The sequence below is a fragment of the Ambystoma mexicanum genome, chromosome 5q, assembly GCF_040938575.1.
Source record: "Ambystoma mexicanum isolate Mex_15411 chromosome 5q, UKY_AmexF1_1, whole genome shotgun sequence".
Classification (NCBI taxonomy): domain Eukaryota; kingdom Metazoa; phylum Chordata; class Amphibia; order Caudata; family Ambystomatidae; genus Ambystoma; species Ambystoma mexicanum.
In genome coordinates, this window is record NC_090933.1 from 599,770,173 (window position 1) to 599,914,351 (window position 144,179).

General features: G+C 45.6%; 1 protein-coding gene across 1 annotated transcript; it reads right to left on the minus strand.

Annotated features, from left to right (window-relative positions):
* Positions 1–7,851: 7,851 nt before the first annotated feature.
* Positions 7,852–81,032, minus strand: PENK (proenkephalin). The gene is made up of 3 exons (XM_069621075.1): positions 80,635–81,032; positions 79,119–79,262; positions 7,852–8,824 (listed from the first exon to the last, which is right to left on the minus strand). Exons 2-3 carry the CDS (start codon positions 79,257–79,259, stop codon positions 8,174–8,176), a joined length of 792 nt encoding a protein of 263 aa, XP_069477176.1. The 5' UTR covers positions 79,260–79,262; positions 80,635–81,032; the 3' UTR covers positions 7,852–8,173.
* Between the last annotated feature and the right edge of the window lie 63,147 nt (positions 81,033–144,179).

Here is a 144,179-nt window from a genome sequence, read left to right on the forward strand (position 1 = left end):
CCAAGGCCAGTTGTCCCACTTCGGTTTGCTTAAAAAAGTGTGTAGTTTGAAAAATATGGAGGTCGGTAACACCAATGGCCAAGGAAACTTAAAAAAAACGATTGCCTCTGTACACTACACAAATCTGATCAATCAACAGATAGGTATCCGATTCCGCAGTGCTTCCTTTATGTTTGTACCAGGCAAGCTATCATAAATGCTAAGGCCTCTTAACACTTTGTCTTCAATTCTGCAATGTGGGAACGGGAGACTGTAGGCGTTCTCTAAACTTCTGGGATGAGTGGCAGCAAAGAGCACTATATGGGGTGATGCAGGACAACAGAGGTGAAACAGAGTTTCTGCTGATGGTGGTGCACAAGCGTGTACAGGTTTTGAAATCGGGACTTCTCAAATGCTTCTTTAATACATTAGTTACATCAACACAAGGAAATGTGAGATAGTTGTCCACCTCTCTTAATTGTAAGATGACGAATACTATTACCATAGCCCTCGTATACTTTGGAATCTAGTCAATATAACTGAATGGTTATGCTGCTTCTATGGGCCCCCCTTTCTTTGATCACCTCAGATCACATCTTGGGGCACCATAAAGCACTTATCCACAATTGTGCAACATACAACATACAAATCACAACACCACAAATACATTATACACCTGCAGACTGCATTTGTCTGCAACCTGCAGTTCTCCACATTTTTTGGACTACAACTACTAGGATCTCTCACCCCTGACTGTGGTGGCTAGGGATGATGGGGTTCTAGTGCACAGCATTGGGACGGCCAATAACAGCATACCTTTACTTTAATGGGGGTAAGTGAGATACAGAGAACCTTTTCAAGATGTGGTGTTACGCGTGAGTGCCTGTGAGTGCTGTTGAGCTGTCGGACATTCCGCTGCTGAAAAGGTTATTCCTTGGCACTGGACTTGTATATCTAACCTAGACGAACTACGAAGCAGCCTGTTTTCTATTGGTGGATGCCGGCTCACTCTTTAGCACCTGGGAGGTTCAATAACATTCCCCACGTGCACTCGCATGTGCACTGCAAGAGTGCCTGTGAGTGCTGTTGAGCTGTTTGACTGTGTGGCTGTGGACCATCCGGGAAAGATCATTCCATTGTTGCAACATTAGTGGCTTCTCGCTCTGCGTCTTCTTGCATCTCGTATGTTCGTGTTTGGAATCATTGAAATCGCTGGGGTAAGCCTTCCACTTTTTGCTGTTATGCTTGCAATATTGGGGTTTGTGCTTATCTAGCTTGTTTTGAGGATGTCCACGCATATGCTGTAAGGAGCAAAATGCCTCAGACCACTTCTACTTCCACTGTGGTAGTCCAACAACCGGTTTCTCCAGTTGAATGTTTATTGTCTATATAGCCTATGGCTAATTTACTGAATCTAACTCCACAGCCGCGTTTCATCTCAGACTTACAGCTTCAATTATTTTCACCTGGAATATGTAACCCAAAGGTGGTAGCGACCTCCTCATCAAATCAAATTACTGCTGATGCATGTGTCCCACACCCCATTCAGTCTGAAAATAAATTTGAAATACTGGACCCCAACTAATTAATCATTTACAACAAAATCCCTAACACTGCTTTTTTGGCAGCGATACAATTGTCAGAGCAATTGCCATTGCATATGAGTGCTTCTCAGTCTTTGTCTTTGCAGTGCCTTCTGTGACACTAATGCTTTTGACTAAAACGTGGTGCCTGTGTGAAGTGCATTTTGGGTTTGCTCTGAACCATAATGGACACTTGCTGCAGGCTTCAGTGGAAGCTGCACTTGATGTGAACAATTAGTTGGATAAACATATTTTCAGCGTTGCTCATATTATTCTACTGGTAAACATGTATTCAGTGCTGCCTATTGCTTATTTTATTTTGCATTGCTCCAAGGACATGTTGGAGAGAAGATGCAAACTAAGGCTAGAATGAGCCGATGCCAGTTGATACCTGATAATGTTGTTATGGAATTTGCTAAGGCCAAAGAGAAGCTATGTATGTGCTTCCTTGAGAAAGGGAAAGGTTTTGCCTCTTGGGGTTACTGTGAATCAGTCTGGCTGGGGGCCCATGGGAATTGTCAAAAGGTAGAGACTTACAAAGCCAGAAAATTCTGGAAAATGCCATCATGCGTTTGCGGATGGCTTAAAATAAGGGGCACCAGAGCAGTCAGACAGAAAGATTCGCTGGACGATGGACACATTGCTCCAGGCCTTTTGATGCCAAGAATCACTCTGCCTGCTGCCTGGCAGCTTTTCAGGGACTGCTGGCGAGATGAGGGTGTGCCTGGCAGCTGTGTCAACGGTGATTTATTTTATTTAGACTTCTTTTATTCATGTATTCATTTATTATTCATGTTGAATCTATTCATTTATGTATGTTTTTGGTGAATAAAGAGGCCGTATAAGAGCCATTTTATAACCTAGCTGAGTGTGTGTGTAGATACTTGCCCTTCAGCATCCAAAGTTTTTCATTCAGTGTAATCTGGATAAAAATAGAAATATATCTGTGCACTCTGTGAAAAGCAAAACAGGTGCTAAATTATATTGATTTAGATTTGGCAGGTTGGGGAGCTCATTCAGCAGATCATCCCCCAGCCATGGTTACGTATTCACAGCTTGTTCGGCCAGTCCGTATCAATCCCTTTGGAAGACGTTTCAAATCAAGTGGTTGATGGGAAGCAATTGCAATTGCCTCTTGGCAGAGGTTCTGCTGTGCTTTGAATATCAATTCCACATGAACAGTCCCATTTGGAGAATCTACTATCTGCCACCCCTGTGCTCCACCCCAGAGTCGTCAGCGACTTCTCTGGATACTTGGGTTTCATTTTTGCAACCCTACGCTTAGGCGTTCAGTTGGTGTGCCTCATAGTGCCATACCATCTATAGACCCACCTGTTCCTTCCTTGAATCTTGCTATGCCAACTTTAGTAAAGCTGTATGAGTCTTTGAATATTAGAATTAATGAGCAAGTTGATTTACTTACCATGCTAAATGAAAAGGTCTCTTTTATTCAAGATCTTCTGATGACCCTCAAAATGCTTAAACCTGTTTTTTTCAGATAAAACAACAAATCTATGGCAACAGAGTCAGTACATGTAGCAGCTCCATCTTTGCAAGAAACACCAACGCTGCAAGTCACCTTGTTGGCTTATTTAGTTAATACTTCACTCAATCAATCTTCTTTTTGTGTTACCCCAATAATGATGTTGGAAGCCTTGCCTTTGGCCCCGATCCTTTTCTCTGAACCATCTTTACTGGTAGAAGAGCATGAGCATAAAGGGATTATTTTAGATTTTTAATATTGAAAAGAAGCAGACATTGAAATCGAAGAATTCGAGTAATATAAAAAAATCAAAAAGCAGCAATTAAACCTTCATCCAGTGGTTCAAGAATATATTTAAGGTTAATAGCGGTTCCTTTGGCTGATTCTCCCAAACCTAAATGCAGGAACAAAAGGAAGAACAAGCAACGGAAAAAGGTGCCTCGGAAGAATGGGCCATTGGCACAATTAAGTACAAATCATGAGTCTCTTCAGGCTCAGGGTTCTTCAGATCCATCAATTTTGAGAGAGCTGTTAAATCTAACCACATACTGTTGAGTCGGAAGAACCTTGTTGCCATTTCTGCACTGCCTCGACAATCTCAGCAAGTAATTATTCCTGCTGTGCAGACGTTGCCTTTATCCATGCACTCTAGCGAATCGGAAGAACATTCTGTTGCCATTTCTGCACTGCCTCGACAGTCTCAGCAAGTAATTATTCCTGCTGTGTAGATGTTGCATTTACCCATGCAGTCTAGTGAATCGGAAGAACCTTGTTGCCATTTCTGCACTGCCTCGACAATCTCAGCAAGTAATTCCTCCTGCTGTGCAGACGTTGCCTTTACCCATGCACTCTAGCAAATTGGAAGAACATTCTGTTGCCATTTCTGCACTGCCTCGACAATCTCAGCAAGTAATTCCTCCTGCTTGCAGACGTTGCCTTTACCCATGCACTCTAGCGAATCGGAAGAACATTCTGTTGCCATTTCTGCACTGCCTCGACAATCTCGGCAAGTAATTCCTCCTGCTGTGCAGACGTTGCCTTTACCCATGCACTCTAGCAAATTGGAAGAACATTCTGTTGCCATTTCTGCACTGCCTCGACAGTCTCAGCAAGTAATTATTCCTGCTGTGTAGATGTTGCATTTACCCATGCAGTCTAGTGAATCGGAAGAACCTTGTTGCCATTTCTGCACTGCCTCGACAATCTCAGCTAGTAATTCCTCCTGCTGTGCAGACGTTGCCTTTACCCATGCACTCTAGCGAATCGGAAGAACATTCTGTTGCCATTTCTGCACTGCCTCGACAATCTCGGCAAGTAATTCCTCCTGCTGTGCAGACGTTGCCTTTACCCATGCACTCTAGCGAATCGGAAGAACATTCTGTTGCCATTTCTGCACTGCCTCGACAATCTCGGCAAGTAATTCCTCCTGCTGTGCAGATGTTGCCTTTACCCATGCACTCTAGCAAATTGGAAGAACATTCTGTTGCCATTTCTGCACTGCCTCGACAGTCTCAGCAAGTAATTATTCCTGCTGTGTAGATGTTGCATTTAGCCATGCAGTCTAGTGAATCGGAAGAACCTTGTTGCCATTTCTGCACTGCCTCGACAATCTCAGCAAGTAATTCCTCCTGCTGTGCAGACGTTGCCTTTACCCATGCACTCTAGCAAATTGGAAGAACATTCTGTTGCCATTTCTGCACTGCCTCGACAGTCTCAGCAAGTAATTATTCCTGCTGTGTAGATGTTGCATTTACCCATGCAGTCTAGTGAATCGGAAGAACCTTGTTGCCATTTCTGCACTGCCTCGACAATCTCAGCAAGTAATTCCTCCTGCTGTGCAGACGTTGCCTTTACCCATGCACTCTAGCAAATTGGAAGAACATTCTGTTGCCATTTCTGCACTGCCTCGATAGTCTCAGCAAGTAATTATTCCTGCTGTGTAGATGTTGCATTTACCCATGCAGTCTAGTGAATCGGAAGAACTTTCTGTTGCCATTTCTGCACTGCCTTGTCAGGTTCAGCAAGTAATCTCTCCTGCTGTGCAGATGCTGCCTTTGACTTCTTCCCAATAATCTTTGAACATGCAGGTGTTGAACTATCAGGGAGAAAACCGTGTTTCTCAGCATGTGGACTTTCTTACACTGGAACACAACAGATCATTATTGGCACAAAAGCACCAGCTCCATAAGGATAGCCCCCTGAGACAATCATCAAATGTTTTACCATCGAATCTCACCAACAGTTCTAGTTCATCTGTTCCAGGGGCAAGGGATTTTCAAGGGGTTGGTAAGCCTATTCATTTTCGTTATCCCTATGCCACAGCAGAACAAAGAAGAGCCCCAACTAGATCTGTATCTTCGCCTCTGTTAAGGGTTCTTCTCTGCAACCATGATCCAGCCTTGTTATAAAACCTCTTCACTGTTGTCTCATTTTGGAACGTTAAGTGGGTTTGAACGATCATATTGTACTTAATAGCACCAACGTTTTCCATTTCTTTGACATCATCACCTCTTTACGATCCGTTTAGTTTAGAGACACATAACAGATTGAATGTATCAATTATGCTGAACTGGATCAAGTCTTTTTCCATGTTCCCAATAAGATTGTTAGAAATGTTACTTTGGAAGCAGTCCATTTGTTAAACTGTGACATCTCGGAAGTGAATAGGGATGAAATCCTAAGGTCTTCGAGAGCCTTTGAAGAGCAGATCTACCACCACATCCAATTCTCCTCTGAAGGTCCCATGTACACAATCGTTCTGTTTGTAGTAAAGCGGTCGAATATTGGGTGTGGCTTGGGTTAAAGAGCATCTAACTAGCCCAAGTGGGTTATACAAGGCATGAATATCTCCCGCGGGTATGGGCGTTAACCCATCTGCTTTTTATTGACATTTTATAAGTGGAAAGTGGTACTGGGCCTCATTACGACCCTGGCGGTAAGGGGTTTACGCCAGCGTTAGCTGCGCCGACCCCTTACCGCCAATTATGAGGTCCCTTAGCGCCATGGCGCTTTTAACACCTGCTTTTAGCAGGTGTTAAAATCCATGGTGCTAAGGGACCATGGAGTTAATTACGCCACCGTAATTTACGGTGGCGTAATTAACGCCTTCCCCACTCCCATTATGCCCTATGGGGCAAAAATGGGAATGGGGAAGGGTAAATGGAGATTGGGGACTTACCGCCCCGCCGACCTCGGAATGGGGCGGTAAGTCCGCCTACCACCATGGCGTAAACGTAGTTTACGCCATGGTGGTAAAGTCACGGCCCAGGCGGTAACTTACCGCCTGGGTCGTAATGAGGCCCACTGACACTTGTTTATGGCACAAAGAGAAAACTGGAGCTCAGTAATATGAATTGAAACGTTATCAAAGATTATTTGGAAAAGAGTTCTCTTGTTAGCTCGAAGTGTTCCCATTCAGGTGGTGCGTCATGAGTTGGGGCTGCTCTCTCTCCGTTATGGTAAAATAGAAGGCCTTTAATGAGGAAATGTTTATTGGCACAAGCCAACTCCTTATTCCCGCTTTAAAAAAATATTTAATCTGTAGGGTCTGACTCACGGTGGGAAGGGGGTTGCTTACAATTAATGACTTCGGTAGACATTACCTTGGAGCAGTTGCTTGAAAACCCTGATAAAGCTACGGAAACACTTTGGCAGTTCGTTTGGCTTTACACGCAAGCCCAATGTAGGAAATATAAAGCATTTGTCCATTTTAGAAATTAGATTAACGCTTTCAACACTGCCAAAGTATTTGGGCAAGATCCTAGACCCTTATATAGAAATTCAGTGCGCTTAAAGGTACTTAAAGGTACAAGGCATGCGTCAAAGATGGTCAAAGGAGGATAGCTTCTGTCGCTTTTGTAAGGTCACATCTTAAACTGAAAATGTGAGGCATTTGCTGATGTCTTGCCCTGTTTGGCTGACAAAAGAGACCATTTTTGGGTACATTTTTCAATCAGTACAGGACTCTAACAGAGGAAGATGTGTGGGCCATTTTGTTCAGTGGCCAACCATAACTTTGTCCATTGTTAGGTTCTTTCAGCACATGGTCTTCATAACCTAGAGGTGGTCATCTATATTTGATATTAGGATGACTGTATTGTATTTGCTTATATATATTTTTTATATGCTGTATGTTATGAATTTTAAGAGATAATGGGCCCGATTCATGGGATTGTTTGCACAGTTCCAAGTGACATTGCACTGCTGAAAAGTGACTTTGCACTGCCGACACAAACCCTGGTTCATGGAACTGTGCAAAGTGTATGTTTGCCGTGCAAAGTCTTTGCAAAGTCATTTTGTACTGCCAAGACCTTTTGTACTGCATAATGTTCACATGTTTGATAGCTGCCCTTCCCTGCTATCATTCTGAAAGGCTGCGAATATAGACATCAGTGCCTCAAATAATTGATTCAGGCAAGTCCTTTAATTATTTGGCCTTTTAGCAACTGGTGAGAATTACACTACGTATGTGGTCAAATGTATTTTCTATTGTATCTCAATAGTACGAGTTGTGATCTTCACATTCCCCGAATTCTGCCTAGTGTCACAACAGCATTTTCTGACGCCCCCAAACATGATGCATCACAAATAATATGAGTAAGACTTTAATGAATGCACTGCCGCAGGGCTAGGAAAGCATAAGTACCCAGTGAGCAGGTTCAGTTTTCACTACTTCAGGGTAGACATCCTCCTGATGTCCAAATGGCCTCTTTGGCTAACAGGAGGGAGCCAACACAAAAAAAGACACACGATTGGCAATGCACTAGGTCGTGCTGCAGCTGAAAAATGAACACTTAAACACACTGGTTGCAGTTAAGATGAATTTTTTATTATATATACAATAAGCTTTCATAGATGTGCTGTTCTTTTCAAAATAAAAAGGAGAAGGTAACAAAAATAATTTTAGCATAAGAACTACAATCAAGACTCAAATATATATATATATTTATATATATATGACTAAAACAGAAGTTAGTTCTCGACTTAAAAGTAACACAGAACCTGAAATGACAGATCGCAGGTTGCGTTGTTTAACTGGGACAGTAAAAAACTGTACAGTGCAAGCAACACATTACAATAAAGTATGACCAATGAGGCAGTCTTTGAGTGAGGATAGTGGGGAGGATTTTTAATATCTCATAAATCCGCCATATCTCTTCTCCATCTCTGGGGTTTCTTTGGAATGACTCTCCCCATCTTCATCGGAAGGGGCTGAAGAATCGGTGAAGCGCCGCATGAATCCCCCATATCGTTTCTGATAGTCCAGCCACCATTCTGGCCTCCCCACTCTCCGCATGAAACCTCCGTACCTCTTGTGCAGATCCTTGGGCCCTTCTTCCATCTCTGGGCTCCTCTTGACCCCTCTCATGAAACCCCCGTAGCGTTTGCTGACCTCCCCTTGGCTTTCGTTAATGTTGTCTCCATAATGCCCAGCATCTGGGTTATCTCCGTTGCCAGGGCCTAGCAGCTCCCTCAGAAGTTCCGCAGCTTCGCCATCAGAGTCCTTCTTCATGAAGCCCCCATACCTCTTGGTCAGGATCTCACCATTATTCTCTTCATCTGGTTCTATGCGGTAAAGCTCGTCCATTTTCTTCATGAACCCACCATATCTTTTCATGAAGCCGCCATATTTCTTAGCAAGTAAGTGGCTGTCATCCCTGTCTGGATCTCGCTCGCCATTTTGTTGAGCAATGTCCAGTTTGATAAGTTGCAGGAACTCCTTGCAGGTGTCCCAGGCATTAGAAGAGGGAAGTTTGCCTTCACATTCCAGCGTACAAGCCTACAATGATAAAAATTGGATATTTGCCAATTATTTTATGAAGTGAAACAAATGCTAATAAAATGCTTTCAGCTGACACATATCGTATCCCCTATATTTGTTTGTGAAGTATGAACACATTGCATACAATAACACGTAATAATATATGAGATGAAGTACCTCCTACCATAGGTTATAAGGATATTGCAAGTCAGTGAGGACTTTTGTGACCAAATAGAGGAAGGAGGCTCCAGGCCGAGTTCCTTTATAAGGTCACGGATCTTCAAGATGACCTGCAATATCATTTTTATGTATTCTAGTGGCCAGTTTATTCCTCATAATACGTGACCACATACTGTCATTACCTTTTAATTCCTCGTTTCTTTCATAATACAATGTAATACAATGTAAGAGATCTTCCATTTGCTTATCCATATAACCAATATAAAATCTGTTTGGATTTTTAAAAAAACAAAAAATGGAGCTCCTAATGTGTTGCAGAAAAGTATTTCAAGCAGTTTAATAAAATGTATCGAAAACAAGTAGATTCTTTCTCACATGTGTTAAACTCCAGCAGTGCACAAATTAAACATTCTATCTGAGCAAAAAGCAGGTTACGGCTGGTGAGGTAGTTGAATCGCTGATCTTTTACAAAGCACGTTAGAAGGCAACTGCATAGGCATAGTTTAAACAAGGATTTATTAATAACTTTAAGGGTCCGCTTCATGGAATATTTGCCCGGTTCAATGGGAATTTGCACTGCTGAAAGTCACTTTTCAGCAGTGCAAATTCACTCTGAACCGGGCAAATATTCCATGAATCGGGCCCTTAGTTCGGCAAGCACTTAATAAAGCATGTTGACAAGACACTATGGGCCTCATTACAAGTCCGGCGGTAACCCTGCCGGTGCTACCCCTGGGTTGCCACCAGACTTGCAATATTCACCGGTGCCTGGCTTGCCGGTAACATGGGGGATTACAACCCTGGTGTTCCTGGAAGTTAGGCGCTGGTAAATGTTAAATCCCCATTCCCATTGAGTCACACAGGACTCAATGGGAAAGGGAACCACGCAAGCACCGGCACTGTTAATAAGGATTCCGGTGCTTCTGGAAAATCTCTGTGGGCGGGTGCCGTTCCACCTGCCAGGTTTGACCCTGGCAGGCGGCACGGCACCCGCCAGTAGAGTCGTACTGTGACGAGTTGTAATGAGGCCCTATGTTACAGTACCACCATTACATTTGAGACTGGGTTATTCACATGTGGCAGTACCTGTCCGGGGTTTGTCCACGTCATCAGCACACATCTTGACTAAGCTTTTGCAAGGAATGCTCGGAACTCATACTCTATATCTCTAGGGTGCGATGTTATTGGCTGTATTTCTACATACGTGTCTTCACACTCATTAACCCACGTCAGTTCTATCAACCATTCACAGCCATTTGGAAGATGCTGATCTTTCCATTTTCATAGAATACATCCAACATTCAAGAAGGACCTAAATCGCCTTGCAGGGATATCAGCTCACACCGCAAATAGTACACTCGTTAGGGATTTATACGGTTGTTTTTTATTACACTAGACAGTATTGTATAAATCTGTTCCAAGAAGCACACTAGCTCCGGGCAGATCCACAGCATGTGTGCATACCCTGCATCTTCACACCTACACCTTGGACATCGACCATCATGGTTGGGGTGTATTTTCCCCAGGTTACGTGCATATAATGTAGCATATGCAGTATCTTATATTGAATTAACTTCATACTCATATTCATGGAGACTGATTTAGTGAACGAACACTTAGACTTCCACTGTCCATCTGTTATGTTGAGCTCCAACTCCTCTGCCCACTTCTCCCGACTACCCCAAGGAGATCCCTTTATATAGGGTTGCTAATATTCTCCGGCACCCATATAAATTGGATATAAGGACAGGCAGCTTGTTTCCGGGGATTCTATCGGGTAGCATTACCACCGTTTTTGCGCCACCAGCCTAGGTCTATGAAATGTTAGCCTTTCTGTGGGTGTACTCTTGTGGCCCTCCCTCCAGGTTTGCAGTGTCAAGAAACTTCCCTTCAATGAACAAATCTCCGATTGTGTGATAACCTAGCTCGTTCCAGTGTGACTTCAGCAACGCTTCCCACATAGGTTAAAAGTTAGGGAAAATCCACAAAGGTAGCCAACGGCACTATGGGTTTTTCACATTAGTTTTAATGGAAATTGCCCTCCAAGCTAACAGCTTTGTCTGCACAGGGTCAAATGGGCAATCATCTTTGTAATTATCATCTAGGATTAATGATTTCATATCAGAATCTCCCGCTGCTTCTTTTTCCAACTTGACATGCGGGAGAGTCACATCTGTTCCATACCAATAGGTTGCAACCTGCGCCTCAGCAGCCAACCAGCATACCTCCTTGTTTGGATTTGTAAACCCTCTCTACTACACGATTGCGCCACATCTTCCTATTTTTTCCTAACAGCCCCAGAATGTCATAGGAATCGGGACATGTTCCAATGGAGAGCCTTAAACCGGTCTGCCCAGCCATATCGGTACATTTACAAATAGATACAATAATTTGGGCACAAATATCATTTTAATCAACGCAAATCAGCCTGCTGGCAACATTGGTATGCACGACCAATGGCTAATTTTTGTGTGTGCATATGCTGCGTGGGTTTCAAGGTTTTCAAGGTTCAGTCAGCAATGTATTTTTTTTCCCTGGAGATCATGACTCCTAGGTATTTAAATCTGTCTGGCACCCATTGCAGTGGAAAAACTCCCAGAGGGGAAGACTTATCATAATTTACTGTAAACCTAGAATATTTACCAATTTCGGTAATGCCTTCCATAATAGGGTCTAAGTTGTTTTGGGGGTCCCTAACATAAAATAACATGTCATTCGCGTATAGAGAGATGATCTACGACTGCTCTGGTATTTGTACTTCCTGCTTTCTGTGGAGCTGTGGAGGTGCCTAATCAGATCCGCCATGGGCTCAATCGCTAAAGCAAATAGTATGGGTGACAGTGGGCAGCCCTGAAGCATCCCACTGTTGAGTTTGCTGGCTTAGACTGCACTGCGTTAACTCGGACAATGGCAGTGGGATTCGTATATAGAAGTTTGATATATTGTATTAATTGTTCTCCCAAACCGCTTCTTCATAGGACCCAAACAGGAATGTTCAGGATACCATGTCGAATGCTTTTTGAGCGTCTAATGCTACGGCCACTGCTTGGGTGGCAGGTGTTATACGGGACATGATATTAAACAGTCATCTGAGGTTTAGAGATGTAGATCTTTCTAGTATGAAACACGCTTGATTGTGGTGTATTTGGGAAAACATGAGGGGTAGTAACTTATTAGCTATGACTTTAGCATACACTTTGGCATCTAAGTTCATGAGGGACAATAATCTGTAAGAGCTGCATTCCTCACTGGGTTTCCCTGTCTCCGGAGTACAGTAATAATGACTTCTCGAAGTGTCCTCGGGAGTTGCCCATAATGTGCAGATTCCTCCCACACTTTCAACAAGTATGGGGCCAAAAGAGCACCATATTCAATGTAAAATTCCACCAAGAGTCCATTAGGACCTGAAGACTTGTTCCTCGGAAGGTCCTTTATTACTTTAAATATTTCTTCTACAGTAAAGGGGTTGTTTAGCTGCCTTCTGGCACCTTCTGAGAGAACAATTGTAATACCCTGAACCGAATGTTGTATAACCTGATGTTCGTTGCTCATTCCTACAATATAATTCAGACCCTTTTCCATCCGTATCAATTTGGACAGTGTCCTACCAGGTTGCTCCCCTTTCCTGTATCTTCTAGCCACAGCTGGCACCGCAAAATATTTCACCTCTCTATCAACATGCTGCTGAAATACCTCTAGTTTGGTCTTAATATCTGCCTGCAAAGCATGGTTTGGTGCAGCCACATATTTGCTTTCCAGGGCGTTTAGTTGGTCTTGAATAATGGCTATGTCTCTATGTTTAACCTTAAGCACAGCAAACTCCCTAGACATGGCCATCACCCTAACAAACACCTTAAACGTTTGCCAAAGGATACCTTATGACATTGTATTGTTGTCATTAGTCTTAAAAAAAAAGTATGGATGTTGTCTTCACCACTTGTTCTAAATACCAAATCCTGTAAAGCCAACGATTTAAATCGCCATGCTGTGCGGTCCCAGGGTTTCCCACCCCATCTTTAAGAGAGCACTATTGGTGAGTGATCCAGATAGGTATGGGGGAGTATATCAGCCTCTACCATCTGCCACACTAGGTTCTCTGAGATCAAGAATAGCTCTATCCGAGACGACATTTTGTGTACTGATGAATAATAAGAGAATCCCTTTGTCACTGTATGCAAAATCCGTCATATGCCAGATAGCTTAAGCCTATTCATTTGGTTTAGAATACAGACTGCTGCCTTTGATCTGGAGCCTTACCTATATGGTTCAGGTCAAGGTTTAAAATTGTATTCATATCTCCCCCCCCCAAATAATCGGTATCATATGATAAACCATGAGAATGTCCGTCAAGTTTGCATGGAACCCCAGGTCATCCAAGTTCTGCTTATATGAATTCCCCAGTAGCATTTCCCTACTTAACAACTTACTGTGTACGTCCAGACCTACATGTGAGATTAGCAATTATTTAAAGGTAACACGTTTATGAATCAGGGTCAACAGCCCTCTGGACTGAGTCGAGAGGTTAGTGCAAAATCTATTAGTACCCCACCCCTTAGCAAACCATAATTCACATTCCCACGTTTGTGAGTTTTTCTGTAGGAATAGTATGCGTACATTGTGCCGGTTCACATGAGACCCTATTCCCCTAGCTTTGGAGTAATTCCCAAGCCCCCTTATATTCCAGCTCAGAATTTGAACAGTTCCCATCAAAGTCTAGAATAGAGTCAAGCATCTCAGCCTTATAGTATAACCATAGCACTGTCAAATATAAACTGCATACAGCATTGTTCTTTGTATTGTGCATGCCAAAACAATTTTGAAATACCTTTTCCCCAACAACAGCACCTACCCCCACCTCCCTCATCGTCTCCCCAACCAGAGCCATGTCAATCCTCCCCAAACCCCCTCCCTAACGCCAACACTACCACCAGTGCCATACCAGCAACCTTGCACAGGGGAACACATCTTCCACTTCCTTCCGCCTCCAATACTACCCCGCCCAACATTACATAGGATAAATGAACAATAAACCTGAGTGCTCACTGTCGGCGTTGTCTCAGCATATCACACCAGAACATTATTACCAGCACAAAGTCAATAAAACATTATTAGCACATTCGAACAGGTGCCAGCTGCATCAAGCATGGCAGGGTCCACACCACTATACAGTACAACCATCACGTGGAAGAGGCCGCCATCTCCACCTCTCCATTGTATCCTGCAGGACCTGCATGAGTATATTGGCCTCTATGAAGGCCACAGCTTCCTCCGGTATCGTGAAAAAGAGAACTTTAATCCGATGTTGTATTCCCAATCTTGCTGGGAAAAGCATTGTATTTGGGAGCCCGAGCGCGCAAAGGGCATCGTCTGGAGAGTTACCTGGCTGTTGGGCTGTGGCTGCTGTGTGACTGAAGAACTCCTTCGTTTTACAGTCTGCTTCCCTTGAGGTTCGCCTGTGCGGACACCCAGTGCGGAGGCAGGAGGGGAAACACCATTGCGCCGGAGCGCTGCCTGACCCCGCCTCTTTGCCCGCCCCCGGCTCCTCCCCCAGGAAGGAAGTAGAATTTAGGTCTGACCCAGACACCCTTGTGGCGCTAAGCCCGAGCGCGCAAAGGGCATCGTCTGGAGAGTTACCTGGCTGTTGGGCTGTTTGGCTGCTTGCTGTAGCGGAGATCGCCCCGCAACGAGTAGAATTGGTAGTTCATTCACCCACTAGGAGGTTTGTATAGAGGAGCTGCACGACAGGATGAAACCAGCCCCAGCGTCCATGGACATCACTGCAACGGGGCTGCGAACTAGACTCCAGGTAAGGCACAGAGTTGCCTCTTTACCAGAGGCAATGGGGAGTCCTGAGCACTCATCGAAAGTGACCTCGTTGAAACAAAGCGGCCTACCTTTTGCAGCAAAAAACGAAAGAGCCTTTCTGTGGGGGCAAACACGGATATGGGGAACAATAATCCTCAAATGTGCCCAAACCCAGATAACTCACGATTGATACCAAACTCCCCGAAGCAACTAATGGCATGTACAATTCCCTCTATAGGAGGGGTAACGAATCCTTTTCCTATGATTCAAGACCCATCAAAGTCCCAGAACGACGATACTAACCAGGAGAAGGGGAAAGATCAACACAGTGGTGAGTCAGATGCAACTACCCAAAGTGTTTGCTCTGTTCCCTCAAAAGAACAAACCAAAATTCCAGTAGATTCTAATCCGCTCCCGGAAGATCCACAAGGGGAGGCCACGTGTGATTTGGACAACACGGGAGCCGATAGGGAGACTGGAATAACAAATGCTAGAAGCGAAACTGATGTGAGAAAGGATTTATCCACTTCTCGAAGTGAAGATGACGTTCAAACGAGTCACCGTGCCGACGAACCTGTCGAAACTCTTATCGAACCTAATCTCGACATGGAGCCAAGGATGGAGAGCTCAACAGAGGAGAAGGTGGTGAACAGACGAAGCGTCACTCCAAAGGCGCCTAGAAAATCGAGAAAGAACTCCAGCAACGAGATGGCTCCATTATCTGAGATTGGAGGGACTCATGGAGATGATTGGGACGTCATTGAGTTGGGCCAATGGGAAAAAGCCCTGCAAGATTCTACAATCGACATGGAGGAAAAATCACGTCATCTAGGCTCCAGGGAGGCATCCCCAGTAGCTATTGATATCTTCCAGCCATACAGGGAAGAGAATTGTATCCAAGACCTTATGGGTAAAAGCGACCAAAAAACCCATATAAATAATCAGAATGATAAATTGGATATGAGGCCAAAAGATGGCCCAAACGAGAGAAGTACACCTATGACCTTAGAAAATCCAATGATGGAGCCGCGTGCAATTGGTGGGAATTACCCTACGAAGATGTGTTTAGACAAACACCCTCAAAATGATTCTGAAAGGATGACTCCTTTAAGAACTCAAGGGTCCAGAGTGCTGCCACCAGTTAACCTGAGTAACTTGAGCCTTGCGAGTAAAATCATGCAGGACCTTACGTTACTTACGGGGAAAATTCAAAGGGAAAAAAGGAAGAGCTTCTCCTTAATAAATGAGAGGATGGCAGCATTGGACATGGAACTAGAAAAAGGGAGATCCTTTGTGACCGCCGATTCTGAGTTATCCGCCATTAATCAGCGGGGCGATAATGCGAAGCTAAACACTGATCTTGAGAAGACTAACACTAGCTCAGGTTGCCGAAAACAAGATCCAAAATCGCAACTTCCAGTCGGTGGACCTCGTATGATAACTAAAATGACCCAGACGTTGGCAATGGAAGACCCAGTGCCGAATCCGGATATACCACGAAAAGATCAAATAACCCAACTAATCAGCGAAGCCTGTATAACTGAAAGAGCAAAGGACATGGAACATATACAACAAGTGATCATGACCTCGCTGACTATCTCATTAGTGCCTTTTCTCAAACTCTATGAGGTGATAAAAGACTCGGTACAAGAAGTTACTACTACGAATTTGAAAATAAAGGCGGCAAATATGCAAATGGCTCTGTCCTTACGAAACCTGAATATACGAATAAATAAAGAAGCTGAACAAACTCAGCACTGGCAAAACCGCCTCGGTGATCTAGCAAGAAGGGATGCTAGTGATAAGTCACTGCTTATGGAAGCAGTTCTTGAAGACTGCAAATGGATGAGATCTTTGCATAAACAAAATAAAGTGGATCCGCAGGCGGTGGAAAATCTAAACCGAGGGAAAGGCCCAATGAAATTGAAACAAAGCAACGAACCAGAGACACCTCGTGAGAAAATAATTCTTATTTCCCCTGGTTGTAAGGGAGATCAAAAACAAGATCCGAAACCCCAACTAGAGCAGCCTAATTTTGCGATTTTCTCAGGCACAATCATAAAAGAGAAGGAACATCGGTTGGGAAAAGAGTTGGTTAATAAAACTAAAGAAAATGGAAAAAAATCAAAAAATGAAACGCTCAAACGGAAAGTGAATGGATCAAGAGACTTCTTGAGGAATTTAAGAACTCCTCCGAGAAGGGAAAATTTGCAATGTACTAAGAAGCCAAGAAGAGAACTGGCGATGGGAGAATTAGATAGTATGGAGACCGAGGGAGTGAATGAATCTAAAATCAGGGAGTTTTCAGTGGACGACAAAAGGGATGATTTGGATAAATCTGCGGACTTGAGTGACCTGATCGATCTCATGGACAAAATTAGCGATGAAGATGAGTTGGGAAGAATCAGTCCGTCAGATTGGAAGACAATTGATAACTGGGACACTGTCGATTTGGATTTATCCTCGAAAGTGGGTAAGAAATCTCAAAAGGACCCAATTACTAAGTCCACAGGGGGGCTAAGAAAAAAAGCTGCCCCTTCTGAAAAAGATCATGATGATAATGATGAACAGCCCTGGTGCTTCAAAACCTTGGAGCAAAAAAGGAAAGAGTTGGCTCATAAAGAAAAGAATGTACGATTTCAAGAAGAAAATACTCGCCCTGAGCAAAGAAGTACCTACAGTGAAAAGGACTGTATGGTTGATAAAAAAAGACAAAGGTCGCACGTTCCAATTCAAAAGAAACCATCTGTCTCCAGAGTATACTATCTGAAGTTGGAAACTACATCTAATGGACCTAGAAAGGCCCTTCTAAATAGATGTTATGTTGTGTCTCTCTGTAAGCAGATTCCAGCGCTTCGGGAAATTTCATCAGACGACATAAAAGTCGTCGAATTCCCAAGGGAACAGAGGACGGACCAAGTAATATTACATCTTACCTCAAATGAAATCAAACAGAAGTTTCTGAAGGCCAACGAATATCTTAAAAAAAAGGGCTATCGCCTAGAAGATTGGGACCGGGATACCAAATATACAAATCCAAAAGATACAACAATGGGTGGAAGGAGACCCAGGGCGGAGCCCATAGAACTTGGCAGGGAAAAACCATTGGCTCATGTTTGTAAATCAAATGATAGAGTGAGCGAGGAGGCAAGAAAAAGGGATGTAAAAGCAAGGGAGATGGAGGGGGAGGAGAAAAAAACTAGAAAAGAAGGAAAAATCCTTAACGACCAACCCCCCACCAAGGAGTACTTTGTTGAGAAATTAAAAAACCTGACATTCACAGTGGATAACTTGGAAAATCCAAGGAAGGGAAAATCTAACCGGAATTACCCGGAACTTAAAATTAATGATCGGCTATGGACGATGACCACCTGTAATTCTAAGAAGAAGCAATAGAGTAAGGAAGAGCAATATATATCTGTATACTGTGCCTCATGGAATACCAGAGGATTTCAACATCTGTTCTCGAAGGATAATGGCTTCCTAGCCAACTACGATCTAATCTCCATTCAGGAGTCCTGGCTGCGTGAAGCCCCAATTTGTGAGGGCTATGAAGTCTACTTTAACCCGGCTAAAAAGGGCCCTAAAGGTAGACCATTTGCGGGTCTGATGGTGTTAAAGAAACTGGATTCTCCACTGCAAGTCCTGGAACATGATACACCTAATCCCTATGTGCAAATCCTATCAATTGCTTTTAAAGCAGAGAAACAGGAGGACTCCAAAAAAATGATTCTTATTAATACTTATTGGAGCGAAAACATGCCGAGCCAGGGGAATTACCTAAAATCCATCATGAATACAATTGACAAGTCCATGATTGAAGATAAAGATAAGTTGATTCTATTAAATGGAGATCTAAACATCAAACTTCTAGATAAGGATGGTAAAATTAGGGAAACAGAAAATCTACGAGGAAACGAAAGTCGATGGATGAAGGAAATGTCTATCTGTGATATGAGGATGCTAAACAGCCAGACCAGAGGCGATCTAATGGGTGCAAACACATGGCATAACGGGAAAACCGCTGCATGCCTAGACTACTGTTTCGTAGGTGGAAACACGCTTCCGTGGATTAAATCTTTCACAATAACCAAGCAAGCTAATAGTGACCACAGTCTGTTGAGAACCGAACTTGCATGGGACATTAGATTAACAACAATGACTAACAAATGGAGCGAGACAGAAGTTTTGTGGGGGAGAAATCGATTGAGATTAAAAAATCAAGCCATACCGAAGTTGGTGCAGGACTATCAAGAAGCCTCTAATAAAGGTGAAGAGTCAGTCGAATACAAATGGCTGTTGGAAGCATTTGTGGTTAAGTATGATCCAGCGAAAGTGAACATCATCGAAAAAAAGCACGCCTATGATGAACTTGTAGTAACTAGAAGAAAGCAATATAGAGCAGAACTCAAGTTCATAAAAAAGATTAACAGCACGGAGAAAGAAGAGCTTTTGAGGAAATGCAGGCAAACTTATAAAAACTGGCTGCGTTCAACTCGTTTCTTAAGAACACAAAGAGACGCTGAAAAAATGCTGGCAGCGATATCAACAAACAACACAAGATGCACTTGGGATTTAATTAATAATAGAGACTTGAACCAGTCAGCAATAGGCGTCAATCAAGTCTCAGAGGACAGTTGGTTCCGGCATTATACTGCGCTGTTTAAAGGGAAAACCAAGGAGATTGGACCTGAGATAAGAACTGAGGGTCCTGCCTGGGCCCTGGAATTCGATAGAGATGATATACTGATGCTCATTAAAAATCTCAGCACCTCCAGGGCAGCAGGCCCTGATCGTATCTCCAACAAAATGCTAAAAGAGAACTGTGAAGGTTGGTCTGACCTGATATATACACTTTTCCAAAAAATAATGAAAGCCAGGCAAATTCCAACTATGTGGACGGAGGCATATATAGTTCCCATCTTTAAAAAGGGGGATCGTGGTAATCCAAGGAAATACAGGCCAATTGCATTGTTGGACTCCATTGGTAAACTCTTCGCGTCCATCCTGTTAAGGAACTTAAAAAAAATGGGCCTCAGGAACTAACATCTTGGACGAAAGACAGACAGCCTTTATAAGCGGCGTGGGCACTGCCCTTAACCTCTTTTTGATAAACTTGATAAACTTATTAAAGGCTAAAGCACTGAAAGAGAAGACCACGATCTATCTGGCTTTTATCGATCTTGAGCAGCCTTATAGAATTCTAGCAAGACCTGGCCTACCTAACGAAGATATAATCCTGCAGGAGTGGAAAAGGAGATGTGAGGAAACCCTGGTACAGCTGGGCATCTCGGATGATATCCTGAAGTGCAACCCGGACAAGGCTAAACAATTGTACGGGAAAAAGATTGGGAGGAAACTCAGGAGAACAAACTGTTACGAAATTGGTGTCCTAACATCATTTGGGAACGCAAAGCACTTAACATCCTCCCACCGTACCTACAGAAATTTCCATCTAAACACTACAGAGACCTGCTGTTGCGCTGTAGACTCAATATATGGTGCTCCCGTGAGGTAAAACTGAGAAGAAGACTTATTGAAAAATCATCAGCGTTCTGCAGGTTCTGTAGAAATAAGGACCAAATCGAATCTGTTAAGCACGTGATGCTAACATGTCCAGCCTTGGCATCAAAACGCCACTCACACTTGGGAAGTTACACAAGTAATATCTCCTTGGAAACTGAAGAGGAATACTGGGAGCGTCTCCTAACAGTTGAAAGAGTTGGGCGGACACTTGATGCTCTAAAGTTCGTAGAATCCCTAAAGCTGGATCAGGAGGAAAGTGATACAGTAGTGACCCAGGACAGAATAGTCTGAAGGATTATCTTTGGGAATCCTGTTGAGGACCCTGAAATGTGGACATGAAACCAAAAAATTAATCTAAGGATGATGTTTTTTTCCTTTTTTCTTCTTGGGATGAATGTTTAAGGTTTAACGTTGATTAACCAATAAAACATATATATAAAAAAAAATTGTATTTGGGACTGCTCTGTCTCTAAAAACAATGTTTACTCCCAAAAAAAGAAGTATGCTCCATTTGCACAGCAGCAGTGAAATCCGGGTAAATATGCACTGTGGTGTCTTCATAGCATAATAGGCCTTTTTCTCTTGCCAACTACAGGATGGTGTCCTGGTTTCGGTAATTGAGGAGTTTCACGATGACAGTCCTGGGCAGGCTCCCGGTTTCGGTCTCGTTGTTGGTGACCTTTGTACCCATTCGACCACAAACGCTAACAAGATGTTTAGGTCTCCAAGTAGTTCATTAAGCATAGGGTCATGCCCAAATCCCTCAGGGAGGCCCCTATACGAATGCTATTTCTTCCCATCTGGATTCCAGGTCATCACATTTTAGCAAGGCTCTCCTTGTGTCTTTGGCCATACCGGTCACTTGGTTTCTAAGCGCAAATATGTCATCCTCAGCCACGCCGATGCGCGTCTCCGCCTCCGTCACTCTAGTGTACACCAGTTCTATTTTGCTATTGAGGGTGTTGATATTTGACCTAATACCATCTAGTTTATCCGTCATAGTGGCAGATACCACCTGCATACTCTCCATGAGTTATCCCAGGTTTGGGATGCCCTGTTCTCCTTATCCCCGCTGCTCACTCAGCTCAGGAGAAGGATCAATGCGAGGTCTACTAGTGTGGCATGTAAATGCCTCCAGGTTGCTCTGCTTTTTCTGGTTGCCCCCTTCTTTTGACATATTGGCAGGGTAGTGCCACTCAGCAATGGCATAGAGTTGGGTAGTTGCCAAGGTTAGAGACTCAGTGTATAACACAACCTAGCTGGGTGCCCAACCTATCCAGCCAACACGTTATTGCCACAGGTGGCAAGGTATCCGCTCTTCACCCAAGCCAGTCGCTTCTCCTCCGGTGTTATGCAAGTGAACCCACTGTAAGTACACACCAGTAAATTATGTAGAAAACCCCATGGCTGCACACACTCCCAGCTGGTGAAATGGGCCTCCCCGGGCCATTTGCAAAACCCCCTTATGCGCGGTGCTCACCGATGTCAGGAGATATCCCAGGTTACAATGTGCATACTCCAGTGGTCGCACTATATCAGGGCTGCAAGCCTCACACACAATCATGGCTGTAAGTGTCACTGATCACGGCACACACGGCCCACTCAGTTGTTACCGGGCCTTCCAACGTTAGTCCAGATCAAGCTGATCTGCATATATATGCCATGGCCTGGGCTCAGTCTTCAGGCTGCCAGTAGGAGCCATACGTTGTGCCGCATAGGGTAGCCCATCAGTTTAACGGGTCTGCAGTGGCTCCCCAAAGCTAAAAGCACTACCACACTCGTGGCGTAGGCATTATGGCCGACTCTAGTCTCTTAGATACCTGCATCACAGTAAGGTTGCAATCATCCAGACTGCATAAGCGTGAGGCGGTCACAGAGGCTCAAGGAAGCACATCCATTTCACAGGCTGCTCAGCAGCACCCCATCAACAACAATTTTACTTTTATGTGGGCACGGAAAAATTATTTTCCAGGCATTGCCACAATGGTACTACTCAGCCATAAATGGCAACAGATGGCAAACGGTGTTAGCACCTTGGTAGTTTAGGACAGTGGGGGTCATTACGACCTTGGAGGTAATCATGCCGCTATTTGCGGCCTGGTTACCCCCTTACCGGGTACCGGGTACGGGTTCCTTAAATGAGGAATTACTGGACCATTCCAACCTTGGAGGACCCGGTAATTCCTCATTGGAGGAACTCGGACCCGGTACATCCCCATTCCCATTCGAGCTCCCATAGGGCTCAATGGGAATGGGGAGGGAGCTAACAACGGGCCCGTTAATAACAGGCCCGTTGTTAGCTCCCTGGTCTGCTAGCGAGACCCGCTAAGGATGCCTGGTAGCTAAGGGCACCTGGTTTTACCAGGTGCACTTTGCGGGTCCCGCGAGCAGACTCGTAATGGGGCCGTAAGGGGTTGACGGCTCCGGCACAATTACCAGCACCGTTAACCCCTTACCGCCAACCTCGGAAGGAGGCCCAGTGCCTGGCAAATCCATATCTTATACCTATACAAGAGCCAAAAGTATTGGCTTTGCCACTGCTTGTAATGAACAGAAATTCAGTGCCAGGAAAAGATGAAATTACAGATATTTATTATAAATCGAGTGGCTGAAGGCACAATTGGTTGAAAGAATCTTATTACATAAGGAGCTGGTTTATAATTGCAAATACGGCATGACCTTACAGAAAACTGATTAGAAATTACATAGGCTTCCATTTAAAAGCACAGTTACCTCAAAGAGATCCTCGGGTGGTGTTTTATATGGGGAATGGTAGGTAGTGGGTGAGAATGATCATCAGGAATAGCATGGCCATGGGCGGTCAATAGGTGGATACAAATCCAAACAATACCCACAGCATGTTTGTCCACTCACATCCCATCACTATATCAGCTTCACTTCCCATGACAATAGTTGCAGCTCAAAGGCAGCACTTAAAGTGCCACCTAATTGCCAAAGCTTACAACATTTTAGAGAAGCTTACCCTAAGTCCTTTATCTCATTATTGTGTTACTTGTTAAATTTGTGATTCCAGAGCTCTCATGTTTCAAGTGTCTGTGCATGAGAAGGTCCTCCAGGTCTCTTTTTTCTCTTTGAATTTTGGGACTTGTAGTTTTTTCTTTCCCATTTCAAACTTTGATAAACTACATGTCCTAAAATTCCCCCCAAAACACGACTGGATGGGTGTCTCATGTATGCCCATGGGAAACTTAAGAGCTTCATGACTCCTGCCTCCCTGCCATGTCAGGTGAGTTACACATTTGAGCTTGGACTGCAACGATAGCAATGAGCTCAAATGCCCTTCAAAAAAGCATTTTGATTTTCCGCTACCTGCACACCAATGGTTATTGGGGTGCAAACCAATGGTTAGGGTGCTTATTGTGATTTCCCCCTAGCCGCTCTTCTCCCCCAGCCCCCTTCCTCCCGATCTCCCATACTCCAGTCTATAAAATAGGGCACAATGAAAATAAAAGGCGTTGAAGTAAATGTTTGAGGAAAGGTTATGGGATATGCAATAATATGACATGTGGCCAATACAAAAGCAGTTGCAGAGAAAGGTGTGCGTAGGCTTAGACAAACTATGAATAGAGGGCACAGCATGCAGAAAACACATTTGCAATAAACTATGAACTAATCAAGGACGTGGAAGTGTTTACCTTTTGAAAGCTGCCACTCTGCAATTGTGCCAGTTAGCACAGTAAAAGCCCTTGCTACAAATGAATAATTATTTTTGAAAATCATAATCATGGCTTTTCCTATTCATCGTCCACAAAATGTTTGGTGCATGTAAAGAAGGGAATGCATAAAACAGCCATTTTGATGTTTCACTGGGTACGGCTTATTTCTTGAGAAACAAAGTGATGGTGACTTAATTAATGGTCAGATATGAAGAACACATTCACTCAGTAAAATGTAATGATGGTGTGCAAGAGGCTCCGCTGTTTTTAAGTTGCTCATAAACGATCAAAAATCAGAACATGCTCTTTTGCACAAAAAACATGGCTGATTCGTCACAGTATGTGTTTAGGGGGAGGGGCAGGTAGTGGGCAGAAATGACCATAGGGATCAGCATGGCCTTGTGCGGTGTGTGGGTACAAACCCAAACAACACCAAACAACACCTACAGGTTGCGTGTCCCTCCTCACATTCCATCACCGTCCTAGCTGTACTCCAATTCAATAATGTTTTCTTATAGGTAGCGCTGAAGTGCCATCTAATAGCCAAAACTAAAAAACAAGGTCCGGAACTCGAAAAACGGTGGATGAAAGAAAAGTACCTCTCTTGTGGATCAGCGGCAAAAGTGCAGTGGTCGTGCTAAAATCATAGCAACTGTGAGGCAGTGGTCTGCTGTCACAGCAGTATGCTCAACATGCAACTGGTTGATAGGAAGAGCATCATGCTGGCGACAAGGAAGCCACTGGGCCAGTGAGCAGTGCAAGGTTTCTGCTAGGATTGGCAGGGGCTGGCAGTGCAGTTTCCCAGGTGAGAGAGGCCCAGAAGATGTCATCTAGCAGCCCAAAAATAACATTTGCTGAAAATGGCTGGAGTTGCACATCTGGACGTATGTGGATGTCTTTTCCCCCATCGACATCTCACTAATTAATACAATTGTTTTAGAGCACGTGGAGTATACAAATAGTTTCACACCCACCAAAGAGTAATGCCAGAATTTGCATAGAAGCAATTCTATCTAATTATTGTTGCCTCTTTTTCTCCAAATGCAGTGGAAACGAAATAAGAAATAAAAGAAGAAACGTGCTTGTGCACTCGTGTCCGGGTACCGGTCTGCAGCAATAGAGGAGGGCTGTTTGCCCAATAGTGCAATAGTTTAAACAAAGTGGAACCCAGGGTAAGAGAACTGAAGCTGCAGCCGGATATGGCGACGCTCGTCTTTCCACTTCATTAGAGATCAAACCGCATGCAGTGCGACTTCCGGAGAGTGAAAGTGTGCCCGAAGGTGAGGCTCCTCTTTAATGATCCTATTTTTGAGCTCGCGAGATAAGATTAAAATACAGCCATGTATGTTGCACTTACAATCAACATGATTTGTATTCCCTTTGAGGGCCCCTTAATAAGTCACTGCAGGCTCTTCTCATTTGGGCGAGATCTTAGGAAGCGCTTTGCTCTGTGCTGGCTGATGAAACAAACCCAATTAAGACTCGCTGCCTTATAATGGGATGCTAAGAGCCTGGGAATGGCTTTTAAGAACACCTCGCTCTGTGGGAAAAGGCGTCATTGATGGAACAAAACGTAATAATGATAATAATAATAATACTGAATCGTAAGGTATTTTCTAGGTAGGCACGATTTGCTGTGTTGCAGCATGTGTAGCTGCAATCTTTGAAACAGAAATGACAATAAGGAATGGGGGGCGGTCCAGGGCCCTACTATGGAAAGGACCATGCTACCACAGTTGGCCGTGGGTGCAGAATGGCAGCAAGGCAGGACAGCATCAGATCCTGGCAGGGTTAGCATGGCAAGAGGCTGCCGTTTGGCCACCACGTTAGTGGCCACAGAATGAATGTGGCTTTCCTTTTGAAGCACACCTTACGAGACAACATTTGAATAGTGCGATGATTGACGCATTCTGACAGACCCCTGTGTCAAAGGGGCTTCTCGGTTCCGCGTCACAGGAGCCTGTAGCTCAAGTTCATCGCTGCAACCTAGAACATGTGGCATTTCATTAGTCCAACTTGAATGGTCGTTATCGCTACTTTCCACCTCTGACCTTTGCATTGGGGCGTTCATTCTGTTAAGAAAATGTGATTTTAGGAATCTGTTATGGCTCACACTTTTCCCAACCCAAGGATTCTATTACCTGTATTTGTCGATACCAACTTCCTGATTTCTGACTCATTGTGCTGAGGACCGACTAAAGCCTCCCTATATGAGTAGCAAATGCGCATCTATAAGGTCCCGGGTTGTCAAGGAGTGCACCTCATATCTATGATTGTTTATTAGATACAGTCTTTGCTTATATCTGGCACATATTTGCTAGACTCAGATCTAAGGGGTAGTCGCTAAAGGGTCTGCCTGGTTGTACTATGAGGCAGCCTAATAATACATCCAGGCAATACAAATCAGTCAGTGTGCTACATTCAAGCTCTGCAATTGCATAGAAATGGATCTAATGAGATTGGAGAGAGGATTTGGGATCAAGGGAGGAAGTGAAAATAAACACGGAGGTTAAACTATGGAATGATGGAACTCTTATTTGAGGACTGGTATCTTATTTGTACGAGGCAGCTCTTCCTTCCTGTGTGTCAGGGGCAAACAACAGCAGGAAGAGAAGAGAAAATCAACCAGAACTGGAGGGACAGCAGCATCACTGTCAAAAATGACTGCCACCAACCCTAGAAATGCTTTTAAACATGCCCCCATGGGCATACAGCCTTATAGAACACTGTTTTGCCCTTTGTGCAGGGGAAGAGCGTATACAAACTTAATTTCCCAGCAAGCCTTGGGCAGCCAGGAACCAAAGAGAGGCCGGATTATGTGGGGCACGCCAACGTGCATGCGCGCGACTCAAGGCACGGGGCTTGTGCTTGAGTCTCCATGCAGAGAGGATGTGCATCAAAGCAGCTCCTGACGAAGAAGCCTACGCGAGGGGCCCAGCCCTACCGGAGCAGCAGCCCGGCCCCTCGCCACACTCAGATAAAAGTGCTTCAGCGTCCCTGCATGCAAAGGGAACCTGGGGGAACGCACAGGGTGCTCCAGCCCACCCCTCAGCGCCTGCGCCCATACCGGAGCTAAGTCGACGTTCCCTTACGTTAACCCTTTACTTACCCGATACCAATACTTACCACGTCGTGTGCGAATCAAAGCTAACAGTTTGCACTAGACCCAGAGCGGTCAGGTGTTTCCTGTCTCATGTGAATGAACAAGTAGCCACATGAGGCGTTAAACAAACGACCCTAGCTTGAAAAACGAAAACCAACCACGCTTGAAATCAGGAATCACTCGCATGAGTCCGCATGACTACAAAAGGCCTCATGCGGACGTCCAGGTTGTAGGTCGGTAAAGCCTCCTCATAACTTATGTGGTCTTGGAATGACAGCCACATGCGGCAGCGCATGTTGGAGGACGTAGATGTGTGCAATGAGTGTTTAGTTTAGATGCATGTGTAAAAGTGAATTGTCCACGTGTGTTACAGCGTACAGCATGCACTAATGTGGTTGCTCTTTTTCAGCATGAACCTGCTACTTTAAACAACTGGCGCATCACAGGACTTGACGGCCCATTAGAGACAACAGGGGAACACTCCTCAGGGACCATATCCCCAAAAGCTAAGTCTGCATGCTTGCTTATGTAACAACAGTAGTGGTTTAGACAGATTCTCATGTACCAAAGCTCTCTCACTCTATTGATGTGTGTGTGTATTTGTATTGTTGCATTGAGAGGGCAGAGAGGGGAAAGTGGCAGGCAAGGGGATTGTTGATGCATCCAGCAACGTTCTGCAGAAGCTGCATAAACGTGCGCATCGATCTGAGCTTTTCCTAAAATCCCCAGTCCTATCCATAACCCTAGCCCTCCCTCCCTCACAACACTGTGAGTAGCTGCATAGCCTTGCCATTACCCATGGTGTAGTCAGAAACATCAAAGTTACAAACAGATTTGCAGATCAACAATATAAAGTGGCAGGTCTTTAAGTGCTTGCAGAGTAGGTGATGGTCCACAATATCCCCCCAATCTAGAACATGTGCTTTAGGAAACGTTCAAATAACGTTTTGGGGAGTGGAGGTCACAAAACTCCAAAGATACTCCAAAATGTGGATTTTGTCCATTCCTGGGCCGTCAAGTCACAGGACTTGACGGCCCATTAGAGACAACAGGGGAACACTCCTCAGGGACCATATCCCCAAAAGCTAAGTCTGCATGCTTGCTTATGTAACAACAGTAGTGGTTTAGACAGATTCTCATGTACCAAAGCTCTCTCACTCTATTGATGTGTGTGTGTATTTGTATTGTTGCATTGAGAGGGCAGAGAGGGGAAAGTGGCAGGCAAGGGGATTGTTGATGCATCCAGCAACGTTCTGCAGAAGCTGCATAAACGTGCGCATCGATCTGAGCTTTTCCTAAAATCCCCAGTCCTATCCATAACCTCTTCCTACCCCTCTTCCCGGTTTCCCTACAACCCCCATACCTATCCAATCAGCGATACCCTAACCCTAGCCCTCCCTCCCTCACAACACTGTGAGTAGCTGCATAGCCTTGCCATTACCCATGGTGTAGTCAGAAACATCAAAGTTACAAACAGATTTGCAGATCAACAATATAAAGTGGCAGGTCTTTAAGTGCTTGCAGAGTAGGTGATGGTCCACAATATCCCCCCAATCTAGAACATGTGCTTTAGGAAACGTTCAAATAACGTTTTGGGGAGTGGAGGTCACAAAACTCCAAAGATACTCCAAAATGTGGATTTTGTCCATTCCTAAAATGTTGGGAATAAACACATTTCATGACAAAAAACTAGAAGTCAATTGTTATCTCAAAAAGGCAGGTTGAATCCTTCTGCCTATTATTTTTCAGGTTTGAAAATAAAACAGAAAACAAAGTAGATAATGGTGTGGTAAAAGTCCCAATCCGGCCCCAGGGACCTTCAGGAGGAAGCAAGTAGCAATTAGAGTGATCAAGGTCCCACTCTCTCCACAGGGAATGGTGGGATGAACAAACAAAGTAACACATTTGAGAGATCAAAGTCACAATCTAGCCTCAGGGAATGGTGGATGAACAAAGTAGCAACTAGGGTGGTAAAAGATCCAATCTGCTCCTAGGGAACAGCGGGATAAACTCTGAACTACAGCTCGTTCATAATAGGCGACAGGGTTTCTTCCCATGCATTTTGGAAGAGTCGCTATGCTAGCCCAGTGAAAACACTTAGTGCTCCTTAAACTGGGGAAAGCAGCTAAGGGAGCGCTCCTGGGCTGGTTTGAACTGCCAAAGGGTTTCCCTTTAACAGTTTGTACCCCAGCACACATGTCCAATTGGCCGTGCAAGGCCAGGGAGGATTTGCTTCCCTAGCCTTGCATTGTCCATTGGAGATGCACGCTGGAGTACTGCAGCTCTGAATATGCATGGGGGGGACACTCCTGCACCTGCACACACTTTCAGAGCAGCTGGGGTGTAGTACATGGGGTGCTCCAGCTCCTCTGCACATTTGCTCCGTGCTTTCTGTTCATGTTGTGCAGTAGCCAGAGAGCCAGGGAGATGTTTTGGGATCATGTTCTCCTCATGCCGGAGGAGCATATTCTGGATCAGGAATGCAGGAATGGAAAGAAATGTATATGCAAATGTGTGCATTGCTACGTGTGTAGGAATGAGTCTATGTTTGGGTGCATGCGTGAATGAAAGATTGTATGTTGTATGGGTGCACATTTGAATGAGAGAGTTTATATTATGGGTGTGCAGGTGAACACATTATGAATCCTGTGAATGTGTACGGGTGTGCGAGTGAGTGTGTATGGGTGCGTGCGTGAATATGTATAAATGTTGAGTGAATTTGTGTGGTTGATTGCATGAGGGCTGGCATGCAGGCCTTGGATTAGGGGGGCACAGGTGAGAAGGTACATTTTTTACTGGGCACCAGTGTTAAAGCAAACATGATAGGTGTTGTTACTTTGCTAGACTGAACCGCATTGCTGCAGCCAGTCTGGTTGAATTTTCTGCTTATGGAATTTGTATTGGGCATCAAAGTTAAACCAAACATGTTAAGTGTTATTACGTGGCTAGACTGCACTGCATTGCTGCAGCCAGTCCGGTTACCTTTTCTGCTTCTGGCATGGCATTTTGTTTCACTGGGCCTCAATGTGGAAGCAGATGTGACAAGTACTGAAGCCCCCGTTCTGGTGCCTGAGAGTCTGGGGTGGACAGGATGTGAGGGAGGGGCCCGAAACTGCCTGTGCTTAGTCTCCTAGGAGACCTGAATGCGCTCTGGCGTGATTGGCTGGCTGACTGTCTGGCAAGGACAGCCAACCTGCTGGGTGAGTGACAGCTAGGCTGGGATGAATGGAAGAAAACGGTTTAAAAGCAGGTCTCTGGGACTTGGAAGGCAGAGTCAACCACTGGAATGAAAGAACCAAAGTCGAGTTGAACGAAGACGACTGATGCAACTCCTGGACCTTTAGTTTGCCCGGTGAAGCCCTGCTGCAGGTCTGAATAGCCTGAAACTCCCTCGACAGAGAAGCTCCTTCAAGGATGTCTTCTTCCCTTGAGCTGATGGGAACAGCCAACTCGCAAGCCACCTGTAAACCATCTCCATACTGGTCGAATTTTCTTCAGAGTGCTGTTGAAAACTAGATGTGGACTTTAAGGCACTGTTACGCTCACCTTAGCTCTGCAGGAGCACCCAGAGCCTCTTTCTCTGCGGCGTGATAACGGTGGACCCTCTGGAGCCTGGATTCACAGGGGCTGCTCCTATGAATGAGCATATAGAACAAGGTTATAACTCTGATGTGTGCAGGACTATCCCTATCCCCCCTGATGCCACCCCTAATGTTACCAGGTTGACTGCTGATTTTGACTCACCAGATATATGTGAAAGGATGGCTCTCAGTCCTGCTCTAACTCTGGCAGAGGCACGAGTCTGTTCAAAATTGGAACCAGTTACGTCACTGATTCGTATCTTCCAAGCCCAGTCCTGCTGCGGCGTGGATGAGTGTTCTTTCAGGTGAGTTAGACTATCACTGATTAATTCCTCAGTAAGTGTCCATACCTTCTGTCATACTCTTATCTCCTTCTTGCTTCTTCTCTCTATGTGCTGCTTTCTGGCTGTTTTCCCTCTTGTGTCACTTATTCAGTGTTTACACTTTCTTCTCTGTGCTATTTGTCTTTTAGCGCTTATTGTCTCTAATGTGCTCTGTTCTTTCTGTTGCAGGCCTGCCGGAGTCGGGGTGATGGAGCAAAACGAGTGCTCAGCTGTGACAAGAGTCTGGTGGTGAATTTGTAAAAGCGCTTTGCTTTCTGTATGCGCGCAATACTTTTTATGGCCTGTTTTGCTTACTGTTCTTTGCTTTGCAGGTATCCGTTGACTTGTTTTGATGATGCCGAGTTGATCCACAGCTGTGACCAAAGACGGGTAATGTTCCTATATACGCGTGATGCTTTTGAATGTGCACAATGCTTTATTGTCTGGCTTTTGCTTACTGTTCTTTTCTTTGCAGGTGTCTGCCGAAGTCGCGTTGATGAAGCGGAGCGGAACTGTAGCTGTGACCGGAGCCGACCGGAGCTGTGGTAACAGGAACTGGAGGCAGGCTGCCTGGATGAAGCCGGGTAAGTATTTCAGCAACTGCGGTTAATTAGAGACGTCCGGTTGGAACGGACCAGATGAGTCTTAACAAGGTCTGTGGGTAGGTATTTTCAGGAGCTGTGCCGGTGAGCGTCACGCTGCATTGAGCAGAGTAACGCAAAGCAAGGGCTGCATGCCTGGGTGTGGCTTATACAGCCAGCCACACCCAACCACTCCCAAAAGGCAGGACTACAGTCTTGTGTTCTGTCTAGGCTATTCCTCCTCCATGGTGGGGGAAACAGGAAGTACTTGGATATCTATTCACCAGAGGGTGATGTACATGGCACCAAGCGCGACAAGCTTGGGCCCAACCAACCTTTATCTGTCCCCTGGGGGAGGCCCAGGACTATGTGCATGTGTGGATGCTGTGGAATTGAGGCTGGTGCCAGGTAGACAGCCCTGAGTTGTGACACTCGCACCTTAAACCAACGGTTTGCCAAGCTTGTGGATCCTTCCTCGTACAGTGCTGGAATCTCCCGACGTCCTTCCTCTTTTCCCCAAGACTGAGGCCCAGGAACAGCGAGATCTGCAGGAACTGCCAGGAACATTTGCCTCAGCAACAGCTTTTCTTCATGCAAAGGTACTGTGCAAACGCAGTTGAGAAATCCTCTCTGCCGCAGTGAAAGTTTGTGAAACTTTCCCAACTTTGGAGTCTTCTTCGCTCCTAATCCGACATATAACTCTTTTTCGTGCAAACTACTTCAAAGAACATTGGCAAAGACTTAACTGTTTACTACCAGAACTGTGCTATCCTATCCAAGACACTGATCCATTGACTTTGGCCCAGGCCTATTGAATTGAACTGCCTCTTGTAGTGAACTGAAACTTTTTGCCCTGCCTAAGAAAGTATTTGTGTTTAATTCTTATAACCTTTGTCTTTTTACCCCTTTTGAAAGTTACTGAAGTGCCATTTTGCTAACACTTCAGGGGAGCCTACCTTGTTCAGAAACTTCTTGGTTTGTTACTGGAGTGTATTATAGTGTGATATTGAGCTGGAATGTTTTCTAACTAAATGTGTATATAAATGTAATATTGGTTTACCAAGAAACCTTGAGTGTTTGTTTGAACCACTGTGATTGCAAGTCCTTTGTGTAACACCTTGTACTGCTCACATCCCTCTTGAGATAAGACTGGCTGCTAAGCCCTGCTACCACAAAACTGTGTAGTACAGACTTATACCAAATGTGAGATTGTGCTTAGACCTGTAGTCTAAATTGTGTGTAGTGTTCCTAAAGGGTACTGCATGTAATTCTGCCTAACACAAACAAGGAATTGACATATTTTCACACTGGGACACTGCTTAATCCCAGCAAAAAACTCTGGTCTTAGTGTCTGTTCAGTGCATAACAACTTGTTAACTAATATACACAGGGGAAATGCAAAATGAGTCAGATCCATCAGTCCCAATACAGTTTTGATTGTGCAAAATAATTGATACGCTACTTTATGCCTTATGCTACTTCATGACCCTTAAACTCTATCTTCGGCCACCTTTTGCAAGTGGTGTGGTATTGCACTGAAGGAATGTGTGGTTTGTAGCCACAGTGGTGCAAGACTATCCCTCTCTCACTGTGGTTGGAACAAATAGTGCATGAGGTGTAATTGGCTGCCCACAAGGATGCAAAGCACTCCCTCTGCCCTTGTGGTTGGATGGTGCATGACATTGCAGTTTGGTGCCCACAGGAAGGCAACACGCACCCTCTGCCCTTGTGGATGAATAGTGTGCGATGCAGAGTTTGCAGGCCCGCAGCGGTGCAATGCACATTCTCTGCCCTTGTGTTTGAAATAAATAATGTGCAAAATTGTGGTTTGCTTCCCACAATAGTCCCACAATGGTGCAACACACTCCCTCTGCACTTGTGGATGAATAGTGTGTAATGTTAAGGTTTGCAGTCCACAGCAGAGCCAAACTCTCCATCTGCCCCGATGGTTAGAAGAAAACTGTGTGGAACGCACCTAGGATGTCCTTTGACTGCAGCAAGGCATCTCCTCTTTCACTGACTACATTTCCGGTTGGTCATCATATGGTCTCAATAATTCTAAATGGGCATGCCTCTAACATACACAGCCCTCCCAAATCAAACTGCACGTTTAAATGACATATCTATTGCTATATTTGGCAGCACTGCTGCTGGAGAATAACACTGACATGTAATATTAGCCGTGCTAGCAGCGATTGAAATTCTGATACTACTGTACCATATTTGCAGGGACAAATTGTCTAATAAATTCCGATTTTTGTGACGGTGCAATTAACCTCCATTACACACATTATATCTGCATGCTGTTTGTTGAAGTTACGCATGCCAAGCGAAACCGAGACGCAGACACTTGCCACTTCGTGGATGACAGCGTTCTTGGAGGTTAGCCACCCCTGCAAGTGCCCCTCCAGAGCTGGGGCAATGAGCAATGCATTATGAGTATTCCTCAGATTTTAGCTCAATGCACTTCGTTCCTGATGCTGCTATAGGCAAGTAGGCCTTCACATTTAGCAAAAGCTGCAATTGTCTACATAAAAAGGCAGGCACAGTGCAAATACAATCCATTCAGTAATTAAATGTGGCCATGGACACCAATATCTTTTGCTTCTGAGACAAGAAAGTAAACGTATTGATTGCTGGCTAGGAGAAGCTTGACTTCACCAGTGACACATTAGGGTATCTTGGTCACCCCTTCCTCCGCAAGCTCCATTACAGGGCAGTATCTGGACCTGAGTAGAGAGGAGTCAGCTAAAACAAGTCTTGTGTTTTTAGTTTTGGCGAAACTATTGCTTTATAGTTAAGATAGGGAGAAATGTCATATGAGGAGGGACACAAAGTTTGTAGGTGTTGTTTGGTTATTTGCCCACACATTGGCTGCCCATGACCAGGATAATCCCTATGGCCATTCCGACCCAGTTCCTGCCCCTCTGAGCCCAAAACACCTCTTCATGGGAACTGCTCGAACCGGCTTTAATCAAGTCTTATCATCAAACATTGCACACGAAGGAACTGCCATTGTCTTTGCAAAGCAGTCTTCTGAGAGATAAGAACTTAATTGGAGTTGTAAACACGCTTCTGGTGTAATAGAAATATCTTACCAGATCATTCTGCCAGCCAATCTATTTATAAGCACTCTGCATGTGGTTCACCGAAGTCCTGCTGAAAAGAAGCATTCACAAAGCCAACAGTTTTGGCTTGTGTACAAGCATTACACATTTGCCAGATGCTATTAGATGCCCAGGTACTCACACCATTTGCAGTGGCTACCATCAATAGCCAGTTAATACCACTACAGCAGTGCCTGCAAAGTGCCTGTTCCTATTCCTACAGATAATCCCTAGCTGTTGGCATTGACAATGCTTGTTTCATTGACGTTTGGTCTTGTATGTGTCGTCCAGTGCTCATTCAGTTGGCATGGATTAGGGCCTTACAAATAACCATTTCATTAAAATAGCATTCAGTGCCACGTATTAGCTATGAAGATCGTGCTCTTTTTAACCTTAGACCCTTTAAATTACACTGTCTGCCCTTTTCTTCGCTACATGCGCAAAACCCATTTCCAATTGGCTACCAATTGAGCACCAATTTCGGTTGGGTTATATTGTATGTAAATATGTGCTCTGTAAAGTGCTTTGGATAAAGACGCTATATAAATAACATCATTATCATGACCTTGTTATGCTTTGCTGCTTTACGCAGAGCAAAGTATGTTACGTTTTGATTTGTTATATTAATTTTTTTGTATTTTTCTTAATATATTTTGCTTCACACAAACCTTGTATATTTATCGTTAATCATAATAAATGCACATAATATACATGCATGAAACAATGCAGTTAATTGCAAACGAGACAGAAACAACCCTTGTCATCATTTAAACACACTCACTTTCTCTTCAATCTCATATTAAAACTAACAGCTGCATTCATTACCTTACCTTTCATTAATATTTCCCCATATAGATCTGTTTTAACGTTATATTGCATCATTATGAGAGAAATACACCGATTTGACCCCACAGTTAACGTGGGACAGTAAGTTATGAACTAATTAAGGGTTTGAAGTGCATGTGTGTCTACGTAAGGGACACCATGTATTCTCACATGGGGGCATATTGCAAGCCTCAAAAAACCTGGTGCGTCTGTAGTATATCCAGGGAACAAAAATGGCCATTTGCCGCCAACCAATGGCGCGGGATAATAGACTCTTAGCGAATAAGAAATGATGTGCTGTTCGTATGTGCAGAATTGTGGTGGTGAGTGACTTGTTATGGCTGGCTGGTATGTGCAGAATTGTGGTGGTGAGTGACTTGTTATGGCTGGCTGGTATGTGCAAAATTGTGGTGAGTGACTTGTTATGGCTGGCTGGTATGTGCAGAACTGTGGTGGTGAGTGACTTGTTATGGCTGGCTGGTATGTGCAGAACTGTGGTGGTGAGTGACTTGTTATGGCTGGCTGGTATGTGCAGAACTGTGGTGGTGAGTGACTTGTTGTGGCTGGCTGCTATGTGCAGAATTGTGGTAGTGAGTGACTTGTTATGGCTGGCTGGTATGTGCAGAACTGTGGTGGTGAGTGACTTGTCATGGCTGCCTGTTATATGTAGAATTGTGGTGGTGAGTGACTTGTTATGGCTGGCTGGTATGTGCAGAACTGTGGTGGTGAGTGACTTGTCATGGCTGCCTGTTATATGTAGAATTGTGGTGGTGAGCGACTTGTTATGGCTGGCTAGTAGCTTTCTACTTGACATATTTAGCCGGCTATAACAACGAGACAAATAAGTTTGTCGCCTCTTCAAAGAAGGACATTTTCCTATATACTTTGGGTTCAGCAGGCTCAACTGCATCATTTTTAAATATGTAACATCCCAGACTTTATTGATTAGTTGAGTGTCAATTTGAATATAGTTGCTGTCATAAACCTTGCACTTAATAGTGAGTTTAAGTGCAAGATAAACATGCAACCATTGCAGACACTTTGTACAATGTCACCTAAATGCCTCTCATTGATTTTTTAAATGCTCACTTTTCTATAATGCTGGTAATGAGCCTTGCGTCTTGAATGTAACCACACCACGATCAATACAACGAGATTACATCTGTGCTGATTTCGATGAACCCCAAATCGATATCCAACATAATCCCTCTACCGTTTTTAAGCATGCGCGTTCATGAAAGGCCCAGACCTCGCAGCCATACAAAAGAGTACGGTCTATTCATGTTGTAAGCATTGATCATTAGTTTTAAGTAAATCGACCAAAAATGACATTGAATTTCCCGAGGGCTGTCATAATTTGCATAGCTTTAGTAATCATTGCCAACGTGCACTCTGTTCACGATAGAGTTCTAATAATAACAACACCTAGGGTAAAAAAACTACCCACCACCTCAATCCCTTTCCCCTTCATCGACCGCCTATGAGTGACATTTCACCAAGTTCCATATCGTGTACTTTTTTGTGTATTGTTACTTACTTCTAAATACCATTGTTTAGAATACTGTACCTTTGTTAATCTTTGAAAATTGATGGGTTTTTGGTCTAAAAAGACATGGTCATTACTGTTCCAAGACACTAAAGATATTTTTTGTTTTATTTTGTAGAAATTGTATGGGTTTGTGAGATTACCTAAAATACACCCACTGATGCCTGTGATTGTTCAGTTTGCAACTCTCCATATGTTAAAATTGATGTCCATTCATTCTAGATCTGGTGCCCCAGTCGCCCATGTTAGTGTATTGTAGTTTCCCCGCTTTCATGTGACTGAAACTTCTACCTCTCTGCACCCAAAAATTAATTTTTCTTTATCAACGAATAAAAGTATCTTTCTGTAGCATAGAAATGAAACATTTTTATATAACAATTTGAAATAAATGCTCCTTTAAAGTTATACTTGGCAACAATAAATAAATATGTTGCAACATGATCAAACTTGTTAAAGAATTTCACATGGATGTGGGATGTTAAAATGGCATGGGGTTACCTGCTATCTTACACATTTTCCTGGAATTTCTTACGGAGATATGGCAGTCTCAATAAAGCATTTGATTTCCCTAATAACCTGACTGTGTTGGTCATTTTGGGGGGCGGTGGGGCCTTTCCTCATATAAGCCTCCTTGCATTTACCATGGCCACGTTGCAACACTACCCACGGGCCTCAGTTTTGGAAACAACATTGCTTTCTTACAGTAGTATTCTTGGAACGCACTGCATCCAGGTGGTGCCAAGATCCCTAAATTCATGTTGGACTGCATGCCAGCACAGATTATTGCTGTGCTCTCCAGGCCCCTTCTCCACACCGCCTGTCCTGCAGACCGGGCCCTAGCTTCATATACACAGCACTGGGAGAGATGAAGGAGGTAGGGGTGAGAGCATTGACACAAGGATGTGTTAATGGCTTTATTAAGGTTGGAGCTAATTAATGGCAACAGTTGTGTTCCAGTGCACTCCATATGTGCCCTGATCTGCAGCTTGGACTAAAGTATGGTTTACACAACATTTCTCAATTTGAGAAAGATAAAATATTAGTACTCCAGTACAATGTGCTGGGGCACTAATAGCAATATGCCCCTTACTGTGGTGGGGGCATTACTGTGTCAGGTAATGCCCCAGGGCCTTCGTTAAGGCCCTAGCTTCACTCGGACCTTTAACTGGGTCCCCATGCCATTATCTGATGTGGTAATGCCCTCCAGCTCGGGGTTTATTGCTTAAATAGGCTGCACCCTATTCCCAGCCTCACTTGAACTTTTGTCTTAGCATATCTATGTTTAGATTTAGTAATGTACTTAAAGTACCCACGTTGTTCACTCTTCATTCAGAATTTGTTCCTCATCACGTTTAAGAAAGAGTAAATTAATGGACCCATTTAGGATAGAGGCATATTTATAATAACCTTCTGATATCTATATTTATAAAAGTCAAAATGTGTGGGTTTGTGGCTTGGCGAACCGTTGTTCCTTATACAATTCAACATTGTTTCATCAACTGTTGCACAGTTGCCTGTTAAGACCCTCTGGACACTACTGGCTACATGAAATTTGGACAGCTCACCACTTTCCCTGGATTTCAGCCCCTTCACACATGAGACGGTTGCCTGAAATCGGCAAAACATCAATGTGGTCATAGAAGGATCGGCCTCGACATGAGGAACAAAACTAAAACTATGTTTCCAGGCCATGCGATGCACCATTTCTGAGATATTTGCACTGCAATGCACCGCAACAAACTGCGCCACGCTAGGGTGAGGTGACAGGTGGGGAGAGAGTACAGAAGGTTCCGTTACGCAGTAGCACAGCAACTCTCGCCTCCTCCGTCTGCTCTGGTGTATGCCAGCCACACGCGCCCATTCTCAATGCAGTTTACTTCACGATGCAAAGCACATCAAGAGATAAGCGAATTGGAACAGCGACCTACAGGATCATTGATTTTCAACAATTGATGAGAGTGTTGCCATGTCTGTCTATAGAACCGTTCGGTGAACGGGTGCTTTTTGCTAGTACATAATATGAACGATAGATAGATCAACCTTTCCAACCTCCTGATTAAGGGATAGGGATCAGTGTTCACTTACTCGACCAAACCCTGCACTGCCTGAACAATAGTTTGCAAAATGTTTCTTTCTGAATCCAGGAATTATATGAGATGGCCAATTGTGAAAATTTCAGTTTGTCCTTTTTTATACATTCCGGCTAGAAAACGTACTCACCCTCTACTACGGTGGTAGTTGTTGAATAAGAATAACCCAAACCAAAGTTAAGAAGGAGAAGGAGGCATGAGATCCAGGACATGGTGCTGGGGATTTTTGGCTTCCATCAGAACTGTCCTATGCATTGTGCTCTTGAGACCTGATGCTTAACACCATTCAAGAACATTTCTTTACTGTCATGGGAAAATGACATCCCCATATTATAGCAATTAAACACGTTTTCTTGAAGCAACTATTCTGTCCTGCTTTATTTGAAAATGTAGGTCTCCAGAAACCATGTGGCTTCAATGTTGACAGCGGAATACAGATTTGCATTCAGAAATAGAGCATCTATTGACGTATGGCCTTCTGCCATTTGTTTTCTACTTCTCTAATTTCTGAAACCCTTGCATTCTTTTATTGATTTGTAATCAACTAACTTAGATTTCAGTATGAAAAGTGGCATCCAGACATGCTATGATGAACGAACAAGTTATCACTGCACACTTAAAAAAGCAATAAATGGCAATGTCAATAGGTTTGGTTTTCTATAATGTAAATATGCAGCGTATTGATCATTACACTACGCGAGTAGATCAGTGTTAAGATTGTAGGTGGCACAGTGGGTAGGATGGAGCTATTTCAGTGAAGTAAGAAGGTACTCTGCTTTTGTTTGTTATAATCTAAAAGTTGGCGAATACTTGTCATAAAACATTCCAGGGGGATGCTCTAGCAGGCAGGCGTTTAGTCACCATAGGGTCCTGAAAGCATCTCAGGCGGATTTCTGGACTATGAAGAGAAGAACTTCAAATTAGGAGGCACAGGCCGATGGATGCACTCACAAGCAAGTCTCTGAAAGTGTCAATGGCAAGTCTCTGATTGTCAGGGGTGTCACCACCAGGGTTGCAGGCAGAATCCAGGTCTAACGAGTCAGGTTTAAAAGTCTATTTGGGGGAATTTAATGTCTACAGGGAGGTGCCCTTAAGAAAACATTTGGCAGCAGAATATATTGGCCAACTCTGCTGAGAATGTCAGAGAAAGCGTTGACTTTGGACTGCTTGGGGACAATGAGTGGTCTGCGTAGAGCAGTCAGCTGGCATCGGGAGAGTGCCGGGACACAGTGCAGCACATTAGTCAGCAGCTGAGTCGCAGAAGCTGCCAAAAAGAGGGTTGGAAGGCTCCTCAGTGCTGCCTCTGTGCAGAATCAGGCGGCATATGAAAATGGGCTTTCCAAGGTGGACTGGAGGGACATAAGGGTACTCACAGATTGCATGCCCCACAATGGCACCACACTTCAAAGATGTGATGGTTTTTCTGGTAGTTTTGGTACGGGTAGTTGAACTGCACTGGCTCGTTTTACCTTAGAGCACTGGCTAACGCACACGTCAACAGTGTCCACAGTAGGGGGCATCCAAATCTCAAAGTGCCCTCTGCCCAGTTCCCATAGCCTTCCATGCTCTCGCCTTCTATAGCACTGGATGTCCAAGTGAAGGGAGAGGTGTTTGGCATCGCTCACACTTCCCTGATTCCACCAGGGTGGTGGAGGACCATCAGCAGCAGGAGCAGGTGCCGCTGCACCACAGCCTGGGTCCTTGATGTCACCGTGCTCCAGAATCAGTGACATGTATTGGAATCCAGAGACCAATTGACCACGGCAGGTGATGAGGATCAAGTTCTGCCTTGACGGCAAAGAAGTGAGTGCACCATTGGGGCCTCATTATAAATATGGTGGTAGCAGCAAAACTTGTTTTTTCAAAGAAGTCCTAACTTACAAACACCACCTAATTATGAGTTAGAAATACCATGTTTTGACCATTATCACCATACTCGGAAAGCTGCTTTTGGGAGGAGCCTAAGTGTGAAACTACCAGGCAAATCTCAGAGGAGTGCTCCTTGAGCCTGCAAAGAGGCACATGAAGCCATGTGAGCTGCCACTGCCTACCCTGCAGCAATCAGATTTTAGATTGCTCTCCCAGTAGGGTCCAAATGAAATCTACCTTAGTAATCGGATCCCTGTTCTTGAAAGAACACCCTTCTGACATTATTATTTGCTCTAGAGGAAGGGATGGGATGGGACAGGAAGGAAAGAAAGAGGCAGAGAGACACAAGATGGTGGAAGTCTTCCTCCACTGTACAGAGCCTTTCTGCCTACTCTAACTTGCCTCCTATTCTTCTTGCAAGGATCAAAAGCCTTTATAAATACAGTACCCGGGTGTGAGGCTACTCCATTTGAATGGGTGTGCTCCTTTGATGTTTAGGCCCAGGACAGTTGGATGTTGTGCGGCTGTCTCTGGAGGAAGGCTTTACCTACCCTCACAAAGAGATCAAAGAAGCTGGCCATTCACGTTCCTGTCCTGTCATTTGGCAGGCTCAGCCTGTCTCGCCAGAATACACATCACCTCCCACAGCGGAGCTGGCTCCCGGGAGCAAACACATGTGTGAGATCAAATTGGATGAGGCTGCAATGATTATAAGTAGTGCCATGCATGATGCCTTAACCTAGGCATCGCTTATCTTTAGAGGTGTCCCTGCCATCAGCATGGGCCACTTATGGTCATAGTTTTGGTACAGTGGTGCATATCTTAAATGCAGCCCCCATACTCACTATGCTTTTGGCATGGAGCTTATTAAGGGGAATCTGATCAGCAGATTACAGTTTCAGAGAAGGTATTACCCACATCATTTTATTATTTAATACAATTATTTGTTTAAACAGGGCTTTCACACCCATGCCAGATGGCAATTCATCACAGGACCATTTTACGGTCTCTCTCTCTGTGGGCATGTGTAAATATATGCCTCCCCTCTGCATTGCTGTCAATCCTACATGTTAGTGGAATGTTCGGGATTGTCAGGAATCTAGACATGGAATCTAGGGTGTTGGTGTTTGAAACCTGGGTGATCTATGATAGTTGATACTGGGCAAGGGTGGCTGGTGGCCCTGTGTCCTTAGCTCTTATATATTTGTGTACCTTTCAGCAGGGGTCAAAGTATACAAAAAAGGGTAGTGGGTGCTCCCCTCTGCTCCCCCCGACCACTCTGCTACCCACTGATCCTAAATCCACCCACTTCTCCCTCAATAAAGAGTGCATACTAGGGTCCTGCCTTTCCACTGCTCATCTTCTCTCCCAACACAGGGCCCAATTCATGGATTTTTCTGCATGGAAAATAGGGTACTTGCACGTGCAACTGTGTGCAAATCCGCCTTTGTCGATTCATGGAATCAAATGCGCTGTACTTTTCCTGGGCTTGTTGTAATGGTTTCCTCCATTACATCACGCCAGAAGTACGGCGAGAGTGTATCTCCCGAGTTTCAGAAGGTTTCAACTATCGGCGGCAGTGACAGTCTAGTTGTTACGGCGCCCGTACCGGAAGCAGTAATCCGCCGAGAAAGTATGGCCCACCCTTGAAGGGAAGGAGTTACACTTTAAAAGCAGGAAGAATAGACAAGTCGTCACGTTGCTACTCTCTCAGAGATTGCGAAACGCTTCGTAAGTACGCTGTAGGGATATTCTGACTTGTGCTTACGTGTGCTAGTATTGTATTCTTTACAGACTGTGTATACTTATTTGGGAACCTTTTTTCCTTCTTTTCGTCTTGTTAGATCAGCACGCCTTTCTTTACGGTAGCGTACCATCCAGCATTCACTTGGGGTCGGCAGCTTCTTTGTCATTTCGGTGCAACCTATGTTCTTTGCTAGCAGGTAGGCACGGATACAGTCCTTTGGTCTCCTTTGGTTTCTTCCAAGTCCGGCATAGGAAAACACATAATTATTCACCTTGCTGTTATTTGTTTAGGAAATGAAACTGATTTAGGAGGTACAACTTCAACTTTCTTTTACCGGAACTACCGGTCCCAGAATCCCCTCCAGAATTCTTTTCAAACCACCCGCAAGTTTGAATACTTGTCAGCCTTCGTCCAGCCAGGTTGGGGGATCCTCTTATTTTAGGAATCTATTAGTATACACTGATTGTTATCATTTCCACTCTGATATATCTTTATTATTTGGTGTAGGGTTAAGTACAGTACTTGAAGGCCCTTTGGTCTGGGACTTTAGTCTTCTCCACTGAGCGCCAAACAGTTTAGCACTCTTGGTAAGGGTTGAGGATTAGTCCTTTTTCTATTACCTTTCTGATTTTTCATTTCCTTCTAAAACTAATCTCTCTTGTTTAACACATCTATAGCTGGAATGTTTGGGAACAATCCACTACCTTCAGATTCCGGGATGCAAGAGTGATTCATACGGCACCGGAAGAGGAAGAACATTTATCTATGCTCTCTAGCAGCGCAGCCCAGGGTTTTTTCCCCTCATGAGGGTTTCCCTGGGACTCATTCCGGGGTTAGCCTTATTTGAGCTGACTGCGCAAGGGGTACCAGGGGGATTCCTTTTATCTTCCGAATCCAGACCGGGCTACACTCCTTGGTGTCTTCCCGAGATGGATCTTTACAAAGAGAAGGTAGGAACTAACAGCATATTGTGGTTGTTTATTTGTTGTTGGCTACCAGGGGAAGTCCTTTAGGGGCTTCCCACAAGCTGGGTTGGTTTCATAGACTACACTTGTGTGCAGTTTGCACTGGTTCGGCATGTCTGTGCGAGCTGTCGAGGGCCTTGTGCGAGACTCCAAGCAGAAAGTGGGCGTGGCTTGTGCAGAGGGCTGGGAAGGGGGTCGAACACCAAAAATGGGGAAGAAAATGCGAAAAAGTGGGCATTTCAAGGGACGCCCTGCAGGCAGTCCATCGCATGCCCACAATTGCGCAGCATGAGACATATTCATGGATTGGATTGTGCAATGTCTCCGCTGGGAAATGGTCATGCAAGTCCTTCATACGATCCGCCACCCGAAGGCAGGCATAAGTACACTTGCGCATAGGGGTTGCAGCATGCAGGTGGGGTTGCATGTCGGATTCCGGTGTGCGTGTTCTCAATCAGGGTTCCAATGTAACTTAGGGGTGCGCATAAACAGTGTAGTGGGGTGCAGGAACGTTTTTTGGGGGTTTGGGTGCAGATTTCCCGAGTTATTGCTGAGTACGGTTTTTTTATACACATGTCGTCGGGTTGTCGGATACAGTTACGGGAGATTCTGTGCAAGGTCCCCGAGTTGCAGGCCTGCTTACGGGGGACCCCATGCATGGTTTCAATGGTGTGTTTATTCGAGCCCGGCGGACCGTGCAAAGGTAGATGTTCTAGCTGTTTATGCTTTGCGTGTGGGCGTGTGGGGGAGTTCCGGCCGCGGCTTGCGAATACAGTTATGTTGCGCTGCAAATTTCATGAATACGCAGGGCACGCATTTTTCTTTCTGCATGCAGTATCCTTCTCGGCACGCGGCCCTTGCGGGTTTTCTGGGCAAATTTCCTTGAATCGGGCCCACAGTGTTTTGCAACTTTAATATCAAGGCCGAAAGAAACACAGTGAAAGATAATGCATCCTAAATGACCACCAATACTTTCAGTGATTGCCCCCCACAGCATGCTACATTATGTACCCTTCCCTTCCTAATCATCGACCATTAGCACCTCTTAAGGAACATACCAAGGACTATAGCCACCCGCCACCTACCTATTACCTGTACACACAGCTGTGCCTACAGCAATTTCACATTAATGGTGCTTAAACGCAAAAGACAAATTCTGATGACTACAGTGCAGGGCTTTGTGGTGACTGAGGAATGGGTGTTATGTGTCAAACAAGCTACTGAAATATTCAAAAGCAAACCAGCACCTGCAAAATAGCTCAGCAAGTTGTGGCATTGATGCGATTCCAACAGGGCCGCGGTTCAAGTCCACGGTGATTGGGCGAAGTGATAAACAAAAAAGCCCTTTGCCTACCGTCCAGGAACGGTGCATCTGGTGACAAAAAGTAAGAGAATGGTGGTTGATTTGTCCAATATGTAAGGACCATCTACCCTTTAGTTCCTGCCCACTTCGAACTCTATCTGTAAGTATTCCTATTCCTTTGTAACTTTTACTTGTAGTATAGTTTACATTCAACAATGACGGAGCATCACGTGTTTTCATGCGCCCATGGGATATCTTTAATTGTGGCAGGTATAACAACCTACCAGCTTTTCTACCGCATGTGAAAATAACAGCTGGTTAATTGATTTGTGAAAACCAGAGGAAGGGTGGTTGGCACGCTTCGGTCCGATCTCTCTGCCTACAATTAAAGGCGGTTTAAAAAAACCAATGAAATACAAAAACGAATGAGCAGATTACTGACTGATGCTCAGGAGAAAACGTGTGTGTGTTTGTTGGGAGGCCACAAATTTCCACGAAGCCCAGCTCGCTCCATAGTTCATTTCATTTTGACACACCCACTCTCAGCAAGGATACCAATGTATTATTTATGTACTTGCTTATTTGTGTATGTAACATACATGTAGAGTGCATACGTCAGCACACCAGATGAAGACAACTGCACCGATAACAGTGAGGTCTGTAGAAGATCAGGGAGGATCAGGAGATTATGTAAAGCGAGTTGAGAAGAGATGGGCCGTACGTGCTTCACAGAAGTGTAGCAGGTCCGCAAATGGACTAATGGCTCAGATTTGCTTGAGGTACCTGGGGCGAGGCAAGGAAGGGCTTGATTCAGAGTTTTCTTTTGAGGGAATTTCAAGGATGAGGCGAGATTTTCTGGGATTAATCTTCGATTTCCTGAGCAGCCCAAGATCCTAAATCTCAGGTTCAGCGGGACACCTGATCTGATAACTTGGAAAGGTGCTCGGGCAATATCATAGGTCAATCATACTCGTGCACACCCATGGGGGCACAGTAAGTGAAATACAGAATGAAGGTGATCTGATTCCAATCTGAATGTCTATATAGTCTAGGGATGGATCTATGCACTTATTTGTATGGCCTTTTGTCGCTACGGAACCTGATAATAGCGCCAGAAATCGAAGCCAATTCCGTGTTGTCGGCTGCCCTGACCTGTACTTGTTTGCTGAAGAGTAGAAAGCCTGATCTTTGATTCTGCTTTGAGATGCAGCTGAGACTCTGCCTACATTCCATTCATCACTCAAATATAGAAGATCACAAGTGAACCTGTGCAATGTCTGTGCTCACAGTCTGCCATACTTCACTGCACCTATGCCAGTTGTTGCACATAGGTACTGGGGACAGGGAACCCTGAGGTATGCTTTCTTTTTTGCTGGCCTGGCACTTATCTCTTGGCAGGTTTCGGACTGGCCTATAGGGAATAGGCCCATGGCCAAACCAGAAATGCTGGTGTGGGCCCGTTTTTTTGGCCAATGTGGGCCAGCTTGATGAGTTACTTCTCTATGGGGCAAGTAGTTTTTCCCACCGTTGCTGAATACATATTCTTTAAAATGCACAATTTGCAGCACATTTTATCAAAAAGACTCCCCCATGGGTACTATTCAAACAGTGTCACAAAAGTAATGAATCGCCATTTGCAATTGGGCCACTTTCATTGGTGCCAGAGACAAATTTTATGGCCCAGTCCAACCCTGCCTCTTAGATCCCTTGTGGAATAGGAACTCAGTTGTTGTTGTCCCTGAGGTACAGCAGGGTCTCAGTCCAACCCTCTCTACTCTGCGATCTTCCCATGTGTCAGTGCGCCACTTCGTGGTTTGTTATGCCCACTTCCTATGGATTTGCTAAATAAGGGCTAGAGATGCCTGTAGTGGAGATATCCAACAGAAGCATGCGCAGCCTTGCAGTTCAGGGAGTGAGCTGTACGAGTTCCTTTTGGAATGTGGTCTCTACTACTCAAGACAGAGTTCTTTGACTGCTCAACCAGCCATCAATCGGGCTTCTTGATCCCGAGTTGATAAATGCACTGACCAGCATTACGACTAGGCCTTCACTCAGTGATCCAGCAAGCCTCGCTTCTCCGGCCTGATCAGTAGCTTGATCAAGCTGAGCTGGATGGGTTTGACCAGCAGAAAGCTCTTCTTCCTCTATATTCTAGCAGTGAGCTGGAAAAACTCCCTATGGGGCTTGGACTCATTTCACCCAAAAGGTGCTACTTTGCTTTGTTCCTTAACTAATTACGGAACAATTATATAACCTACGCAAAAGACAGAAGGCCGGCAATTTCGCAAAAATATGATTACTGCCCAGCTTCTGACTCCCCTGCAGCTGAAGACCAGCAGAAATGGAACATCTACCAAACAATACCATCATCGCATTGTTCCTGTGCTTGTTGTGTGCTCCGCTACTGAACGTGCAATGTTTTTGTTCTTATTTTGGGGATTCATAACATTAAGACTTAATCCATCTTTTCAGAACCAGTTCTCAGATATGGCTATACTACTAAATACTTTGCGTTATCCTGAAATTACAATATGTTGCATTCAAACAGTCACTAGGCCGGAATGTGGCCTAGTCCGTCTCCTCTCAGTCCAATTAGCTCGGGCTGCATTGTTATCCCTAAGTCACGAGTGCAGATGGTTAAACAGGGAGATACCTGTTCAGCTCACTGCCATTCTACAGGGGGCACGAAATCGTGGCCCCCTTTATTTGCCCACTAGCTTTATAGATATCAAAGTTCCGTCCTGGATTATTCCCTTAATAAATCTTCTGTGCATCCTTGACAAAGCCTGACATTTGAATGCTCTGAAAATGCCCAGAAAATCAAAGTAAAAATGAAATAATTCTCTACATTCCAGTAGTGCTCACCTTGTCTTGCGTTTGTTTGCTGCTTGCATGCAGTGTATGCACATCTTTCTACAAGGCATGACAGTCACAGATTTGACAGGACCCTACACATGCTTTCCTAATTCACTATCATACGAGGATTACTTTATAATGAGAAATAATGTAATAATAATTTCTAATGGAAAATAAATAAATAAATGGCATGTCAGGGAAACTGACTCGCCACGCTATCGGGCCTCAAATAGATGCAAGCAGCTATGCAGCACTATAAGATGTTACGTACTATTTCTATGCCTAACTTCAGAAAACTATTCAAAGCAATTCAATGCGTCAATAGATAAGTATCACAGAGCAATCTCATGAAGATGTGATGACGTGGGATTAAGGAATCGTCCAGATGTCAACATACCCAACATAATTTACAGCTACAGTAAAAACTGGGTATGCCTACTTTTGGGTGATCTGGAACTTGCAGCTCCCTGGCTACTGCTCTGGGGTGATAGGCCACAGGAATAATCCACGCAGAGCCTTGCAATAAAGACCTGAGTTTGGGGCTATAGTATGCACTTACCATCCTCCAATCTGTGCAATGGGTAGCAATGAGACTCGGTCCAGTGTGGGTGTATTAGTCGGACAAAGTAAATCATAAGACATGTTTGACTATGTCTGTCTGGAAGATTTTGGTTGACACATATGGACTGCAGAGTAATGCCACTATTTTAACAGCCCTTCACACACTCATTGCTGTGAGGAACAACTCATATGTGTCCCCAGTACTTGTCGGCAAGCATGTGGATCTTTACAATAAATGATCAGGTATTAATAGGGCGCCTCGTGTCAGATTCCTACCGCTTCCATGCGCTGCAATAATAGCTGCTGTTATTAGCTGTTGTTATTAGCCAACGTAATGCTTCTTGGTTTTCAACCTTGGAACGATGAAGAGCTTAGTTGGTCGCGCTGGGATTCGAACTCGCAAAGAGCAGGTTTGCCCCTTGTCTTAGACAATCTCCTAACTCTTCAGTTAATTGGCGGACAACTTCACAGATAATCATATTTCGTATTTGTACACAAACATTTAACGTAACAGCAGGATGACATGTGTACGAGTAAAGTTGCTTTGGATCCATCTTAAACCTCTCACTCCTCAATATTAGTCGGATGGACCTACCTGCCCTTTTTGTCATTGTAAAAGTGAAGCAAGTTTCATGTACACAGGAAGAGTGTGTGGTGGATTTGAAGTAAAAGTTGAATTTTATAAACGACATCTTGATGGGAAGTATTTTGGGTGAGGAATTCTCCCCAGGAAACCAACAGCATCATCCCCTGAACACCTGCGCAGTTAGCAAAATAAACTGGCTTTAGAATGACTGTCTTTAATGTGCAAATGGGATTACTTACTGTGTGACACAACAGGTGTGACTGAGTATTTAACGTCTAGCAATAGTCCCATATATGTTTCACTGTATCCCCAAGATATGGGGGACTAGTAAGGCTAGATAAAGTGTGATGATCAGGGAGATCTAGATGCTAGGCAGGCGTCCGAACAGGATAGCAAGCACCATGTAGACCACTTCAGAGCAAGCAATGGGTTCAGCCAACCCATATAAGTCTTTTTCATGGATAAAAAATTCAAAAAACAATCACTCTCCAATAAATGTGATTATCTCCTCTGTTATATATATTTAAGAAAACACATGAATGAGTTTGCAACATCTTAACACCTTGTTACATCCTTGCTTGACCTTTCTGCCAGCTTCTCCAAAGCCTACATTCCTGTCTCTTGTGACACTAAAGTGAACTGTTGGTATCACGAAAGATGTGTAAAATGACTTACCATTTGTCTGAAGTCAATTGCATTCGATAATAGGTACCAGATCAGGTGGGCTTCCTTAGAATCGAATTTATTTTGCAATGGAACACTATTTTATATAATTTATTTATTTATTGGATATTTGTTAGGCAACAATGGTGTTTCAAGGTGCCACAAGACAAAAAGAGGGGGTGGGGGGAGGAAGAAAGATACAATAACGGTCCTACTAGACCTTGTGACATTCGGATTGTGCAAGTGCAAAAACAAGATTGTGGGGGGAGGGGTTGCTGGACTGGGCAAAAACAAGTGCTAAGGTGGGATGGGAAAAGGGTGAAGAAGCGAGGTGCAAGTGTTAAGGGGAGGCCAGAGTGCAAGTGCCAGGGAATGCAGGGAAGTGCAGGGAAGGGGGGACTGGAACACTAGTACTCTGAGGGAACCAGGCAGTCAATCAATGAGGCAGGATTAAGGCGCCAGCAGGGGAGGGGGAGAGTAAAGCAGGAAGAGAAAAGCAGGGTCTTGAGGAGCTTCTGGAACTTAAGGAGATCGACCTCAAGCCTGAGAGGGACGAGAAGGCCATTCCAGAAGGAGGCTCCTGCGGAGGAGAGAAATCTACCCCCTACTCTTTCCTTGGAGAAGTGTCTGATTCGTAGAGAGCTGGAGCTAGCAGACCGAACGGCTCTAGTGGGGGGGTATTTAGGGAGAAAGAGTTGGATGTGGCAGGGTCCCAGAAAGCTTTGTGGATGATGCAGAGGGTCTTGAATTTGATCCTAGCAGCAACCAGGAGACAGTGGAGAGAAATTAGGGCTGGAGAGATGCGGTCCCTGGGCAGGCGGCCAAGAATAAGTCTTGCAGTCCTATTCTGGATTAGTTGAAGGGGACAAAGGGAGGAAGAAGGAAGATTGAGGAAGAGGCTGTTACAGTAGTCAAGCCTAGTGAGGACCAGAGCTCTGGAGACATTGAGTACCTGGGGGAAGGTGAGAGAATACCTCTGAGGAGGTGCAGCTGATAGTGGGCTTTTTTGGCAAGGTCTGCGATGTGAGGAAAGGAGAGAGAGGAATCAAAGATGACACCAAGGTTTTTTGTCTCACAAAGGGTGAGGGGAGGGGTCGCATAGAGGGTGGCCAGATTTTCCGCAAATCTCTAAAAACCCACATCTTCAAATAATACTCCACATGTTCAAACCTCAGCCGGAGTATTCCTTGTATTTTCCGTCCCGTCTTCATATGTCCGTCTCACTGTCAGTCTGTCTATCGTGTTCCTATCTCTGCGCCCCGAGGCTCGCGAGCTACCGGCGCACTACAAATATTAAATAAAAAAAAACAAATATTAAATAAATAAAAGGGTGGGAGCTGGGGTCCCATTGAGAAGGATCTCAGTCTTACAGGCATGAAGGCAGAGATCATTGGCAGCACACCATGACCGAATAGCAGTAAGACAGCCAGGGATGAGAGTGGAGGAAGAGGAGGAAGCGGAGGGAAGCTTGAAGGAGAGCTGCATGCCATCCGCATAACACTGGAAGTGAGGACAGAAGAAAGAGATCAAGTTTGCCAAAGGGGCATGGTTGATGTTGAAAATCCATGGCGAGAGGATAGAGTCCTGCGGGACGCCACGGGTGGAGGGTGTGACAGGGGAGAGAAAAGGGCCAAGTTGAACCTGGGAAGGTCAATTAGAGAGGAAGGAGGTCAGCCAGTCAAGTGCCAGGCCCGAGATGCCCAGGGTGTCACAGAGCCGATTTGTCAGGATGGCATGATGGGAAGATCCATGATGATAAGAATGGATGGAGAGTTTGAGTCGACATTAGAGAGCAGGTCATCACAGGTGTTCAGTAAAGCAGTTTCCGTGCCTCTGGAAGCTCTGAAGCCAGACTGGTGGTTGTGGAGACAGCCGAAAGGATTTGGTCAGTTGGGACAGTTGGGAGATGGCCAGCTTCTCCAAGAGTTTGGCCAGGAAGGGGGTGATGGAGACAGGGCGATAGTTAACACTGCAGGAGGGGGCAGAAGAGGGCTTTTTAAGAAGGGGATGCACACAGGAGTGCGTGAGGGGAAGAGGCAAGGCGCTGGTGGCAAATGAGGGGTTACAGAAATCAGCCAGGGCAGGCCCAAGGGAGGAAATGTTGTTGTTGATTGTTTTGGAGGAGCAGGGGAGCACCTGTTTGGAGGAGACTTTCAAAAAGATGACTAGTCTAGAGACGTCATCCGGTGCTATGGGAGAGAAGGAGGAGAGAAGTAGGGAAGGGGAGAGTTGAGTCATGGGAGGAATGACAGCTGGGGTGGATGAGGAAGGGGGAAGAGGAGAGTGAGGACAGAATGTCCTGAGTTTTGCAAAGGAAGTGGGAGGCCAGCGAGTTACAGAGGGTATGGTATGGCCGGGGAGATAGGGATAGTGCAGCAGAATTGGTGAGTTCTTTGCAGATTTTAAACAGCTCACCAGAGTTTTTAGTGGCCCCAGAGATACGGGTTTGGATGTGAGCCCTCTTCTTTGAGCGAATGGAGACTCTGTATTGCCTTTAGAACAGGTGACCAGTCAGTTTGTCAGAGGATGTGTCAGGTGCCCACCACGTCTGCTCAGCCACTCTGCACTTGCGTTTCAGAGAGCTTACATTGGAGTCATACCAGGTGTTGTGCTTCGAGGCAGGCTTCATTCGAATCCTCCTGACAGGGGCAGGGATATCCAGGGTGTTGGTGATAGAAAGGTGAAGATTAGCAAGGGAAGAGTCAGTGTGGGAGTCTGTGGTAGGAGTGGGAGGGGGAATGAAAGTGTCAGCAAAGGCTCACACTCGCTTCATCAGCCAAATGACAGAGAAGGAGACAGGCAGTGCAGGCAGAGGCTTAGCGGGGGGACCAAAGAGATCAAGATGAGAAGACAAGAGGGAATAGTCAGACTGGGAGAGAGAAGAAGTGAGAGGGTTGGAGATAGGAATAACTGAGGAGATAAGGTATGTCCGGCAGAGTCCATTGGACCAGAGGGATGAATGGTGAGGGAGAGAATGTTGTAGAGGTTGCAGAAGAGTCCAGTGGACACCTCAGGAGAGTCAAGGTGAATATTAAAGTCACGGAGGAGGAGAAGTTTGGAGGTGGAGGCAAGAAGGGAAGAGGTGAGGTCAGGCCACTCAGAGAGGAAGAGAGCGACTGGACCAGGGGTCCTGTAGATGATGGTGAGAGTCAGTGAAAGTGTAGGAAAGATGCCAAGCCTACAGACGAGGCATTCAAAGGAGGAGTAGGATTGAGTCAGAATGATAGTAGCAGCGATCCAGTCAAGGAAGATCAAGACCACTCCGCCACCAGACCACTTAGGCCTGGGCTTGGAGAGGATCTTGTAACCTTCCGGCAGGAATGTGTCAAAAGCAGTGACTGAGCTGACAATGAACCATGCCTCAGTGTGGGCGAGAACGTCATGGTCACAATTTTCGAGAAAGAGACAGATACCAGACGCATGTTTGACAGCAGAGTGAGAGCTAAGGATGGCAAGGTGGACCCGATTACCACCTTTGAAGGTCTTCGGAGGAGGGGTACAGGGAAGTGGTAATTCCAACATAGGTGGAGAGGGGGCAAGTGGAGTGACCACCAGAGGAGTGGCGGGAGAAGGGAGGAAGTTGATGAGAGACGGAAGACACCTATCAAGAAGGAGAAAGTTGGACTGAGAGCCCTGGGCCATGACAGGGCCATTATGATAGACATTAATGATGCACCTAGAGGATGAGAAGCCCAGCAAGAGTACTTCCCATCTGGTGCTTCCATTAACGGGAGACAAGGAAAAAGGAGAGGACACAGAGAGCACATGTGGATTCCATAGGTCAGGAGAGAGAGCGACAAAGAGGATGTCAGTGACAGTCTGCCTGGAAAAAGCATTGCCGTAGGTGTCTGCAATGGGCAGGCCTGGATTGGAGACCAGGAGATTTTGTTTGAACTTTTTCCTACCAGGCTTCGAGATTGAGGTAGGATAGGTGACAGAGTAGCACTTGGAGTAAATAGGTGAGATGGAGAGCACCATGGATGGAGGGAGAGAGCAAAGAGATTGAAAGAAAGAGGAGAGAGGGGCAGAGAACTGCACTCACCAGGCAGCCTAGCAACAGACAAATGCTGATACACAGGGCAGACAGTGTCCTTTCCGGACTCTTCAGTGCCGCATCTAGCCAGTTAGGCCCTCCATCCAATGAGATAGATGCACAAATGCAGCGGGCGAGGGCCTTAAGTACTTAAGTCAAAGATGCCTTCAGGTAAATAGATTTCCTCTCCGGCGAGGGCCTGGGTGCAATCTTATTGGGGTTTAAACCATATGAGCATCATTTGCATGAACCCATCGAGATAGCAAATGACCAAATACATCAGTGAGTGGAGGGCGCAGGGTCACATGCATGAATCCAGCCACACCTCATCCAGCCATGATTTTCGGCAGTCGACAAACAACTATTAAATTATGAAAGTGGCACCAGTCATAAACATAGCACTTTTAAATGTCAAACATTGTACTATCAAGAAACGTGTCACAGGCAGAAATGGAAAGCAATGACCAAGCTGCGGTGAAAACAAGTTACTCAAAACCCGTGTCTATGGCACAGTACAGTTAATCACACAACTGTCTCAGTTCTCAAACCAACACCGCAATTCTATACTTCACCAATCATGGCAACATTGCAGATATACAGAAGTAGAATCAATGGCTGTGATTCACGTTGGCCAGTAGCCACCAGGGTGCATTCTGTGTCCTGCATCCAAGTCCCTGCTTCCCAAATGGGACCAGCATGAGGAGGGGGGCAAAAATGTAGGAAGGTCTTGCAGCATCCACCAATGATGCATAAGTACATGTCAGGCGCCTACTCAACGCTAACACATACATCAGACCAAAGCACCAATCAGGTGGTGTACTGGGGCCAGCCCTCCACCCATGTGGATGCTGTGCGATCACTGCCAGTGACGGCTTCAAGGGGCTGGCCAGTGGAAATACTGGTTTACATTTTCACTCATTCTATTTACTGGGTAGAAATTAAAGGAAGTGTTTCTGGTTTGAGTTCTTAAATGCTGGCAGGAGAGGGAACATATCCCATGTAGTCATTTTAGTGAAGCAGTCTCGCTTATAGAGATTTGTAAACAAATCTATTTTTTCTGCCCATGAAATGTTTTGATAAGCCACGTTTTTGATGCAGATAGCTTATTTTAAGCTCTAGTGGTATTGGTAGAAAATGCACCTGAGGTACAAATAGACAATGCGATTCAGCACACAGTTTGCTATGCTGGGAGCCTGATCTTCGCTTTGCACAATTGACAACCCAGCCAGCCGCCCATAACTGACAGAGAACCTAAATGAAGTGTCCTTGACAGGGTTTCTATGACAAACATATCTGATGTAGATAATAAGGGCTAATCCTTGTCCATAGGGTGTTAGAAACTGTAGATGGATATCTTTGCTGAGAGCAGTTTAGGATATCGATGTAAGAGAGCACAGCATTACATTTGAAAAGGACAACACAAAGTATTTGGCTATTGGCCACAATTTAGAAAATGTTTCTCAACTTCAGTGTGCCAAGTGTGCATGCATGTGGGAAAAGGTAATCGCAGTTTGAGGGTGGGCTGATCCACAGACTACACAATTTAAACCCACATTCATGTGTGGATGCTGTTTTGCCATGCAGTTTTGTCCAGCCACTGAATTTTGGGATGAGCAAATATGCCATGGCACATCCCAGGTGGCACCTTGATTCACAAAGTTATGCCTTGGAGATTTCACACCTTCCATACATCTGTTCCCTGCTCACAAATAATTCACAGAGTATTGCAGGCTCTTCTGAAGGAGAATCTGGTCTAGAGGTGGCAGCTACTTGAATGTCTTCAATCCTTTGATGAGACATGCAGCAGCATGCTGGATGGCTCTCAGCTAAACCAGGCAGGATGCCAAGAGTGAGGAGCGTGCATCCGATATCATGATGGGCGAGGGAAAGAACTGGATGACTAGGACGGAGGTTGAAGCAAAGAGCTTCATCTTGTGCAGAAGAGTGAGCTGGGACGGTTTCTTCTAGATGTGTAAGTGTATGTGTATGCCTAATGATTTGTAAAGTGCATATCATAAATTCAATTACTTCACTGCACTATACTCCAAATAGTGGGAGACCTAATGATGGGAATACCAATAAAAGAGGAAACAGACCAAACAGCAATACAAAGGAAGTAACAGCAAAAACAGGGAAGAAAACAAAGAGAAACTCAAATCTGGAAAGGAGAGTGGACCTGGTTGAAGGATGGGGGCACTAGAAAGGGAGAGCAACACGGAAAGTAGTAGAGCTGATTTACAGGGAAAAGTGTCCTTTATGGGTAGTTTTGGGAACGTTCAGGCCCACTGGAAGAGTGATCCAGACCCCAGTGCTCAGAGCAGAGACGTGTGTCATGGTGTTATGTTACATAATCTTGGTATAGCGCATCTACCACCTGGAGGTATCTTGGCGCTGTAAACAGGGGCAGAGAAAAGTCCGAAAAAAGGCAACACCCACTACTATTGGGGGTAAAGACATGTTTTGAGAGCCTTAACGATCATCAAGATGATCATCAATACACCTGAGAGCCAAAGAAAGCGAATTCCAGAGTCAGGGGGCTGCAAATGAAAAGGCCCAACCCCAATGATTACCTTCGTAGTGCGTGGAACAAAGCGAGGATGATGATTAGCTGAGCACCAAACTCTGTTTGAAATACATGGAACAATTTTCTCTTGAAGATGGAGAGCTCCTTGACCATGGATCGTCCGATGAACCAGGCACAGGGCCTTCAACTTTACCCTGGTCTTAACAGGGAGCCAGTGAAGTCTGTTCAAGACGGGTGAAATGTGGGCATACTTTGGTAGCTGGTCCATGAAACGTGCTGCTGAATTCTGCACAATCTGAAGCCTTTTTAGACAGTAATTCCTCTGAGCCAACAGGGTAGTATGACAATAGTCCAAAGTCCCCATGACAGTCGATGAAATTACAGGCATCTTAAATCAGGTAGTAAAAAAGTCATCCTCTTTTTAAGGTTCTTTACTTAAAGTAACTCGAGCTGCACCTAAAACTAAACTGCAGTTCTGGAGAATGGGAGGGCGGGACTTTTATTTTATTCTCAGGTTCTTAACTGAGTAAACTGGGAAAAATGGTGTGTCAAGAGAAGGGGGGCAGACGTCTATGGTCTAGAGGGATTGAGCGGCTGGGAAACCAACCCCAAGGACCTCTGTTTTATCACCATTGAGCTTTAACATGTTGTTGTTCATCCAGGCGCCAATGTAAGCCAGACAGTTCCGCAGACGTAATGCAGCTTGACTCAGATTTTGATCCACTCTGAGGATAGGCTGAGTATCGTCAGCGTGAGCATAGAACTCGCAACCACAATCCTGGATCAAGTTGGGTAAAGGGCGCACATAAGTATTAAAAAGAAGGGGGAAATAGCAGACCCCTGGGGAAAAATGAAGGAGCTGATCTAAAGGGCAGGAGTGACAGTGTCTGAGTACGGTCAGAGAGAAGATCTGAACCATTCATTGACCATGCCTCCCTACCCCTATTTCCTCAAGGCAATGACATAGAATGACATGATCGACAGTGTCAAATGCAGCAGACAGGTCTAATAGGATCAGGAAGTCCACACTGTCATGGTCCCGGATTCTAGTCAGGTCATCAATGACCAATAGCAACACTGATTCCGTCCCCATAGATGGTCGGAAGCCTGATTGATAAGGATTAAGAATAGAGGCTTCTTCTAATATAGTTCTTAATTGCGGAGTAACAACAGCCTCAGGCACTTTCATGAGAAATTTTAGGAAGGAAATAGGCCTGAAATTAGCAGGGTAGGTTGGATCCGAGGTAGGTTTCTTTAACAGTGGGGTCACTAAAACATGCTGAGGATCAGTGATGACAGAGGTGATCCTTGCGGTACACCACAGGCAACATCTCTGAACAACATTATATTCCCTACTCTGCCACTTCCTCTTGCTCTGCAGAGAATGATGACGACCACTTCAGGCCACAAGACTCCAGTCACTGATTGAAGACGCTGAAGCGGGATGCTGCTGTAGTCCACTGTATGAAATATAGCCAAAAGATTAAGTAAAGTCGCCAGGGCCACAGTGCTGGATTTTTAGTAGGTTATCACAGTCAGAGATGAGGGCAAATTCCATGCCATGCAAGGGGTGAAAGCCTGAATGACACTGTTGAAGTACACCGATTTTCAATGTGAATCTATAGTTGTGATGTTACTGCTTTATTAATAATTTGAGAGATCTGTGGACGCCTTGATATTGGGCTGTAGTTACCAAACTATCTTGGATCCAGGGTTGGTTTTTCCTAGGAGGTGGGCACACTGCCATTGGTGATGGAATTGTTTAGGAACATAGCCAAAGTGTTGGAAATGGTGTATTTGTTGGTGGCAGCTACAATAATGGGGCAGGTATGGCATGTAAGAGCCCACACATTGTACACCATTGTTAGGATGTGTTGGTCCCCACCTGGAAAAGCAAGTGTCTGTTCACCAAGTAGAAAAACAACTATCTGAGGACCCCTCTGTCTAAGCCCTTGCATAAGGCCAGGATGTTGGGGAGTGTTATATGATCAACCATGTCGAATGTGGCCACGAAGCCAAGCAGAACAAACGCACAGGATCTAGATTTGTATTTGTGACGAAGGCTGTGTTCTGTGATCTTTTCTTGTAACAGAATGTCTAAGATTGTCACTGGGATTTTACTCATTTCATGACTTTACTTCATCTGCATCTCACATTGCGAAGTTGGCAATGCATGTGGTTAAGGTTAGCTAAAGGTTAGATTTGGGGTCAAGGGTTTGCAGTGGGGGTAGAAAATGGGGTAAAAAAAGAAGGGGGGTACAGAGGGTCTCCCCCTGTAATGACAAAGTGAATTCTGGGAAAGTGAAAGACAGGAGGGGTAAAGGTATGGAGAAGTAAATGTGACTCAGTGGATGTATGGCGAAGTGAATACAGGGGAAGTAGAGACATGCACCTGGTGCTGCCTGTTGTAATGAGAGTTAGGGGGGCTTCTTCAGTGAAGGAAGTCTCAGGCAGTTGAACATTGTTTAATGCATAATTCGGTTACCTGGAAAGGAAAGTCTCCAATGAACGGCTGTTCCTTACCAGAAAAACAGAAGGATGATGTATGCTGCCCACCTTTTCCACCCTGGATTAAATTATTAGTAAGGAATTCACACCAGTACACTAGCTTTCCATTTGCAGTGCAGTTGTCCTTGGTAGGTTTGATATAAATAGGAGCATCTGTCAGTTGCCATGATTTCCCTACTTGATGCCTTTGAAGGAGAAACATAAGGAGCCGGATGGCAGTAGTTGCCGGCCAGCATCTGAAGCAAGTCCCACTGGTCGCTGTTGATTCCACTGTTGTTCTTAATCACTCACTGAGTACTTTGCGCACCCTGGCAAATATTTATTCCGAATAGGGCATTTCCATTGTTATGACTATGGCTCATTTTTCAGTTGGAAGGTCCTTGATGAGTAACATGGAGCTGTGGCAAGGTTAAAGGTCATTGTTCCTGCAGAACTGGGCTGATGAAATAGTGAACTAATCGTGTGAAGAAATGTGGCCTAAAGAGGACACTGCTCATGTGCAAATCCTGCATTTTCATTGGTGGTGCATAACATTGCTAACATTAAAGTTCTACAATAAATGACTTGATTAACGTCATTGCAGATGTTTTTGCATGAACAGGTAAGTCTTTTGCATTGCTCGGATGGCTGCATACAGATGACAGCATGGATCGCCTTACACACAGCTGCATTCCCCAGTGGAGTCAACAACACTCAACACAAACTGTCAGCTTGCGCGCAATGACATTCGATTGGAACACAGAGAATGCCACCGCGTGATATAACCAGATACTACCCTTTTCTTGGATGGGGGACTGCTCTTTTACCTGAAGTGATTTAACCCACTAACACCATCCACATAAGAAATGAACACTACGCTAACATCTTGCTAATGTTGAGGCCTCACTAATCCTCTCCTATAGATGCTGCTTGAGGCAAGAGGGTTCTGGTTTTGCCCCAAGGAGCATCCCACCGAAGGCCTATGCGTAGATCTTTGATATACTTAGTTGACCACGCTCCTCATACACAGTAAGACATTTTTGTGGAGTTGCCATCATTAATACACACGAGTTTCTTATGACGTCTGGCACCAGCGGTGGTGGGGATGCCCGTTACAATTCAGGATCCGGATGCACTGCTCGAGGCTCCCACTGGTTGCCAATCATCTGCAGTTTAGTTTGATGATTACAGAACTGCACAATAAAAAATGGTCCACTTTCCAAATGCTATATTTACTAGAGTTCCATGCAAATGGTATTGGCAAAGCGAACGCCAAGATTTAGCTGCTGTGGCTTTGGTCCAATCTTGTCAACTGGACATGTTTATCAGTCATCCAGTTTTCAGACACAGATGTTCTGTCATGAAACTGTCACCACTTTCTGTCCAACCATAGAGCAATATCTCAAAGGGTATCACTGGGCATTCATGCGGAAGTCATTGAAATCGTACAAATCCAGCCAATAGCCTTACAGAAGCATTAAAGAAGATGGGCGTGGCTTTGGCAGGGGTTGGGGCGGTGGGCGAATGCTCTTCGAGAACCACTGGCTGTGCTTGGAAACATGAGAGGAAAAAATATCTAACATGGCTACAAAAAGAGGCTTCATTCACTCAAGTCTCAGAGTGTACTCAGTGCGATCAATTGGCATCCGCCATTTCAGCGTGTCCAAGGCAGGGGTGATAGGCAGCATTGACGTGTCATCGTATGGTTTGAAACGTGCTGCTGTACAATAGCTAAGGCTAAAGTACTGTCATAAGAATGCATACACATTAAGGCAAGATAGCACTTTGACAGGTATTTCACATTAATGCGTGTTAGTTTTAGATAACTACTAGGCCCCATGCTTAATAATGGCCACCTCAACTTCTGAAATTATGTTATTACGGCGTGTGTCTGGCGTGTACCTACCTAGCCCATTCCAATGGTTGGCGACCACAAACTGTGCACTCTCTCATAAGCGTCTCTAGAGGGGTGAAAGGGTGGAAATTGCCCCCCCCCTCCATCCCCTTTTTTGCTGCTTTGCCGCCCGAATTGGTAGCTTTATCACAAGTAAATGCTTCTGTTGTACTGACAGCAGTTATTTTCTTTTATTGTATTTTGGCAAACACAAAGTTTTATCATTAACAAAATACACAATAGTATAAACAAATGTGTTTGTTCAATTAAAACAGTAACAATTAAACGAGGGAAAAGTCCTAAGAGAGAATATATTGCAACAAATAAATCATGAAATGGAATTTCATATCAAGTTACATTTCATCCAATTTCAGGCATTTTAGGAAATGAAACTGTGTGTTCGTGCATGCCAATTTTTGATTATATATACATAGGCAAGCGACCAGCCCGGCGCATGGCATGACCAAACACATTTTATAGCACTGTGTTTTTTTATTATAAGGAATTGCAGAAAATCATGAGATTTACAGCCAGTTTGAAAAGCAACAGACGCCTCAACCTGCTGAGCTACAAGTGTAGCCTTCTACTGTAAGTCATGTCATATCATCCACCACGACGTGCTGCAAAGTAGGGCAGGTGTGACGTCCTGAATGAAAGGGCCCGTCTCCTACCGATATCGGCAGTCACAACACCACCCTCTGAGTGTTGTGTGTGTTTGGTCCGGGCACACAACGTGCCTACAACAACTTGGTGAGGAGGTGGTCGCTTGGGACACACAACCAGAATGCACCATACACGTCATGGGTGCGCATTGTGTGGAGTAAAGAGTCTGGACACCCGGCGAGGTATTCCCAGTTTCTGCTAACTAGATGCGTGCAACAGCTAGCTACGCATGCACAGAATAAAATGTATAAGCGGCACACGCCCCGGCTGGCCATCCAAATAGAGGAGTTTAGAAGTGACTCCTCCTCTACAGACGATCTGCTCGTGCAGAAGGTGGGAGTGGTCCACGTGCCCTGTCAGGACGTGTACTGTGCTCTACTGACTGGAGCAAACCGAAAGGGTGGGCCAGAAGAAAATTGCACTGCTCGAGTGTTCCTGAAAGCATCTGTGTTAGCAGCTCTACACAGTGATAGTGAGAGTGCGACAACAGGCGTGAACATGCCCCAGCAAAGACAAATCGGGGCCAAAGGAGGTGACACAGAAGATGAGGTGCCATCATCCATGGATCGATGGTGGCAAGGACTTCAATCCCGCGCAGGACTACAACAGGTACCGCAGCACTTCCATAACAATCCGGCCCCAGAGTTTGATGTGGCAGGGTCAGCGGCTATGCTGAGACTGTGATGGGTGTTATGGTGTGTACATGTTCTTTGGGGCTGCCAACATCTGGGATGACTAAAAGGTTACCCACACCTCTCCACAGTTACACAATGAAAACCCAATTTTAGAAGCGCATGCTCTCCTCTCTCTCTATAGCTCACGTCACTCATTACTCTTTCCTTCTCCTTCCTTCCCCACACCCCTACTCTCCTGTCCCTCATATGCAAATCGTTCTACATACAGGTTGTATGGCTTGATTCATGTTTAATGTTACTGCTTCTACTGTTCTATGTTTGATGTGTTTTGTTGTTAACTGTAAAGCGCCTTAGATTAAGGCGCTAGATGAAACAATAATAAATACAAATACAAATACTTATATCCTGGGAACACTAATTCCCACGTGTTGAGATTCGCAGGGTAGTATATCAATAGACACAAATATTTTACTTACATTCATCAAATCAATTGATATGAGCAAATACAAAACAATTTTCAAAGAAAAAGTCAAATTACAATAAAGTGCACGATGTGCATATAGTGCAAAAAGACAATGGGCCTCATTAGGACTCCGGCGCTAAACCATGGTGCTATTAGCACCATGGTCCATGCCGGAGTCCGCCATGGCGGAATGGGGAATTGCCACCGCATTCCAAGGTTGGTGGGGCGGTAATTCCCCATGCCGCCATGGCCCTTCCCCATTCCCATTTTTGCCCCATAGGGCTCAATGGGAATGGGGAAGGCGCTAATTACGGCACAGTAAATTACGGTGCCGTAATTAGCTCCTAGGTCCCTTTGCGGGTTGGTTTTAAAGTGCAACCCGCAAAGGGACCTCGTAATCAGGCGTTAAGGGTTTAACGGCGCCGACACCTTTTACGGCACCGTTAACCCCTTAACGCCTGGGTTGTAATGAGGCCCAATGTAAACAATGTTGTCACAAGTATAAAGTATTGTTAAAGTGCATAAACGTGCTTTGTAGCAACAATGGAGTGGGGTGCAATTGTTGCCACACAACACGTTCATGCACTTTAACAAGATTGTTCTTTGGAGGTGTCTGCAGCATTTTCGTTTTGTACTGTACCCATAAGATTTTTCAGGACTCCTGGTGTGGTCTGTAAACATCTTGGATGGTGACACTGAGTGCTCCATGTAACTCTTTTATACAGGCAGCGGAGCTCATCGGCTTTTCAAAGCATTGCCACAGGTTAATGGGTCATATGCAGACACAAAGGGGCCTTAATGAACTATTTTACACCAATGATCAATGTGGAGTATGGAAGGATCCAGTTGAGATGGGTTCAACATGAGCCGACAGAATTGTTGCACAACTTCTGTACCGGGCTGCATCATTTGGCCTCCACGTGCGCATTCCAGGATGAAGGGGTAGACATTAGAAGGCAAATTATCCAGAAGTGCACTGGTCATGAATGAGGAAGCTAATTTTGAAGCACGCTGTCCTGCCTCTAGTATGTATTCTGGAGCTCGGGAGAGCGCAAGAGCTGGCAAACACAAGGGCATCAGACATGGATGATAGGATAGGTTATTTATAACGTGCTTAATACCCAGAGGTTTCTAAGCACATAACCGATGATCGAACCTGCGCTGCTCCGTGTCATCTTGCTTCCAAGGCGAGCACCTTGCCCCTGAGCTATCCTCCCGAGACAACGATACAATGAAGGGTATGAAGATTGAACATGCGCATGTGATCAAGTCTACACCCCCTAGGCCCAGCAATAGAAGAAGGGAGGCAAAAGTCCATCCACCACAACAAGGACGTCAAGATCCAGCAAAATGATCATGTGACCAGTGTGGTAGACCACTCCCACATCCCCAGGAGTGTCCAGCGATGGGAAGACAATTTGGACAGATGAACCCCTATGCAAGCAGGTTCCAGGTAGCATGGTGTTCATTCCCAATGTGGCTACAATCGTAAAACCTCAGAGGAATTTTATCTGCAGTGATTAAGTGTGGGAGTGGAATGCGACCACTCAGGCAGCATTTGAGAAGTCCAAAGCAGCCCTTGCGGAGGACATGACAATGACATTCTTCAACCCCCATTGCCAATCATAACTTGTGGTTGATGCAAGCCCAACAGGACTGTGGCCAGTGCTGACACATGTGGATGGTGAAGGTGTTCAAAGACCCATCGCGTTTGCCAGTAAGGCACTCACAGCTACAGAGAGAAGATCCTCACAAATTGAGCGTGAGGCACTGGCTATACTGTGGGCTGCCAGCATTTACATATAAGGGTGCCATATCACCATGGTCACGGACCACAAATCATTGCTGCTTATTCTGCAAGGCTTTGCTATGTGCCCGCAACTGTGATTGGGGACGTGGATGCTGCAACTGCAGGTTAATGGAGTGACACTATGTTATGAAGCAGGGCGTCGAATCCTGCTGATTACCTTTTGACGCATCCGCTAGTTATGGATCTAAAAGAGGATATCTAGACATTGGAGACCGAGGAGCTGGTTAACATGGTTACCAAGGCTGCAGTGCCCAATTCAATATCACTTGAGGGGATCGCAGCAGCAACAAGCAGTCATAGAGGAATGCAGCTGGTAGTAGACCAACTATGTGGAGGACAGTGGAAGACGCTGCTGGCTAATGTGGGCCCATGCACGCCGGACACCCAAGTGTTTATGAATGGACTCTGGAGAGTGAGAGCTGAACTCTCACTAGGAGCTGAAGGGGTGCTGCTACAAGACACAAGGACAATAATTTCCCAGGCCTTGATTTCGGCAGTCCTGTAAAAGGCACATAGAGGTCGCCATGAGCAGGCAAGACCATGGCTTGCCTGTGGGAGAAGGTTTGTTTCCCTGATCTGGAGGCGCACATAGATTTGATAAGTAGTTAATGCACCATCAGAACAGGCCAATCCTAATACAGCTTCAGGCAAAACACTCTCACCTGGTTACGATCCAATGATCCCCATGACTGAACTGTGCCCTCCTCACTAACAGACCACAGCCAACCTGACTGTATATATGTACTTTCCTCAACTGACCTGCCGAAATGTAATTTACCATATGTATATATGTATGTATGCCCTCTCACCAGTTTCTACGAAATGTAATGCTCTGCTTTATACTTAATTGTGCCTTACCTTGTAACTAAGCTTTTATGTAACCTCATCTTCCTGTTCTCTGTTGCGCCCTGTTACCTCTAGGTTTTGCACGCCATATTAAATAAACAAACAAACAAACAAACATGGTGCCATGCTGCTGCAAGCCTTCCTAAACTTCTGCTTATACGAACACCTGCAAGAGCTGAGGAAGCGTTGCAGGCCCAGAGTATGTACTTCAGAACCATTCTACAGAAGTCATTTCCGGGTGGTCCTCAATGAGTTTGAGGTATCCGTTGGCTCGATTTGTTAGCTTGGCATCGGCAGAGGTGGTGATTCCTGTCATTGAGGATATCTTTGCGGCATATGCACTGGCACGGTCGCTGAATACAGACAATGGTCCACTGTTCCAGGGAATAGTGTTTAAGGAATTCCTGGAGGCAGCGCATAAGCCCATTACACCAGACCAATGTTGATGTGGAGTGGTTTATGTGAATGCTCAACGAGATATTCAGGATTGCGATGGAAGAAGGCATACCTCTCGAGAAGGCAATGACTCCTTTTATGATGGCATAGAGGATGACACCTCACGCATTCATAGGTATTTCCCCAGTGCACGGTCAGGTCAACGATTCCGGAATAATGGTCCTTAGCAACAGGAAAGCTGGATATGAGTGGGGTAGCAGATATGCAGCGAGAGAACAATGACCAAGAATCCAGGCGAAGGCATCTGGTGCTGCCCCCAGTCCAAGTGGGGGATACTGCATTGCTGGGGAAATGAAGAACACTCAGAAGTTGGATCTGCTTCATTAAATGATCCTGTGGAAAGTTACTAGGAAGAAAGGGTCTATGGTCATGGCCAGGAAGGTAGGTGAAAATGTGACCTGAAACTCCAGTTGGTTTAAGAAGGTGATCCCGAGGTCCGCGACAGGGATCAGCAAAAGTGAGTCTGATGATGAGCCTGATGCCCACAAGAGCAGAGGTGATGAATTCCACTTTGCGGAGTTTGTGGATGAATATAATACTGGACAAGTAGATCAGGAGGTGAGATGTGAGGAAACAGATAGATGCCAGGTGAGGAGATATCCGAGTAGAGAACACAAGGTTGGATGACTTTCTGGTAGAAAATGACTAATAATAAGTGTTCTAATGAAAGTCATCTTCTATCTTACTTAAGTTCAGTAACTCATTTTGTATTAGGTTGTTTGTACGTTCTGCAATGTAGGGCAGACATAATGTGAAGCCCTGAATAAAGGGGACCGCCTGTTCCGGAGACGGGCAGTTACAACACCACCCTCTGTGTGTCGTGTGTGTTTTGTCCAGGGCCACAAAAGGCCCACAACAGGACGTGTCTATGGATCCCTTAATGTGCTCAAAACCACTTTATTACCAATAGTGCAGTCCATGTACATGACTTCAAAGTCAACAATATTTAATCAACAGCCACACTGTCCCAGTGCATAGATTCCTTGAGGGTGTCCCAGTGGCAACATGTCCATAATGGGTGAGGGGGTGCCGACCCACGGGCACCCTCACGCATTATGGAGGAGCCAAGGAGTGTAAACACTGAGCTTTTTGCAGCTGGGGGAGCGCTCCTGTGCTAGCTTGAACTGTCAAAGTAAAACACGGTTTCCGTTTGACAGTTCTGTTTCCCAGCTGCACATGTCCAATGGGCCATGCAAAGCTAGGGGTGTTTTGATTTCCCAACTTTGCATAGCTAATTGGGGATGCTGGCCGGGGAACTGCATGTTTGTATGTGCGGAGGGGTGCTCATGCGCCTCAATGCACATAAAAACAGAGCGGGTGCTTTGTCATCAGCGCTCTGGCTATTGCGCGCATTTGAAGGAAGCAGGAAACGCTCGTTACTTCCTAGTTCCTGTTCGTTCTACAAGGGAGCTGCGACGCTGGTAGAAAATGTTCAGTACCTGGGCAAAAGGTAATTTAAATTGAATATGAGTATGCTTGCGTTGTGTGTAATGAGTGAGTGTAGGATGATGGATGCCCATGTGAATGAGCAAGTGCATTCTTTGTGTGCATTGCACAACTCCCCTCCGCACCAGCCAAAATCAGCTCCTGTGCAAGGTGATGGGGGCTAAGGGGTCAGGCATGGTATTTTGTTACTGGACAGCTATGACAAAGCAAGCATGATAAGTGTTATTATGTAGCTAGACTTGCATTTTAATGCAGTCAGTCTAGCCATTTCTTACTGTGGCATGCCATTTTGTATTGGCCATTTTGATAAAGCAAGTATGATAATTGTTATTACATGGTTAGACTGGCATTTTGGTACATCCAGTCTAGCCATTACTTACTGTGGCATGACATTTTGCATTGGCCATCTTCGATAAAGCAAGCAGGATAAGTGTTATTTAGTATCTAAACTGGCATTGTGATTCAGCCAGTTTGGACATGTTTCGTACTGTGGCATGTCATTATTAATGGCAAAGTCGACTGCAGTATGTTCTTAGGTGGGGATACTTTGATATTTTAGCAGGGCAGCGGTGGACTTTTTTTGTATAATGTATCATTACTTGCATTATGTGCAAAGCAAGCATGAGTATATGAGAATGTTCTTATATGGGAATACTGGCATATATTGGTGCAGCCAGCATGGAAATGTATGGGCACAGCCAGCATAAAAATGTATTTATACTGGCATATATTGTAGGCAACGGCATCATAAAAATGTGTTGAAGAAATGCTCCTGTAGACTTTTGGTGATTTGCATCTATTGGATTTTTTCATGAGGTACCCTACAAAACCAATTGCAAACTCTTTGTCTTTTTACCCAATTTTTCAAAAAGAGTGTACTGTAAAATGCAACATTTTAGGCCATTATTTTAAACATTTTCTCGGGAAGGGGAAATCACCCTAATCCCCCTTGATTGGTTTGGGCTCCTTTGCTACACTCGGTCGCTCTGGCATAGTTACACCCCTCCAAATAAACAATTCACCACCCACTACTGGGATGTACAGACAGAAACTGAAAACTGTACATTCTTTGGGGGCAAATTGAGTCTCCTGCAACCATTGCTAAAGAACCAAGGGGGCGGCAGTTGCCTCCTTTCGGACTTTACTTGGCGCTTGTATGTGCCCTTTACTTGGTGCGTGCAGGTTATAGTTCATCTGTTAAACAGACTGTCCTTAACTATCATTTGCAGCAGCAGTATCAATTATATCTCTTTTGCTAAACTCAATATTTTTGACTGGCTATTATTTAAAGCTGAGCTGGAAGCGATGTCTCGTATGTTAAATGCCACCTCTAACTACACATTATTTGAAGCTGTGCTGGGAGTGTTTTCTGCTTAAGTTAAAATAATGCTGTCTCTTGATCAGTGCATAGGGCCCTTTTTTGCAACTGTTCAAAATGAGTTCATGTTTTAGGATGTTTAAGTAATTTGAAGAAAAACGTCATTGTCTTATACTTACTCTAAACATGCTTAATGTCACAGGTTGTTAACCAGTTTGGTAAAATATAGGTATTGTTGCATTGCCCCTTATCTAGGGTGAGAAGATTTTCAAGACAAAAAACCGAGATGGCCAACAATACAAAAAGGATACCCCCCAACTCACCCTCACATGACAGCCCCTCCCCGAACACCCTCAACACGCACCCACCCCACGCTATTTCCAGCACTGCCCCTCTATATAAATAATGTCTAATATATAATGTAAGTTATGCGGTCTATGCATGACTGTCAGGATGTTAATCAAAAAGGAGCTTGTGCTCTAAATGATTTTGCAGGCCTTGCTTTTCATTTGTTTCTAAGCCAGTCTCTGTGGCATAATCAGTAATGCGTGTGACTGGTACCTGGTAGGTTGGGGGTTTGAGCCCATCAAGCGATGGCTGATTTCAGATAGTGTTATGATGTTAATTTGGTTTACAATTGTTACTCGTGAAGATATCACCCTCCCCTTACCCAAAACTCTGGACTGTCACCTTCCTTTTCCCTAAAACCAGGATGGGGTTTTAAAAGTAAAAAACTCTCGGGAGAAGGGGGGGGGGTCAGATGGTAGGGGGGCATAGGGCCCAATTCTAGGACGTCTGGTCACCCTACGCCTTATTTGATGTCACCATCCCACATCCCCTTGTTGTATTTGTGCCCCCGGGTTTGTCCCCCAAATACTGATTTCTAGTGACACCACTGCCCTCACTGTGTGAGGTAGCAAAGTGGCAATACTGCGGGATAAAAGATGACACATTTGGAAACATAAGCTGCTGCCTGAGGCAGATACCAGGTTGGGTTCCGTGGAAAAATGGGTCTCTGTTAATGAATGGTTCAAACATACCGGTCTACATTCCAAAATGAAAAACCCAGAGATCTACGTCAACCGAATGCCCCGCCCACACGTTTGCAAGGCCACGTCCACACGTTGCAATATAGCTAAGTTTGTACTAGATGTGTTCGAAAATTCACAGGATTGTAATAAGCACTAAATGTACGTGTATGTCAACTCCGTGCATTATCAACGTGATAATGAAATCTCTCGAGCACGCCCACTACAATAGCTTTTTGTTTTTATCGCCATGTGGCATAGCACGTGTTCGCCAGCCACAGTGGAGGCCGTAATGTCTGCCCTTCATTACAGTTAACTCGCTTTGAAGACAAACATGAGTGCATTTCAGGGAGTGGGTGTGCAGCAAAGAAACTTTTACTCCCTCAGGCGAGATGTTAAGAAGCGCCGAAGGACACAGCGTTGCTTGCCGGTATTGCATGGCAGGAAGGGATCAAAGCACACCCATCTAGTGGAGACGCAGGGACGGCCGGAAAACCCGGAGACGCGGAGAAGAGTGTAAAAACCCAGAGTCTCCGGCTTAAACCCAGAGGTTAGGCAGGTATGGGTTCGAAGTCGTTATTTGCTAATGTGTACGGCAGTGGAAGCAGGTGCTGTCACATCAGACTCATAAGCATTCATTTTATAGCTCGGGGGAGTGTAGCGTTGTTTCTATTTCTTTTCGAACTTTGTTCAAATGTGCGTACAACCAAACAACAGACATTCTACAAGCGTAACTGATACACTGCTCAAGTCGAGGAACCACGCGGGTGGACGGCGTCCACCCACTCTTTTGAAAGTACAAAAATAAATAAAAAATAACAACAGGTTTCAGTGTAGCGGCCAGGTTTGGAACCCCAGACGGCCTTAGCTGCAAAATGTCACATATTCATACGGACATGTTTGGGTACTGGTTCTCAGATTTGAAAGGTGCGTGCGTGCATTTTATGCTTAAGCAGCAAGGTAATGTGAACATCTTTTTCCTTGGCAAATGCTTTTTTGACGTGTGTTTTTTTTCTATCTTGAAAGACAAGCCTGAAGTAAATGTGCCTATTTCACGTTGACGTCCCGTGAAGTCAACTCCCAATGCTCACCCTCACCCATTTTTTTTAGGACTTGAGCCCTGAATTATTAACAGTAATAATAGTGATAGTAACAACAAAGGTCACAGTCACAGGGACAATGTTTCCCTTAGGCGTTCAATAATGAGGATGGATGACTTGATGTACACCGCATGCCGGGCGTGTGGCGCTTTATTTATAACAATTGAACTAAATAAATAAATAAATGTGTGGTGAGTTTGCCAGTGAGAACCCAGAGCGGGTCGGTTCCTCTTTAACGCTACATTAGTGCCCGAGTTGTGCAAGAGGGCATGGGGGGAGAGGCAGGCTGTGAAAGCTCTGCCACCGTGGGTCCGCCGATCACAGACACAGGCGCGCTATTGCCCCCTTGTGGCGCTCAGAGCAAGCGTCGATGCCCTTTGCTGGCTCCCACTGAAGCTTAGCTAGCACACAGTCCGTGGCATCATAGGCAGCGTCATGGAGCGCGTACTTTCCTGTCAACTTTCAGGGACGTGCCTTCCACTCAAGCAGCGTCGGATGCTTCAACCATACGTGATATTTCGCAATAGCGAGCAACGGGAATCGAGCCCGTTTCCTCAAGGGTGGCTGTGCCCTAAGCGGTCACGGGCTGTCCATGGGGAGGGGGGCACACAAATGTGAGACGCCGGAACGCTGTGTGACTGAACAACGTGTGACTTTATTAAACACTCACGTTAGTTATGAAAGTTGAATGGGGGTTCATGAAAAGCCCTTGCGGGCCCTTCCCTTTACGGCAGAATGTTTTGCCCGTCGTTTGGGCGCACCATTGTACTGTTCCTTATTATTTGAGCGCAACGGCGCACTATAGACAAGGCCAATATAAAGCCATTGACTGACAGGAGATCGCTGCACACCTTTGAGTGTGCACATATGTTAAATGCATGCCAACGTTATATTTCCATATATATCATGAGCAGAGCCTTGTATGTGCGTCGGCGAAATGTATACCCATGTTATGTCGGCGATGCGTGTTCAACGGTGCGGGATTTATACACGATCAAATATTTCTTTAAACCATCTTCTGTGAGTACCTGTGCACTTTTTTAAACCATCTTGTACAGCGTTTGCGTCCTTCTTTGGGCGTAAGTTCATTAACGTGCTCTTAATTTACAGTGCGTCATTTCTCCCTTCTGCAGCACACATTCAATGTGGCGTTTTCCAGCATTGCAAGAGTGTGTGTGGAAGGGGGGTAGGGGGGAAGCCACAAAAAAGTCCTGCTACTTCCTCCCAAAGGCAGTGCGTGCGATTCCATATGATCTCATTTGAGCCCGAGCGCCCACCCTCCCACGCCCGATCCACCCTCTACCTCCCGCCCCCCATCCCCCACCCCAATAAACTTTTTTGTTAACAGTAGTGGCAGATGGCATTTAAACACATATGAAATAAAAATACAAAAAAACTGCAGGACCATTACAGGAAACTCATCTATTACAGCTCTGTCCAGGCTCTGTGGGGCAAAATACATGCACAACTCCAAATTCGCATATGGATTGCATCAACATAAGCGATTCTCAGAAAAGGACATTGCAAGGAGGATCATCAATCTTTGATACTTGGAGGCACCGTGGACGTGACTTTAGAATACGTAAACCAAGTTGCAAATCCATTCACCATTTAGGTCTGCTCACATCCTGCATTGCTTGGTGACTGTTACTCTTAACTTCCACTTGGCCGCCTCGTCCGAACTGTGCACTGCAGCAACCCCCCCTCTCCTCTTTATCTCTCTGCCGCTTGCATCTTTCCTCTTGCTCACAGATGGCACTCTCCATCTCTCCAATCTACTCCAACTGCTACACTATCACCAGTGGTGAAAAATGGAACAAAATTGGTGGGGGATCCCACAAGGGCAGGGATGGGGGTGGAGTTTGGGGGCAGTACCTGAGGAGGCAGGGTTAAGGGGGGCAGAGCTGGCAGTTGACCTCCGATCATAGTAAATGTCCAAAATAATAGTTTCAAACGGTGCTATTTCTTTCATGCTGCTTCTTTTCCAAACTATATATCAATTCCACTTTAAACCTCCTCCATGGCACTGGTGATGAGTTACTTCACTGTGTGGATAATAGTTGTGACCAGTGTTGCTGAGTAAATATTCTTTAAAATGCACAATTTGCATTCCATTTTATTAAAAAAACTCCCCCATGGGTACTATTCAAACACAGTCATTTCTGTTTGCCATAAGCAATGTTTTCCTTTACTTGAACCAGACCCAGCACAGCTCCTGCAGCTCCCCTCTTAAAGCAGTTGGGTGGCTGCATCATGTATGATGTTAATAGGGGCATTTATTTATGCAATGTATGTCGGATACCTGTTTATTTATTTATTTATGCAATGTTTGTCCGATACGAGTATCCGACAAACATTGCATAAATAAATAATCCGCGTCCATGTATCTGACAAACATTGCATAAATAAACCGGGTCGTGGCTCAGGACTGTAACTTCCTCTTGTGACCTCTTGCATGGGGTCACCAGAGGAAGTTACAGTTTGCTTACATGCCCTTTTTTTCTTCTTATCCCGAGCACAGAGCAGGGGTTTGGGGTGGCTGACTCTGGCCAGATCCGAGATCAGGCTCCACATATGGTGCCGGATCTCGGATCCGGCAAGAGCCGGCCCAATGACCAGCCCTGACTATCACCTACTCACGCTCTCTCACAAAATTTGGAAGTAAATAGCATAAAAAAGAACATCCTTGCTGCAAACTCTGGCCTCCCAATTGCAGACACCTATGTCAGTGCATCCTCCTGAGAAATCTTCACTGACATCTCTTTCTCTGTCCCATCTCCAGACCTATGGACTTCTCATCCCATCTCTACTCTCTCCCATTACTCTTCCTCTCCTATTAATGGCTGCACCAAGTGGGTAGTCCTCTTGGCAGGCTTATTCCCAGCTCTCTGCTGCATTAATGTCTACTTCACTGGCACCATCCTGGTTCAAGGCCCTCAGGCCAAACTCCTTCTCTTTGACCGGATCTTGCACTCTCTCATCAACTTCCTTCCTTCTTCTGCCTCTCCCCTACCCCCCCTGCTCTTCCACCTCTGACTGAAGTACCACGCCCCTGCACTCCACCTCACAAAACTTTCAAAGGCAGCGATCTTCACCACCTGGTGACCCTCAACCGACGCTCAGTCAACAAACAATCTGCTGACAGCTGCCTTCTTCTTGAAGACACTGACCTTGACATACTCGCACTCATTAAGACTTGGTTCAATGCAAGCTCAGTCACTTCCTTTGACTCTGTCTTACCCCACGGCTTTAAGATCACCTCTAAACCTTGACCTCACCGGGCTAGCGGTGGAGTTGCCTTAATCTTCCCTGAGTGGATTCCTTCTTCCATCCTACCCACTCAGCTCTATTCATTGTTTCAGAGCCTAGTATGTAAACTGGTCATTTCTCCCTTCTCCACCCTGACCATTGCTACAATTTACTGGTCTCCGGGTGCTTCCTCTCTGTTTTTCTCTGAGTGGGCTGATTTCTGTTCCTCCTTATTCTCAATTACCTCCAACCTGCTACTCCTGGGTGACTTTAAGATCCAAGTAGACTCCCCGTGCACAGCATCCACCCTCTCCATTGACATCTACACCTCTCGTTCCCTCTCCATTCTTCCTTCTGGTCCAAATAACACAGCCGGGCACACTATGTACGCCATCAGAGTGCTCCCCTCTCTCATCTCCTCTGGTCACCCCTCTCTCTTGATCTCACCCCTCTCTTCTCTCCTCCCACATGGGTCCCTATGGCCTTGTGACAACTCCTCCCAAAGCCCAAAGCCCTGACAACCTTGTTCACATCCGTCCGATGTTCACATCAGTCCGTTGAGACGAGTGTCAGCTGCTGCCTTCACTTCAACCTTCATTCCCTCTTGCCCACCCAACTCAGACTCCACCTCTGACTCTGCTCTCAGCAACCTCTGTCTTTCCATTACCAATACACTTGACAACCTTGCCCCAGTCATGATGATCCGCCTGATACCTGCCTCCAAGCTTAACACCTGGCATGACTCCGAACTTGCAGACCTGAAACCTAAGTGCAGGGCTTCAGAACGGAAGTGGCAAACCTCAAGTTCACCCTCTGACAAACTGGCCTGCCGCCTGCTCCAAAGGCGTCATAGACTCTCTATCCATGCCAAAAAAAGGGCCCACATTCAAGCAAGAGTATCTGGTGCATCCAACAACACGGATGAACTCTTCAAAATCTGCAGGGAAATTGCCAACCCATCCGCAGTATCCTCCTCCCCTACTCCTGCTCAGGCTCTTTGCAATACACTTGCCACTCACTTCACCTCCAAAACCCAGGACATACTGAACAGCCTTGTCACACACTCTTCAAACCCATCACTCACCCCCTTGCCTCCCACGACCACTCACTCTCCTCATTTTCCTCCTTTACCTCTGTGTCTCCAGAAGAAGTCACCAGAGTTGTCAACTCCATGAAGGTCTCCTCCAAACAGGTTGCTCCTTGCTCATCCAGAACCATCAAGGACAACATTTCCTCTCTCGCCCCTGCTCTCGCTGATCTTTGTAACCACTCCTTTGCTACTGGTTATTTTCCATCCTCCCTCAAGCACTCCCTTGTACACCCCCTCCTTAAAAAAACATCAGCAGACCCTTCCTGCCCAGCCAACTATCGCCCCATGTCCATCACCCCTTTCATGGGGAAACTGCTTGAGAAGTTGGCCCTGCTGCAACTTAACTTTCACACTGAACTTGTTGGCGGTATCCACGACCATCAATCTGGATTCCGAGCATCCAGAGGCACAGAAAATGCTATTCTGAACACCTGTGAAGAACTGCTTGCATCCCTTGATTCTAACTCCCCTGCTGTCCTCATTCTCCTTGATCTATCTTCTGGTTTGACACAGTGAACCACTCCATCCTCATAAATATGCTCCATGACACCATTAGTATCTCTAAGTGGGCACTGGACTGGCTGACCTTCTTCCTAACTGACTGTTATTCCGAAGTCATACTGGGTAACTTCTCCTCCCGTACTTCTTTCTCCTCCTGTGGCGTCCCCCAAGGCTCCATTCTTTCGCCTTGGCTGTTTAACACCTACCTTAATCTTGTGGCACACCTCATTTCCTCCTTTTCCCCCAACTTCCAGTGCTATGCTGACGACACACAACTTTTTTTCAAACGTCCTGCAGACACCCTTGCACCCTTCATCATCCCTGACTGCCTCACAGCCATCCAGGCCTGGTGTACTTCTAATGATCTCGGCCTCAATGCCAGAAAAACGGAGATCCTTCCTATTGGGACCCTCGCACCCAACTTCTTCCCTTCAAACTGGCCTTCTTCCATAGACTCTCTCCTGCTCAATCCTCCGTAGCCAGAAACCTCAGAGTCATCTTTGACTCCTCTCTCTCATTCCTCCCTCATACTCAGGACATTGCCAAGAAGTCCCACTTTGAGCTTTTTCTTCTGCAAGGAATTCTACCTTTCCTCACCTTCCCCCAGAGACTCGATCTTGCACGGGCTCTGGTTCTCTCTAGGCTTGACTGTTGCAATAGCGTCCTCCTTAATATACCTTCATCCACTCTGTGACACCTCCAGCTAATCCAGAATAGGGCAGCTAGACTTATCCTCGGCCCCAAGCCCAGGGACTGCATCTCTTTTGCCCTACAAAGTCTTCACTGGCTCCCGGTCACAGCACAGTTTAAATTAAAATCTCTCTGCATCATCCACAAGGCTGTCTAGGGCCGGGGACCACTCTATCTGCAACTCTTTCTGACTAAATATTCCCCCCTCTAGACACCTGCATTCCTCTGGAACCAAATCCTTGTTTGTAAAGCGATTTGCCAAACAGAGGGCAGGTGGTCGATCGTTTTCCTCAGCGGGCCCCCTTCCTCTTCGTCTTGAGCAGGACCTCCTTAGGTTCCAGAAAAGCCTCAAGACCTTCCTCTTTACCTCTTTCCTACGTCCCTCCCCTGCTACATGCACAATAATTTGATTGGTGCGCAGGGCCCTTATGCATCCTCAGGGCCCTGCCCTCCTACATCTTATCATTCCAGCTGCTGTCTATCCTCTGCACTTGCACGGCTCACCCTCCACCTTTGGAGGTTGCACTTACCTTTCTTCATAGCACTTCACCTGCTGCTCTCCATGGGCACCACAGCACCTATCCCATACCCCTCTCCCCTCTGCACTTGCACGTTCTGAACACTCAAAAGGCATAGTAGTTTCATCTTCCCCTTCCCATTGTCTCTTCTTATATTGCTGTATTTAATTATTTAACAGTGTTGTAATTACATTGTCTATCATCCCCTGTCCCCTCCCTGTTGCCCTGTGGGCGCTTTTAAACAGTATTTGCTCTCCGTATAAGCGCCTAACAAGTGAACAATAAACAAACAAACAAATAACTTTGTGGTGCAAAATACCTAAATTGCACTATTATAATATGTTGAGGAACTATATTGTCATGAGGCTTTTTTAATAACAACATCATATATTAATATAAACTATGAAGTGAATCACTTAGAGAGCTGCAGATAAGCACAGTGCGATTAAATGATTTGCCCAAGATCACACGCTTTGGACTGAATGGTGAAACCAGGATGTGAACAATTTAAGCAACTGAACACAACTTACCTGGTTTAGTTGATATCGATATTTATTAAAGTTCTGCTTTGCATTTTATGTGCTTAAATAATATCGTATTTATAGCAATGCCTTGGAAACAAACCGCATCACAAAATAAACAAGCCTTTCATAAAAAACAAACTATACACTATGGACATCGTCATAGAAAAATGTTATGTGGAATCACATCTTGTGTTCTTGGGAGTGGGTATGTGGTGGATTGGCGAATGGGAGGATGCTTCATTGTGGGAAGGCTGTTTTGGTGTTGGGTGAATTGCTAGATGGATAGAATAGATGGTGGTTGGGTGAATTGGTTATGTGTGGGCTGGTGAATAGATGGGTTGGTGGATGGAGGAATTGGTGTATGTATGGGCAGGTAGTTGGATGAGCTGGTGTATGGATGTATTGGTGCATGTGTGGGTAGGAGGATTGATGGATTGGTGTGTGTGCGTGGGATGAATGAACTGGTGTATGTGTGGCCAGTTGGATGGCTGAATTGGTGTATACGTGGGCAGGTGGATGGATGGATTGGTGTTTGTGTGAGTTGGTGGATGATCGGATTTGTGTGTGTTTGTGCAGGTGGATGGATGGATTGGTGTACCTGTGGGCAGGTGGAAGTGTGGATTGGTGTATGTGTTGGCTGGCAGATGGACGGATTGGTGTTTGTGTGGGTCGGTGGATAGGTGGGTTGGTGTATGTGTGGGTTGGTGGATCGATGCACTGGTGTATGTGTCGGTAGATGGATTGGTTTGTGTGTGGGATGGATGAACTGGTGTATGTGTGGGCAGTTGGATGGATGGGTTGGTGAATGCGTGGGCAGGTGGAATGGTGGATTGGTGTATGCGTGGGCTAGTGAATGGATGAACTGGTATTTGTGTGAGTAGGTGGATGGACGGATTGGTGTTTGTGTGGGCAGATCAATGGATGTATTGGTGTATTTGTGGGCAGGTGGATGGATGGACTGGTGTATCTGTGGGCAGGTGGGTGGATGGATTGCTGTATGTCTGGGCTGGTGGATGGATGAATTGGAGGATGGTGCGACTTTGTCAGGAGGATAGCCGAAGCATAACATGCTTGTTTTGGGAACTCCACAATGCTGTGTTATGGGTTGAATACACCGGCCAACTCAACCATTCACTCGCCCGTTCCACCATGTAATAAGCCAGGTACCACATTATGGGTAATAACAGTGGTAATAAGTAACACCAATTTAAAGCCTCTTAAAGCGCTTTGGATTAAGGAACTATATAAATTACACATCATTATAATTATCGTTAAAGCGAATTTCATGTGGTAGTGGCGCTATAGGACACACCACTAAAACAACCCCGTCGGATGATATAGATTGATGGGTCCGTGCCAAGGGTGGACTGGTACGTGGAGGATTGATAGATACATAAACTAATGGTGGGTGACTGGATTGACAGCGAGTTGATGGAGGACAGTTAGACTGATGGAGTTGCAGGTTGGTTTTTGTCTATATTTATAGCTGGTTGGTTGATGGGTGTGTGTTATTGTTCATAACAAATGTATGATCTAGTGAGTGTTCCAGAAATCGTGTAACTTAGATTTTAAAAGTCGTGTTTGGCATTCATGCTCGACCACAAGTGATGCTGGAGACTTAGGGGCCGATTCGTGGAATTTTTTCCATGGTGCAAAGTGACTTTTCACGGCAAACACACTGATTAATAGAACAGTGCAAAGTGTCCTTTTGCCGTGCAAAGTCAATTTGCACGGTAAAAATACACTTCGCACTGTTCCATGAATCGGGGCGGTTGTTGGCAGTGAAAAGCCGCTTTACACCAGTGAAAAGTCACTTCACACCATGCAAAAAATTCCATGAATCAGGCTCTTAGTCGGGAACTGGGGTGACACGTTTCCACAATTACCTTAGTACTGCAGTTTATTTCGTAGTTACTTTCTGCCCATGCTACAATAAGCCTATACATCTGATAATACTCGCTACGGTATCATTACATAGCCTAGGTGTTTCGGGTTCGTTTCGTTTCACACTTGACGTGCACTTGCCAGCTATTGTCTTCGATGATTCGCATTAGTGAATGGATGCGCGGGTTTTGCGCGCTAGTCTCAGTCTCAGTGGCCTCTGCTGGAGGGAGGCCAGGGGGACACGGGCATTAACACTCACCAGCGGGTTGATGTCGGCCCGCTGCCCCGGCCGGTAGGTGCACGCCGCGCAGTCCTTGCTGCACTCCGTCCGCACGGTCGCGATGTGGCAGGAAGAGAGCAGGAGCAGCAGGCAGAAGCCGTGCCCGAGCAGGAGCGCCATGGGCTGTGGAGACAAGAGGGCAGCACGTGAGCGCCGGCACCCGCGCAGTGAACACAGGTCAAAAGCTGAACAGGGGACGGGGGTAACAGGAGGACACGGCCATCTCTCTGCACCGGGGCCACAGCCACAGTGCAGGTGAACTGCAGAGCCATAAACACTGCAAAACACAGCTACAGCTCATGGACGAAGAAGGAAGATCCGCCAACTGCACTCGAGGAAAGTGCTCAAGTTCTGCACCAAGGCAGTGTACACAAGGCAGGCAACCGGGAGAAAGTTCACATGCAGGGCAAGGCATCAGCAGTATAACTAATAACACAAGAGAAGACAACAGGCGAGCTGCAGGGGAAGGGCGGAGCATCACGGCTGCACACGCCAGGCGGAGCACATGGCAGTACCAGGAAAGCGAACACAGTACGGCAGCTGCAAACGGAAAGGTGGGCAACTGGCAGAGACTACAGACACACACGCGGGCGATAGGTAAGCACAGAGACCACAGACACAGCATGGAAGAGCGGGTCATCACCAGACTTGTAAACACCGGGACAGGGCGACAGGTCAACACTGGAGCGCAAGCTCAAACTGAGGCAACGGGTTGGAACCAGCGCTGTAAGCACAGACCAACTTGCATTGCTGCCTTCGCTAGAGCTGAAAAGACACAAAAGGTGCAGGTCCACAGATCCTCTGAAAGGATGCAAGCACGAGGGAGGGTCAGCAACAGGACTGTACACACCATGGACACACGCACAGCACCAGAACTGAAAACGAGCAGCAGGTCAGCAAACACAAAATGGGACATCGGCACTGTGCACACAGGGTATGGAAACTAGTCATGGGCAGCAGCCAAAATCCACCTACTCAGGGAAACCCAGCTTGTGCAATGCAAACAACTACTCGCCCTGCGCTCGACCGCAGCAACTTGCAAGCCTAGCTAGAAGGGGCTCTGCTCCCAGGGAGGTTAACGTGATTTTATTTGTAAGCCTTCTCCTAAAATCCGATTTCATAGTAGTCTTCTCGCATGCATACTTTGTTTAATGTCACATCATAATGTCACTATAAATCAACGCACATCGGTGCTGTCTGTAACACAAACCTATTTATGAGCACTCTGCAAGGTATAACATACAATACTTAACGTGGCAAATTCTCTCAAAGTTTCAAGGCGTTTGAGGAGTCGCGTTTTTGTTTGTTTAAGACGAGTGTCTTCCTTCACTAACACTAAAAAGTAACACGCTATCGTATTGTCACAAGGTCCTCTATTGATAAACAACCATCATGTCCAAAATACGTGCAAAATACCGAGTATTGCGCCCGGGCAGAACAGTATAGGAGTAGGCTATTTGCTGCGAGCTGGGAAGCGGGATAGAAGTTTACTCACACTCGTTCCTGCTACTGACTGGAAGAGACGGTCGGTCCTCTGCGTTCAGACGCGCGGGGTACTTCCTGAGACGCTAGGTGCTGGCGCCTCTATATATATATAGGGGAGCCCGCTGATGGATGCCTCCTGAGCAGGTCTGCAAGGGGCAGCTGTGAGACTGCGCCGCCTGCGGTGGGAAAGCCGGGCAGCGCCTGGAAGAGCGCTAGGCGAGCAGAGAGAGAGAGATGTCACCCAGGATGCGTCCCCCTAAGCGGCGGGATGGATGTGCGGGGCCAGGCTCTCTTCACCGCAGCCTCACGGTGCCCACACTTTATAATTAGTCATAAAAGGGAAAAGCCGAGCGCTCCCCCAATGGCGCACGGGATACGACTGACGCAGTAGCTACGAAAGCGCACCCCGGGCTCCGTCTGGCCGCGTGTGATCTCCTATTCCCAGAGGGGGGGGGGGGGGGCGCCTTCAATTGGGGTGGGAGGGGTGGGCGGAGTACTGAGCCTGGACGGGCTACGGGAATGAGGAGGGATGCACGCTGAGTCACTTCCAACAATTTCACATCATCCTTTATACGGGCGAACATTTAGCAGCGAGGCGGGTCATTTTGTCTTTGTTTGTACATTTTCAAGTTTTTTCCTTGCTGGTAAATCACGTGCTTTCAAGTGGGAGACAGGCAGAGCAGGGCTACGGGAAGCCTGCATATGGACTCCCCAAGCATCATTGCCACGGACCATCTGCATATATGTAAAGAAAAGTATTCTTATGGTCAGGGGTGGGCTGGCCTTCATAGGAACTCTGGAGATTTCCCAGTAGGCCTCTACACCCTGGGCCTCGTCTGTGAGGTAACCTATTTTATTTCCAAATGTTCTCCCAGGGAAACCATTGGGCTTGCTGAACATGTGTAATAAGGGACCACTTTGGACATTATTTCCAGGGCCTTTTTTGGTTCCCAGTCCACCCCTGCTTATGAGTGCCCACTTGTGACGGCTGCACATGGGCAGACTCAACTCCCACGAGCCCAAGAGAAAAGAAGAGTTTTTTTCGGAGTCTCGTACGCTCATTAAAGAAAAACAGAGTGTGTGGCAGCCTGTATGACGGTGTGACACTAACGCATTGCCAAAGTTCTACTACTAGTTGCCAAACTTCCAAGACTAGTGGGGCGTCATCCGTCACAGGATTTTAAAGATGCACAGAAACGAATGACTACATGCATGATGTACGTCCCCTGTGTTTCACGGCATGCAATTGGAACTCTTGTTCACAGACTATTAAGCCCGAACTGCGTCACTGGCGTCTATCATTTCGCAACCACCCTAAACACGCGCAATGTCCGCACCTCAATCAGAAGCCGCACGGCCATTTGCAGTGCGCCTGTTCGTGTCGACACTAATTAGAACAAAAACATTTTTTTTAAAGTCTACAGAAACAAAATCCAAGACGAAAAGGCCGCGGTCTCTACGACGTGAAGATGGGTTCCCTCGGGATATGCACCACGCTCGCGCTCCGCGGTCTTGACAGTAAAACATCATGTTTATGTATTACTGTGCAGTGATCGCGCGCCCGCGCGCGTGACGCTGTTTTCGAACACCTTTGGAAGCCAGCGCTTCCAGCCCAGGGGAGGATCTGCTCACTAGAGGGCGCCCAAATCACGCGAAGCGGAAGCAGAACCAGAACCTAACATGGCTCGAGCGCCGTCCCTGCAGCCATACTTACTGGCCACGGAACAGAAGAAGCCCTGCGCCGCGGGAGTCGGGAATATCTGTGATCAACATGGCCCATGTAACAATATTGCACAGCAGGCACGCCTTTTTTCTCATTAAGCCTCGAGTCTGTGACTGTCAGTATTTAATCAGAGAGCTGCATTCAGGGGAGTACCCGGCAGGGCAGAGAGGGTGAAAGTCAAAAACTATGCAATACTCCGTACCGAGGATCGTGGCTCCAGGAACATGTCACAAAATACACTCTCTTTGTGGAACCCAAGTCTGTTGATTTGCATAACAAAAAAGACCACTTTGGGAGCATTTGAACGCTACAATTTAAATTTGAAACATGTCTGCTGTGATACTAATTCTGAAAGTAACACTTTTCAGCCTGTAATGGAAGTTGGATTCCGACCTCACTACTCACATGAACAAAAACATGCCAGTAAATTGCAAGGCATATATACCAATTTGACAGCTTCAAACAGGTTGTGAGGCTTTGGTTGTTCTGCATTCAGTCTCAAAACCTGGCAGTTTCCTGCTCTAGGCCTTGGGGCGGAACAGTGCTCTGGCAAGACAAACTTTGCCAGATCTGTTGCAACCTATTTCCTACGCTGGAAATTCATACCACAATGGGTGTCATTTTAGGGGGGACAAGGCTGTTTGTCCCCCCCCCAACTTTTATGGCGCACCATTTTGTCCCACTCAATTGGCAGAAGCCCCTTTCATTTAGATGTCTTGTCCCCCCTGTTGTATGGGCGGGGGACCTCCGGGGCCCTCGCCGGCATCCACACGTGCGCAGGCATGCGTACCACAAAAACACACACGGGACGCGTGTTGCCTGCTCAGGTCCCGACTGCAACTGCCGGCCGGGACCGTCTTTATTGAACACGCGCATGCGCGAGCCTCGTTATGGGCCGCGCATGCGCAACATGGCGTATTCACTACGCAACATCCCTCCTTTTTTCCCAAACAAGAAACAACTATAACATTTGCACACAACAATAACAGCTTAGGAGTTCATGAACAGTTCTCAGCCTGTTACGAGGCAGGGTCCATGATAAAGTCCTGGAACCTCTGCGGTTGCTTCGGGCCCGCCCGCCACGGGTACCTTCTGGACTCCTCTGGAGGTGCCTCTGGTGTCCCTGGAGCTTCTGGTGGTCCATCGTCCCTTGCTGGTAACCCTGCCTCGGGTCTGGGTCCGGGCACCTCGGGCATCACTCGAGGGGGCGCCGCCTCAATCCGCTTGAAGTATGACACATTCCGCGTGATGGTGCCCCTGGCATTGGCCGCGGTGATCATGGACCCCTTGACATGGTCACGCCCAGTGGCTGGGCTTCCTATGGGAGAGACAGTTTCCCCTCTGGCCTGCGATTCTGGACCAACAGTGTCCCCTGCTGCAATCAACTTCTCCGGCCAGTTCCGTCGGGCGCTCTCCCGCTCGTTTTGGACAGCTCTCTCCATGCGTACTCGGTTGTTGTCAATCACTCCAGGACTGCGTCCTTCCACTTTGGGCAGCAGTCCTCTGGGAGACCGCTTGAATAGGGCCTCGGCTGGCGTAACCCCGGTGTATAAATGCAGAGTCGTGCGGTTCTCACGCGGAAATTCAAAGAGGTTTTGGCAGATCTCCTCTCCTCCATTCATCGAGATTCGGTAGACTTTATTGAGTGTCTGCATAAAACACTCCACCTCCCCATTTGCCCTGGGCCAGAGAGGGGTGACCTTCCGGTGCTTGATCCCCCTCCCCTCACAGTATTGGGCAAATTGCTGCCCCTGGAATGGCGAGCCGTTGTCAGAACAAATCTCGATGGGAAACCCGTGGGTGGCGAACATCTTCTGCAGGGCCAGAATGGTGTGATCGCTGGCTATGGATTCCACCAGCTCCACCTCGGGATAACGCGACCACTGGTCAACAACTGCAAGAAAGTACATTCCTCTGCCCGTGGACCCGAAGTCGGCATGCACCGCCCCCCAAGGTTGTTCACTTCTTTCCATTGCCTGGATGGGCGGCCCTCTTTCCACTGGACTAGCCACCTGGCACGGTATGCATGCTCGCACAAATTCGTCCACCCTGCTCTCCAGGTCCGGGAGCCACACCTTCAACCTTAGGCGTGCCTTCGTTTTTGCCGTCCCGTGGTGACCTTTATGGGCGAGCTGCAGCACTTTCTCCACCAATGCTCGCGGGATGACGATTTGGCACCCCCTCAGCCAGAGGCTGTCGTCTGCGACTGACAGCTCGTTGTGTGCCTTCCATAGTGCCTGGAGATCCATTCGTGCCCCACTCTCCCTTCTGGCATTGTTCGTGAGCACTTCACGCCACTCCCCACTGTCCATGGCTTCCTTGATGAGCAGGAACACCTCATCCACATTCAACGCCTCTGTAATCTCCTGGTGCGCCAGGGCCACCGGCAAGGCTGCCTCCACCACGTGCTGTACCATTTCCACGCAGTCGACCACCTCGGCAGAGTCTCGAGGGCGCCCTGCCCCCGGGTGACGTGCCACACCGGCCACAGACCCTCGTCTTACCCAGGCATTCCCCCACATGCGGCAGGTTATACCCACAATAAGGACATGACTGTGGAGTACCAGACGCAGAGGGACTATCCACCCTCCTAGGTGTCCATCGCGCCCTCCCTGGGGCAGAGGGTCCGATTGCAAACGCGTCTTCGCCCTTCCCAGGGTGCATAGCAGCGTCCATTTTCGCCCCTCTGGACTCCGCCAGTTCATATGCTCTTCCTGTGTCGAGGATCTGTTGCAGCGTCAGGCCCGGATGCCTTAGCACCTGCCTTCTCAGCTTCCCCGAGCTACACCCTTGAAGCAGCTGGTTCCGCACCATCTCCTCCTCATTCACCCACCTGCAGGTACTTGCAAGGTGCCTCAGCCATGCAAAGAACTGGTCCAGTGACTCCTCCCCTTGCTGCCTTTCCGCACACATAACAAATCTGTCGAAATCGACATTCGCCATGGGGAGAAAATGGTCTTGGAGGGCCTGTTTTACTGCATCGTACGTAACCACCTGAAGGTTTAGAGAATCATAAATCCTGTAGACCTCTGTGCCTGCTGAGTACACCATGCTGGCAACTTTCGCATCATCATCCGTCTCCCCTGATTCCCTGAAAAACATTTCCAACTTCTTAACCCATAGAAGCCACTTCGGCCCCAGCTTGGATGGTGGGCCAGTGGTGTCAAATTCGGGCATAGGCGCAAGGGTGCTGTGCATTCTGCATGGTACAGGCACAGGGGCTCCCTCTTCTTCTCCCTCCTCACCCATCATGGCAATAGGATGAGGTACTCACTGCCAGGTAATCCCTGGATGCTAGCACAGGCAATCCAGCCTCAGGATGGGTGCACAGGTTCCCCAGCACCAGATGATGTCAAAAATGTTCCTGAAGCACTGGATGGTGAAGGCTCCAGCCGTCTCCACTGACCTCCTGGGTTTTTCTTTTTTTTTTTATTGAATCCATGGCCCCTCAGACTGAGAGGGCCATGGAATGTCCCAAAAAATGGTACTTTACAGCAAAGGATCGCAGCCGGTGCACGAGCACCCTCCTGGGCTGCAACCGCTGCGATCCGCGTTGTAATCAAGATGGCCGACTGCCATGTGCGTAGGTCCGTGACGGCACGGAGAAGAGACACTCTCTCCGACACGATCGGAGCAATGACTCGTGCCTCCGATGCTGCCGCTCCTCGTTGCCAGTGTTGTATGGGCGGGGGACTTCCGGGGCCCGCGCCGGCATTCACAGGTGCGCAGGCATGCGTACCACAAGAACACACACGGGACGCGTGTTGCCTGCTCAGTTCCCGGCTGCAACTGCCGGCCGGGACCGTCTTTATTGAACACGCGCATGCGCGAGCCTCGTTATGGGCTGCGCATGCGCAATATGGCGTATTCACAACGCAACACCCCCCAACATTTTCAGCAAAGTTACTCCACTGCCGACCACCATCTCCTTGGGCTTCCACGTCCCACTCCCATAACCACTACAGTTTGGAGGCGATCTGGCACAAGGAGTGATCTTCCCTGCATTACACTGAGTAGCAGTAGCATTACCAAGCACAGTTTTCACAACTGCCTTGCCACATGGCCCTGATTTCATTGATTGTGCAAGGATGAAAAGCAGTGTCCTGCCTGAATATGTGCATTTTGCTCAGATGCTCCTGTAGATCTACATTCTATAGCCTTATAGAACGAAGGAGGGGATCATTATCACAGGATAATGAATCACCCCCCAGGTTATGGCAGGTTGGGAAGGGTCATTATCACAAACGATAATGACCCCTGCAAGGGCCTATAAGGCTATTAGCGCATAAAACGAGTAGAGAAAACATGTTTTGGATCTGTGGCACTGAAGTTAAAAACGTTAGATTAATAATGATAAAGTAAATCCACACACCAAGTTAATTAAATGTGGAAATTTCAAGCTTGTCTTCATACATTAAGCATTTCAATTACAAACTTGGTCAAACTGAAGTGGGTTTACATGAGCATGCATTAGGTGTCATGGAAAGTAAATGGTTTCTAGATAAGAAAGTGAAAGCAATTTTCCATGTTTTTGTTTTCGTGTTGGTGTGCTAAATAACATGTTGCACTGAAAACATCGGTTCTCGTAGAGAGTTGAATGACATCTTTCCTGGAAATTGCATTATTGCTTCCCTGTCTGCTTTTGAAGTCAAAATGTTCCGAATGCATTCAATACCAGTAGTTATTGACTGCCCTCTGAACAGTCTGATTCGCTGAGAGGAGGCAAATAACAATTTGCATTTGCTAATTGTGTTTCTGGCTGCATGGGATGAACCCACCTAATTGGCAGTTGTAAATGTTTTCTTGTCTGCCACACAATAATAATACATGTAAAAAAAATGCTAAACAACACCATTCGAAAGCCCAACAAGGCTAGTAAGGTGGGCAAACTTCTACGTGCTTTTCTTAACTGACTTCACTACTTGGTTAATTCTCTTTTTTCCTAAAAGTATGCTGAAACCGAGCTCTCAAATTATGCTGTGTAATTCCTGAAAGGTCCAATGCTTGCCATTTTCCATTCCGTACACGATATGGGAGTCATATGGAATTCCCCCCATACGCACAAACCCACAAATTGAAAACATAGTGAAATCGTGCATCTTTCATCTCAATTCACTCAGGAAAATCTTCCCTTTCATCCCACATGACCACCACAATGCCATTGTAATTTTGCTCATCAATTCATGCTTAAATTATGTGAACACTCGCCACACCAACCTTCCTGCTCACCAAGTAAAGAGATTATGACCGGTGCAAAACGCAGCTGCCGCCTCATCACTGGCATATAAAAACATCCACCCATTGTCCCTTTTTTTTAGAGAATCCACCAGCTCCCTGAGAGGCAGTGCATCTCCTTCAAGCTACTCTGCCTCACTTTCCAACGCCTTAATAGTGCTGCTCTTCCTTATTTGGAAAACCGCATCGATTCTCACCACCCTCCCACATACATCTGTTCTGTAAACCAGATGAAACTGAAATTCCCACTTACCACCATCAGCATTGCAGAAAAGAAAACATATTGTCAGTGACAGTCCCTTCACTGTTGAACACTCTTCCTTTGCCCATCCACTATGCCAATTTCCTCTAAGAATTCAGAATCAGCCTCATTTTGATTGTTGCGGTCCGGAAATAAGGGTGCCGGTGAGCGTACCACCACCATTGTTTCTAAACCGCCACACTCCGATTCTGCCTGCTGGATCTGCTAGGCCCGACAGGTCTGACCCTGCCAGGCACAGCAGCCACGGTAGACACAGCCGTCACGGAAGCACCGGCACCGTTAGAAACGGTGCTGGTGCTACAGTGAATCCATTCCCATGGAGTCCTATGGGACTTCACAGGAATGGCGACAAATCTTTAGCAGCACCTAGCTTCCCAGTCTGCCAGGACTTGTAATGTCCCGGTGGCACCGGGAAGCTAGGTGCCGGTAAAATGTTACGAGTCCGGCGGCAACCTGCCAGTAAGTAGCACTGCCAGGGTTACCGCCAGACTCATAATGAGGCCCAATTTATTCAGGCCTAGACAGTCCACACCTTTTTTTTGTTTCAGTATTGCCTCAAGACTTTCTCATTCCTTCCTACTCCACTACATTTCCCCACTTCCGCGTCATCTTGGTCAGTGTCTAGAAAGAATTCACTTTGTGGTGTGCACCATATACGTTCTTTCACACTATATGGGGAACAACTGGGGATATTTATACCCCACTAAGGAATGCCGCAATACTGGATATTCCCTCCCTGCCTTCACAACTGAGGTTGAAACATTTGGTAAAATGGGAGTGTTGGTTTTGGGGAGTCTGAATTTGATTACAGTTAACAGAATTCCCAGTAGTAAAACTGAGAACTACAGAGACTGGAATTCCCACTACTGATGAAGGTAGTTCTGATCATGCTCACCTGTGATGACTTTTTGATGAGAGCACAATGCTCAAACATGTTTGAAAGAGAAGAGCTGAAGGAAAAGCATTCTGGGCTGTAAAGGTGAATATAGCTGGGAACTCGAGTGCACCTGTTAGCCCCCTAAGAAAGCATGCTAACCTGGAGTTCTGGATTGCTGAGGTGCAGCAACAGAGCTATTTATACCCCAGTAAAGAATGTTATGTTACTTGGTATTTGTATAGCACCACCCTGCAATTGTTATGGCTTCAAAGCGCTATTGGGTGCATTGCAGTTGACAGATTGTAGTCTGAAAATACATGAAAATAAACAGAGGCGTTCGATTGCATGTGACTGTAGAATTTATAATCACATAGAAAAGACCAATTATTCCCAGAGATGACTAGTGTTGTCAAAGGTATATTACACGGCACACAGCAACTACGGAAATCCTTCCCTTTCAATGGATGTGGTGCACAATAAAGCATTTTTTCATTTTAAATAAATTACGGATTCTTTTTTGAGTAGGCCTCCAACCCGTCTCGCACTCAACCTCCACAAACACCCCGTGTCACAATGGACTAGGAATTAGGCCGGTGTGTATCAATAAGACATTTATTAATTTATTATTTAATGAAAACAATATGAAAAAACTCAAAACAGCACAGCCACCAATGTTGTGGCAACACAAATGCAATGATCTCTACAGAACCATCAGGTTAAGATATCCTAAAAGTAATAGCACCAATGGTTTAGTACTCCCCCTGTAACACTCAACCCAAACATTAGCTAAACTTGAATCCCGTGAATGGAAGGTAGTGGCAAGGAGTAGGACTAGAGAGAGAAAATCGGATTTGGGGTAAAGCCCACCACCCCCAGATGGGAAGCTAGCAAAAAGAGTGAAAACCTGTTTTTGGTGCAAAATGGAAAAATGGGATATTTATTATTACTCACAACTGCTAGGGGACAGAATAGAAGGAAATTAGGCTTTCTTACACTTAGGAGCTAGGAAACGTTTAGAGAATACTAATCAGCACACCAGGGCAGAAATAGAAATGAAGGGGGAAATCGGTTTTGGGACTGAGCAAATGCAAAGGGAAAATACAGTGGCAAATGGAAATTCATTTATACTGGGGCTTACAATGACAGGCAGCTCAGGGAAGAGGTTTATCTTACAATAGAAAATCCGGGTTTCCTTGACAAGGACAGAGGCACATAATAGGTAGACTTCTAGGCAAAAGGGATTGATCACAATGGGAACAACGGTTTGGGTTTGATAGGACAGTTGCAAATAGGAATTTGTTTGGTAATGCACACAATACACAGACAGATTCGGTTTTCAGTTACAAGGAGACAAATTATTTTGGGGCAACACTATAATGACTATAACAATTAAATACAAACACCAGATGGTTGATTTCGAATTTCAACAATCTTGTACCGTGAATTTCAATGGGGGAATTAATTGATTTACTTAAAAATATGCTAAGTATTTACACAGACACTGGGTGATTTTTCAAAGGAGATATGCTAACATACACAAGCAAATAAGTAATTCTTCTATGGGGAGATAACTGGATTACACTGGCAATTTGGGGTTTTCAATGGGGTATTGGATTAAATGTACTACTACAAAAATGAAGGGTTTATGCAATTTAGGGCTGGGGTTATACGCTATTTACAAAGCAAGCCTTGGTTTGGGTTTTGAGAAAGCCAGCTGGATATCAGGGCAATCTCGACAGCTAGGGCATGGGGTCTGGTCACTGCTCTCTCAAAGATGGCAAGGTTCAGCAGCCTTCTCTTTGTCCTCCTTCTCCTGTTTCCCGGTTTTTGTCGGTCTCTTCCTCTGACCCTGTACAGTCCCCCTCATGTAGCAAAAATGACATCACTAACTTTACAATCTAGGGGGAGTACCCTGTGATTATCCCTGCCACTCGGATAGGACAGTTACCATTCCTCTCTCTGCCCCCTGGCATGATTGGTTCAGGGGAAGAGAGCATCATCTGTCTGTTTGTATTTATTACAATTCTTTGTTCTCATTACCACTTTTTTGGCAAAAATTAGTTATGTCTCATAACTTCATACTTATACTAGCCACTGCCATATGAGACAGATATGCGGTTTTAGCTGTTCATGGGGAATTAGATAAATCAATCGCCAAATCTGTACGATGCAGCATGGCCATTTGGCAGATTTTTGTCCTTTTCAAAAAATGTATATCCGTTATGAATGTGCAAATGATCAAGCATGTTCCTAATTTCATTTTCCATCTTTCCACCAACTGTCATATTTGTCACCTGTTCAGATCCGCCAGAAACTAGTCATAACCGGCCATTTCAGTCCCCAAAGTCCTAGGGAAATGCAATTAATATCTTTAAAACCACCTGCGAATTACATGAAAAAAATGCATAAAACAAAATTAATCCTCATTCTGATTGCTGCAAAAAATTCCTAAATTGAAATCAGTCTTTTAATGTAAATTGGGAGTGTCTTGTTCCACAAGTGGGAGGGCCGCTTCATCCCCCACAGCCATCTGTCTTCCTCTGTGCTCAGCCGGTGACCAGAGATTTTTATGACTCCATTTGAAATGACAGTTTGCTCTTTGTAGTGGGTGCAGGAAGGGCTCACATCTCCTGGTCAAGCTATAGCCACACTTTGACTTCTTTGAAATCTCTGGGCTCCTGCCTTCATGCCTGGCAGAGCAGGGAATTATGACGCCCTCAGCAGCATCACATTTTATTGCAGGATGGTTATAGGATATGTGTGATATCCAGCGGGAAGTGAGGCTTTGTCGTAATGAGTTCCTGCCTTCATGCCAGAACTGTTTTTTCCTGCAGGCAGTGGGCCTGATTCATGGAAGTGTTTTATAATGATGCAATCCGATAGTAAAACTTTCCATGAATCAGACCCAGTGTCTTTTCAAAGGTGACTGGAGTTTTGTGGGTTGGAACATAATATGCATTCGCTTTGGTCAACCCCCCACATCATATTTTCCTGACATTTGCTGTGTGAGCCATGCTATCTTTTTCCACTGTGGCTTTTTAAAGCTGTTGTTCTTTTCACACGTGTGCAGGCCGTTTTTGCTTTTAATGTTTAAAATCCTGTCTTGCAGGTCACAGAATTCTTTGATTTCTACTACTTGGGTGAATTTACATTTGCTGTTGGTCCATTGACAATGATGGGTAGGCCCCAATTCACATGGTTCTTTAATTTGACATGAACACAAAGAAAAAGCCAAGCTGTTTTTTGTGGGCAGTGTTTAAAGGGCTGCTGTTCACATGAAAGGGAAAGCAAAATACGTTTTTGGTTGTAGTGTTGAAATTCTTGCCCCTCATGTGACATAAAAGTAAAGCAAGGCCGTTTTTGGTTGCAGTGTAGACATTCTTGCCACTCATGTGAAATAAGAGCAAAACAGGGCCATTTTTGGTGGCAGTGTTTAAATGCTCAGGTGAGTGGGGCTTCTGTCTAGGGCCTTTAAATGCACCCCACAGTGTAGAGACTTTATATTAGTTGTAGTATGTATAGTGTTTGGTTATAGCATGGATTGCTGTGCCAGTGAATATGTGACAGTTGGACCAAGTTATTTGTGGGACTCCACCGTATTCTATGGGGTGCAGTGCTAAGGGTGGAGTGTGAGGTGAGAATGAGTAACACTATAAATCCCAAAGGCAACTTTCTACAGTTGAGGGCACTGCATCACTTCACGTATGATCACATCCACAACAAATAACATGCATTTACATACACATTACATGCACTTTTGGAAAACATGTCAACAATACATTGCAATGCATGTCCTTTTTCTCAGGCCGCTGCCTAGTTCCACCGTATTATGAAAACCATCAGATAAACTCAAGAGACGTACTACAATTTCACAACTGATAGATATTGTAAGATAGACCAAAGGATGGGAAAACATTGTTGGGTGCAGGAAACAGGTGAGAACAATCATGAGTAATAGAAAATTGTGTCAGAGGGTCCCAATTATGTACTGCAGGCATATATGAATCCTATAGGGTTTTGTATTATGATTTATTAGTGCATTCATTGTCACATTACTGGCTATCACCCCCAGACCCACTGATGGTGTAGAGATGGGTCTAATTTGCTGCACCAGTAAAAACAATACTCAATAATGGAGTACTCAAAGTGCACAGTAAAACATAGCTTTATTCAAAGCATAGAATCTTGGCTGGGGACAGCACACATGTAACTCTCGACATTATCATGAGTGTGAGCGGATTTTGTACCAAAAGTACATAAGCAATGACATCATAATACAATATCAGTTACAAAAATGCATAAGTGGCTAGGGTTGGTTAATATCTATGTATAAATATATTTGTGAAAGTATGTTTGTATGTTCAGGGTTGGCTGCAGCCCTATTACAGTTGGTGGGCTGAATATTTGGCCCATGGTTGGCATACCAGTCTGGGGTGTACTGCCGATAGTGAAATTTGCCCAACCCCACTCATCCACCCCGCACAGGGTGGGTCCAGTTCTGTGCTATCAGAATAGGCGATTTCGAGAGATTGACGATTTTGCGATTGTTGGCTCCAGCGTTGCAAAAGTTGGTGGGCTGAAATGTTGGTCCGAAGTCGGCATACCAGTCTGGGGTGTACTGGCGATACTGAAATCTGACCAACCCCACCCATTCGCCCTGCACAGGGGTGGAGCGGGTTCCGGCCCAGTTCTATCAGTATAGCCGATTCCGCAAGACTACTTATTTTGCGATTTTTCAAAAATAGGAAGTTGGAACACAATATAACATACACAAGGCTATAGCACAAACCCACGTGCATGTCAGCTACAGAGCCAGGCAATGCCGGGGGTATGGCTAGTCTTAAGATATATATGGAATACATAAGTGTTAGTTTCCTTATTGGTTTATACATCTCTGATGGATCCTCCTGAGCCCAAACAATCATAGAAAATATTTTCACCACATCATTACTTTGGGTACTAATTGACTGGTGCAAATTCTCATTGGCATTGTGGCAAGAGGAATTTCCATTGGTTGCTGCTTCACTCACCAAACTTGGACACTTCGATGAGACGAACAATATATGAGAAGCAGATAGGGTAAACGTAGAGAGAAGTCCATGGCCTGCACTAATTCCAATTAAAAGTACTCCCCATCATTCCCAGGCCATTTGGCCTATCCGTTCCTTTGTTTTTGGCTGTGTATATCATCTCATGTTTGTTTACGTGCTAGGGAGTTCAACAGGTGTCTTATCTATACTTGGCTCATAATGAAGAACCAGTGTTTTCATTGTATTGACCACATGTTAGGGGACTATGTTGGAGAATTAATTTCTTCCTATTTACTGTACTTAAGCTAATTCTAACATTCATGTTGTACTCTTTGTCGCCACTAAAGGCACACTTTGTATACCCTGTATAATGTCTCTTGGCATATTGATCTCATGCAACTGGAAATCAATGGCTGTTTGTGATCTTATTATAATTTAATTAACCCAGGAGTCTACTGCTTCCCATCCTGGGAACTGTTGTCTCTTCCCTATGTTCTGCACATCCACCACTCCCATCCATGCATCTGACCTTGGCTCTTGCTACAAACTACTGTCTGGGCAGCTTCAAAGCTCCTAAAATAAATATGTTTTTATGAGTTCAGTATCTTTTTCTGAGGCCTGCTAACTCTTGGGCCTGCTGAGGCCTCCCTGCTAAAAAAATGGCTGTACTTCAGCATTTCTTGCCTCCATATTAGCGACCTATATTCATCTCTATTCATATTACATTCACCTTGTGCATCTGCCATACGTTGGTTTCCCCACCCGTGTATTCTGCATCTAACTTTCCTATAATTCCATCTGTCCTATCAGTGTAGTGAGTCCCTCTCTTGATATCCTGGAATCCTCCTCCCTTCTATTCTATATACACAGCACTCTACTTGTGCTTTCTACTATCTAACTATAATTCCTACTAGTGTCACACAATCTAATTCTTTATGGCTTAGGCGTATACATTGACTATTTAAAGTATTGTTCCCTGGAACCTACTTTAGTTTGTCTCGTCTCTCACTCTTAGACTCATGGAGAGGTAGGGCAGCATCAACAGGTATCTTTTGCAACTGTACAATAATAGTGAGGAGCATGAATTGATGCTTGCCTATTCATCTGCCCCATTACACTGTGAAACATTTGTTAATGGGTTGTCAGATCTTTTGTGGATTCAACCATAGATATCGCTAACGTGCATCCCCTAATTTAACACCCCCTGGTATACAATCCCATCCCACAATTCTTGGACATGAAGTATGCTGTTTTGAGAATCAAAATGTCATTTTAATCAGATAAAATCACTTGAAAGGGGGTCCCCTAACTTTATGCTGGGGAAGTAACCACAATAATATTTATATATATTCAATTAAACAAAATTTAGTTAATGATCAGTTAAGGTAAAAAACGTATTGCAACAAAACTATGGAAATTCAGCTAAAGCCACCTTAACTTCGCCCTCCCCCATTTCGCAGACTATGCCCACAATGATGACATCATAGATGACTTCACTGATGACATCACTGGTGATATCAGCTCTCCATTCACCAGTGGTTAGAGTAGAGCTCCTGCACACGGACACAGTTTTCTTTCGTTTTATGGATGGTCCTCCAATCACTGACCCTGTCCTTGGATAGCCTCTGCTTTCTCTATGTTGGACTCTATGCTTCTCTCCATGACACCACTGTGCCCTGCCTCTGCCCCCGCTGTGGTACTCACTTTGTCCTCTATTGCGATTTAACCCTCCTACTCCCTTTAATCTCACCATTACTGGTGGGATATGACTCCTCATGGCAGTGGGTCTCCTCTATGTCTCACACCTTCACACTTATAATTCAGATATCCTCTTTTACCAAAGTACTACAAATGAAAGCTTCACAAGTATTGATATGAAGTATGTGTAGCTGTTGACTATGCTTCACAATGTACTCATTGTTTTGAACTATTTTAAATGCTAAAATCTCAAATGTAGAAACATAAGGGTGGACTAAATAGGTGCAAATACCTAGAGTGATGTTATGTTTGATGCCATCAGTTAAAACATCATTGTTGCCATATATGATGTTATTAGTGATGTCACCAGTGATGCAATCAGTAATGTCATCAGTGAAGTTATACAGGATGGTGTTAGTTATGTAACTAGTAAGGCCATCAATGATTTCATCATTGTGGCTATAGGCTGCGCAGCAAGGAGCCCAAAGTTAAGGTGGCTCTAGCTGAATTTCCAGGGTTTTATTTCCTTGAAATTCAAGGGTTTTGTCATCACATTGTTTTTTTCATCCGTGTCTACTCTATATTTTAAAACACTTGCAATCCATCGCTCAAAGACTTTCATCAATCACAGACTGCTTTTGACCTGTTTTGACAGTGTTAATGTTATGTATAAAAGATGTCTGGCTTTGATAATTCACAATTGTTTTAGGAAATGCACAGTGAGGTTACATTATTTGCCAAGGATCACACACTTTGGTTAAGCAGCGTGCTTCAAGCCCCTTGTTTTATGGGCGGTCTGTTGGTGACTGTTGTGATACAACGCATAACCGCATTTAAGTAGCATGTAAAAGGGGAAAAAAAGAACCAGCTGCAAGAATAACATATGCCCAGGTACTTTTGCCCCATAGCGAAAATCAAAAGCTGGTACCCATGAATATACGCAGTCGATGAACATATATCTTAAAGTGAAATATGCACATGTAGTTCAAATGACCTTCCCCTTAAAAGAAAGTGCAGAAGTCAAAATAGCATTGGACTTTAAACAAAAAGTAATGAACACCTGAAAAATAATGTGAGAAAGAAATTGTTCCAATAAGCATAGAGGCAAAGTATAAAAGGTGCTCACGTTTTAAACCCAGCAATCTGTAGTGAAATATTCACTGGAAAAAAAAATCCATGTTATCTAGTTTGTGTTGATGATGAGTGGAGGTAGGGTGAGTGAGTGGGGATAGAAAGGGTGCGGGTAGGGTGGGTGGAGGTAGAGAAGGTGTGAGTAGTGTAGGTGGAGTTAGAGATGGTGGGGCATGGTGGATGGAGGTAGAGAGGATGAGAGTAGGGTGAATGGGTGGGAGTAGAGAGGGTGGGGGTAGTGTGAGTGGGTGCAGATACAGAGGGTGTAATAGGGTGGATGAGAGTACAGAGACTGGGAGTATGGTGGGTGGGGGATCTGAGAGTAGGATAGGGTGAGAGGGTGGGTGGGTGAGGGTAGAAGGAGGTAGGATGGGTTGGATATAAAGGGTGGCGGTATGGTGAACAGGGGTAGAGATGATGGAGGTAGGATGCATGGGCAAGGGTAGAGGGGGCATGAACAGAGGGTGGGATAGGGTGTTGTGGGGTGCATTTACAGGTCCTTACAGAAATCCTTCTACCAAAAACCGCATTTTAAGATTGTCACCAAAAATGGCTGTGTTGTGTTCTCCCTGGCACATGTGTGGCAAGCATGTGAACACTGCATCCCGGAAAACGGCCCTACAATTGTTGTTCCTCTCATCTGAACCCTAAAGTTGTGCACTGCTTTCAAGATGGCTCTACATTTGCTGTTCTGTCATTTGGATACCAAAGTTGTGCACTACATTCAAGACGGCTCTGCATTTGCTGTTCTTTCATCAGAAATACTACAAAGTTATGCGCTGCTTGAAAAAAAACAGCCCTACATTTGTTTTATTCCATCTGAATGACAAAAAGTTAGACAATCCATCAGAAAGCAGCATTATCTGACTGTTCATTCACCTGAGGGGCAAGGTTTTCATCAAAATGCAACTTGACACGGCTTGTTTCCCCTTTCATGTGAATGGCAGCACTCTGAAACACTGCAAATGAAGGAAAAACGGCTTTGCTTTTTCTTCCGTGTTAAATCAAAAGAACCCTTTGCAGAGGGTATCCCTTCTGTGTCTATGGATCAACTACAAATGCAAACCCATTCAAGAAGGATAAATCAAAAGAATTCCCTGACTTACCAAACCGCATTCCAAACATTGGATCAAATACGGCTTTCACACGTGTAAAAGAGGGAAAAGGAAAATCACTTTTAAAAAGTTACTGTGAAAGGGTAGCTTTGCTTGCATAGAATTGTTAATGAATATGTTGTCGGTGTGGGGCTGGCAAAGCCATGTATTATGTTATTCCCCCCACAAGATTTCAATGAACTTGGCAGAGGCCCAGAAATACCAGTAAAACCATTTTGGCTGGAGATCTTGCCTCCCCCTGAAAGTCACACTTATAAGTGAACTATTCAGCAATGACAGATGAGGTGGCTGAGGGCGTGATAATTACATGTTTTCACCAGACTAGAAGGCAGCACTGGCAGAAGTGACAAAGAAAGCAAGTGGGGCTAGCCTTTGACCGAGAAGTGCAAGAGTTCCCAGAACAAACAAACTTCAAACAGTACCATAAAAGCCTCTTGTTGCAAGCTGGGCCATGGAGAGACAGTTTTCTGTGGGGGATGAGGCACCGCCCTACCATATGTGGCAGTTCCTCCAGATTGACATTAAAGGTGTTATGCATTTTAGGGATTTTCTCCAGCACTCAAAACAAGAAATAATGTGGTTTTATGATATTTTTCCATGTAATTTCCTGGCTGATTTTAAGAGACTAAGTACATTTTCCTAGTACTTTGTGTACTGACGTGGCCAGTCAATACTCGTTTCTGGCTGATTTTAAAATGGGCCAAATTTTACAGTTGGCAGAAAATTGGAGGTGCACATTATGAATATGCTTAATTATTTGCAGTGATAATTATTCTTCATTTTGTGAAAATGACCAAAAGGTGTCCAGGGGCCATGCTACCTCGCACAGAGTCAGAGATCGACTTGTGTAACTCCCAATGCCCCGCTAAAACCACCTATCTATTTCTTATGGTGGTGACTATTATAAATTTGAAGTTACGATGCATCACTCAGTTTTGCTAAAAAAGTTGGCCAAGAGAACAAAGAACTGTCATAAATGTCAAATGAACAGATGGTGATCCCTCCCCCTGAACCAATAATGCCAGGGGGCTGTTAGAGGAATAATAGACTGTCCTATCCTGGGGTAGAGTTCATTTTAGTGTACTCCCCTTGATTGTAAAATAAATGATGTAATTTGGGCTATATAAGAGGTGACTGTACTAGACACAGGATCACACACCCACACAATAATCCAGGGAGACAGGATAAAGAGGACAAAGGCAGCTGATCCCATCCAGAGAGTGAAGAGACCAGACCCTTGCCTAGTTGATCCCATCCAGAGAGTGCAGAGACCAGACCCTTGCCTAGCTGATCCCATCTAGAGGGTGCTGCGACCAGACCCTTGTCTAGCTTATCCCATCCAGGAGAGCGCAGTGACCAGATCCCTTGCCCTAGCTGTCCAGAGAGACCTGAGATCCTGCTGGCTGTCCAGAATCCCAAAACAAGGATTATTTTGTAAGTAGCAAACAACCCCATTCCCAAATTGCATACCCCTCTCTTTTGTAAGCTCAATCCCATAGAAAATCCTATTCAAAATCACATTGAAAGTCCAAATTGCCAGTATAATTAATTCAGGGGCTTTCCACCCTGTGGAGGCAGAACAAATCCACGTCCCCGATGCTGCCGCCAGAGGTACTGAAACCGGCAGTAGACTCGGAAAACATTCCTATTTTTAACTTAGCCAAAATTGAACTTTCAGAGGCTGAAACCTCTGTCTTAACGAAAGGTCTATCGTTCGTACCTACGAGCCGGACAGATTGGTATGACTCCGAAATGGAGGTCCGCACGTTCCTATGCAAAGTGAGATTATGCACTTTCTTTCAAGAACACACCGTAGAGGCAGAAGTGATGGAAGAGGACACTGGTCTACATAATCCCTCCTTGTTTACTCCCTCTGACAGCCAAATACCCATTGAACTTCTCACCTTTTAAAGATGCATCTTACAAGACTTTGCTAAACTACAAACAAGAACCACCAAAAACTAAGCACAATTTGACCCTATTGGAAAGGCAAGCCCTGACATTGCTCCAAAGTAACAAAAATATAGTTATCAAACCCTCGAACAAAGGAGGTGAACTAGTCATTATGACTGTTACACAGTACAAGAACATGGTGTTGACGCTACTCAATGATCAAGAAAGCTATAGTGTCCTCCGAAAAGATCCCACTTGAGAAATAGGTCAAGAAATAATGGAAACTGTGAATTATGCATTACAGCGAGACTGGATCTCCAGAAAAGATGCAGAGTTTTTGACCAGACCACCCGGGAGAACCCCATGTTTCTACGCACTGCCTAAGATACATACGGACCCCGTTAATCCACCGGGTTGCCCGATCGTGTTGAGATGTGGGTCCATCCTTGAACCTCTTTGTAAATTTGTTGATTTTTTTTTCTGCAACGAATCAGCACACATACATCCACTTATCTACGGGATACCACGCATACTATTACTATATTTGAGGGTTTGGAATTCAACCCGGTAGAACAACTATTGGTCAGTATGGACATCAAGTCTCTTTACACTAGTATCCCTCAGGAAGACGCGATTGAATGTGCTAGGGAATGGTAAACTGCAGATCCCACGACACATAGGACCCCCACAACTTCATTTTGGAATTAATGACAATAGCGTTACGCAAGAATTTTTTCACATTTAACAGTTCAACATACCTGCAGACCAAAGGTACCGCCATGGGTGCGGTCTTTGCTCCCAGTCTGGCAATTCTATATATGGCCAAATTTGAAAAGGAGTATGCACTTTCAAACCCCAACACATGGCAGGCCCAGATTAGTCATTGGTATCGTTTTATTGACAATGTTATTTTTATCTGGATTGGCACCCTGACCCAATTACAAGCATTCTGGGCCTGGTTGAATACCTGCAATCCCGATATCCAGTTCACTATGGACAACAGCAACTCTGAAATCAAATTCCTTGATCTGTCCATAAGACACACAAATGGCAAATTAGAATGTGATCTCTACCGCAAACCGACGGATAGAAACACATTATTACATTACGCCAGCAATCACCCTGCCCGTAACCAGAGACAACCTGCCGTATGGACAATACCTTTGAATATGCAGGAACTGCACATCTATTGAGGACTACAAGTGACATTCTGAAACCTTATCTACCCGACTAATAACAAGAGGATACCCGACGAGACAATTGGAACAGGCCAAAAAAAGAGCTTGGAGCACCAACAGAGATAGCCTCCTCCAACTACAACGGGAAGACACAGATACCCCAGAAGATCGCTTGACATGTGTCATTACCTTTGGCACTCATACTTCACAAATAAAGAAAATCATTAACAAGTACTGGCACATAGCACGTCTTAACTTACCAGTTGAACCAACCCCAAGGTTTTCATACAAAAGAGCCAAGAATATCAGAGAAAACCCGGTACATTCACTTTTCCAACCTGACCCAACTAGCAATGTCACATGTACATTCCGACCTTTGTAGAGGCGGTCCCAGATATGGCCTGCACTCCAGCCACCCAGTTCGAGATACCAGGAATATATGCGCCAATATGTGATGTATGATGAGCAAATAAACCAGCAGAGAGCCGCGCTAGGGCTCTGCCCAGTGTCCATCAGAAGAGCAATACCTGTTGAGGTGCTTATAACCAGACAACCATGGGCAGCAAGGTACCCATTGAGGCAACCATACCAATAGCTGACACAAAATGAAGAGTACCTACAAACTGTCCCTGAAGAGATCCAAAGGGCCTTAATGGAAGGCGAATGGTGATGTCACGAGGGCCCGGACAGATGTACAGATGAACGAACAACAACCAAAAGATAACACTCTAAGCCGAAAACATTGTGGATAAAGTTATCACAGACATAGAAGAAGAGACGACGTGAAAATATAAAGAAACATAACCATAGAGCAAGATAAAAACATGCAACCAGTTAACACCTGTAAATAGGCTTGCAACGCAAGAAGCTAAGAAAACAGTACGGCTTGCAATGCTTAGTAGAAGAATAGAGTGGCAAGCATCAACTATATACACATATATGTCTACCTCAAGAAGCACATTATACAAGTCCGACTCCATTTTACGAAAGCAGAATTAGCCCAGGATGGTAGGGCCAAACAGGCCAGGATTCATATACCAGCAGAAAGCCAGACGAAAGAGCGGAATCAAAATTTAGCAAGAAGCAGCTCATGCCTAGGAATTCAAGGTCAACTCCAGGAAGGGAGGAGAGCGGCATCGTCGAAAAAAATTGACACTTAAGAGCATAGAAGCCTGCCCCGTGAAGGTCAAGATATGGAGGCCCAGGCATTTGGCGAGGCCGAACAAAGAATCAAATACGCAAATAGATGGAAAATTAAGCAGCTTCGCAGTGTACTGACATGTGACCAGCCAAGCACGAAGAGGTACCAACATCTGATGTCACCCAAAACCGGAGGATGCCATAACCTTCTCTAATAAGAAGCTACAGCTTTGAGGCCATCCTCAGCCAACTAATTGACACATAGCCCTAAGGTACTGATTGATGGAAGGGAGGAATGGTGAATCTTGGGGCACGCCGCATCTGGGTGTCCATTCTGCATGCTGCTAATTAAGGTGGAGATTTATGTCTAGGGGTGTAACCTACTCAATCACAATGGACCAAATAATCTAGGGTCCTATAGCTAGTAAAACCAATGAGACGTTGTACTTGTAGTGACATCTATCATGAGTGATGTAGAGGGATGGGCGTAGACACCCACCCGATAAGAGTTATCCAATCCCCACACTCTGTTACCATATACATACATAGTTCCTATACTTAAGTTACCTTTCCCGACCAATAGAATTGCATGTCAAACTTATGAGTTTTACACGTCAATGATGATGAGAATTTGCTATAAAAATTACTGTTTGCATGAAGAATTTGGAACTTGAAGTGAGACAGGCGATCGCAGCTCTGATGATTTCCATTTGTTTCCCCATTTTTTGTACTTGTCATTAAACGGACTTCCCTTTGCCAAACCATTGACTTGTCCTTATTGATTGGTGTTGGAGTAAGTGGATCCTGCACCCCATCCTCCTCAAGGTGCAGCTATCTCGACTTAAGGTGCCGGAGGGCGAGCTCTGAATCTCATGGGCCCGTTTAGAGGTTGCTCCATCCTCCAGCACACTTGGTAGCGGAGAGGATGGTTTTGACCATCAACTATTGAATTTGATTATTGATAAGACACCTATTGACCGTTGACATGAAGTAACTCTAAGTCTTCGGCAATATCACGAGTCCTTCGCCATTTTGGCTTGAGTAGACTGTAAAGCTTACCGTGGACAATGATAGTGTAACACTGTCCAAAAAACTGCAGTGGGTTGAGGGCACCCGTTTTAAAAACATAAACCCTTCAATTCCTACGGGCAGTGAATCAGATGAAAGACCAAAAGAAGGCAGTAAAGAAGGCGGTGATCCCGAAGACACAGAGAGGAACGATGCGAGCGGTGAGTGAAATGAAAATTGATGCCTTGGCAAATGTTCTTAAGCAATAGAGCAAGTAAGGGGAAAGGTAACGGAGGGAGGTGGAGAAATCAAAATAGTCAGAAGTAGAGAAGACTGTATATATATAGGGTGATAATGACTTGAGAATAACTGAATAGATAAAGAGAGAGGATACCGGAGAGGACACCCGAAATAAAGAGAGAGGATACTGGGGAGGACACCCGAGATAAAGAGAGAGGATACCAGGGAGGACACCCGAGGTAAAGGATACGCCTTGTTCCTACGCTTTAATATAGCAGTCAGAAGAAACCTGAACTCATAGTCCCACATAATAGGGAAAGATTAGGCTACTACGACAATTAAAATGTCGTAAAAGGAGTTTGTTTAAACTCCATGTCGGTGTATTAATTAGAAGGCAGAGATATTTGTGTCCAGCTGGTGTCTGTCTAGTCCGTCAAAGGTCTGTTGTACCTGTTGTGTTGTATGTCACATGTAAGAAATGTTGTCTTGTACTGGTTGAAATCAAATAGGGTTTTTGTGCGATTCTATAGTTGAGAGGGAATCGCACATGAATTGATGTTTTGAAGTAAATTGGTGATATAAAATTTGGCGTGAAAAGATTGGATTGGAGCTTGCGATATTTGATGCTCGCTCATATTGTGGGTGTGGTGAAGTTGCATGAAAGTATTGCTAGAACAGAATTAAGCATGGAAGATATTACTCTGCTAGCACACTTATGTAAACAATTGCCAAACATGCATCTAAGCTTAAGAAATACAGTACAGAGTGGGTTAAGGGTACCGCCCACAAGATGTTCATGCCGTGGCCACAGAACGGCTCCTTATCTAAAGCCGTCTTGCAACATATGACGACTTATTTGCATGCCACATATACAGGCAAGAAACTAGAGAAACGCCTCGCCATTCTAGAACTTTGGAAAATGTTCGAACAGTCGAAGGATGAAGAGCCGCCTGCAGACTGGATATTAAATATTGCACGAAGGGGGGTGAGACGCCCACCGCGCCACCGGCCCCGCCTGAAACAGAAACCGAGGGAAGTCAGAGGGACTCATTAAGAGAGCTCAAGGCAGCTACAGGGCACAGCAACCCCGCATATGAGTCACCTACGTACAGTAGTGACGAAAATAAAGGCAAGGATCAGGATAAGAATCTCACCTCCGCAGTCCCGAGGGACAAGGAGAGACACGATGATGAAAGGAAGGATCATGCACAGACAAGTGCACCTCTCAATAAAGAGAGAGAGGGAACGAAATGGAAAGGAAGTGAAGACAGAACTGATGAGATAGCATTCGCGAACGACGAATGGATGGGAGGACAGATATTGTTGAAACTCGATGGTAAAGGAAGTGATGATGCGAGACCGAGAGAGAGGTCTCATGAGGCACAGAGAAGGGAGAAAGAGAAGGAAAAGGAAGTAAGGGACGAAAGAATAAAGAGGAAAGATAGGCTGAGGCAAGAACAGCTATACCGCGAAGAGTAAGGAAAGCCGCTCAGTCGCAAGCAGCCTATGACAAGTACAGGAAGAACCTGAAAAGGTTGGGAGAAGAGCAAAGAGTACATGAAAGAAGAATAAAGAGACAAGAAGATGAGGAAGTTAGAAGGGCAAATGAATGTAGAAATGAAAGGAGAAGGGAAGAAGATAAGGGCAGAGAAGAGGCGAGGAAGTGCAAAGAATTCGATGATGATATTGAACGTAAGCGTAGACAGAGGGCACGCAATCTTGAATATCTGGAGCGGGAAGTTAAAAAACCCAATCCTGCTGTAGAATGGGAAGACATTGAAGAATTTTTCCCTGCGTACGATTCAGTACCAGGCAATAGCGGGACAAATATTGAGGATGACTTTGACACCAGAAGCATCGGGGAACGATCGATAACATATCTGATGAAATGGGGTTGGAACGAGTATCCTAAGGGGAAAGGGAAGACGAGCACTTAGAAAGCACTCAGCTGTATGACACTGAGGATGTCACCCAAAGTAGTGGGAGCAGGAGACTGTCCCTGGACAGACTGGAAATCAGTAAAAATGATGATGACACAAGGAGTTGCGTGGATTGGGAACAATCACTGTCCTCCTCCGGAGAGGAGACAGAGCGCGAGACAAATGAAGAAGGGAGACAGCGCGAAAAGCGGCTCCCAAGGGACAAAGGGATACGATGGTCAGACGCTAGCGAGTCCGCACCAAGGGCATCTGAATCTACATCACAGTCTGACCGACACGAAGGAACACCCTATGGTCAGAGGGGGGTGCCGGCGCCCGCCTATACAAACAGTTTGAGGACATTGCCAGGTAGACGGCGATGCAGGAATATTACCCCAGTGGTAGACAGGAGAGCTATGGGGAAAGAGAAGGAAGTCTGCGCGTTCCAATTTCCGCTTCTAGAAAAGGGGAGAGCAAGACCGCAATATATTCCATGGCCACACATGGACCGAGAGAACTTGAAAAACAAGCTTCCAATGCTGACAACGGGCGCTGGGAAGTGGATACACGAGTTAGAAAAAAATGACAGGAGGTGTCACATTGGCTATAGGGGACATTAAAGGTCTTCTGATTGCCATACTCGGTGAGAGAGCAGACGATGTATGGGCACGGGCTGGGTACCCTGGTGTTACCATAATTAACACTGCTCACGACGGAGCACCATTCAACAATTGTAGAGCAGCAGTATGGTAAGCGCTATGAGTGCTTTACCCAAACACTTCCGATATGGAAGGTATAATGACTCGCAAAATGAAGGAGTCAGAAGATCTGTTAATTTATATCCAGAATTTCCAAGATGCGTGGGAACTCGAAACGCATGAATCTTGGACAAAATCCATACCTGTGTTTTACCACATTTTATGCCAAGGATTGCCAGGACCAGTGCAGAAACAACTCAAGAAATTGGTAGGAGTTGAGGCCAAACCTTGGGCTGAAATACAGCGAACTATTGCACATTACTGTAGATTGTTGCAAGAAAAGAATCGAAAAAAGGAGGCAACGCGGAAAGGTGAGGAAGCGAAGCTGGTGCAAAAGAAATGATCAAAGTATACTCTGGAAGAAGCCATGCTGACTAGCCCAGGTGAACAGAACGTACAACAGGTGACTAACCCACAGCAAAACAACCAGGGTAACGTAGGATTGTACTCAAGGGGAAGAGGATTTAGAGGAAGAGGATGGCAGAGTAATCAGGGAGGTTTCCAAGGGAATCAAGGAGGTTTTCAAAACGTGCAAATGGGCAACATGGACATGGCGAATGGACAAATAGTCCGACCACCACCGGTGTGCTGGCTGTGTGGAATGACGGGGCATCTGGCGCGCTTGTGCAGAAGCCAAGGCGCATGGCAAAATCGCCAAGGAGTGGGAGCAGGCACGGTGAATCTGCCTGCAACCTCCCAACAGGGTGGTGCACAGAATCACACAGAGCAGCAGCAAGCACCAAGCATGCAGCAGGGTGCACAGCAGGGGGTCCAACCCCCGAGCACGGGGAACTTGTCGCAAGGGTAATTCTAACAGGCATCACCGCAAATGTCTCAGGGCACAAACTCCAGGGGGGAGGCAACCCTGGGAATGGAGAGAATCCACAAGTGTATAATGGGCCGAACTTATATATGAACTAGGACAGCTCACTGGGAACCCTGATGTGCTCTATACTATCAGTGACACCAGACCCTAATAGGGAACCTAGGGTGAATGTCGCCTTCTGGGGTAAGGAATATTCCTTCTTAGTTGACACGGGGGTAACACGCTCGTGCATATGAGAAGGTGAGTTTTCCTTGTCCGGCGAGGCTATAGATACTCAGAGGTTTACAGGAGCTCACAGTCGAGTTCCCTTTACAGACGCACTCCCAGTCTCCATAGGGGAATGTGAAATTAATGTACCTTTGTTGTATTTGCGTCAGACCCCAGTAAACATTTTGGGTCGAGATTTAGTGACAAAATTGAATATGACCATCTCGTTTACAGAGGAGGGCATAGTGAGCTCTACTCCGGGAATGCATTATTCAAACATGTGCGATATAATCAGAGCCTATTCAGGACACAGAGCCATGAGAGCTATACGTCTGGAACCTGAGGTTTTCGCATATGGTATACGTGTACTTATGGCAGGATTACCAGGCCTTGCAGACAAGGTCAGGAGAACCCCTGACAAATTTCTATTCATGCCGAGAATACCAATGCATGAAGAGGAGGGACAAATATTTCCCTTGATGATACATGCAGCAGCAGTGCGAGGTAGGATAGCACTAGTTGAAGGCTACGATGACGAAGGCAGAGAATGGTGTGCGATTATTGCCATTGAAGAAGGTTATCGAGTGACTGACATCACCGATGACGATCTGTTTGAAGAACAACCAGACTCAGAGGAGACAAGGGTGGAAGGGAGTCTCGTATTTTGGGTAAGAATGATTAAAAGAGAAGTGCCTCAGAGAATGCTGTTGGCACTGGTACGTCCTACATACCTTGATGATGACATGGCCAAAGTGCTTGTCTGAGTATGGACTATAGGACCATATGACGTAGGCCTCCTGAAGGGGGTGGGAGAAGTGAAAATTAAATTGAAACCAGGAGCAATTTTGCCAAGAGCACGGCATTATCCCATGTCCAGAGAGGCGGATGAAGGAATTGCAAAGACTATTTCCGCCATGATGGAACAGGGCATCGTAGTGACATCAGAGTCAGCATGTAATACAGTGATTTATTCTGTCAAGAAATCAAAGGGAGGGTCTTGGCGTTTAATCCAAGATTTAAGAGCACTAAACAATATTGTTGAAGCCGAGTTCCCTCTAGTCCCTAATCCATCTACAATTTTATGTAATATACCAGTCGAGGCAAAGTATTTCACGGTGATTGACTTGAAAAATGCCTTTTTCTCAATCCCGTTGCACCGAGACCCAAAGGATCTGACATCATTCACATTCAGACAAATGCGTCTGAAAAGCACAAAGCTGCCACAGGGGGTAATGTGAATCCCCGTCCATCTTTAACAGAGTCCACCAGATGGACCTGAGCAATATTACAGTAGAAAGTGTCATCTTGCAGTATGTGGATGACATTCTAATCTGCAGCACAACAGAAGAACAATGCAGGCACGATTCGGTTCAGCTACTGATTATATTGGCAGAGAAAGGCTATAAGATTGACGTGGAAAAACTAAAATATTGTCAACAGGAAGTGCTGTACATAGGCCACTTAATTTTGCATGAGGGGAAATAGGTAACCCCAGAAAGGGCTGAAGCTATCATGAACACGGCAAAGCCACTCACGGTAAAGCAAATGCAGAGCTTTTTAGGCCTGTGCAATTATGTTAGAGCATGGGTCTTCGATTACAGCTCATATACCAAGCACTTGCTCCAGGCCCTAAAGAAGGCCCAGGTGACACAGGAAAAGATTGAATGGACTGAGACAATGGAAAAGGGGTTTACAGAACTCAAGAGAGCGATTTGTATGGCTCCAGTTCTCGGGATTCCTAATTATACAGAGGAATTCTACCTGTTTTCACACACGAATAGCAGCGTTATGATGGCAGTACTCGCTCAAAGAGCCTCGTCGGGGTACAAGCCCCAGGCGTATTACAGTGGGAATCTGGACCCAGTAATGAGAGGCCAATTCCCATGCAAACAAAGCTTAGCTGCTGCAGTGTTCACCATAGAGAAAGCGACAACCATTGTAATGGGATGTTCCATGACGTTATACTTCGAGCACTGATTATTTGCCATAGAGAAACCGAAGGGTATGCTGACAGCCCAAAGTGCTTCTGTCTATGAGGTGATTATATCTAATCCATTGATCAAAACAGTTTGATGTAAAACAGTAAACCCAGCTACGTTCATAGCCAAGCCAGTCATTGAAGGAGAACCGATACATGACTGTGCAAACTATGAGGAATTCTATGATGAAATCCCCAGGGTAGAAGAAAATGCCCTAGCAGGAGGAGAGATCGTTTTCATTGACCGTTCTTCGAGAATCGACCAAGAAGACGGACACAGATAGACAGGCATAGCTGTAATGGAGCACATAGCAAACAGAGAATTTCGAGTACTCATCAGTGCACGAATACCTCTCATTATTCTCAGTACTTAGCACAGGCTGCAGAGTTATTGGCATTGATACTCGCCATTGAGAATCATGCAGACCAGGAAGTAACGGTGTACAGTGATTCCACCTATTTGACATCCACAGTGTACGCAGGCCTAGCGCACTGAAAAAGGAAGGGCTAATTTCGAGCGGATGGCACACCAGTACAGCCGCAGCCTTATTGGACAGGCTGATTAAGGCACTACAGCTCCCAGTGGGCATAGCGGTCGTAAAATGCTCATGGGACAGATTTTGCATGGAAATCACGCAGCAGACACGGAAGCCAAGCGTATGCATCCAAGAGTGAAGCGATCATGGAAGTGGAGGTGGCGTGCACCCATGGAAGAATGATGGTAGCTCGAACCACACAAGAAACCTATAGTAATATGGAGCAGACGCAACTAATGGAACTTCAAGGGGAGGCACCGCAAGATGAAAAGAACCTTTGGAAACGTCAATGGTGTCCTTTAAACCCTTCTGACGGATTGTGGCACCAAGACAGCACTGGTAAACCAGTAATGCCTGTAGCCCTACTAAAAATAGCATTGGAGAAATGACATTACCCCATAAATATGTCAACTTATGAAAACTTAGCAGCAACGCTCGCGGAAGACTGGTTTATACCGAATTTAGCTGAGCATGTTGCATTCTTTATGGTGAACTGCATAATCTGCCAGCAATTCACCACTGGGCACACATTAAAGGTAGTGAGAGGAGTCATCCCCCGGCCAAATGGGCCTTTTCAGCACTTACATATCGACTACATCGACATGATCCAAGTGTAATGGGTGCAGGTACTTAATTGTAGTGGTGTGTCCATTCTCTAGATGGATAGAAGCAGCACCATGTACACAACCAGACTCTACCTGTGTGGCCAAATTCCTGGTGAGGGAAATGTTCCCTAGATGGGGGGTGTGTGAGGTGATGAGATAGCAATGGGGCTCATTTTGTTAATGCAGTTTTTTAACAGATCAGCTTGTTGCTTGGTATAAAGCACAAGTTCTCATCGGCGTATCATCCGGAAGGTAATGGTATTTGTGAGAGGCTCAACGGCTTGTTAAAGGAAAGGATAGCCAAGTTGAAGCTTACTTTAAAGAGGGGATGGTTGCACTGCCTTCCACTGGCATTGTATGTTCTTTGGAACCAACCAGGCTCCGACCATCATCTTACACCACACAAGATAGTCACAGGAAGCAGAATGAATACCCCACTTACCCCACGAAATAGAGCTAGATGTGATGCCCAGCCAACTAAAGAGGTCCTGGGAACTGAGTTACAATAGTACCTGAACTGCATGACATCCAGCTTTACTGTAATTTGAGACCAACTGCAGTGACGACGAAAAGGGTGCAGCACAGCACAAAGCATTGCAGAAGACTCTGCAACAGACCCAGCTGAAGGTCTTTGTGTTCCACACGTCTGTCCTGGAGATGCAGTGGTAGTAAAAAACCACACGAGGAAAAGGTGGGATGAGCCAAGATTGAATGGTCCCTTCATCGTAGAGGACTGCACTCCTTCAGCTGTAAAATTGAAGGGAAGGAGAGCATGGATTTTTCTCAATGACATTAAGCCCTACATCGGAGATAGCCCTCAATCTGCACCCCACCGCGAAGAAATTACAGACAACGGGGAAGAACCTCAGCACGTGCAGACAAGATCCATGACGAGGAAGAAGGACACATGAGCAGCAAAGGCAAGACAAAGAACTCTCTTGCAAGTTGTGACTTAAACTGGGCAGTTCCTCTAAGCAAAAAAGGGGATAAGGACATAACAGACACTCTATGCATCCCAGTTGTAGGGTGAAGAAGACAATTGCGCATCTAAGCCACAACACGTATTTTGACACAAACTTGTAGGTTAAATCACAGTAAAGCATTGTTGAGAAAAGAAAAACTCTAATAGACTGAGATCGAGGACTTTTACCTTAAGAGCTAAACACAGTATCCTGAATCATCAAATATCAAGGCTTTGTTGTGCAGCATTTATGGTGTCACATAGCAGAAATATCACAAGGGATGTGCTGTCCTGTTTCCATTTAGTGCTAGAGACATATGCATCACTTATAGGAAGAGTCACCAGTGTCACCGACTTCATACAAGATCCTGCCAACAAGAAAGTAATTTGGCAACTGCTCACTGTCATCGCGGAAGCCTTCATTGTGTTGCCAGAATACAGTGACAAGGACACAAATGCTTCCATCACAGGCAATTATAGATGAACTCACTTATACACTTTTCTTTCGCATAATAGAAGAGTGCCCAGCTCTTATCGGGAGAGAATGTACTGACAATCACACAAGTTCCAACACAAGGAACAAGTACCAGGCCCATGATGCAGCCATACACTGGGCCGGTGACAGGCTGGTGGCTAATAAAGACACTTACAGAAGGCAGGAAAAGGATGCAAGAAGAGAAGGAGAGAATTGCAAAACCTCCACCTACCACATCGATGCAGAAAAAGAAACCTGCTCCATTGATCAGAATGCCCGAGGATCCCCAGAGCAAGGAAATGCCACACAGACGCGTTTAGAGATGTAGTCATTGCTAACTACAGGAAGACACTAAGAATCAAGAGGAGCCTACATGAAGATAACAGTGAACTGAATGACTACCTAGACAGCACAGCACATCTAGGAAACAACATTTGGTACCAGCACATGAAAGAAGTTGGTAGACGAAATTCAGAAGGAGAATGCTTCGTTTGTGCACTTCTACCGTACAGCATGGGGAAATCCAAGATCTTCGTGGCTGTAGAAATTGACGTCCTGACAGCACACTGTCTTTCACATGTAGCAATTTGCAACACCAGAGGACAGTTCATGGGACGGGATGCCTCATTGATATGGGCAACCAAGACAAATTACCATGATGAAGATGATTATATACAGGACATTAAGACGAGAAACAGAGCCCATACAAGGAATCATGTGATCAGGTACGAGAAGCCTGGAGATAAAGGAACAGCAATCAGATGGGAAGTGAACCCAAAGCTAAATGTCCAAGGAAAAACTCCAGAAGAGGCGAGAAATTGGAAGAATAGAGGCCAAATGCAGATTTGGGGAACAGTGCTTTCACCAAATGAATGGGAAGAAGGAGTGGTGATCTGCGGAGCATGGATCGTTTATGGAGCATATAAGGAAACAATAGAGAACTCACAGAGGTTGTGCAAACCTTTATGGCCGAAACTCACAAGATTACTGACATGGGTCGAAGACAGAGGAGGACCCTTGCAGATAGTGCCACTGGAAAGCCCGAAATTGTGCTTCAGGAACAATGGCACGAGGACGATGGGAGAGAATCAGAACTGCGGACGAATCTTTGAAGCTCCAGGAATAACTCACGGAACCGCAGAAATTATGGATCATTACTGGGCATGTGGATCCAAAGAATACATAAGACTGCCGAAAAACTGAGGAGGCGTATGCACAATAGTGAACGTCCACGGTCCTGCACTAGTGATCCCGAAGAGTGACCTGAATATTGACAGTTTCCCGAAAGCAGATGCTCACCTGAGGAAAAGGAGATCTGAGGAACTGATATCCCAAAGAAAGAGAGAGAATTACTTTTCTGCCAAATCAGAAGAAGCATTTCACGCAATCCCGTAAGAACACAGGCTGTTCAGCCTCACCTCATCAGTATTCACAACAATCATCATGCCATGATTCCAGGTTGGAGCAAACACAAAATGGTTGCAGATAACCAGTTGGGAATTATTGCAGACCATCAACGCTACCATAAAAGGATTCAACGCGATTAAAGAAGAACGAAGAGCAATTCGATTAATGACCCTCCAGAACAGATATGTACTTGACATGATCACAGCGATGGAGGGAGGTGTTTGTGCAAAAATCGGAGAATCATGTTTCACATTTACACCGTCCCATGATGAAGAAGACGGAACCTTGACAGGGGCCATAGAGGGGCTAACAGAGCTACAGAACCAAATGATCGATGAAACCGACGAAGTTGATGATGACAGCTGGTTTGGAACACTTTTCTCATGGGTCCCACAATGGATGACAGACATATTCAAGTTTCTGGGAGCTATGCTATTGATGATACTACTAGGATTTTGCGTTATCAAGATAATCATCAAACAGTGCCAGAAAACTGCGAAGAAAGCCATTGGGATGAAGATCATGATCGATGTCAAACCAGGGTGGAAGCCCAGAGACCTGACTGATGAAGAAATAAGAGACTTTGTGAAGACCAGCACATTTGCACTAGAAGGAACAAAGTTTGTGTATCCCAGAAAACGAAGAAAGTATTAAGGAAAATTGATCTATTGCAGCCCGAATGTCAGCTCATGACCTGGAACAAAGATGAACATGTAAAAACAGCAGGAAGCCTGAAATGAGTGATAAAAATATGGACTCCAAGGAAACCCAGGTTCACACCATCATGTACAAACACAGAAGACGAAGAATTGGATGCAGAAGAACCAAGTAAGAATAATCCAAAGGAGGAAGCAGAAGTAGTCGATAAACCGACCAGAGGGGGGTGCGTAGAGGAGGTCCCAGATATGGCCTGCACTCCAGCCACCCATTTTGAGATACCAGGAACATACTCGCCAAAATATGTGACGTATGATGAGCAAATAAAGCAGCAGAGAGCCGCGCTAGGGCTCTGCCCAGTGCCCATCAGAAGAGCAATACCTGTTGAGGTGCCTATAACCAGACAACCATGGGCAGAAAGGTACCCATTGAGACAACCCTACCAACAGCTGACACGAAATGAAGAGTACCCACAAACTGTCCCTGAAGAGATCCAAATGGCCTTAATGGAAGGCGAATGGTGACGTCACGATGGCCCGGACAGACGTACAGATGAACGAACAACAACCAAAAGATAACACTCTAAGACGAAAACACTGTGGATAAAGTTATCACAGACATAGAAGAAGAGACGATGTGAAAATATAAAGAAGCATAACCATAGAGCAAGATGAAAACATGCAACCAGTTAACGCCTGTAAATAGGCTTGTAAAGCAAAAAGCCAAGAAAACAGTATGGCTTGAAATGCTTAGTAGAAGAATAGAGCGGCAAGTGCCAACTATATACACATATATGTCTACCTCAAAAAGCACATTATACAAGTGCGACTCCATTTTACAAAAGCAGAATTAGCCCAGGATGGTAGGGTCAAATAGGCCAGGATTCATATACCAGCACAAAGACAGACGAAGAGCGGAATCGAAACTTAGCAAGAAGCAGCTCATGCCTAGGAATTCGAGGTCAACTCCAGGAAGGGAGGAGAGCGTCATCATCGAATAATTGGAACTTAAGAGCATAGAAGCCTGCCCAGTGAAGGTTGAGATATGGAGGCCCAGGCAGGTGGCGAGGCCGAACAAAGAATCAAATATGCAAATAGATGGAAAACGAAGCAGCTTCGCAGTGTACTGACATGTGAAGAGCCAAGCGCAAAGAGGTACCAACGTCTGATGTCACCCAAAACCGGAGCATGCCATAACTTTCCCTGATAAGAAGCTACAGCTTCGAGGCCATCCTCAGCCAACTAATTGACACATAGGCCTAAGGTACTGTTTGATGGAAGGGAGTCAGGGTGAATCTTGGGGCACGCCACATCTGGGTGTCCATTCTGCATGCTGCTAATTAACGTGGAGATTTAACTCTAGGGGTGTAACCTACCCAATCACAATGGACCAAATAATCTAGGGTCCTATAGCTAGTAAAACCAATGAGAGGTTGTACTTGTAGTGACATCTATCACGAGTGATGTAGAGGGAAGGGCGTAGATGCCCACCCGATAAGGGTTATCCAATCCCCTCACTCTGTTACCATGTACATATATAGTACCTATGCTTAAGTTACCTTTCCCAACCAATAGAATTGCATGTCAAACATATGAGTTTTACATGTCAATGATGATGAGAATTTGCTATAAAAATTACTGTTTGCATGAAGAATTTGGAAGTTGAAGCGAGACAGGCGATCGCAGCTCTGATGATTTCCATTTGTTTCCCTGTTTTTTGTACTTCTCATTAAACAGACTTTCCTTTGCCAAACCATTGACTTGTGCTTATTGATTGGTGTTGGAGTAAGTGGATCCTGCACCCCATCCTCCTCAAGTTGCAGCTATCTCAACTTAAGGTGCCGGAGGATGAGCTCTGAAAATCATGGGCCTGTTCAGAGGTCGCTCCGTACTCCAGCACACCTTTACAAGGCCACTACCCGTGTGGTAATTGTTTCATCTGCCAGTTCACCAAAAAGATGAAAACCTTCCAGATTGGCAGGCGAAAATGGACTCTCAGGGACTTCACTAACTGTAAGAGTCAGAATGTGGTATACTGTATTGAATGTCCGTGTGGCCTTTGGTACACGCAATAACTAATGGACCACCTGAGCAGTTTTGGGTTTTCACCCTTCATCTGCATAAGCCACTTCAGGGGCTTATGATCTGTTTGGACCTTGAAGGTAGACCCCGTAAGGTAGGGCCTAAAACGCCTAATGCTCCAAACTATACTGAAACATTCCTTCTCAACAGTAGCCCACCTAAGTTCTCTACCCTTAAGTTGTCTACTGATGAAGATGATAGGATGTTACCTCCCTTTGTCATCTAACTGGGACAAGACAGCTCCAATTCCAGTGTCGCAGGCATCCGTCTGGACGACAAAGGGTCGGCTGTAGTTAGGCGCACACAACACAGGTGCCCTACACAAACTTTCTTTCAAGCCATCAAAGGCCCTCTGACAGTCTTCAGTCCAATTAACCTTCCTAGGTTGTTTGGGTGAAGTCAGAGCTGTCAGGGGTGCAGCTATGGTTCCATAGTCCGCCATGAAATTGCGATAATACCCAGTGAGGCTCAAAAAGGCTCTCACCTGGGTTTGAGTAGTGGGAGTCTCCCAGTCCTGTACATCCTGTACCTTACTGGGGAGAGGTTGGATTTGACCTCCTCCTACCTCATGACCAAGATATGTGACTTTCCCCAGAGCTATCTGGCACTTGGTGGCCTTGATAGTGAGGTTGCCCTTTTTAATGCCTGCAACACCTTATCCAGATGTGTCAAATACTCTTCCCAAGTGGAACTGTAGACGGCAATGTCATCTAAATAAGCCACACAAAAGGCTTCCAGCCCACTGAGTGCATGGTTGACCAATCTCTGGAAGGTGGCAGGGGCATTCTTCAACCCAAAAGGCATGACTCTAAACTGGTAGAGTCCCTCTGGTGTTGAGAACGCCGTCTTTTCCTTGGCATGGTCCGTCAGAGCTATTTGCCAATAGCCTGAGGTGAGGTCAAAGGTGCTCACAAATTTGGCAGCACCTATGGTGTCCACGAGCTCATCAGCCCTGGGCAATGGGTGCGCATCAGTCTTGGTGACGGAATTGACTCCTCTGTAGTTCACACAGAACCTCCAATCCTTGGTACCTGCCTGGGAACCTGCCTTGGGGACAACGACCATGGGACTAGACCAGGGACTGGTTGAGGGTTCAATAACACCCAGATCCAACATCTTGGCAACCTCAGACTGGTTGTGGTTTTTAACAGTATCTGACATATGGTAGCTCCTGCTTTTGACAGGCACACTGTCACCAGTATCAATCTTGTGCTTACACCATGGTGTAAGGCCTGGTGCCAGTGAAAACAGAGAGGCATACTGCTGGAGCAAAGTGCGACAGGCCCTCTGCTGCTCTGTTGTAAAATCTGCAGAGAGATGCACTCCCTCCACTGAGCCATCCTGAGGGTTGCTATACAGCAAATCAGGAAGGGGCTCACTCTCATCCTCTTCTTGCTCTGAAGCTAGCAAGAGACATGAGACTTCTGCTCGCCGGTGGAAAGGCTTGAGCCTGTTAACATGGAATACCTGAGAGGCTACCCCAGAGGCTCCCATGTCCACCAGATAATTGACCTCACCCATCTTGGAGATTATCCTGAAGGGTCCAGTCCATTTATCTGCCAACGCCCGAGGCTTGGTGGGCTCCATTACGAGGATCTCCTGTTCCGGAGTCCAATCCACTTGCTATGCTTTAAGGTCATGCCAGTACTTATTCAATTCCTGGCTGGCCTTGAGATTCGCTGTTGCCTGACCTATCATCTGTGTCATCCTCCGTCTGAGGCCTAACACATAGTCCCCCACTTGCTTGGCAGGACCTGGAGGGGTGGCTTCCAAGTCTTCTCTGATCAAGGCAAGGGGCCCCCTCACAGGATGTCAAAAGAGTAACTCAAAGGGGCTGAAACCAACACCCTCTTCAGGTACCTCTCTGTAAGCAAACAGCAGGCATGGCAGGAGGAGATCCCATTTTCTCCTTAGGGGCTCTTCCAAAGCACCTATCATGCCCATGAGAGTTTTATTAAATCTCTCAACCAGACCATTGGTCTGAGATGGTAAGAGGTGGAGAACTTGTAGGTTACTCCGCACTCTTTCCACATGGTCATCATGTAACTAGACATGAAGTTGGATCCTCTGTCAGAGACAACCTCCTTAGGGAATGCAACACGGGTAAAAATGCCCAGGAAGGCCCTGGCAACCACCTTGGCAGTTACAGTCCGAAGGGGTATAGCCTCAGGGTACCTGGTGGCATGATCCACCAAGACCAGGAGGAACCGATGTCCGCCTGAAGTGGGAGGGTCCAGGGGACCAACAATGTCGATGCCCACCCTCTCAAATGGTGTGCCAGCCACTGGCAATGGCTGCAGTGGGGCAATGACACTGCCTCCAGTCTTGCCAGACAACTGACAAATTATGCAGGTCCTGCAGTGGGACTCCACTTCTACTCCCATCCGAGGCCAGTAGAAATGGGCAGAGAGCCTCTGCTTAGTCTTCCTGGTACCAAGATGACCAGCCAAGGGCACCTCATGCGCCAACTACAGTAGGAAGGGCCTGTAAACCTGGGGTACCACCAACCTCTTGAGGGCACCAGGTTCAGGCTTAGTGGGCTCATTAACAAGGAGCTCACCCTCCCAATAAATCCGGAAGGTCCTAGGCACTTCTCCTTGTGCCTGGGACAGGGCCGGTTTCCTCAGACCCTCGAGAGAGTGGCACTCTCTCTGTCCCTTACAGAAGTCTGCCCAGGAGTGTCCCCCTTCAGCTAACAAGCCTTGAAGATCGGGATGATCCTCCGGTTTGAGAACCTCTCCCACAGGAGAGTCTTCTGGCTCTTCTCCCACAGGAGTTGAGACGGGATTTACCATTTGGATCCCGCCCGTCCGGAGCATGGATCCCAATGGGTGCTGTAGGAACAGCAGGACGAGAAGGGGCCCCTGGCACAGAGGTTGCCTTCTTGTTCTTCCTTCGTCTTGCCTTAGGCCTCGCCTTTGGCTCGGGTACCTGACTCACAGCCAGACCCTGTGTCACCTGCGACCTAGTGACTGCAGCAGCAGTCAGGGGAAGACCATCCAAGATCAACCCCAACTCTACTAGATCATTACCTAACAGAATGTTAGCAGGGACATTGTGCTGAACCAGGACAGGAAGCTTTGCTGTCTTGTCTCCAATTATGAGTGTGACTAAGGCTACAGGTGATATTTTGGGAGGCCCACCAGCTAACCTGGTGGTTCTCAGAGGAGCACATACATAGTCCTCTGGCTTGAGCAGGGTCCTGTCCACCACTGTCATGCTTTCCCCAGTGTCCCTCAAGCCAATAGAAGGCTGGCCATTCAAGAGGACACTTCTCAAATACCTACGGGTGTTCTGTGGGATAGTCGCCAGTACCTCTGCGTACTGGTCCCAGACCCCAAGGGACACTAAGGAAATCTCTACAGGAGCACCAAATGTGATCCCTGTAGAGGAGGGGAGGACAGTGGCCTCCACCTCAGACATGGGGTAAGGGTAGGTCAGGCTGACAGCCTGTATTCCAAGTGCCTTACCTTTACACTTGAAGTCACCCCTCTTGTGATCCAGAGCCCCACAATCCCAACAAGTGCCGGGCGTGCGGGGTACGGTACTGGAACCACTGGGAGCCTGCTTTGCAGCAGGTGGACCACAACTCTTATTCCCACCCACAGATGACTTATCCCCACTAGAATTTTGGGTCTTAGGAGAGGAGGGTTTAGGTTTACCTCACTGTGACTGCCTTTGGGACTCCTCAGCTTTCTGAGAGGCCTCCTTCTCTTTGTCCTTATCCTTCCCACTGGAGTCCTTAGGGGACACTCAGTGGGAGACCCACTTGTCAGCCAACCTAGCCAGCTTAAAGGGATCCAAAATGTTCTGGTCAGCAACATACTGACGCAGCTCCGGGGAACAGGCTTCAGAAAAATGCTCAAAAAACAACAGGTGGGAAAATTCAACAAACGTTTTCACTTTGTAACCATCAATCCACCCCATCATGTCAATGTGCGCAGCACTCACCCAGTCAACCCAAGACACATTCTCTCTTTTATTAAATTCCCTGAACCTTTTAAGGTATTGGGTAGGTGTCTTACCAAACTTGGCAATCAAAGCAGATTTCATACACTTATACTGACCCTGTCTTCCACACTCAGCTTCAGAATACAGTCATACCCAGTCTCAGGGACTCTGCTTAACAAACACTTAGCCCAATCTCTTTTGTCAACATCATGAATTGCACAAGCCATTTCAAACGCTTCAATCCATTGGAGGATATCAGAACCCTCCAAAAACACACCAACCAAATCTTTCATAAACTCGGTGGCTGGGGACCTGCCTGTTACACACGCATCACGCTGGTCACTATGGTCCCGTAACCGATTGTGCGGGATAACCCGGTTCGGGACTTCCAAGATGGCGGACCACAGAACAGTCTCTTCACGTTCGCCGAGAACGCAGCGAATCACTCACGTGACTCCATATACGGCACAAAGTTTGACTGCACTTCGCGTCGCTACTGTCTTGGCAGACGCTCCGTGAGTTCGCTCCTAGGATTTCTCATTGATTTCTACCTCCGCTTTCCTACATCCTGTATACTAATTCTACCTTGGCTCTATTTCAGAATTTCTCCCCAGCCACTTCGGTCTGTTCTAGTTCGGGACCCTTTCCTCCTTCCCGTTCTGAAGCTTAGTTCTATTCCATTCTCTGGGGTTCTTTCCGGGTAAATATTTACCAATGTAATGAACGGTGTTCGCCCGTCTGTCTACTATTCCCGCTCCATTGTGCACACTTTCACCTCTCGATTACTTCCTAGGTCTCCTGCCCTTCAGCTCTCTTCGAACCCCCCGCTCTCAGGGATCGCTTCAGGTATTCGAGGATTAGCCATCTAAGAGGTCAGGGATTTCTCTATCTTCTTATTTACTTACCGCTCTCCTCTCCCCCTATCATCTTACCTTGTTGCTTATTGCCATCAGGAGAAGCCTTCCCGCATCATCATTGAATACTCCCTCTGCACTCCATGATCAATACTCCGAAGTCTGAATCGTCAGGGTTTTCTTCCCCAGAGGGTTTCCCTGCCGGCCGCACACTTTCTCTCGGGGTTCTAATACCGGGAAGCAGGTGCTGCGGTAGGCGGGGTAACTCTCACATGCTGCATTCGTTATTCCTTGATCTCCAGACTGCCAAGGTGAGACTTTCTTTACTTTTCTGAAAGTCGATTTCGACTTGAAGCTCTTAAGGTAACAGATAGCGACGCCTGAAAAAGAATTGAATTTCTAAGAAAGGATCTGGCAGACTGGTGTCAATGGACCAGCAGATGCAACAGCTAATAGCCGCCATGCAGGCAATGTCATTAGAAATGCAATCCCTCAAACAAGATAATGCACAGTTGAGACAACAGGTTCCCTGAGCATTTTCGGATTCACCTCCATCAACCTTGAATACGGGTAAATTTGATGGGGATCCACATAAACTCAAAGAATTCCTGGATAGCTGCACAGTACAATTCACTTTTAAATCCCGCTTTTTCCCAACAGAAAAGGATATGGTTGGGTATTTGATTTCCCATCTTTCTGGGCCTGCGTTGGCCTGGGCAGCTCCCTTGGTCACATCGAATAACGTAATCCTAGACTCCTACGCTGCCTTTACGAATAGCCTGAAATCAATGTTTAGCCGACAAGAAATTTCTGTCTCCACGCAAGATAAGCTATTAGATCTCAAACAAGGTAGTAGGGACTTGCTAACCTACATCACGCAATTCAAACAGTTATCTTCTGAAACTGGGTGGCCAGATGACGGATTACTCACACTATTTAGGCGAGGTCTATCAGATGACCTTAAAGACGAGGTAGCTAAGGTTCCTCGTCCTGCCAATTTAGCTGATATGATTACTCTCACCATGCAGATTGATTACCGATTACACAAAAGATCTTATGAAAGAAGAAAGGTAAAAGGAGTTCGTTCTCTTACCGAAGTCCATGGCACTGTCAGTAAATCTGTCCCTGCAGACGAGCCCATGCAAATTGGATCCGTTAGAGGACCTTTATCTAATACTGAGAAAGAAAGAAGAAAAAGTTTAGGGTTATGTATGTACTGCAGAGCTTCATCTCATATATCACGGGATTGCCTCCTAGTTCCTCCTCGCCGTACTCCAGTTGAGAGATCGAGAAATTCCAAAACCCTACCGCGGAGGGAACAACGGTAGAGGTTCTTAATACTGATTCCCCAAAGAGGCTTGTTTTGAACGGTGATACTACAGAAACTTCTCAAAACATGGTAGTGGTGGCTTTAACCATAACATTTCCCAAACAGACCCTAAAAGGTATACCAGCCTTAATAGATTGCGGGGCCGCAGGTCATTTCATAGACAAACAATGGGCCACAGAACGTGGAATTACTTGCAGACCCAAGGCTCTTATTACCCCGATCCATGGGGTTGATGGAAATCCATTAAGCTCAGGACCTATCCGGGAACAAATCGAACCTGTGATTTGCCAGATTGCTTCCCACAAAGAATGCCTGACGTTTGACATTATCAAAGCGGCTCACTACCCAATCATACTAGGTCTTCCCTGGCTAAGAGAGCATAACCCTTATATAAACTGGACAGCCGGCACCCTTTTTCTTGGCTCGGAATACTGTGTACGTCATTGTTTATCTGAGGAATCTGTAGGGATTCATATCCTGACTACAAGTTCTGAACCGCTTCCGGTGTCCTCCATCAGTCATTTAGAGGTTATTCCAGATTTCCATAGGATGTATCAATCTGTCTTTTCCAATCCTGAGTTCCCTACTCTACCACCTCATAGAAGAGATGACTGTCATATTGACCTACTTCCTGACCAACCTATCTCCTTTGGGAGAATGCATGTTCTTTCCCAGAGGGAAAAAAGTATCCTCCAAGAATATCTTCAGGCAAATCTACGAAATGGGCTAATTAAGGAATCTATTTCCCCGGCTGGGGCCTCTCTCTTCTTCATCCCAAAAAAAGACTCAAATGAACTTAGACCATGCATTGATTATCGAGGGATAAATAAGATCACTGTGGCAAACAAGTACCCAATGCCGTTTATTCCTGACATCCTCGAAGCTGTCCGTGGGGCTTCGTTCTACACGAAATTGGATCTCCGTGGGGGGTATCATATTATCCGTACAGCCCCCGGAGATGAATGGAAAACAGCTTTCCGGACACCATTTGGTCATTATGAATACCACGTAATGCCATTCGGGTTGGTAAATGCACCTGCTGTGTTTCAACGTTTTATGGATCATCTTTTTGCAGACGTTTTGTTCCATTTTGTAATCATCTACTTGGATGATATCCTTGTTTACTCATCCAATCAAGAAGAACACGTTAAACACGTAAATCTAGTACTAGAACGCCTACCGTACAACCATCTATACTGTAAAGCTTCTAAGTGTGAATTCCATTGTAATCAAGTTACTTACTTAGGATTCGTCATGTCAGCACAAGGCATATCTATGGATCCAAGAAAAATCTCTGCCATCGTCCAATGGCCCATTCCCTCCAATGTCAAAGAGATACAGAGATTTTTGGGATTCGCCAATTTTTATAGAAAATTCATCCCTTGTTTTTCTGAAATTGTCCAACCAATCACCCGTCTTTTGAAGAAAGAGACCCAATACCTTTGGGACGAGTCAACTAATCGGGCCTTCCAGACTCTAAAGTCTTTATTTACCTCGTCTTCTGTTTTGGTCACTCCGGACCAAAGTAAACAATTCTTTATAGAAACTAATGCATCCAATCATGCGTTAGGGGTGGTCCTGCTGCAACGCACCGACCAAGGGGATGAGAGACCTGTGGCATATCTTTCTAAAACTTTTAACCCTTCTGAACAAAACTACTCAGTGCTTGAAAAGGAATTGCTGGCTATCAAGAAGGCCTTTGAGGAATGGAGACACTTGTTACTGGGTTCACCCTTTTCCGTAGAAGTGCGCACAGACCACCAGAACCTCAAAGTCTTGCATAATGCTCAAACGCCAACAGTCGGCAAGCACGCTGGGCCTATTTCTTTCTCCCATATCGGATTAAATTTACATTTCTTCCAGGAAAACAAAACTTAAGAGCGGATGCCCTCTCCCGAAAAGACTCGCCCATCTCTCAATTTCTTCCCGAACCATTATTCCCTAAAGCGAAATTTATCACTGTTGTCTCAGATTTTTTACAGGAATTGAGATCTGAATCTTCTCACAATCAATCCCTTTGTGAGAGCATTGCCTCCACTCACCATCTCACCGAGGCAAAGCCATATTATTTTCACGACACACAAGTTTTAGTGCCTACGGCTATTCTGCAACAGGAAGTATTACAGATGTGCCATGACTCCCGAGCAGCCGGACATCGTGGTTTTCAAGGAACCCTGGAATTAGTGCAACGTCATTTCTGGTGGCCAGGAGTTTGCACTGATGTCCAAGATTATGTAGCAGCATGTACCGTTTGCTCTCAATCCAAGACCCCAAGTGTACCTCCTATGGGATTGCTATCCCGGATGCCTATTCCTGACAAACCGTGGCAAGTAATCTCTACTGACTTTATTGTGGACCTTCCTAATTCTCATAATAAGACCGCTATAATGGTAACTATAGATTACCTAACGAAATTGGCTCACTTTATACCCTTAGCCAAGTTACCAGGAGCAGATGGAATGGCTAGGATCTTTCTCTCAGAAATATTTTCTCGACACGGCCTGCCTGATGCAGTGGTCTCTGACCGAGGTCCTCAATACACTTCTGCTTTTTGGGAGAAGGTCTGTCAGTCTCTGGGAATCAAACGGGCTCTTAGATCTGGTTACCATCCCCAGACAAACGGACAGACAGAACGTCTTAATCAGACTTTGGAGGGGTACTTGAGGTGTTTTGTGTCTGCTGCTCAGGACAATTGGGTAGAATTGCTGCCTTTTGCAGAATTTGCATATAACAACGCTAGACACTCTGCCATTCGCACTAATCCCTTCCACTGTTCCTATGGCTTCCATCCTTCCTTTGTACCAACAATCGCTTTACCCTCCTCATGTTGTCCTGGTGTGGATAGTCTAAGCGGGATGACAGTCTAATATCTGGTATCCAGGACGGACATAGACTTGCCAAGATATCGCTAAAAGCCGCGCAAGATCGGACCAAGAGGATTGCTGATCGTCATCGTCAAGACTCTCCTTTGTTGAAGCCGGGTGACTCGGTTTGGTTGTCATCCCGCTTTCTTCCCTGGCATTTGGTTCCTTCTAAGCTTTCTCCGAAATTCTTTGGGCCTTTCAAAATTGACTACTTGGTAGGGGGAGTGGCAGTGAAATTAGTCCTACCTGGGTCGTGGTCTCGGATACATCTGGTTTTTCATTTATCTCAGATCAAGCTAGCGATTCCAGACCGGTTCAATCGGATAGACAAGACCCCTCCACCTCCGGTGTCTACTGATACCGGCCCTGAATTTGAAGTCGCTAGTATTTGTGACTCCCGTTATCGCAGGGGCAAATTACAGTTCTTGGTGGACTGGAAGGGTTACTCTCTGGCCGAAAGAACCTGGGAGCCAGCCTCGGGTGTCCACGCACCCCGCCTGGTTCAACGTTTTTTTCGGTTACACCCGGGGAAGCCGGGATCGCCCCCCAGAAAAAGGAGGCATACTGTTACACGCGCATCACGCTGGTCACTATGGTCCCGTAACCGATTGTGCAGGGTAACACGGTTCGGGACTTCCAAGACGGCGGACCACAGAACAGTGCGCATTGTACACAACGTTACAGTCTCTTCACGTTCGCCGAGAACACGGCGAATCACTCACGTGATTCCATATACGGCACAAAGTTTGACTGCACTTCGCGTCGCTACTGTCTTGGCAGACGCTCCGTGAGTTCGCTCCTAGGATTTCTCATTGATTTCTACCTCTGATTTCTTACATCCTGTATACTAATTCTACCTTGGCTCTATTTCAGAATTTCTCCCCAGCCACTTCGGTCTGTTCTAGTTCGGGACCATTTCCTCCTTCCCGTTCTGAAGCTCAGTTCTATTCCATTCTCTGGGGTTCTTTCCGGGTAAATATTTACCGATGTCATGAACAGTGTTCGCCTCTCTGTCTACTATTCCCGCTCCATTGTGCACACTTTCACCTCTCGATTACTTCCTAGGTCTCCTGCCCTTCAGCTCTCTTCGAACCCCCCGCTCTCAGGGATCGCTTCAGGTATTCAAGGTTTAGCCATCTAAGAGGTCAGGGATTTCTCTATCTTCTTATTTACTTACCGCTCTCCTCTCCCGCTATCATCTTACCTTGTTGTTTATTGCCATCAGAAGAAGCCTTCCCGCATCATCATTGAATACGCCCTCTGCACTCCGTGATCAATACTCCGAAGTCTGAATCATCAGGGATTTCTTCCCCAGAGGGTTTCCCAGCGGGCCACACACTTTCTCTCTGGGTTCTAATACCGGGAAGCAGGTGCTGCATTAGGCGGGGTAATTCTCACATGCTGCATTGGTTATTCCTTGATCTCCAGACTGCCAAGGTGAGACTTTCTTTACTTTTCTGAAAGTCAATTTCAACTTGAAGCTCTTAAGGTAACACTGCCACTCTCAACTGGTTTTGCTGAAGTCTCCACTCTAGCTTTCTGTAGCTGGATTCTTTGGTGCTCAGTGTCCCTATCTTTGAGTATCACTTGCTGTGCCAACTCCTCTTTCTTCAACTCAGCTTCTGTTGCCAACTTTTTGTATTGAAAGGCTAGCTGTTCCCGTTTTAGCTCCAATTTTAAAAGTTCAATCTTCAGGGCTTCCCCCTGAAGAGCAGTGATGGGGTTTGGAAGAGAGGCAGCAGGAATGGTGGCATTCCCAGAAACAGATTCAGCAGAAACCCCAGGGGCAGAGCCCTCATTGGTTGCATTCCCCCCCTCACAAGAGTTTCACCATCCATCTGGTAGTCCACCAGGGCAGCTATCAGCTCAGCCCTAGACTTATCCACAAAGTCTAACTCCCTGGCTTCACAAGCACTCTGGAGAGCCTCTAAGCTCATCCTAGTCAATTTACCATTTGCACTAGACTCCATTGCTTGTAATGCAGTTATTTTGTACACAATCAAACCTTAATTTAATAAAGTGCAGATATTTTGTAAGTGGCACGGTTATATACTGATTCTTAAAACCATAAGCATCCCACCGCTGCCACCAGTGTAAAGACTGGAGGGGGGTCTGTACTTCTGCTCTCTATATGGTAGCGGAGAGGCACCGAGGACCCCAGTCAAGATTCTCTATAAGGTAGCAATGGACAAGCAATCAAGGCCTAGCTTCTCAGGAGGTGATGCAGGCTGGTTCTTAAGTACAGTGTAGTCCCCAAACCCCCACAAAGAAATGTCCATACACTGTATTACTGAAAACACAGTCTTTATATAATTAATATTCAAAGGTATGTACACTATCACAAAACGCACTTTGTACTCAGAAATTAACAATGGTAAATATGTACAATTCTAAAGTGGTACCACCAATATTATCAGATCTCGTTAAAGTGCATCAACTATACTGTTAGAATGTCACACAGATCAATAACAAGGAAACCAGCAATAGCGATAGGAAGGAAAGCAAGATGGTCGACACAATAGGCAGAATGCTGGCCCAGCTACCTAGACACAGTTCAGTGTGGAGATCCACCCACCTGGGCAACCTTTAAAATAAAGATATATAGCGCAAGCCCACTCCATATATTGATCAATAGTCTTGTTCTCTCATATAATGTTTTGACCCCCCCAATGTATCTGGTGAGCAGAGTTCTTCGAAGAGGCATCGATGGATCCTTCTTGAGTGACCCCCTTTCAAGCAGGAGTCACGGATCGTCGAGAGGCGTTGAAGAAGGTGAACTTGGCATCGACGGCATCGATGAGAAGTTCAAGAGTGCTGAGACCACGGCGTCGATCCAGGCGGTGCTCGTCGGCGACGTCCTGCGAGGATGAGGTGTGTGGGTCACCTCGGCGTTTGATAGTTCTGGACCGCAAAGCGTTTCAGAAGAACTGTGGCCCAGCAAGGGCGTTGAGTCGTCGAAGTTCTTGTGGCTTCAGTTGGCGGGAAACCCACCGGCGGATTCTCCTCGGCGCGTCGGCGGCCTTGACTCTCTCCGGCAGGATAAATCGGTCATCGGTGCGGACAAGGGAGTCCTTCGATTCAAATGTTCTTAGGCAAAGGAGTGGATGGCTCTGGTCGTCGGCGGCACGGCGTCAAGCGGTCGCCTCTTCTGGGGCAACACAACTTCGACGGGCCTCTAGCGGTTACACAAACCTGCGAACCCTGGCCAACGGCAATGGACTTCGACAGTGGTGAAGTCCTGGTGCTTCACTTCGTTCTCCTCGGCGGTTCTGTCTCCGGTCGGCAGCCTTTTGAGGGTCTGACTCCCAGGGAGCTTCGGCGAAGGTTAGCGGTGCTCAATGGTCCTTCGGAGCACGGGGAGAGGGCGCCTTACCAGTCCTCTCTCGGATCAGTCTTCGACGAATTCTGCAGCTTTCAGATCAGGTCGAAGCAAATGCAGCAGCAAGTCTTCTTCTTCCAGCTGGGCGTCGAGGATCAGCAGTTCCAGTTACTCTTCAAGTGTAGACACAGCTTCTGAACAATTTCCAGTGGTGAGAGTTCCCCAGATATACTATCCTGTCTCTCATCCACACTGCTGGGTCACACTCAGCAGCCAATCATACAGAAGGGCATTCATGCAGTCTGTCAGCCAATCAGGCACACAGTGCATTCAGGCCATCCTCCTCCCTCTCAGACACTCACAACAAGGAACCTGGATTGGGACAAGTACCCAGCCATTCAACACTACACACTGCATTCAGGCCAGTTTCAGGCAGGGCTGTCTCAGTCTTTGTCTCTCATACCAGAAACCAAACAGCCACATCAAGAAGTGCATATTGGTCACACACTCCATTCACCCAGGTCCCACCCACAGGGTGTACCCACAACATACAGTCACTGGGAAGGCTCCAGCCAGTCTGGAATGGACTTCACAACAACACCATATATGGAACTTCCACCCAACAGCCAGTCAGGGGGAATGGACAGAGTCAGGGCTTCCCAGGACTTTGGGAAAACAAGGTAACAGGCAATAGAAAGCAAGAGGCCACAGGGGCTTCCAATGGCAGGGCCTGGGTATCCCAAAATGGAGGATACTCAGAACACCTGTCAAATTCAGCATGGAGCTGCCACCAGCCCATACCCTGCTCTGTGGGCCGCCCACAGGTGCCCAAAAACATACACTAGGGGAACAGGGTTGTACCCCCATCCATGGGTGCCATAAGTGTATCCCATGGGTCTGTACACCAAACCAAAAACAGGAAGAGCTGCACTGCCAGGAGTCCCACATGGACTCCTGGGCAGAAAACAATACAGAACACAAATGAAAAAGGACTACAGGACAAGGACAGGGAGGCCCTGTCCCTCCAATGCATTTCCAGCATCACAATCAGCCCAAGAGGGTGTCACAACTAGAGCTCCAGGTCCAGAACTTGACCCAAGACCTGAGTCGCATGTTGCAGGCTTAGCAGAACCCTCAGATGAACATGGCTGCTTAGAAGAGCTTGAATCCAGGGTCTGGTACCCCAGAACAATGACGGGGAGAGAACCCCAACAGCTAGCAGGTTCCAGAGGAGGAGGCTCGGGAGGAAGGGGGATGCAAAGCCCTCGAGGAAGCTTCCTTCCTCACCTGTGAAAAGCCCCTAGAAACATCCGAACCTGAACTCAAATCTCTTACCCCCCGAAAAGCTGCAACCTAGGGAACAGAGGGTAAGTAGGAGAAACAAAGAGACAAAGAAGACCCTTTTTGTGGAGGAGGTCTGCATCCTCCAGTTTGAAGAGGAAGAATCCTTGGAGGATTTTTGGAAGAAAGTCTTTTCTTTCAAGGATGGGGTGATTCCTCCCAGAGAAAAATGGGCCCCAAAAGACCATAACTCAGACTGGGCATGTACGGGGACTGACCTAGAACCACCTATCATTGAACCCCAGAAGTGTTATCCTGAAAAATAACGGAAAGACCCTCCCCATAAACCGGTTCAAGTGACTTCCTCTGGGAAAAGGAGGACAGCACAGAATCAAAGGAAAAAGAGGATTCCAAATTCCCACCAATCTCAGGATGCTACATTTTATTTACAGATTCCCGTACTCCGACACAGAAAACTGCCCAAGATTCCACTGCCCAGCTGGCCCAAAATGCCCATTTCCTTTGCCCCTTGGAGGAGAAGAAGGTAGGTTTTAAGCCCCCGTCCGGATGCAAGGGCAGTGTGCAATTTTGGCTCTGGTGGACACCGGATCCCAAGCCACTCTTCTGTCCAAAAGGGGATTTGAGCAACTTAATTCTGGAAAGGGGGAGAGCCACCAAATTCCCCTCATACCTCTTCCTGGACAACTCCAGAACTTTGACGGGAATGTCATTCCCATGGAGGAGACTACAGATCTGGAGATCAAAATTGGGCAACACAAGGTGAAACACCCATTTATAGACCTAACCCCAAAGGGGACCCCCTGCCTCTTAGGGAATGACTTCCTTCGGAGGTTGTCTCCACTAATAGACTATGTGAACAAGGTCCTCTGGCCGCAGGCTAACAGGCCAATAAAATTAAAACAGATCACCAACTATGTCAGTCTAAATGGCACATGCCACATGGTTGAGCAGCATTCTGACAATATTGAGTTCAATTTCTGGAACAATCAAGTCCCCAACATCACTGTAATTGCAGTAGGACAACAAACTAATGATGGGAACTCTTCTCCATTCCTGAAAATCAACCTTCCTTCCAGTTCCAAATGGCATTCCACACTGGAAGGAGATACCCTGACATTTTATACTGATCCACTATTTGAAAACCCAAGTCCCATGATAAAAAGTGCTGAAAAGCCATCTCAAAGCTTGGCTGATATTCAGAAAAAGGGTGACCAGTTGTTCCTCCCCATTCAGGTAAATAAGGGGCGGAGCCTGTTATCACCAGAGCATGCCTGAATAATAGAAAAAGCTTCATCAGCGAAGCGTTATTCAGGAAACTCCCAAAGGATCAGACCATTCCCACATTTAATTTGATTGATAAGTGGGAAATGGGCCTGGAAACCCCCAATTCCAAACATCTCCTGCCTAGCAGGTGCATGCTAAAAATGTCCATTGGTGATAAAAGCATAGAGCATAATTGTTGGGTCGTGCGAGATGTCGCCTCTGAATTCTACTTAGTCAGTGACATTCTCAATCAGTTTGCAATTAATTTAGATCTCATTAATTATAAAGTCTGATGCCATCTGGGGGGCAACCCCATGGGCTTTGACAATCCTGAAAAGGCATTTCGGTCAGCTCAATTGCCCCCGTATGCAGTTGAAATTCAAATTGGAGAGGAGGTCACCATCCCAGGACAGATCGACAATTTCCAATTTCCCTAAATATTAAGAGAGGACAGGAACTCCAAAACCTGGATGCTTATGAACATTTAAATCACCATCTCCAACAGCAGGGGTTGGGTTTGAACCCTGCAGCATTAGTGGACTTAGAACACAACACTATTCCTATATTTGTGGATAACAGCGACCCTAAGAGTATCGCTGTGGGTGCAGACACCTTTATTGGAATGGCGGTTGATGACCAGCATTTCTTCATGGACTTCGGAAATTAAATCATAGGACAGATCCCAAATGACTGCTTTGACTGTGAAAATAACATACCACCAGAAAAGATCTTCACCCGGCAAGGGGGGAATTTTTTGGTGTACTCTTCCTGACCTTACGGGGGTAAGAGGTGACCTGTGACATCAGGAAGGATGAAGTGATATTCCAGGTCCACAATGACTGCCTCTTCTACCTGAAACCTCCTGTCCAGGTCAACACCCTAACCAGAGATCTTTCCACGCAGCTGTAGGATACAGCTGAGATTGCAAAACCCGAGTTATTTCCCTTTGAATATATAAACTATGGCAATGAATTCAACATCTTTCTGAATAAGGCCATGCCGGACTTGGGTGAAATGGGTAACCTGACCTATGTGGATGATGTCCTAATTAAAAGCACAACTCTGGAGGAACACACAGCAGACATCTGCTATGTTCTGACCCAGTTGAAGGTTGCCGGAGTGAAACTGTCCTTTTTGGAGGCACAGTGGTGTAGGACCCGTGTAAACTTCTTAGGACATGAAATCACCCCTGAGGGCCTCTGTCCCCAGGCAAAAAAAGCAAAGTGGAAGCACTACTAAAACTGAAAGACCCCACAACTCTGCATAAACTAAGGAGCCTTCTTGCACTGACTAATTACAGTAGAAAGTTCATTGAGGATTACGCAGAGGTCACAAGACCCCTGGTCCATATAGTAAAGGCCGGGGTCAAGCAGGACTGGGGTCCAGAACAAGCCGAGGCAGTTAAACAACTGAAGAGAAGCCCCTCACAAGTGAGTTTTCTAGCTAACCCCGTCAATAAACAAGGAGTACTTCTTGGAGACAGGGTTCTCGAATACGTGCTTAACAGCAGTATTATACTAGAAGCATGACAAGGTCAATAAAGTCATCTTCTATGCGAGTAAGACTTTATCCTCTGTGGAGGAAAAATTCAACGATTGTGAGAAGGCATTCCTGGAAACGGTGTGGGCATTGAAAAATGACCGCCAGTTCATCCAGGGGAGCACATCATCGTCGAGATTCCTCCCCAGCCTTTGCAATACCTCCACAGTGACAGAATCTGGGCATGGAATGTGAGTAATTCCAGAATTACTGCCTGGATTCTGTCCATCCAAGGCTTTCCTGTGGAGGTCAGATATGGCCAAAACAAGAAGAGTGCCCTCGTGCAAGGTTTGGCTGACTTGCATGATTGTGCCCGAGAAAACTGTCTCGAGGATGAAAGTCTCAAAACACAAGATAACATGGAGGCATACCTGAATTCCCTGAACAAGGTCTGAACAAGGTCTATGAAGAAGACACGTGCAAGGGGATGTCCACATTTTATGTGGACGGGTGCTCCTACCATGTTGACAACAACAGGGAAAAGGAACTGGTGGCCAGCGTTGGGAATGTCTGGTTGAATGATGCTCCGGAGCCCACCTCTGGGTACAAGATCGGTCCCTGCAGTAGTCAGGTGGCAGAGTTGATGGCAGTTCACCAGGCCATCCGCACTGCCATGCAACACTTACTCCATGAGCTGGTCATAATCACTGATTCAGATTATGTCCGGAAGGGGTTTGTGGAGTTCCTGATCAATTGGAAAACCGGAGGCATGCTGTGTGCGAACAATTATTATTATTTATTTTTTTATTTACGAGATTTAACCACATTTGCAATTTTTACATGAAACAAAAGTCCTTTGGATTTCTAGATGAGTAAGTAGTTCAAGAGTTTTGGTTTGTAGTTAAAATTTCATGGTGAAAACTAAGTGATCGTAGTTAAAGTTGTTACAGTTGTATTGCGGATCGTTGAAAAGATCTGTTCAAGGGTTTTCTCCCCTCCAATTAAACGAGACCACCTAAGTTCTTCATCCTGTATGTGTGAGGTCGCCACGTGGTGAGCCAAGTATGGAGTTCTAGCACTGCATTTACCCGGGCATGTCAGTAGCAGATGACGTATTGTTTCGGTCTCAAAGGGAGGCCTGCAAAATTTGTTCACAACTGACCTCTGATTTTAAAAATTTCGTTCGATGGGAGGAGATTCAAACGGGCCCTTAGAAGAGTGTTTCTCAGGCTTCTACTAGTGTGCTTTTTTAAGAAAGGCTGGGTATCATTCAGCTTTCTGGCTGTCGCCAGAAGATGCATTGTAAGTTTGTTTTCCAGTGCTTTTTCCAGGGTCAAAATGCAATCTGCTTCATCTAGCCTTTTTTTGTGCTTTTGTTGGATTTTGATTCAATTACAGGGGTGAGCTACCAATCATGTTCAGTTTTTCCTCGCAGTCTATTTTCCATTTGTTCAGCATTTTACATAGTGCTTCTGTTATTTCTGTTTTAAGCATGGAGAATATCAGTGGACTAGTTGTGTCGATAATTTTTCTGTACAGCAAGATACTATTTCGGTCCACGATGGCTTCCAGAGAGGTTAGATTCAATTCTCGCCTAATCAGGGTGATTGGTGTGGATTTAGGAAGGCTTAATAATGATCTCCAAAAGAAGCTTTCCAGAATGCTCCAGATGGTTTTTGGAAGGTATGGCATCGCTTCTGCACCATATGTAATGGCTGGTGTCACTTTATTTCTGTAAAAGTTGATTACTGGTTGTAGTGAGTAGCGACCATATTTTCTGTCAACTGCTTTAGCTTGTGATGTTAGCTCTCTCATTTGTTTGTACACAGCATTTTGCATTGCTTTTTCTATTTTGGGGTTATCCAGCATAATTCCTAAGTATTGAACTCTGAGACTTTTTCCACACTGCTCCCTTCCAGATACCATTTCAGATGTTCTCTTTTCTTTGTGTGTTTTTCCAGGATCATTATCTTGGTTTTTGTTTTGTTGATCTCAAGATCGTTTAAAGATGTGTATTTTGAAAGCGAATCGAGCTGGCGCTGTAGTCCGATGGGGGTGTGTCCCAACTGGATCAGTTTGTCAGCATAAAGCAATCGAGGTATTTTTTCAGACCGATTGCCGGTGGAAATGGTCAGATTTCGCTTTTGGCGTGCTTGTAGTCCCCCATGTAAGCCAGAAAGAGTGCTGGAGCTAAGGGGCATCCTTGATTTACCCCTCTGGCGGTTGCTATGCCTGGTGAAAGAAGCCCCTGTTTGTTCAGCCGTACTTGAATGCTGGTGTTAGTATAGAGGGCATTTATTGGACCTAGGATTTCCATCGGGCATTTCCATTCCAATAGTTTCTGCCAAAGTTTGGTTCGGTTTACCAGGTCGAATGCTTGGGTAAAGTCTATAAAGACCAGAAAGACCTGAGGGCCTCCTTCAAAGATCTTCGCTTTCAGGGTGCTTTGTATCATGGTGTTCACATTTGTTCCTGCCAATTTCTTAAAGCCTGATTCTAATGGGTCTGCACAGGGGGCTTTGTTTGCCCACTTATGGAATTCCTTCAGAAGAGTGATTGCTTACACCTTTCCAATCATGTCTAACAGGGCGATTGGTCGAAAGTTACCCGGGTCGTCTCCGCAGCCTTTTTTAAATATCGGCACTATTACAGATGTAGTCCACGATGTGGGAATTTTCCTGCTTTCAGCACATCTCTTAAATATGAGGCTGATGAAGTCACTCCATTCTTCAGGTGATGTTTTTAGGTCTATGTTTGTAATTCCGTCTGGCCCCAGGGCTCTCAAGTTTTTTAGTTTGCGTATTGTTGCTAGGATTGACTTGTTGTCATGGAGTTCCATCCAAGGTGTGTTTGAATCCCTTCCAGTGACGTCAATGGTGCCTTAAAGAGGTTAGCGTAGAAGGTTACCCAGTTTTGTTCCGAGATGCCGTTTGTTAAAGCTGTGTCGCAGCTTCTGCCCGTTGTTCTAATGAGTGTCCAGAAATTGTGAGAATTTCCCTTGTTTATGCTTTTGAGCATATCCGCCGAATCACTCTGATATAACGATAAGTGGTACAATTTTAACCAGGACTTTTTTTTGCGTTGCCAAGGCTAGCTGTCTGTTTATCTTGTTGGTAGAGCGAGCTGCTAGTCTTTTTGCTTTGCAAACTTCATTCTGTTTGGTTGCAAGCTGCGCATCAAAAATATGGGTGTGCTGCTTTTCTTCTTGGCCCGTTTTGTTTGCACGTTTGTGGGATCTATACGGTTCTAAAAGTGGCCTGTAATCGACTTGTGGCAGATGTGATGCCTTACCTCTTATTTCTTTGGCTTCTTTGTAGGCTTTTCTTAGGACTTTAATATTTTCTGCAGTCAGTATTAATCAATTTCCCTGGTTGTTAAACTCCAAGTTTGTCCTGAAATAGGTCTTTGTTACATGGGATGAGGACCATTTTATGCTTACAGATTATGGTCGCTTTGTGTTGTTTTTGTTACGTTAGCTGATGTCACCTTTGGAAGGAGGGACTTTGATACGAAAATGTAGTCAATTGTTGACTTGGAGGACCCTCGTTCCCATGTTGGGGTTTCATTTATTTCGTTAATTGTGGTTGCTGTATCGAAAAGATGTTTTGATATCATTAGTTCAGTCCAGGCTTTTCCTCTGGCTTTTGACTAGGTGTCAATCCTTGTCACTTTTTCACCATTGGTTACCAGTCTGCAGTTTGTGTTTAAGTCGCCACAGATTATCAAGTGAGCCTCTTTAAAGTCCAAGTAGGCTGAATCAATTATGTTTGCTACCATCTCTATTACTGTATCGGAATGAGAATCTTGCGGGTTCCAATATATGTTGATCATCAATATTGGTGTCACCGTAGGATTTTTCGTTGACTGGTCCATGTTTACCCATGAAAGCAGAACCACCAAAAGCAGAGAAGTTGCTAGTATTACTCTGGTTATCTGTAAGGCGCTGCCTGAGCGAACCGCCGTCAACAATCCCGAAGAGGGGTGACCCGTTTCTCCTTTATGTGCCGGAGAGAAGGCTATTTGAAAGCCATCCAAAGACGGTTTTTCACTCAGCCATGTTTCCTGCAGGCATAGTATGTCATAAGCACCTAGGTCAATCTCTCCTGGAACCGTCTGGTGACTGAAACCGCAAGTGTTCCAACAGCCCAAGGACAGTGTTGTTGTAGTCATTTGCGGTACGTGGGTTGCTATTTCCGAAGCTTCTCTGATAGTACCCACGACCATGATTGAGGTTTAGAGATTGGTTTGGTCGGGTTGTTAATGGCTGATCGGCTAGCACCCCCTGTCTGGGTAGTAGTTCTTGTAGCAGCTGGTTGTAGATCACGTGGGCGTCTGTCAAGATCTAATTTTGTCGGAGACCTTGATGGACCAAAGGTCTCACATCTGCTCACTGGCCTTGCTTCCTGGGACCCTTGGTTCTCTGCTGTGTTTCGGTTCGACACCCGGCCCGAGGGTGTTAGTGCTCTTTTTTTAGAATTAATGGGCTGGACTGTGGATCTCTCAGGTTCTTGATGGTCCGGGTGTCCCATATGCTAGTTTGGGCAGTTGTTTGTTGTTGTTGCTGGTTGGTCGCTAGTTGACTGGAGATTCTCCCTTCTTTTGAGTTGTGTCAGCTCAAATCCTTTTTTATTGAGCATATCGACAGAGCATGTGGTTCACCCTGGTTGACGTTCTGTAGAGGTACGAAATTGCCTTTTTCCCCTCGTGGCTCGGATCAACGATGTCGATGTCCTCTGATTTTATAGTCCAAGTTATTTCATTACTTTGAAGAAGCTTCAAAACTGTACGCCTATTTAGAACCATGTACTCTTTGTTGACTGTTCATTGTCTTAGTTTGAACGTGGGTAATTGGTTTCTTTTTTACTTTGATTCCTGGCTATTTAATCTCTTTCTGTTGGAGCTGGAAGGGTCTATTTTCAAGGAACGCTGTTGTGCGCTGATTGTTGGTTCGATGTGTCATCGGTCAAGTGGTCTTGTTTTTGGTGAGGTTCGATGATTTGATCGCTTCCTTTTTCTGGATCGATGAGACACTTTGTCTGGTCTTAAAGTCTTCCTTTGGGTCTAGAGCCATTGGAGTTGCCGGTTTGTCCCCAATGGGATCTTCCTCCAGGTCTTCTTAATGTTGACTAAGCTCCATCAGATCAGTTTGTTCCAAAAAATCTTCGACCGTTCTCGGCGAGGTCTGTATAGCTGGCACTGGAGGTGCCAGCTTTAAAGACCCAGACGTGGCTTGTTTTTCTTCAGTTGATAGATCCGCTGAAAATCCAGAGGTTGGTGACACTGTCACAGTAGTCCCTTATCTAGCATTCGCTTGTCTGGTTGATGTTTATGTATTATGTTTCACACAGTTTGTTCTTTTGCTGGTGCAAGGGGTAGTTGATTTTCAGGTTCATAGTTGCACGATGGGCAGTGACATTGGAGTTTTTCCGTAGGTTTTGCTATTTCAATCAAAGTCTGTGCGCCTACATCCCTCGCTAATAGAGATGGTGTAGAGGGTTTAGTCGAATGAGTGTTGCTGAGTAGGTAAGGGAAACTTCCACTTTCAGTAGTAGGCAACTTGCTGTTGTTTCTTTCAATTGCGTTGATGTAGCCTTCTAAGAAAATTAGTTTCGAATGCATCATGGCAAAAATTGAAGTATGGTCTTTAAGGGTATCATTTATTGACTTGTAAAGCTTGCAAAACGGTGCTAAAGCTATGGTGACTGATGACATTATCGAGAAAATGTCCAGTTTTTCTGTCGGTGTGTCTTTTGAGCAATTTTGAGGTAAGTCACTCTTTCTTCTGTTTTTGCTTGGAGATGAAAAAAGTGAAGAGAATGATTTTCCTCTAGACTGTATGTCTTTAGGGGACTGATTTGCTGTTGATTTCCCTAGCTCAAAGACTTCTTCTTGTTTGATGGTATTTCATTTGGGCTTAAGGGGTAGATCGTCGCACCCCCTACCCCTTGGTGCCATATTTGGCAGCCCATGAGCATCCGTTTCCTCCACCAAAACAGCATGATCCAGGGGGTCTCTCGTTGGTGTTACTGCGATAAGTTCCTTCAAAGTTTTTGGATTGTACTGAGCAGAGGGCTCCGTCAAAGGAGGATCTGTGTCCTTTAATGTTCCTATATGCAAGAGCGATAGTTTGACAGGCATTGGTATCTTGGGTCTATCACTTTGGGAGACGTTTGAGTATGGGCACCGCTCTACTAGGGCCAAACTTTGATCTGAACTAGGCAGTGATGGTAAAGCTTCTGAGGTGCCATCTAGGGCTCTTCGAGTTGGTTTCAACTGTTCTGCTTATACCATTTTCTATTTTGTAAGTTTTTGCTGTAGTTTGTGTGTCAAAGACGGCCTACAGTATCTCAGCGTCTGAGACTTCTCCTAAAGTGTCAAATTTTCATTTGCATTTTCTTATGAAGTAGTCTTTTAAATTGTTTTCCAGCACTGTGCTGTTTAAGGTTTTGCTTAGAGGAGTCTGTTTGGGAGCCCTTAATTTTTCAGCCACTCGTTTGTTGCCTGTGGGTGCTTTCATACCTTGTTTTTGTTGTTTCTTGTGTCCCCGCAGAAATGTAGATTTTTGTTGGCATCTTTGTTGTGCATTTTCCGCTCTGGAAAGGTTTGCTAGAAGGGATATCTTTTTCAGTACTGTTTTGGAGAGGCTTCCTTGTACAGGGCGTTTTTTGAGGATTTGTTGTCGGTGTGTTGTTTTCTATGGTGTCTGTGTGGGAGGTCGGCTCGGATGAAAAATCCCCAGGGAGCCCATGAATCAGGGCCTGCACAAGCACTTGTTTAGTTGCAGCTATGGTTTGATTTGGTGGGTCCTTCCCGCCCATTGGTCCGTATTGCCCGTCTACCAGGTCCTGTCCTCCCGAGGGTTCCGGCGTGCTGTTTATGTGGGTTGGCCCAGATCCTCCCCACTCTTCGCCTTGGGCTCCACATCCCAACGTTTCCTTCTCTGCTCGGAGGTCGATCATTGACCTTTCCGTCATTTCTTCAGCCCAGGCCACGGCCCCCTCCCTCGGCTGCTCATCAGGTCCTGAGGTAGGCGAATCTGCCTCTCCTCCGAAGGACGGGTTTGCCTTGCCAGGTGCCAGTGAGCGCAAAGGGGGGGCGGGCTTTCGAGAACGATCCTGTAGGTAGGTTGGGTTGCAGTCGCCGGCATTCCCCCTTTCGCTCGGCAGTTCAGTGAAATCGAGGTCGCCTCCTCGGTGGTATCAGGGAGCGTGATCAAGGTACTGTTTTGTTTGTTTTTGTTTGTTTGCTCATTCGTCTTTACGTTTATTTGTTGAAGTGATACAAGGGGACGCTTTGTTCCATTCTTGGCTTCACCCTTGTCACTAGATGTATGCTCTTGCTGTGGGGAATCAGATATAAGTTTACACACCACCCGCAATACCCCCGATGCACCTTTTGATGAAGTTATTAGCGCTAGTGCATTTATTTGTTGTCGTGGACCAGATTTCTGATAAGCCTCAATTTTCTGGCGAAAGCTACAGAGACGACGCTGGTCGTCTTCCCTGGTCTTGACTTCAGTTTCACTTGTCAAGTAGAATTACCCTGTGTCTCTAACAGCCATAGAAGGCTTTCAAATCAAGGGAAATGGAGTCTTCCAGCTAATGCCGGCTACTGCCATCAACTGCCAGTAACTGCAAACTCTGCTGCGAACTCCACTTCGCTCCGCGAGTCCCAGCAGTTTATGAGCCCCTCCTCCACCAACAGGCAGTTAGCACGTAGCAATGTGAGACCAAAGAAAGAGCTGCCTGCCAATAACTGTAAACTCTGCTGCAAACTCTGCTTCGCTACGCGAGTTCCAGCAGTTTATGAGCTCCTCCTCCATCAACAGGCACGTAGCAATGTGTGCAAACAATAAACCACTCAAACATTGCAAACTAATACAATCCATTGATGATCTGGTCACCTCTAATGGGATGACCATTTACTGGAAAAAGATCAAGGGTCATTCCAGAATAGAGGGACCAGACAAAACCGTAAATGACCTGGCTGACCAGTTGGCCTAAACCGGAGCCATGCAGGGGGATATCCTTGAGATCAAGTCCTTGTTGGGGGAAATTCAGGTCCCAAACACTTGCCCAAAATTAATTCTCAACTGCCCAGTGGAGTAAGGAGACCCCAGAAGCTGATTTGATCACAACACAAAAAGGGGATCTGATTATTGGGAAATGATTACATCAGGAAATAGGATCTCTCGGTGTTGATGAAGTTTCCCAAAATGTTCCGAATCCAAGACAGTTTGTTGGTAAGGAGATCCATCTCTGGATGTGACCAGTGGGTGGTACCCACCTCATTCTGAAGCCTGATGGTAAGTCACGCCCATGACGCAGCCACAGCCGCTCATCAGGGGTTTCATACTACTTTAGAAATCTTGCATGAGGTGGCATACTGGCCACACATGGGGCAGGACCTCGACCAATATTTGAAGGGGTGTCTTGTGTGTGCACAGTTTCAGCCAAGTTCAATAACACACTGAGCTCCCCTCCAGAAAAGAGGGATGACACTGCCTTGGTCAGATCGGGCCCGTGATTCGCTCCTCTAGGGGAAAGAAGTACATATTAACAGTAACATGCTTGTTTACCAAATGGATGGAATGTCTCCTGGCCCCAAATAGCAAGGCAGAAACGCAGCTGTCCTGATGATCAACAACATCTTCTCGTGTTTTGGCCTTCCCCAATGGATTGAGTCAGACCGTGGAAGTTACTTCACCAGCGAAGTACTGACAAAGATGTGGGAGATACTGGGGGTAAAACTTCCATATTGCATACCACTCTGCCTCTAGTGGAGGAGTTGAGAGGTACAATAAAACAACTGGGAGCATTCTTAAGATGTTTATGGCAGATTCTGGGCCTAGTTGGGACATCCAACTACCGCTTGTCCTGATGCCATCAGGTATACAACATCTTCTGCGACCAAAATGTCTGAATTTGAGCTAATGACTGGACGATAAATGGTTCTACCCCAGCATCTGCTCTACAGAACACAAGAGCAGGCACAGATTAACTCATCCACAACACATGAATATATTGAGAATTTGAGAAAACACCTTCAGTATGCTTTTGCGTATGCTCAGCGGAATCTGGAAAAATCAGCAGAGGGGATGAAAACCCACTACGATTTAAAGACTACTAAAAAAGAATACCAAGAAGGAGACAGGGTTTACTTGTACAATTTTCAGAGGAACCAGACCAAGGAGCAGAAATGCCTCCCCTCCTGGCGCAGCCACTTTGAAATTGTAGACAAAATCTTACCTGTTGCCTAAAAGATCCGCATCCCCAAAGGAGAGATGTCAGAAGAGAAATGGGTCCACATCAATCAGTTAAAAAGCTGTCACCCCAGACACGCTCTGTGGCTGATTGATGAACTAAAGGAAAATCGAGCAGAGGAACCATTTGAGGAATGAAAAGAAAGGAGGAAAAAGCAGACAAGTGTATTTAGGTGCATAGGTATATCTATATAACAGGGAGTAACCTTCTTGGTGTTGTTATAAAAATGAAAAGGAAAAGTAAAGTCATATAGGGAAAAAAGAATACAAAGGTAAAAATGTCTAAAAAAACAATTGCGAACATTATTGTTGTCTTTGTTCCCTTGCTGTAAATCTTCTGGGAATAATGTCAGTAAAAGGTACTAAAACATTTTTTTTCTATCTTTATTAGAGAATTAACTTCCTTACATTCCAGCCTGGAGAGGGACACCCCAGGGACCTGGAAGGGAAGGAAAGAAAAAGGGTACTGCGCCACACTCTCCAACGCTAAGACGGAAGGGGATCCTGGAGCGCTACTCCACGAGGAAGGAGAATTCCGCCGAAAGAAACCCCACTCTGCCCTGCTCTTCTGCAACAAAAAGTCACAGAAGAGCATGGGGGGGGGGGGGGGATCTGTGGCCTGGCATTTAAACATTCCCACCAAAAACGGCTGTGTTGTGTTCTCCCTGGCACATGTGTGGTAAGCATGTGAACACTGCATCCCGGAAAAAGGCCCTATAATTGTTGTTCCTTTCATCTGAACCATATAGTTGTGCACTGCATTCAAGGCAGCTCTGCATTTGCTGTTATCTCATTTGAATAGCAAAGTTGAACACTACATTCAAGACAGCTCTGCGTTTGCTGTTCTTTCATCAGAAATACCAAAATGTATGCGCTGCTTGAAAAAAACAGCCCAGCGTTTGTTTTATTCAATCTGAATGCCAAAACGTTAGACAATCCATCAGAAAGCAGCATTATCTGACTGTTCATTCACCTGAGGGGCAAGGATTTAATCAAAATGCAACTTGACATGGCTTTGTTTCCCCTTTCATGTGAATGGCAGCACTCTGAAACACTGCAAATGAAGGAAAAACAGCTTGGCTTTTTCTTCCGTGTTCAAAATAACCCTGTGCAGAAGGTCTCCCCTCCGTGTCTATGGATCAACTCCAACTGCAAACCCATTCAAGAAGGATAAATCAAAGAATCCCCTGACTTACCGTACCGCATTCCAAACAGTGGATCAAATACGGCTTGCACACATGTAAAAGAGGGAAAAGGAAAATCAAGTTTAAAAAGTTACTGTGAAAGGGTAGCTTTGCTTACATAGAATTGTTAGTGAATAAGTAAGTCATAGTCATTGCTGTCCTTTGTGTAACTTCTGATAATGCTCACTTTACTCTTACGATAAATCTGGCTGCTCAGCCATCGCTACCACTGTACTGTGTAATACAGGCTTGTACCAAAGGTGAAATTGCACTTGTAGTCTTAATTGTGTGTGGTGTTCCCAAAGGGTACTGCATATGATTCTGCCTAACAGGGGATGAGACACCACCCACCCATATGTGGCAGTTCCTCCAGATTGACATTAAAGGAGTTATGCATTTTAGGCATGTTTCCCCAGCACTCAAAACAAGAAATAATGTTGTTTTATGATATTTTTCCATGTGACTTCCAGGCAGATTTTAAGAGACTAAGTACATTTTCCTAGCACTTTGTGAACTGAAATGGCCAGTCAAGACTTGTTTCGGGCTGATTTTAAAATGGGACAAATTTGACAATTGGCGGAAAGATGGAGGTGTACATTATGAATATGCCTAATTATTTGCAGGGTAATAACTATTCTACATTTTGTGAAAATGACCAAAAGGTGCACAGGAGCCATGCTCCACTGAAACCACCTAACTTGTTCTTATGGCGGTGACTAGTATAAATTTGAAGTTATGATGCATCACTCATTTTTCCTAAAAAGTTGGCCAAGAGAACAAAGAACTGTCATAAATGTCAAATGGACAGGTTGGCGATCCCTCCCCCTGAACCAATAAGCCCAGGGGATGGAGAGAGGAATTATAGACTGTTCAATCATGGGGGAATGGGTACTTTTAGAGTACTCCCCTAGATTGTAAAATAAATTATGTCATTTGGGCTATATAAGAGGGGACTGTGCTAGATACATGATCACACACCCACACAAGAATCCAGGGAGACAGGAGAAAGGGGACGGAGGCAGCTGATCCCATCCAGAGAGGGCAGAGACGAGACCCTTGACTAGCTGATCCCATCCAGAGAGTGCTGAGATGAGACCCTTGCCTAGCAGATCCCTGAGATGTCGCTGGCTGTCCAGAATCCCAAGTCAAGGCTTACTTTGTAAGTAGCAAACAACCCCATTCCCAAATTGCAACCCCTCTCTTTTGTAAGCTCAATCCCATTGAAAGTCCACATTGCCAGTATAATTCATTCACCTTTCCATAGAAGAATCTGTATTAGCCTGTGTATGTTAGCACATTCCTTTGATAAATCTTTCAGTTGTCTATAAATCCTTAGCATTATTTGGAAGTAAATCAATGAATTCCCCTATAAGGAAATACACGGTGTAAGTTGGTTGAAATTCGAAATGAATCCCCTTGTCCCTAGTGTCTTTCTTTAATAACTATAGACTTCAAAATATAGGCAACAGAATTGGTCCTTGTCTTTGAAAACCGAATTTGCCCCTCCATTTGTGTGCCTTACCCCATTAACTCTTAACTTGCATCTGTCCCATTGAAAACTCGAGCTGTAGTCTCATTGAGAGCAATCCATTGTGCCTACCATCTTACCTGTTGTGTGCCTTTGTCCCTGTACTTAATACCGATTTCCAATTTTGACAGCTAATCCCTTTCATTAGCTACCTGTCATCACAAATCCCATGTAAAAACGAAATTCCATGGCCGTGTGTATTCTTCTTTTGCATTTGCTGTCTTCCCAAAATCGATCTTCATACCTTGTTTCCACATTGTTCTATGTGCGGATTATTAG

What these genes read in the sequence shown, in the direction of transcription:
- PENK (XM_069621075.1), bottom strand. Translation starts at nt 79,259, where the DNA reads ATGGCGCTCCTGCTCGGGCACGGCTTCTGCCTGCTGCTCCTGCTCTCT. An exon ending in GGGCCGACATCAACCCGCTG is followed by an intron (nt 8,825 to 79,118) that starts GTGAGTGTTAAT and finishes TTATCATTGTAG; the next exon opens with GCTTGTACGCTGGAATGTGA.